Here is a 134,133-nt window from a genome sequence, read left to right as displayed (position 1 = left end):
ACAACACAACAACACACTCACAAAACGGCAAAAAAACAAAACTAAAAAAAACCCCAACGAAACTTAACCAAAATTCCCATGCCCATAACACAACCCACAAGGTACAAACGTATCTACTCAAAATGAAAAACAACACAACAACACACTCACAAAACGGCAAAACAACTGAGCATGCAGATTGGCGCCCAGCCGCAAGTTCCCTGGCGCGTGCACATGCCCTTCCGGCCAACGTTCCCTCTGCGGAAACCATGCCCACTCCAAGCGTCGCCGTGCCGCTTCCCGCACACACACACACCCCTGCCGCACACACACACACAACCCCACACTCCATCACTCCCCCCGCCGCCGCACGCACACACGCAACCCCACTCCCCTCGCCGCCGCACACACACACGCAACCCCATGCTCCATCACTCCCCCCGCCGCTGCACACACACACGCAACCCCACGCTCCATCACTCCCCCACCCCAATCTTACCTCCTTTTACTTCACGCCCCCTCCAAACCCCACCCCGCCCCTTCCCGCCCTGTCAAAATCTAGGAAAGACAGGAAGGAAGGAAAGAAGGAAGAAAGAGAAAGGGAGGTAAAGAAAAAGGGGGAAGGAAGGAAAGTTAGAGAAAGAAGGAAGAAGAAAAGGAAAGAAAAGGAAAGATGGAAGGAAAGGAAAGAGAGACAGCAGAAAAGAAAGAAAAAGGGGGAAGGAAGGAAAGAGATAGAGAAAGAAGAGAAGGAAAGATGGGAGGGAAGGAAAGAAGGAAGGAGGGAAAGAAGGAGAGAAAGAGGGAAGATTGGCCACAGCAACACGTGGCGGGTAAAGGTTGTTATTTCTATTATTATTATTATTATTATTATTATTATTGTTATTATTATTATGCTATTGTTCCTATGAGACCCTGGAGGAATGGGAGAGGTGTCAGGTCCCAGAGGCAATGCATTGCATTATTGTTATTGTTATGATGGTGGTAAAATAAAAGGAAATAAAAAGCGAAAGAAGGAAGCAAACAGGGAGGGAAGAAAGGCAAAGGAAGAAAGGGGGAGGGAATGAAGGAAAGAGAGAAGGATGAAACCAAGTAGTGAAAGAAGGAAAGAAAGAAAGAGGTAGAGAAGGAAGAAAGGAGAGAAAGGGGGAGGAAAAGGGGGAAGGAATAGGTAGGTACCTCTCTTTCATAATAGTCCAGATATCTACCTCAACTTTGATAAGTTTTACTATAGGCCACAGCAACGCGTGGCAGGGCACAGCTAGTAATTTATGTTTGTTTATTGAAACATTTGAGGCCTATTCTCTCTCAAAAGCTTTCATAGCAGAATACAATCAATGAAATCTTCTTAAAAGATTTAAAAGAATGTTTAAAAATGAGCACTTTAGGAACACTTTTCAGGAAGAATTTAAGCATTTTGTTATTTTCATCCTGGCTTACAGAAGGTCTGTGAGAGAGGCCTGGCTGCTTTAAGGTGCGATTCTGAGGTGGCCTATCTTATATACATAAAAGAACGGGAGGACAGTCTCTCCGGAGAATGGGACATCTGAGAATACACGAATCTGGTCTCCCGTATCAGCATTGTAAAAGGTCACCTGGTTTGAAGCGTAGTTCAGAAAGACTCGGACCCGCTTGGTTTTTTCACTCAGCAGGAAATCACTACTAGAAGGGAAACTGGAAGCATTATACTCAATGTCCCACTTGTGCACAGCCCAGATCCCTTCAGAGGGACTAATGCAAACATTGCCTTTTCTCCTGACAGACTTCCTGGCCACCCCCACAGCCCAGTCTTCATTCCCTTCCACAACAACTTCCCAGTAATGCCTTCCAGATGTGAATCCCTCATGTCCCAACACGTAAGTTCGGTCACTGAATCTCTCAGGATTGTCAGGCAGGCCTTTACGCTTGTCTCCGAATCTCACACTTTTCTGATCCTCAGACAGGATGAGCCAGGGAGCCGCTGTGTCTGGATCCAGAGTGACATTTGCTGTTGGAGACAGAAAGAGAGAGAGAGATGAAGGAAAGCAAAGAGAAGCAGAAGGAGCTGAGAAAAGAACTGGCACAGAAAGGGTTAACACACTACAAAATCAACTTTATTCTACTCATAATAAAACATCCTTCTTATTATTGTGATAAAGACTACCTGTTGGGAAATCAGTGTTTCCATCATGAGAGGGTTCAAACTCTACTTGTGAGGGTTTTGTCTAGAAGAAAGGGTGCTGCTGGTCTCGTCTCAGAAAGAGAAGTTAGCCTTCTTTTACAATTAATATTTTGAGTGAATATATATGATAATATTACCTTTGAATGGGGTTGCTGGAACAAAAGGGGCTTCTGTCCCTTTAATGGTTGTACAGAAGAGACCATGTCAGCAAGTACTGACTGTCACCTGGTTGTGCAAAAAGAAGCACCTGCTGAATCTCCCTCTTTTGCACAATCATTAGAAGGAGCCCTCGGTGGCACAGTGGGCTAAACCCTTGTGCTGGCAGGACTGAAGACCGACAAGTTGCAGGTTCAAATCCAGGGGGAGCACACATGAGCTCCCTCTGTCAGCTCCAGCTCCCCATGTGGGGACATGAGAGAAGCCTCCCACAAGGATGGTAAAACATCAAAACATCTGGGCGTCCCCTAGGCAAAGTCTCTGCAGATGGCCAATTCTCTCACATCAGAAGCGACTTGCAGTTTCTTAAGTCGCTCCTGACACAGGAAAAAAAAACAATCATTAGATGTAGAGGTTGTCCTTCCATTTCCACATCAGGGAGTAAGCAAAATCTACCCCTAAGAAGAAACATCACTCTTGAAAGAGTTCTCATGGGGGGAAAAGGGTCTCCACTGAAGCTTCCTCAACAATCCTTGTTCCCACAAACCATATTTTTCAAAATGCAAGTATCCCAGGAACAGAAAGTGAGTGAAATGTTCTGTTTAGGAACACAAGAGAGCCAAAGATCTTGGAGTCTTGTGGACAACAAGTTAAACATGAGCCAACAATGTGATGTGGCAGCAAAAAAAGCCAATGGGATTTTGGCCTGCTTCAATAGGAGTATAGTGTCTAGATCTAGGGAAGTAATGCTACCCCTCTATTCTGCCTTGGTTAGACCACACTTGGAATATTGTGTCCAATTCTGGGCACCACAATTAAGGAGAGATATTGACAAGCTGGAAAGTGTCCAGAGGAGGGTGACTAAAATGATCAGGGGTCTGGAGAACAAGCCCTATGAGGAGCGGCTTAAGGCGCTGGGCATGTTTAGCCTGAAGAAGAGAAGGCTGAGAGGAGATATGATAGCCATGTATAAATATATGAGAGGAAGCCACAGGGAGGAGGGAGCGAACTTGCCCTGGAGACTAGGATGCAATGGAACAATGGCTTCAAACTACAAGAAAGGAGATTCCATCTGAACATGAGGAAGAACTTCCTGACTGTGAGAGCCATTCAGCAGTGGAACTCTCTGCCCTGGAGTGTGGTGGAGGCTCCTTCTTTGGAAGCTTTTAAACAGAGGCTGGATGGCCATCTGTCAGGGGTGATTTGAATGCAATATTCCTGCTTCTTGGCAGGGGGTTGGACTGGATGGCCCATGTGGTCTCTTCCAACTCTATGATGGCCACCTTTCCTGAAGTAGGCGTAAAAACAAAGGAGGGAATGGAGGTGGGAGATACCTCCAGTCGGAGGGGCTCTCTCTCTCTCTCTCTTTCTCTTTCTCTCTCTCTCGGTCCCAATGGCTTAAGAGAAAGTCAGGAGAAGAGGCGACTTTTGGTGAGCACGCTGCAGTCTTCAGACACGCCTCCGGACCTGAAGCAGGCCAGACGCGGCAGCTCCGCCCCTTGGCCCACCTCCATTGGGGAGAGGAGAGGAGGCGGGTGGAGCGCCGGGGGATCGGGAAAGGGAGCTGGTCATGGGGAAGGGATCGAATGCGGAGAACAATTGAGCTCCGGCTCTGCTCGCGCACCCAGTGGCCAGGTGGAGCAGGAACGAGAGGGGCTAGGTGAGGCTCAAGGGCCCGGCCCCTTTGGGAAGAGGATCGCCCAGCAGCGAGGCAAGAAAGACGAGGCTCCCCCTGGACTGCTAGGGCTGTTGTGAGCTGAGGGGGCGCTCCTCAAGTGGCAATCAAGGGGCATTTACAGAGGTGCCTCTGTGCCCTGGCAAAAAAAAGTGTTCTGCGACCGCTTACTTCGCGTAATGGATGAGCCGCCCCTGTGTATAACATATTGTCAAAAGCTTTCATGGCCGGAATCTATGAGCTTTTTTGGCTGTATGGCCATGTTCTAGCAGCATTCTCTCCTGACATTTTGCCTGCATCTGTGGCTGGCATCTTCAGAAGTTCTGTTGGTCATGAGGCAAGTGGTGTATATATACCTGTGGAATGTCCAGGGTGGAAGTAGCCATGAAGTTTGCAAAGTCAATCATTGAGGGTATATGCATAGATGTAGCCTGGCCTCTGTTGTCTGGAGGCATCCTCTGTATGGGAGGTGTTAACAGGCCCTTGATTGCTTGTTGTCTGGAGTTCTCCTGTGTCTGAGTGGTGTTCATTATTTACCTGAGACACCAAAAAGGCTCTCCCCTGTGTCCTCCCCAATTGTGCCTAGGATGGCAGTGGGAAGAGAGGAAGCCTGAAGACCTTAGAGCAAGGGTCCTCAAACTAAGGCCCGGGGGCCGAATGCGGCCCTCCAAGGTCATTTAACTGGCCCTCGCTCAGGGTCAACCTAAGTCTGTAACGACTTGAAAGTACACAACAACAACAACAATCCTATCTCATCAGCCAAAAACAGGCCCATACTTCCCATTGAAATACTGATAAGTTTATATTTGTTAAAAATTTTCTCCATTTTAATTATTGTATTGTTTTTAAGTGGGTTTTGCACTTCAATTAAGATATGTGCAGTGTGCATAGGAATTCATGTTTTTTTCAAATTATAATCCGGCCCTCCAACAGTTTGAGGGACTGTGACCTGGCCCTCAGTTTAAAAAGTTTGTGGACCCCTGCCTTAGAGCATGGGCAGGCTCACAGAGAGAGACACAAAGTTTTTCAAGTGGTAAGGACCCAAGCAAACATGGCTTGCTAAAGGTCACCAGCAATTTGGATTCTGATTGGAAATGGAGTGGTAGTTGTTTCAACAAAGAGGACATATGCTCCTTAAAAGCTGCTTTGGACATTAATGTGGCTGCTGCGTTCAGTTACGACTGTTTTCTACTCAGAATGATGTATTAATCTGTTCATTAATTAACACTGTTGCTCCGATTGTCAATCAACTCACACTACAAAAAACATACACAAGAATACTCCTAGAATGAATAATTTACTACTTTTATTTTAGCTCTTTTAACTTGCATTAGTTTTTCCCCAGGACTGCTACTCAATGAGTATCATTTTATTATCCTATCATTCTTTTAACCTCCATTCACTCTTTTTAATAATTGTTTTAGAGATATTTCCTTGCATAAGGACCACGGTTCTTTTATACTGTAACATTGTAGCTGTAAGATTTTTTGAAAAACTCAGAGGAGATATTTTGCACTTCAAACCATGGAATTCCCTCAGCAAAACACACATTTAAAAAAAAATGTAAGAATCCCTGGTGTTGATCCATGAAGTTACAACCAACAGCCTCCCAAAGGAATAGAAAGAATGGACATGGAGAGGAGAATAACTTTGATTTTGTGAAATGCCACCAGGCAAATGGCACCCTCCCTCCTGTGACTTTTGTCCACCATTGGAAATGTACCTTTCTGAAGCTCTAGCCCAGGTGACACAGCATCTAGGAAAGCAACTAAAACAAAACAAAACATATATAAGATTAGGCACCAAATCATTTCATTCAGAAAAATATCACTTCACAGTAGATTTCCCCCTATGAACCAGCAAGGGCTCTGAGATCTGCCCGGAGGCTCTCCTCTTGGTCCCACTTCCGTCTGAAGCATTGGTGGGGATGAGGGAGAGGGTCTTCTTGGTGGTGGCCCCCTGCTCTGGAATGCCCTACCCAAGGAACTTAGGCAAGCCTACACACTACAGCACTTTCAGAAAAAACGAAAAACTTGGTTCTTTCAACAGGCCTTTGATAATGCTTAGGATAGCAGCCAGACTATTCTTTAGTCAGGGAAGGCTAAATTGATTGCATGGATTTTTAATCAATGACTATTCCTATATTTTATTTTTGTCAATTTTATATGTCTGGTTTTAAATATGTTTTTGTATTTTTAATGTTGATATACTGTATTATTTTATATGTTGTGTGGCACCATGTGTGCTTATGGGAGATTTATTTATTTATTTACTTTATTTCTATACCGCTTTTCTCAGCCCTCAGGCGACTCAAAGCGGTGAACAACATCAGTACAAAATATCACAAAACAAGTATAGGGCAATTAAAAACAATTATCACATAAATCATTAACATCAGTATAACAATCATTAGCGCCTCAACAGTAAAATCAGAATCCAGTCTCATCATCCATTATTCCGTATTCCTATGTTCAATTACACTGTTTAATCAAATGCTTGTTCGAGATGGTGCCGGGGTATAAATAAAAGTTTGTTATTAAGTTTATTATTAGACACCTCCAATGAAGGTTTAAAAGGAAACTGAAACAAATATTAGTTTGTGATACAGGAAGAATGATAAAAGCTGAAGGAAGCAGGCCTGCACTTTGCTTCTGACATGATTCTCCCTCAGTAAGACCTGTTATGTTTTACAATTAAGTTGTGCATTCATTGTCCAGGCATCATACCTGAACAGCAAAACATGGGAAGAGAGAGGAGAGCAGGGAAGCTTCCATCACCAGTTTACTTTACCAAAGTGGGAATTATAAGAAATGAGGGAAGAAAAGAATTCCTGGATCCACTTTGCCAGACACCTTGAAATGACATCTAAAAGGCTCAAAATATCTTCATGTACTAAAGGAAAGATTACTTAATTTATCTGTTTCATTTCACATGTCCATATTGTTCATTTGGATTTATCAGTTTGTTATAACAGGATAAATGTTTCTTCTTTTTCCACCTTTAGTGTTGGAACTCATCCCTATTTTTCCATATTGTTTCTGCCTCTGGTACCAAACTTACTATTACACTCAGAAAGAAATCTAGTTCATTAACTAGGTAATCCTTGTAAATATATATAAACCAGTAGTGGTATCTCTCTGCATGTGTTGGTGTTTGTGCACACACACATTGACTGCCATTGTCACAGAACTGAACTGGGTCCTTCTAGTAAAAAAGGAAGAAAAAAAAAACAGTGCCTGGGTCTGGAGAGAGAAGCCCCACTGCTTCTTCCCCAAGCTGTGATGAAAATACAACAAAAAGGGTTCCCCATATTCCCTCTTAGGGCAATACAGAAACCAGCATAATTCCTTGCGGAAACATCTCTTTACCTCGGAATGGCTTCAAGGCAGCAACTAGAAAGGAATTTAGATCACAAAACTCCCAGATCTTCAATTTCAGCTCTGGAGGGAAAGCCACTGGCTTCTCGGATGTTTGCTTCTCCTCACACCTGGTGGAGAAAACGGAACAATGGGGGTGGGGATGGGGGAGAGCCACTCCTGCAAATTACATTTTTTTAAGGTACAGAAAGAGCTTGTCATTTCAGGATAAATATTGCTGAGCAAACAAAATACAACAAACAACTATTAGAGATCTCGCTATGGCAGTGACACTAGCTATGGGACAAGTCCCATAATGTCAAAACAAAGGCAATCTTTTTATCTGTGACCTGTTAGAGGCCTTCATTTTCTTCCACGGAGCATCAGAGGATCACCGTGTCCACTTGTTATGTCTAACGGAAAAGATTAGGATCTACTTACCTCTGCAAGAGGTTCCTCGCATCCTAGAGAGAAGAACAAAAGAAGAGGGACATCATTGCTCACATATCTGATTCTTCGCTGGGTGAGAAAGCAGTCTGTCCCTTCCCAAGGACACTTCTGTAACTTAAACATTGGGAATAGTGCAACTATCCTTATGTAAAGACTATGTGCCTTTTAGGATAACAGAGGAGAAAGGGACAGTTAGAGTTCCCTGGTGCATTCTCCTTTTGAATTGTCTAACATCTCAGTTTCTTGCCCATAGACAGACATCCTCAGATTTGAATTTCTTTCCACCAAGTCCTCCTCAGTCTCCTTCCTGAGTGCTTCGAAAGAGCAAAAAGGAATTGAAGAGTTGCAGAGTTGAGACACAGGAAACAGCTGTTAACAAGTTTGTGTTCCATGAAAATACTAAATAAGAGCTTTGATTTCAATTAACTTCTCCATGCAATTCTCTGTAAATGCAAATGAATCAAAATCCTAAACATTTACGTGGAGCTTTGGGTGTCATACATACACCCTGTGCATCTTGGAATCTCCTATATATGGAATAGAGTTGTCTCTCAATACATCAGGCTTGGTCCTTTCACTCATTCTGAACCACTGATGTAGTGGTAGACTTTGCGGGCCCTCATCAAATGAGACAAATCTAATGGTTATTTCACTTTAATTGTTATGGAACCCTAGGATGTGTAGCTTGAAAAGGCACCAGAGTGCTCTGGCTGAGACTTCTACGTCCCCAAGCTAAATTGAAAATGTAGGATTCAGTAGGATGATACCATGGCAGTTAAAATGAAATGTAGGGCAGGGGAGAGGAATCTATCCTTTGGAAGTTCACTCCTGAAAGGATTATCAAAGAGAAAAGTGTCTCCACTGAAGCTTTATCTCCAATCCTTGTTTCCATTGTTTTCAAAATCCAATTCTCACAGGGATGGAAAGTGAGATGACATCTTCTGAACAGGGGCACAGACAGCAAAACAAACACTACACGTGTGTTATCCCTTCCCTATGCTTTGTGTGTGTGTGTGTGTGTGTGTGTGTGTGTCTACGTACTTATTCTGGTTTATATACAAATTCAGCTGAAGAACCTGAACCTGGTTTGTAACTTGGGGACTGCCTGATCTCAGATTATCTGCTTATCCCAGACTATCTGGCAGTGTAGACTCATATAATCCAGTTCAAAGCAGATAATCTGGGAACAGAACCTGGGATATAGGAAAGTGTAAATCCAGTCTGAGAGAACGCATACATTTTGTAGACCTCAGGTGCATACACCTAAATCGACATCCCCAGATGCTTTGAGTCATAAACTGATGCTACCAACTTCATTCTCTCACCAGGCTGAGGTTGTATCTCCACCGCCATGTGTAGATCTAGCCTGAGAGAATGCATATGTTTTGTACACCATTTCCTCAGATGCATTCAACTAAATTGACTTCCCCAGATGCGTAGGGATGCTACCCAGTTCACTCTCTCACCAGGCTGAGGCTGGATCTACACCACCATATAATCCAGATTATCAAATCGTTACCTGCTTTGAATGGGATTATGAGTCTACACTATCATATAATCCAGTTCAAAGCAGATAATCCGGATTTTATATGGCAGCGTAGATCCAGCCTGAGTCTCCTTGCAGAGAGAAAAAGTGAGGTATAATACAAATATAATATAATAATAACAACAACAACAAAAACAATATACTGCCAAATATTTGCAGTATGGACCACATACAGCAGTTCAATGTAGTTCAAAGTGGTTCAACACTGCATTCCAGACTGCATTATCTGGCAGTGTCGAACCAGCGTAAGGTGGAGACCTCTGTGCACCCCGATATCCCCAACTAACATGGCCAGGCCTTTGAATGAGTGGTGAAGCTGTGAAAAAGCTTTTGGACCTCTTGCCTCCAGCCCTGAGCTGCACACCAAGTACCTCTCTGGGAGCGGAAGTCCTAGAGGCATGGAGCCAGGACACCCTATGAGCTGAGCCTGATTTACCTAGCTGGCTCTGCCGAAGTGATGGGTCCCCAGCATCCCCATCCTGTCCCATCCAGGCTGCCCCAGAGATTGGCCTATAGATCAAGAAGCGAAGGGGGTGGCTCAGGCCTGCGGGTGCCACTTCCCACTACCTCCTCCCTTGTCTTTTCCTCCACCTTGTCCCCACACCAGGCTACTCCTGGTGTGGGGACAAGGTGGTCAGGAGAAGATGGCACGCTTCAGGCACAAGGAGGAGGAGGAGGATGTGCCACCTCTTTGCTCCACCAGCGGGAGTAAGGAGCAGCACAGGCCTGCAGGTACAGCTTCTTACCACTGCCTCCTCTGCTTCATCCCCACACTGGGCAACTCCTTATTCTTTCCCCTCCACAGAAGAGAACAGGAGAAGCTCAGGTCTGCGGGTGTCACTTCCCACCCTCTCCACCTCCACCTCCTTCTCCACATCATCCCCACACTGGGTGACTCCTTCCTCTCTTCCCCTCCAGAGAGGAGACCAGGAGAAGACGGCATGCTCCAGGCGCAAGGAGGAAGAGGCGAGGCTGAGGAGGCAAATCTGAAGGAGGTGGCAGCACAACCCCTCTCAAATGGCCAGTCGATCCCCCTAGGAGTCACAATCCTAGAACAACATCAAAATGCAGACTGCCATGCTTAATAAAAAATGCCTAGTTAATTCCATAATAAACAAAGAGCAATGGATCTTGTCCATGCCAGAAAAACTACTTCCAAGCATTACAGTTTTGTATCTAGTTTTTTCTTTGCCACAGCTAGTTTCTTTTGCCCAGTCTTACCTGCAGCAGTTCTGCTGGTGGCTGCTGACATTTCTCTTTCATCTCCTGGATGAGACTTTCCAGAGAAGATTGTTCCCGAGAAAGTAAGACCAAGTGTTCATCTCTTTTCCTTACAATCTGCTTCTCCAGCTCCTCCATCTGGGCCCGGAGATGTTTCTCCTGTTCTTCCAGAAACTGCCGTATTTCTGTGATTTCTCCAATTGTTTTTTCAATTTTTTGTTTTGTCCACTTCTACAGTGAGCAGAGAGAAAAGCAAGTAAATAAGTATCACATTAAAATACAGTTGCCAAAATGAAAATTAGAGGGGGCTTCTGGCACATCAATGGTTGTGTAGGAGGAGGAATTTCAATAGAAGGTTCATGACAAACAATCAGTTATGACTCTTGTTGTTGTTGTTGTTGTTGTGTGCCTTCAAGTTAGTTCCCCCTTATGGTGACCCTAAGATGAATCTGTCATGGGAGTTTCTCGACAAGATGCATTCAGAGGGTGAGTGGCCTTTGCCTTCCTCTGAGGCTAAGAATTTGCGAATCACTCAAGGTCACAGTGTGGGATTCATGGTCTTCACACCATCCAAAATTTATATGATGAAGCTGCATTTTATAACATGTTTTTTACACATTGTTTTAAGTTGTGTTCCTTCCGTGATCACATTTACTCCTATACTTACAAGCAGGTCTTGGGCTTCCTTTTCTGTCTTTGCTTTATATTCCAGAAACTTTTCTTTCTCCTTCACCAGATCATCCTGACGAAGACCCATCAAAACCTGCAGAGAAATAAACATTCAGTTTTCAGTGGAAAGTAACAGACACATTTCACACACATACACAAGTGCAATGCCATACATTTTTCTGTGTTGAAATTCATTTTCTTAGTTTTGGCCCTGCTCTCTAATCTGATAAGTCATTTTGGATTCTGATTCTGTCATCTGGGGAATCATCTGCTAATTTGATAAGCATTCCTTCTGTCCTGTCTTCCATCACTGATTCTTTTTTAAAGCTTCTTATTGAGTGAAATCAATGGGATAGAGAAAAAGGAGAAACATCTAGAGATAGTGAAATGCATTTAATACAAGAGGAGCCATTGGGAAACACATTTTTGAAGACAGGGACAATCTTTTCACTCATCCAATTTGCTGATACTCTGTTCTCTAGGAATTCTGAAAGTAGTTCCAGAACTATAATGTATCTGTTTCCTTTAGTGAGTACCACTGATGTGGACAAGCAGCTGGGGCAAGGAAGGAGAACAACCCGCTTTCCTGGTCCCTGTCCCTCTAGGCTGGTCATCCAGGGAGGAGATGCAATTCAATCTCAAATACAACAAATCATGAATGCATCTCTCAGGGAGGGGAATATTCTATCCTATTTTTTTTTTTAAAAAAGCAGTAGTTCAGCCACTGCTGAAGAAACCCTCCCTGAATCTGCTAGACCAGTGGTTCTCAAGCTTCCTAATGCCGCGACCCCTTAATACAGTTCCCCATGTTGTTGTGACCCCTAATCATAAAAGGCATGGCCCGACTTCTTCCTCTCAAAAGCCCCCCCCTTGCTCGGTGAGAAGGTTTCCCGCCATCCAGAAGGGTGGCCCTATCAGCTGCTAGCCACGCCTCCAGGTGGGAGAGGCTACAGCTGGCCTCTCCTTCATTGTGGGCAGCCTACTTAAGGCTGCCCCATGCACCCAAGCAGTCTCTGGGCCTGCAACAGCTGATCTGAAACAGGCCCCTTGCCACCCCTCCTCCCACCCTTCGTGGCCTGTGCAGCACTCGGTTCCCCCCCTCCCCTGCGTTGGGCCTTCCTGCTGCCGGGCCTACTTGGGTGCCCAGCTGTCTTCCTCCTCTCTGCCTCGCAGGCCGTCCCCGGCCCGGCAGCCCTCCAGGGACTCCCCTGCCGGAGCAGAAGCTTTTGCGGCCTACTTCTGGTACAGGTTGGTTTGGGCCTGCTGGTAGGCCGGGCCTGCCTTCTTTGTTCTGCTTCTTTCAGCTTTCCGTCAAAGGCCACTCCGGCGGGCCCAGCCCCTACGGGCCTGCCAGCTAGGACCCACCTCCCCTTCCCCATCCCTCTCTGCTGCCAGCCCATAGCTCGAGGGGGCCTCCTTGGCGCCTCTGGTGTCTCGCCTCCTCCCACTGGCACAGGCCTCCCGTGGCCCGGCAGCCATCTCCTGGACCGGAAGTGCCTGTGGCCTACTTCCAGTGTAGACCCGGCCAGGAAGGCAGTTGAGACCTGGACAGCGGCGTTGACTCCAGCACGCATCACCAGGAAAAGCAAAAATGCCGAACCATCATCTAACCAGGCCTCGTCCAGATGCCCGGCCAACCAGGAGGCCAGCGTTCTGGAGGGGATCTCCCAAAACATCGCCACAATCGTGGACAGGCCGGGTAAGCTTGAATCAAAAGTTTATTCCCACGCAGGCTCAGTAGCGGCTTCCCCTCAAGGAAGGGATCACCAGCGAAGAAAACGGAGGAGGCCTAGGGAGAGTGACGAAAACACCTCAGCCGACTCGGGGCCCAGCGACCAGGCATCCAGTGATGCAATATCCAGCGACGAGGGGGAAGAGGTTTTGCCAGGACCCCAGCACTTTAATCACAGGAGCAAAGCAAAAGCAAAGAGGTGGAGGTCTTCCAAACGCTGTCACCACTACTCATCAGACAGCGACTCCTCAGAGAGTGAGTATGCCCTCGCGGACTCAGTAGACAGGGATAATTACTGGAGGTCAGAGGCCCTCATGCCGGGCCTCCCCGAGTGGGCTATCAAGTGCAGGTCAGAGTCATGTGGCATCACCGACCCCCCGTGCAGGGTGTGGGAGCGGGAGAAGCCCCCCATCCCGGCTCTTCCCCCCCCCCCTTCAGGACAACGAGGACCCACCTGGCACCCACCTCTCCCCTCGCCTCAGGAGTAAGATCCTGAAAGGCTATTATGTTAATATAGTCACTCTGTTAAAACCCGAAGGGGAGGAGGGGCGGGAACCCCCTGCCAAGAGCAGGCACCACAAGAGGGACAGGAGCAGGCCAGTCGAGCGCACATTTGCTAACTGGACGGCCTGTTACTCGGTTTTCATGGGGGTAGTGACAGCAGCTTTCCCTGAGCGCGGGTGGCACCTAGCCAATCACCAAAGGCATGTCTCGAGGGCCAGAGCGCTGGCGGGCGATGCGGCAGCCATTGGCTATGACACAGCATTTAGAAAGAGGGCATCCTAGAGCGCCAGAGCCAGATGGGACCTTATCAACCACAATATCTGGCTCACTGAGGTGGGTCCCAGCATAAAAGGTAAGCAGGAGTCAGGGAGGTCAGACAGGGCCTGGGGTAGGTGTGACTCCAAGAGGGCAGTTTGCCTGAAGTACAACAGGGGAAAATGCCAGTGGGCACAATGCCGTTTTGAACATGTCTGTAAGTATTGTGCAGGGGGGCACACCAAGATGTCTTGCGGTAAGCAGCCGGGCACCTTACAGCCCTTTCGGCCAGGCCAGGCTGGAGCACAACCCAGCACCAGGAAGGAGACTGGAGGAGCCACCACAGGACAGGGTAAGTGAATCCCATCCCAGTCCCTTCTCCCTAGCCATCACCCCCGTCTCACTCCCACCCATGGTTCCCTGGCTCAGGGCGTATCCCGACTGCTGCATCCTTCCTCGAAGAAGGTTTTTTCTTCAGTTTCCGCATTCCTGCAGTGGGAGCTAGGAGGGCCTGCACCTCAGGCAATTTAAAATCAGCAGCACAGATGCCTGAGGTGCTTAGTGGCAAAATTGCTAAGGAACTCGCCGCAGGGAGAATCACTGGCTCTTTCCACGCCCCCCCCCCCTCCGGACAATTTCAGGGTCTCCCCTCTTGGGGTGGTCCCCAAGAAGGCTCCAGGCGAGGCAGTGTAAGTGGGAGCCCGGGAGTGAGATGCAGATCCACTCAGACGCAGCAGGGAGCATTGGTTTTGGGGTTTTTCTGCATGGGCATTGGTGCACTGCCAAATGGCCGGTCAGCTGGAAAAAGGGTAACATCCTCAGGGATCTCACATTCCTCGAGTTCTTCCCCATCCTGGTGGCAGTGTGAATCTGGACCAACCTATTCAGAGACAAGAGGGTGTGTTTCTGGTGTGACAACCAGGCGGTGGTCCAGGTGGTCAACTGGCAGTCTTCCAAGTCTGCTAGGGTCATGAGACTGGTTAGGCATTTTGTATTAATATGTCTGGAAGCTAACATCACCTTCTCAGCACAGTATATTTCAGGTGTGAACAACGAGGTAGCTGATGCGTTATCCCGTTTCCAGGAGGACAGGTTTTGCTCCCTAGCACCGGGTGCAGACCTACTGCCTGCCAGCTTCTCTCTGGACCTGTGGACCCTTGGAGATGGGAGGCCTGGGCAGGACTGATGGATTCTGTCATGCCAGCTACTCAAAAGGCATACCGAGCAGCTATGGTAAAGTTCAACAGGTTCAGGCTGGAAGTCGGATACGGCAACAGGTGGCCAGTTTCCGAGGACGAGGTTCTGCACTTCCTCATCCACCAAAGGAGAAACAAGGTGACTGCACATGCCATGCATCTCCAGTTGGCGGGGATCACCTTCTTCAGCAAAGAAGCCAGGTGTGGCGATCCTTGCCAGACATTCAGAATCAGGAAGCTCCTCAGGGGTTGGAGGAAGCAGGCGCCCAGGCAGCAGGACACCAGGTGCCCCTTATCGTACAAGACCCTCAGTCAGATCGTCCCAGCACTCAAAAGGATCTGCACATCTCGCTACGAAGTTAAGTTATTCACTGTAGCCTTTACAACAGCTTTCTTTGGGGCCCTTCGCTTAGGGGAGGTCGTGGCCAACTCTAAGAGGGATTCCTCAGACAGGGGCCTGCAGCTCAGTGACGTTTCCATTCAGGTCAATGTCGTGGCCCTCAGGGTCCGCAAGTCCAAAACAGACCAGAGGGGAAAGGGGGTCACGCTTTCCATCCTAGGCTTGGAACCAGGGCAACTTTGCCCAGTGCGGGCCCTTGCCAGGTTCCCAAGGACTCGGGATCCAACCTCAGGCTTCTTGTTCATTCACCGGGACAGGAGCCCACTAACTCGCTTCCAGTTTATGACTGTTCTCCGGGAGGTCCCTTTGGCATTTGGGCCTTCCTCAAGAGGAATTTAGTGGGCACTCCTTTAGAATTGGGGCAGCTACCACAGCTGCCAGAGGTGGTGTCCCCGTTGACATAATCAAGGCCATGGGGCGCTGGAGATCCTCAGCCTCTGCTTCCTACATCAGGCTGGGCCTTCTCCTCGAAGGAACCCGTTCTGCCGGCTGTTCTTTTTCTTGCACCCACAGAGCAACCATGGGCAAGAAAGAAAAGGGGAATGGCTCACGGAGCAGGTGTCAATCAGCGGCGGCCAGGTGTCAGTATGCGGAGGGTGCAAGCTGAGGCATGGAAGGGCAGATGACAGGAGGAATGGGCTTTTGCCTACCCTTTGCATTGACAACTCCAAAGGCGTTCAAGAGAGAACCGGATTCAGCAAAGGACTGTTTTATGCTGGTTGAGCTTGGGGGTGTGTTTTTCTTTATTGGAAGCAGCAACCAGGGTTGGTGGCAAAGGAGGGTGGGCACCCCCCCCCCCTTTTTGTGACATGGGGCATGGGCCCTGGATCTGGTTTGGTATCCCTCCTTTGCGGTAAGAGGGAACACCTGGTGGTCTCTGGGGTGCCGAGTTTACGTTGGGCCCGGTATTGTGCCAGCGGCACCCTGGCGTGTCTCATGGTATCGGACAGCAGTGGGCTGTCCGATCCTGATCCAGGACCCATGCATGGCTGCCAACCCTTGTTCCTGTTATGGCCATTGTTTATCCCAACACCCTTGTGTGAGTGTTTTTTCTCACGCCAGCAGGGGGAGGTGTATCGCCCATACACACGCAACACTTTTTTCATTGCTACTTCATAACTGTAATTTTGCTACAGTTATGAATTGTAATGTAAATATCTGATATTCAGGTTTTATTTTCATTCGCTAGACCAAATTTGGCACAAGTACCCAACACGCCCAAATTTGAATACTGGGGGGGGGGGGGGGGTTGGGGGGTATAATTTTGTCACTTGGGAGTTCTAGTAGCTGTCATTTATAGTTCACCTACAATCAAAGAGCATTCTGAACTCCACCAATGACGGAATTGAACCAAACTTGGAACACAGAATTCCCATGACCAACAGAAAATACTGGAAGGGTTTAGTGGGTATTGACCTTGGGTTTTGGAGTTGTAGTTCGCCTAAATACAGAGAACATTGTAGACAAAAACAATGATGGATCTGTACCAAACTTGGCATGAATACTCAATTATGCCCAAATGTGACCACTGGTGGAGTTTGGGGAAAATAGACCTTGACATTTGGGAGTTGTAGTTCCTGGGATTTATAGTTCACCTACAACCAAAGAGCATTCTGAACCCCACTAATGAGAGAAGTGGGCCAAATTTCTCATACAAAACCCCCATGACCAACAGAAAATACTGTGTTTTCTGATGGTCTTTGGCGACCCCTATGTTACCCCTTGCAACCCCCCAGGGGTCCCGACCCCCAGGTTGAGAAACGCTGTGCTAGACATTAATAGTTACAGACCAGTTTCTAACCTTTTTTGGGGGGGGAGGGGTGATTGAGAAGGCAGTTCTCAATAATCCTGGAAGTCTTTGATGACAGACAGTTCAAACTGGTTTCAGAGCAGGATATGTTTTTGGGACTGCTATGATTGGCTGAGTGGATGATCTCCATCTTAACACTAATAAGGATTGTGGGAAGCTGTTGGTGTTTCTAGATCTCACAGTGGCTTTCGATACCATCGACCTTGGTATCCTTCTAGAATGTCTGGGAGGTTTGGGAATTGGAGGCACTGTACTCAAGGACCTAAAGATGGTATGGCATGCAATGGTAACCTAAAGATTAGACTTCTGCAATGCATTTTACATTATACGAAGTTTGGAAACTCCAGTTGGTTCAAAATATGGTTACAGGAACATCCAGGAGGGAGCATATTACACCTATTATTATTATTATTATTATTATTATTATTATTATTATTATTACTAGCTTTCCCTGCCACGTGTTGCTGTGGCCCACCTTACCTCCCTCTTTCTCTCCTTCTTTCCCTCATTTCCTTTTCTTCTTTCCTTCTCTCCTTCCTTCCTTCTCTTCCTCTTTCCTTCTTCCTTTTTTCTTTTCCTTCCCTTTCTCTTTCTTCCTTCTCTGCCTCTCTCCTTCCTTCCTTCCTGTGGTTTTTGTTTCCATTCTTCCTTTTGTCTTTCCTTCCTTCCCCCTCTTTCTCTTTCTTTCTCTTCTTCCTTCACTTCTCTTTCCTTGCTTTTCTTTCCTTCTCTCCTTTCTTCCTCCTCTTCCTCTCTCCTTCTTCCTTTTTTCTTTTCCTTCCCTTTCTCTTTCTTCCTTCTCTGCCTCTTTCCTTTCTTCCTTCCTGTGGTTTTTGTTTCCATTCTTCCTTTTGTCTTTCCTTCCTTCCCCCCTCTTTCTCTTTCTTTCTCTTCTTCCTTCGCTCCTCTTTCCTTCCTTTTCTTTCCTTCTCTCCCTCCTTCTTTCTCTACCCATTTCTTTCCATCCCTCTTCTTTTCCTCTTTCTCTCTTTTCTTCCTTCTCTACCTCTTTCCTTCGCTCTTTGCTTCCATGTTTCCTTCTCTGTTTCCTTCCTTCGATGTTTTTCCTCTTCCTTGATTGGGCCCGCCACCTAGGAGGCTGCAACCACCGCGTCGCTTGGCGAGGCCTCGGTTGTTATGGCGGTTCCGCCGGAAATGCTGGGAGCATGACTGACAGGCGAGGGAGTGGAAGTGCAGGAAGGGGTGGGGTGGTGAAGGAAGGGGGCGTGACTTCCACGGAGGGGGCGTGGGAGGAGGGAAGGATTGAGTCAGGGCGGGAAGGGGCAGGGCAGCGAAGGGAGGGGCCGTGGATTGCGCGGGGGGCGTGGGTGGCAGAGGGGGAGGAGGGAAGGATTGAGTCAGGGCGGGAAGGGGCAGGGCGGCGAAGGGAGGGGCCGTGGCTTCCGTGGAGGGGGCCTGGTCAGCGGCAGAGGAGGAGGTGGAGGAGGGAAAGAATTGAGTCAGGGCGGGTAGGGGCGGGGCGGCGAATGGAGGGGGCGTGGTTTGCGGCGAAGGAGCATTGGCCGGCAATATGCGCGCGACGGGGGACTTGCGCCAGGGCGCTTCTACGCATGCTCCCTTTGTTTTCGAAATTGTAGGTTTTGTGAAATGTTGTTTGCTATTTTGATGAGATTTGTGCATACCTTGTGGGTTGTGGTATGTGCATGGGAATTTTGGTAAATTTTCGTCGGGGGGGTTTTGAGTTTTGCTGTCCCGTTGGACGCCCTTTTCATTTATATATATATATAGATTATTATTATTATTATTTGTTAAAACCATAAATCATCGAGCCCAAATTAGTGGTTCACATTCTTCTCTTTGTGCCACCCCACCAGGGTTCGACTGATTCCTTATCACACTATTTATTATCGTGTCAGGAACAAACCAAACAGTTGTATTGCATTTTTAAACAAACAAACAAACAAAACACAAACTATGCAAGCTTGGCAGTTGATTAAATGTCCTTTGACCAGTATCTGGCCATTTGGAGTGCCTCTGGTGTTACTATAAGAAGGTCCTCCATTGTGCATGTAGCAGGGCTCAGGTTGCATTGCAGCAGGTGGTCTGTAGTTTGCTCTTCTTCACACTCACATGTCGTGGATTCCACTTTGTAGCCCTATCTCTTAAGGTTGGCTCTGCATCTCGTGGTGCCATAGTGCAGTCTGTTCAGCGCCTTCCGAGTCGCCCAATTTTCTGTGTGCCCAGGGGGGAGTCTCTCATTTAGTATCAGCCATTGATTGTGGTTCTGGGTTTGAGCCTGTCACTTTTGGACTCTCGCTTGCTGAGGTGTTCCAGCGAGTGTCTCTGTAGATATTAGAAAACTATTTCTTGATTTAAGTCATTGATGTGCTGGCTAATACCCAAACAAGGGATGAGCTGGAGATGTCTCTGCCTTGGTCCTTTCACTATTGGCTGCTCCTTCCCGGCAGATGTCAGGTGGTGCAATACCGGCTAAACAGTGTAATTTCTCCAGTGGTGTAGGGCGCAGACACCCCGTGATAATCTGACATGTCTCATTAAGAGCCACATCTACTGTTTTAGCATGGTGAGATTTGTTCCACACTGGGCATGCATACTCAGCAGCAAAGTAGCATAGCACAAGGACAGGTGTCTTCACTGTGTCTGGTTGTGATCCCCAGATTGTGCGGTAATGGCACGATCATCAACATAGATGAAATTCTCTGTCCCTTCTGACAATGGCTGGTCATTTGTGTAAATGTTGAACATTGATGGAGCAAACACACTCCCCGGAGGCAGGCCGTTCTTCCGTTTCCGCCATCTGCTTCTCTGGCCCTGGAACTCAACAAAAAAAGCTCCTGTTTGTAGCAGGTTTCCTATGAGGCGGGTGGGGTGGTAGTCCTTTGTGATACTATACATTTTTCTCAGGACAAGGCGGTGGTTTATAGTATCATAAGCCGCTGACAGGTCTATGAAGACAACTTCTGTGATCTGCTGCCTGTTCTGTCGCCGCTGGGCCTATAGTTAGTTGACTTTGGATATAGGATGTGTAACCTTTACCCAGCGGGAAGCCAGGGGCCCTAGGAAAAGCTTTCAGAGGCTTCCTTTCCAAAAAGAATCTTCGGATGGCTTAAAAGGTACAACAAAGTCTTTTATTAATGAATCAAACAGGAACTGAAAAGCTTTCTTGGTAAAGTACCAGTTCTCTCAAACTTGTCCACAGGGAACAGGCACTATCTTCAATAACTTTCTTCAAAGGAAAATTCCCCTTTTTAACTTCTCCCAAGGCTAACTAAAATCCAACCCTCACTGGTGTGGGCCCCTTTGCCAGGCCGAACTGCTTCTCGAAACACTGAGAGGACCTACCAGACAGGCAATGGATGTTCTCTAGAGTTTAAGGCTGTCTTCCTGGAAACTCCCAAGGCTGTAGGACGGAATCCCTGGAGTTCTTAGGAGACTCTTAAAGCTGTGGGAATGCTTCCCTGGCATTCTTTTCCTGGAGTTCTTTTCCTGGAGTTCTTAAAGGTTGAAGCCTTTGTACAGGGGAAGTAAAACACATACATTGGCTAACTTTGCTGAGACTGACCAAAACCCAGGAAAAGGGGCGAAACCAAAGCTAAATGAAAATGGACAGGGGGCTTGCCCTATGACTGCAAACTATAACAGGAAGCCACCCTGCTGCAAAATCCCAAGCCTGGGATTACAAACAAACCTTTAGTTCAAAGCAAATAAAATTGGAGCTCCTGGAACAGCTGTTCCAGAACACTGCCTTTCAAAGCCATCTTCTATGTGCTAAGTCAGGTTCAGCACTTGCAATGTGCAACTTTTGCCTTATCACACTGTTCCTTTATTACACATTATTTCATTTGAAAGAGCTCAATACATTCTAATGAGAGGAGCTGATGGCTGACATGCTCTAAAGCAGTACTTCTCAACCTGTGGGTCCCCAGGCATTTTGGACTAAAACTCCCAGAAATCCCAGCCAGTTTACCAGCTGTTAGGATTTCTGGGAGTTGAAGAACAAAACAACCCGCAGGTTGAGAACCACTGCTCTAAAGAAAATTTAACCTCTAATGCTATTCTATTTATTGCCTCTCAGAAGCAAAGTTCACAATGAACTGGGGTGTGAACTCCAAACAACTGATGGTAAAGAACCAAGATGCATTTATATTCTTTGCCTAGATTCTTTTCATGCTGTTTGTGACTGTCCTTTGAACTGTGAAGCCAAGTAGGCAACAACAGAGTCCACCAGAACTGTTTTCGGCCAGATTGTGCATCACAAATGGGAACATTGGCCTGAACTGTGAGATGTTTCTTTCTTTCTTTTTTTCCAAAACCATTCACCTTTATTGAGATCTCTGAGCAAAGAAGACATTATGTCTTCTTCTCCATTTCCTGCTCAACAGCTTCTTTGGACCTTTTCGCCTGGATGGAAAAGAGCCGAGAATTGGCTGAGCCATGTGCAGGCTGGCAAAGGCCTTGGAGTTCTTTTCCTCCTCCTTGGTGATAACTGGGCCTTTTCTTATTTGAGGACATTTTGATGGGCATAACTGGACTGCGTGGTCATGTTTTTCTTTGGAGTTGGAGGCAGAAACTTCTGGTATTATTTACATATTTATTTATTTATTTATTTAGAGAATTTATATCCTGTCCTTCTCAACCCCTGAAGGGGGACTTAGGACGGATTACAATAGGCAGTCATTAGATGCCAACAAAGAAACAGTTAGAACAAACAATTCACATAAACAAGTCAACAGCAACAAAAATACATTTAAAAAGCAATAAAATACATTAAAAATATTGGCCCTTAAAATAATAACATAACCAAGGCTGCGTCTGCAAATCCAATCCATAGTTCAGACTTCCAGTTCAAGGTCTCTTTATTGACAATTCTCAGAAGTCATTACAGTTGTTGCTCAGCCAGCTGCCCGAATGCTTGGTCCCAAAGCCATGGCTTGATACCACTCATTGCTGCAGTAGGCAAAGGAGAGGAGCACACACACCCCAATAACCCAACTATCAAAAAAGCATCTTATAATCACCTTTGCAGAACCATTCACCTCAGTTCTGGGTTCACTCAAAATGGAGGGGAGATACATCCTGTCATGGGACACCTCAAAGGCCCCTGACCTATATGTAGGAGAATTGTGGTCCATCCTTTATGTAGACATTGCCAACTGTTATATGTATCTCTCAAAGGAAACCTTATTATATCTCTGACAGAGAAGATAAAATTTGTACAGATTTGGGGATATAAACGGTTGGCATATTCATTTGTTAATGTAAAAACAAGCAGAAGTAAATAACTTCCTGAATGTAAGGTGGAAGAAAAAAATGTTAAACTATGGAGAAACCAACAAAAGAGAAGCAGAAAACTAATTTCTATATTTATGTTTTATTTTAGACTAGCTTGGGGACCTGGCGCTGCCCGGGTTATTTGAGAAAGGAATTGTGTATCAAGGTTGGTCTTTATCCGTTATTTATATGGCTTGCAGTGGTCTCAGGAAGTTAGTGAAGGTACTGTGAATCCCATCATTTGTGGTCCATCCTCCTCCAAATTGCACCAGAATGGAAAATGGGTCTGCCAAGTTTTGTTCTTGATCAATCATTAGATGAGGGTCACAGTGGTCTCAGAAAGTGAGTTTAGGTACTGCAAGTCCCATCATCCATAGTCTGTTCTCCTCCAAACCTCACCAGAATGTTGAGTTGGCCAAGGGGGCTCTCTGTGCAAGTTTGGTCTTTCTTGGTGTTTGGATAAGTGTCGCTGTGGTTTCAGGAAGTGAGTGAAGGTACTGGAAGTCCCATCATCCATCATCCATCCTCCTCCAAACAGCTTCGGGATGTAGAGTGGGTCATGGGGGCTCTGTGTGCCAAGTTTGGTCTTGATCGGACATTAGATGAGGGTTGCAGCCATCTTGGGAAGGGGGTGGAGGTACTTGAAGTCCCATCATCCATGGTCTGTCCTCCTCGAAAGTGCACCAGGATGTAGAGTGGGTCATGGGGACTCTATGTGCCAAGTTTTGTCTTCGTCGATAATTGGCGAGGGTCTCAGTGGTCTCAGGAAGTGAGTGATGTGACTGCAAGTCCCATCATCCATTGTCAAATTCTTCCAAACCGCACCAGGATGTAGAGTGGGTCATGCGGGCTCTCTGTGTAAATTGTGGTCCTGATCCATCATTGTTGGCAGTTGTAATGGTCTTAGGAAGGGAGTGCAGGTATTGCAAGTCCCATCGTCCATGGTGGATCCTCCTCCAAACTGCACCAGGATGTAGAGTGCGTCATGGAGACTCAGTGTGCCAAGTCTGGTCTTTATCGGTAATTGGATGAGGATTGCAGTGGTCTCAAGAATTGATTAGTCATTGGCGAGGGTCTCAGTGGTCTCAGAAAGTGAGTGAGGTTACTGCAAGTCCCATCATCCATCTCCAATATTTTCCAAATGACACCAGGACGTAAAGTGGGTCATGAGAGGTCTATGTGCCAAGTTTGGTCCTGATCAGTCATTGGATGAGGTTAACAGCGGTCTCAGAATGTGAGTGATGGTACTGCAAGTCCCATCATCCATGGTTCAGCCTCCTCCAAACTGCAGCAGGATGTCGAGTGGGTCTTGCAAGCTCTGTGTGCCAAGTTTCATCTGTATTGGTAATTTTCTGACCCAGCCCCCTCTGGCCTTTTCCTTTCCTCTCTTTGTCATCTCGGAATCTTGGAATTGAGGCTGGCCAATCAGAGACCATATGCAAATTTCCTTCTCATGTTCCCGTTTCTGTCATGAACTCTTTTCTCCACCAGGGGCTCCTATTGAAGCTGGCTAATCACAGACCATATGCAAATAGCACCACAGCCGCAGCCAATCAGAACACTGGCACATACTCCTCCCGTCGCGTCGCCACACTTTTGTCCTCTGCATACAAACTTTGACTTTTATTATATGTACTAGCTTGGAGACCCGGCGTTGCCCGGGTTATTAGAGAAAGTGGGTAATGGCGGTTCTGTATGCCAAGTTTGGTCTTTATTGGTCTTTGGATAACGGCTGCATTATTTTCAGGAAGTGAGTGAAGGTACTTGAAGTCCCATCATCCATGGGCCATCCTCCTACAAACAGCAGCAGGATATAGAGTGGGTCATGGGGGCTCTGTGTGCCAAGTTAGGTCTTTATCAGTCATTAGATGAGGATGGCAGTGGTGTCAGTAAGTGAGTGAAGGTAGTGCAAGTCCTATCATCCAAAGTCCATCCCCTTTCAAACTGCAGCAGGATGTAGAGTGGATCATGGGGGCTCTGTGTGCCAAGTGTGGTCTTGATTGGTCATTAGAAGAGGTTGCAGCAATCTTCGGAAGGGAGTGGAGGTACTTGAAGTCCCATCATCCATGGTCTGTCCTCCTCCAAACTGCAGCAGGATGTAGAGTGGGTCATTGGAGCTCCATGTGCCAAGTTTAGTCTTGATTAGTCATTGGCGAGGGTCTCAGTGGTCTCAGGAAGTGAGCAAAGGTACTGCAAGTCCCATCATCCATCTCCAAAGTTTTCCAAACAACACCAGGACGTAATGTGGGTCATGAGAGGTCTATGTGCTAAGTTTGGTCTTGATCCGTCATTGGATGAGGTTTGCAGAGGTCTCAGAATGTGAGTGAAGGTACTGGAAGTTCCATCATCCATGGTCCACCCTTCTCCAAAACTGCAGCAGGATGTAGAGTGGGTCATGGGGGCTCTGTGTAGCAACTTTGGTCTTGATTGGTCATTAGATGAGTTTTGCAGCAGTCTTGGGTAGTGGAGGTACTTGAAGTCCCATCATCCATGGTCTGCCGTCCTCCAAACTGCTCCAGGATGTAGAGTGGGTCATTGAAGCTCCACGTGCCAAGTTTAGTCTTGATGAGTCATTGGCGAGGGTCTCAGTGGTCTCAGGGAGTGAAGTGACTGCAAGTCCCATCATCCATTGTCAAATTCTTCCAAACCGCACCAGGATGTAGAGTGAGTTATGTGGGCTTTCTGTGTAAATTGTGGTCCTGATCCATCATTGTTGGCAGTTATAATGGTCTTAGGAAGGGAGTGCAGGTTTTGCAAGTCCCATCGTCCATGGTGCATCCTCCTTCAAACTGCACCTGGATGTAGAATACATCATGGAGACTCAGTGTGCCAAGTTTGGTATTTATTGGTAATTGGATGAGGGTTGCAGTGGTATGAAGAATTGAGAAATGGTACTGCAAGTCCCATAATCCACGGTCCATCCCCGGCCAAACCACACCAGGACGTAAAGTGGGTCATGAGAGGTCTCTGTGCGAAGTTTGGTCCTGATCAGTCATTGGATAAGGTTAACAGCGGTCTCAGAATGTGAGTGGTGGTACTGCAAGTCCCATCATCCATGGTTCATCCTCCTCCAAACTGCAGTAGGCTGTAGAGTGGGTGATGGGGGCTCTGTGTGCCTATTTCGGTCTGTATTGGTAGTGTTCTGACCCAGCCCCCTTTGGCCTTTCCTTTCCTCTCTTTGTCATCTCGGAATGTTGGATTTGAGGCTGGCCAATCAGAGACCATATGCAAATTTCCTTCTGTCATGCCCCGTTTCTGCCATGAACCCTCTTCTCCACCAGGGGCTCCTATTGAAGCTGGCCAATCAGAGACCATATGCAAATAGCACCACAGCGGCAGCCAATCAGAACGCTGCCACATACACCTTCCGCCCTTCCTCTGTCCGATACAAACACTCTTCTTTATTATATATACAGATAGATAGATAGATTGACATGTTATTAGACGTACATATGCCATTATTGTTCAAATATATTTATGCTGTTGTCTTTTATTTGCAGAAAGAAAACAGTACATATGAAAGGGATCTAGAAGTCTTAGCAGGCCTCAACTCAGTAAGGGTAAACAGTGTGATGAGGCAGCTCAAAAACCAATGTGATTCTAGGCTGCATCAATAGTACAGTCTAGTGCAGGGGTCAACAAACGTTTTAAACAGAGGGCCAGGTCACAGTCCCTCAAAGTGTTGGAGGGCCGGATTACAATTTGAACAAAACATGCATGAATTCCTATGCACACTGCACATATCTTATTTGTAATGCAAAAAAAAAAACCACTTTAAAACAATACAATAATTAAAATGAATAACCATTTTGACAAATATAAACTTAATGGTATTTCAATGGGAAGTGTAAGCCTGCTTTCGGCTGATGAGATAGGATTGTTGTTGTTGTTGTGTGTTTTCAAATAATTTCAGACTTAGGTTGACCTGAGCGAGGGCCGGGTAAATGAGTTGGAGGGCCGCATCCGGCCCCCGGGCCTTAGTTTGAGGACCCCTGGTCTAGTGCCTAGATCTGGGTAAATAATAGTACCACTACATTCTGCTTTGGCCAGGCTTCACCTGGAATAACACTATGTCCAGCTCTAGGCACCACAATTCAAGAAAGATATTGACGAGTTGGAACGTGTACAGAGATTGCGGGCAGGGAGGGGCAAATGGTCCAAAGTCTGGAAGCCAAGCCCTATGAGGAGCGACTCGGTTATGTTTCACTCAGAGAAGAGAACAGTAAAAGGAGACATGAAAGCAATGTTTAAATGTTTGAAAGGATGTCATACTGAGAAATTACAATTTAATTTGAGGTCTTTCATACACAGTATAGGATGTGAAATAACCACTTTAGCAATACAGATCCAAACCTACTTTTATCTTCTTTTATAAGAGGAAGGAAACATCTTTTTTTTATAAAGAATCTCCAGTTTTTCCCACTAGCTGTGCTAAACAGGACAGACTGGCAGCCACTTTAGTAGTGTTTCAAGGCGGCTTCAAGGCAGCCTGAAGTTCAAGGAGAAATTTTGTTTGCACCTCCTCCATTTGGTGCCCTCCAGAGAGATATAACTTTACTAGAATCCTATAATTTGCAGACTTCTAGACAGATTAATCCATTACTAAAAGGTGGGAAGCAAAAGTGATGAAATTCCATTTTACCATCATACATACCTATTTCAACAAGTCTTATTGGTTAATAACTTTCCCCCACTTCAGGCAAAAAATTGTTATTTCGAGCCCAGCGATAAGCTTTTCTAATGGAAGTGCATCTTCACAGAACTTCCCAGGAAGCTTCCACAGGCATTTCCTTCCCTCAAAAAACACAAGAGCTTCTTACCTTGTAGTCTTGAGCAGCTGTCCCCAGAGGAATCCTTCGATGATCAAGGTGCTCCCTGTCACACATCTCACAGATGAGGGTTTCGTCATCTTTGCAGAAAAGCTTCAGAGGCTCCTGGTGTTTCTCACAGACACTCTCGTTGCCTTTTGCCTTCTTGTGTCCCTGAAGGCTGAGTAGCTTCACTTTTTCTACAATATTGGCTAGCTGCTGATTTGTCCTGGGGTTCTTTTGCGAAACTATTTCTCTGCACTGAGGGCAGAAGGTCTCTGTGTTGCCCTCCTTCTCCCAGATCTGGGTCAGGCAGACTCTGCAGAAGTTGTGCCCACAGTCTAAGATCACAGGATCCTTGAAATAATCCAGGCAAACAGTACAAGTGGCTTCTTCACAAAGACCCTGAAAGGGATCCTGTGCCCTTGGATCAGCAGCCATGTCTGACTTACAAAGAACTCAGGTACTTTCACTTTCCTTTGCGTTTACTTGCAGAGTATTCCCTGTAAATGATTCACTCAGCATGCCAGCATCAGCTCTTAACTGGGAGGGAACACTTTGGAGAACAAGTTTCTAGATAAATAACTTCCTTTTTCAAATAAGGCATCAAGTATTTTAGTAAAACTGCAACAGTATGTCTATTTATTTATTTAGACATCTGTCTCTCCAGTTTTTATGGATTTGTTCCAGCTTGTTCCGCCTGAGGACGTGGACAAGATCCTTGGAGCTGTGAGAGCGACTACATGTGCTCCAGACCCTTGCCCCTCCTGGTTTATCTACATGTGCTCTAGACCTTTGCACCTCCTGGTTTATCAAACTTGCCAGTGAGATATTAGCCAAGTGGTTTATGAGGATTATTAATGCTTCGTTGGATCAGAGACAATTACCAGCAAGCTTAAAACAGACAATTGTAAGACCAGTCCTGAAAAAGGCATCCCTTGATTCCTCAGTTCTTAACAACTACCAGCCAATTTCTAATCTCCCCTTTTTAGGGCAAGGTAGTAGAGCAAGTGGTGGCTTTTCAGCTCCAGGGATTCTTGGATGAAATTGATTATCTACATCCATCGCAAACTGGTTTTAGACCTGGTCAAGGAATGGAGAAGGGTTTGGTTGCCGTGGTAAATTACCTCTGCAGAGAACTAGACAGGAGAATGTGTCCTTGTTGGTTCTCTTGGGCATCTCAGTGGCTTTCAATACCATCGGCCATAGAATCGTAAAATCATAGAGTTGGAAGAGACCTCATGGGCCATCCAGTCCAACCCCTCCCCCCCACACACACATACACACCAAGAAGCAGGAAAATTGCATTCAAAGCACCCCCGAGTGATAGCCATCCAGCCTCTGTTTAAAATCCTCCAGAGTCCCACTGGTGCACACCTCTCACAGTCAGAGCCATGGTATCCTGGACCGACTCTCCAAAATAGGTCTTGGGGCCACTGCTTTGCAATGGCTCCACTCCTTCCTGGAGGATCGAACCCAGTTGGTGAAGCTGGGGGACACCTGCTCAGACCCTTGGCTATTGTTCTATGAGGTCTTGCAAGGTTCCATTCTATCCCCATGCTGTTCAACATCTACATGCAACCACTGAGTGAGCTCATTCAGAGTTTTGGAGTTTAGTGCCATTTCTATGCAGATAACAACTCTACTACTTGTCTGGCTGCTGAGATGGCCTGGATGACGGCTAACAAACTGAGGTTTAGTCCAGACAAAATAGAGATCTTCCTCGTCAGCCATGGGGCCAATCGGAGTATCGGGTGCTTACACTCCCCCTGAGGATACAGGTACTTTGTCTGTGGGTCCTTCTGGATTCTGCGCTGATGCTTGAAGCTCAAGTGTCAGCAGTAGCCAAGAGAGTCTTTGCACAGTTAAAACTTGTGTGCCAGCTGCGACTGTATCTTGAGAAGCCTGACTTGGCCACAGTGGTCCACACCTTAGTTACATCCAGACTGGATTACTACAACATACTCTTTGTGGGACTGCTTTTGAAGATGGCCCAGAAACTGCAACTGGTGCAAAGGTTGGCAAACAGGCTGCTAACGAGAGCTAATTATAGGGAGTGGACAACGCAACTACTAAAACAGCTCCACTGGTTGCTGATAAGTTTCCAGGCCCAATTCAAAATGCAGGTCATTACCTATAAAACCCTAAATGGGTCAGGTTCTGCCTATCTATGAACTGGTGCGGACCCTAAGATCTTCTGAGGAGGCCCTTCTCTCACTCCCGTCACTATCACAATCACTGTTTGTGGGGTCAAGGGAGAAAGTCTTCTCGGTGGTGCCCCCCTGGCTCTAGAACTCTCTTCCCAGGGAGATTAGACTAGCACCCACTCTGTCTACCTTCCGTAGGTACCTTAAAACATGGATATTCCCATGTGAATTTGCCCTTGTCTACGATTATCCAGACCCAATGAATTGTCAGATTGAACACGGCACTTTACCCCCAGCCCTGCCCCTCTACAATGTATTTTACACAAGTCCATGCCCAGCCCTCGCCATCTATAATTTTAATTGCTCACTATAGCCCTGGTTTTGGATATTGAGATTAGTTTTGTTTTATTATAATATTTTTATATTTTATTGTTTTAATTGTTTAATTAGCTTGTTACATGTTGATCTGCTTTTAAAAATATGTTCTTATTGGTTAACTCTGTTATTATGGGGCTTGGTCCCGATTGTAAGCCACCCCAAGTCCCTTCGGGGAGATGGTGGCAGGATATAAGAAGTTGTTGTTGTTGTTGTTATTTAAAGCACTTTTCTCTCACTTTCTACCTGAGTATTTCCTATAATGTAGTAGGTTTGGAAATAAAGATAATTTTTTAAATAATATAACCTCAAACCTTGATTTTTCTACAACAAAATACTGTATATAACAACAAACATGTATTTTGGTTCAGGGAAATGTTGAATTCAGACCGAATGTAGTGAATGAAATTGTTTCATTTTTGTACCTAAAATACGAGTTTTTAAATTGGTCTTTGTGTCCAACAGCTAAATACGTAAATCCAGGGTGGCATTAAATGACTCCCAAGTTTGTTTTTGGTGGAAGCAGAAGCTGAAAAGCCAAATTCATACCAATAGTGGACACAAAGGGGAGCATTGCGAAGTCTTTCTTGCTACTGATAGGCCGATCTGGTCATTCAGTGACACGGATTTTGTTTTTGAAACAAAGGTCCACTGAATTTCAACAAGATCTTCATACTTCATCATGGATATTTTTAAAAATCAAGATTTTTCATGGAACCCTTCTTCTTCATTTCCCTTTCAATGTATATCAAGGTTTCCACAACCAGTGTGCTTCAGAATAGCCCAGTCACAAACTTGCTATCTATATCTGTATATCTGTATCTATATCTATGTATATAATAAAAGTCAAAACTTGTATGCGGAGGACAAAAGTGTGGCAGGAGGAGTATGTGCCAGCGTTCTGATTGGCTGCCGCTGTGGTGCTATTTGCATATGGTCTCTGATTGGCCTGCTTCAACAGGAGCCCCTGGTGGAGAAAAGAGTTCATGACAGAAACTGGGACATGAGAAGGAAATTTGCATATGGTCTCTGATTGGCCAGCCTCAATTCCAAGATTCCGAGATGACTAAGAGAGGAAAGGAAAAGGCCAGAGGGGGCTGGGTCAGACAATTACCAATACAGACCACACTTGGCACACAGAGCACACAAAACCCACTCTACATCCTACTGCAGTTTGGAGGAGGATGAACCATGGATGATGGGACTTGCAATACCTGCACTCCCTTCCTAAGACCATTACAACTGACAACAATGATGGATCAGAACCACAATTTACAGAGAGAGCCCGCATGACCCACTCTACATCCTGGTGTGGTTTGGAAGAATTTGACAATGGATGATGGGACTTGCAGTCACTTCACTCACTTCCTGAGACCACTGAAACCCTCGCCAATGACTGATCAAGACCAAATACGGCACACAGAGTCCCCATGACCCACTCTACATCCTGGTGCACTTTCAAGGAAGACAGACCATGGATGATGGGACTTCAAGTACCTCCACTCCCTTCCCAAGACTGCTGCAACCCTCATCTAATGACCGATCAAGACCAAGCTTGGCACACAGAGCCCCCTTGACCCACTCTACATCCTGATGCTGTTTGGAGAAGGAGGGACGATGGATGATGGGACTTCCAGTGCGGTTCAGGGCAGGATGGGCCACTAATGATGGGATTTGCAGTATCTTCACCCGATTCACTTCCCACAGAACATTGTAGCCCCTACAAATCAGAGACCAGGCCCAAACTTGGCACACAGAGTACTCATGGCCCACTCTACATCCTGATGCAGTTCTAAGGGGGATGGGCCATGGACGATGGGACTTGCAGTATCTTTACTCACTTACTGAAACCACTGCAACCCTCATCCAATGACCAATCAAGGCCAAATTGACACACAGAGTCCCCATAACCCACTCTACATCCTGGTGCACTTTTGAGGAGGACAGACCATGGATGATGGGACTTCAAGTACCTTCACTCCCCTCCCAAGATTGCTGCAACCCTCATCTAATGACCAATCAAGACCAAACTTGGCACACAGAGACCCCATGACCCACTCTATGTCCTGCTGCAGCTTGGAGGAGGGTTGACCATGGATGATGGGACTTGCAGTACCTTAACTCACTTACTGAAACCACTGCGACCCTGAACCAATGACTGATCAAGACCAAACTTGGCACACAGAGCCCCCATCTTACTGTAGGGTGGGTCATGGAGGATGGACTTTGGATGATGGGACTTACAGTACCTTCACTAACTTACTGAAACCACTGCCACCCTCATCCAATGACTGATAAAGACCAAATTTGGCACACAGAACCCCCATGACCCACTCTATATCCTGCTGCTGTTTGGAGGAGGTTGGACCATGGATGATGGGACTTCAAGTTCCTTCACACACTTCCTGAAAACAATGCAGCCGTTATCCAATGACCAATAAAGACCAAACTTGGCATATAGAACCGCCATTACCCACTTTCTCTAATAACCCGGGCAGCGCCGGGTCCCCAAGCTAGTCTATGTATATAATAAAGGTGAAAGTTTGTATGCGGCGGACAAAAGTGTGGCGGTGCGACGGGAGGAGTATGTGCCAGCGTTTTGATTGGCCAGCCTGAAAGTTCCAACATTCTGATTGGCTGCCGCAGTGGTGCTATTTGCATATGGTCTCTGATTGGCCAGCTTCAATAGGAGCCCCTGGTGGAGAAAAGAGTTCATGGCAGAAACGGGGACATGAGAAGGAAATGTGCATATGGTCTCTGATTGGCCAGCCTCAATTCCAAGATTCTGAGATGACAAAGAGAGGAAAGGAAAGGACCAGAGGGGGCTGGGTCAGACAGTTACCAATACAGACCACACTTGGCACACAGAGCACACAAGACCCACTCGACATCCTACTGCAGTTTGGAGGAGGATGAACCATGGATGATGGGACTTGCAGTACCACCACTCACATTCTGAGACCGCTGTTAACCTCATCCAATGACTGATCAGGACCAAACTTGGCACATAGACCTCTCATGACCCACGTTACGTCCTGGTGTGGTTTGGCCGGGGATGGACTATGGATTATGGGACTTGCAGTACCTTTGCTCAATTCTTGAGACCACTGCAACCCTCATCCAATTACTGATAAAGACCAAACTTGGCACACTGAGTCTCCATGACGCACTCTACATCCTGGTGCGGCTTGGAGGAGGATGCGCCATGGACGATGGGACTTGCAATACCTGCACTCCCTTCCTAAAACCATTATAACTGCCAACAATGATGGATCAGGACCACAATTTACACAGAGAGCCCGCATAACCCACTCTACATCCTGGTGCAGTTTGGAAGAATTTGACAATGGATGATGGGACTTGCAGTCACTTCACTCACTTCCTGAGACCACTGAGACCCTTGCCAATGACTGATCAAGACCAAACTTGGCACACAGAACCCCCATGGCAAACTCAACATTCTGGTGAGGTTTGGGGGAGAACAGACTATGGATGATGGGACTTCAAGTACCTCCACTCACTTCCCAAGACTGCTGCAACTCTCATCTAATGACCAATCAAGACCAAACTTGGCACACAGAGCCCCCATGAGAGACATCCTGGTGCTGTTTGGAGGAGGACGGACAGTGGATGATGGGACTTGCAGTACCTTCACTCACTTCCTGAAACCACCGTGACATTCATCCAAATACCAATAAAGACCAAATTTGGCACTGAGAGCCCCCATGGCCAACTCAACATTCTGGTGATGTTTGAGGGAGACTATGGATGATGGGACTTGCAGTACCTTAACTCACTTTCTGAGACTGCTGTGACCCTCATCCAATGACTGATCAAGACCAAACTTAGCACACAGAGCCCCCATGACCCTCTCTCCATCCTGGTGCAGTTTGGAGGACGATGGACCACAGACGATGGGACTCACAGTACCTTCACTAACTTCCTGAGACCACTGCGAGCCATATAAATAACTGATCAAGACCAACCTTGATATACAATTCCTTTCTCTAATAACCCGGGCAGTGCCGGGTCCCCAAGCTAGTATATAATAAAGAAGAGTGTTTGTTTGTATCGGACAGAGGAATTGTGGAGGGAGGGCGGACGGTGTATGTGGCAGCATTTTGATTGGCCAGCCTGAAAGTTCCAACATTCGGATTGGTTGCCGCAGTGGTGCTATTTGCATATGGTCTCTGATTGGCCAGCTTCAAGAGGAGCCCCTGGTGGAGAAGAGGGTTCATGGCAGAAACGGGGCATGACAGAAGGAAATTTGCATATGGTCTCTGATTGGCCAGCCTCAAATCCAACATTCCGAGATGACAAAGAGAGGAAAGGAAAGGCCGGGGGGGGGGGGGGGGACTGGGTCAGAACACTACCAATACAGACCGAAATTGGCACACAGAGCCCCCATCACCCACTCTACATCCTACTGCAGTTTGGAGGGCTATGAACCATGGATGATGGGACTTGCAGTACCACCACTCACCACATTCTGAGACCGCTGTTAACCTTATCCAATGACTGATTAGGACCAAACTTCGCACAGAGACCTCTCATGACCCACTTTACGTCCTGGTGTGGTTTGGCCGGGGATGGACCGTGGATTATGGGACTTGCAGTACCATTGCTCAATTCTTCAGACCACTGCAACCCTCAACCAATTACCAATAAATACCAAACTGAGACTCCATGACGCACTCTACATCCAGGTGCAGTTTGAAGGAGGATGCACCATGGACGATGGGACTTGCAATACCTGCACTCCCTTCCTAAGACCATTATAACTGCCAACAATGATGGATCAGGACCACAATTTACACAGAGAGCCCGCATAACTCACTCTACATCCTGGTGCAGCTTGGAAGAATTTGACAATGGCTGATGGGACTTGCAGTCACTTCACTTACTTCCTGAGACCACTGAGACCCTTGCCAATGACTCATCAAGACTAAACTTGGCACATGGAGCTTCAATGACCCACTCTACATCCTGGAGCAGTTTGGAGGACGACAGACCATGGATGATGGGACTTCAAGTACCTCCACTACCCAAGACTGCTGCAAAACTCATCTAATGACCAATCAAGACCAAAGTTGCCACACAGAGCCCCCATGACCCACTCTACATCCTGCTGCAGTTTTGGAGAAGGGTGGACCATGGATGATGGAACTTCCAGTACCTTCACTCACATTCTGAGACCTCTGCAAACCTCATCCAATGACGGATCAAGACCAAACTTGGCACATAGACCTCTCATGACCCACTTTACGTCCTGGTGTTGTTTCGAAAACTTTGGAGATGGATGATGGGACTTGCAGTACCTTTGCTCACTTCCTGAGACCACTGAGACTCTCGCCAATGACTAATCAAGACTAAACTTGGCACATGGAGCTCCAATGACCCACACTACATCCTGCTGCAGTTTGGAGGAGGACAGACCATGGATGATGGGACTTCAAGTACCTCCACTCCCTTCCGAAGATTGCTGCAACCCTCTTCTAATGACCAATCAAGACCACACTTGGCACACAGAGCCCCCATGATCCACTCTACATCCTGCTGCAGTTTGAAAGGGGATGGACTTTGGATGATGGGACTTGCAGTACCTTCACTCACTTACTGACACCACTGCCACCCTCATCTAATGACTGATAAAGACCAAACTTGGCACACAGAGCCCCCATGACCCACTCTATATCCTGCTGCTCTTTGTAGGAGGATGGCCCATGGATGATGGGGCTTCAAGTACCTTCACTCACTTCCTGAAAATAATGCTGCCATTATCCAAAGACCAATAAAGACCAAACTTGGCATACAGAACCGCCATTACCCACTTTCTCTAATAACCCGGGCAACGCCGGGTCCCCAAGCTAGTATATAATAAAAGTCAAAACTTGTATGCGGAGAACAAAAGTGTGGCGGTGTATGTGCTTGCTTTCTGATTGGCTGCCACTGTGGTCTCTGATTGGCCAGCCTGAAAGTTCAAAGATTCCGATTGGCTGGGCAGCGGTGCTATTTGCATATGGTCTCTGATTGGCCAGCATCAAGAGGAGCCCCTGGTGGAGAAAAGAGTTCATGACAGAAACGGGGACATGAGAAAATTCCAAGATTTCGATTGGCTGGGCAGCGGTGCTATTTGCATATGGTCTCTGATTGGCCAGCTTCAAGAGGAGCCCCTGGTGGAGAAAAGAGTTAATGACAGAAACGGGGACATGAGAAGGAAATTTGCATATGGTCTCTGATTGGCCAGCCTCAATTCCAAGATTCCGAGATGACAAAGAGAGGAAAGGAAAAGGCCAGAGGGGGCTGAGTCAGGCAATTACCAATACAGACCACACTTGGCACACAGAGCCTGCAAGACCGACTCGACATCCTACTGCAACCATGGATGATGGGACTTGCAGTACCATCACTCACATTCTGAGACCACTGTTAACCTCATCCAATGACTGATCAGGACCAAACTTGGCACATAGACCTCTCATGACCCACTTTACGTCCTGGCGCGACTTGGAGGAAGATGCACCATGGACGATGGGACTTGCAATACCTGCACTCCCTTCCTAAAACCATTATAACTGCCAACAATGATGGATCAGGACCACAATTTACACAGAGAGCCCACATAACCCACTCTACATCCTGGTGTGGTTTGGAAGAATTTGACAATGGATGATGGGACTTGCAGTCACTTCACTCACTTCCTGAGACCACTGAGACCCTTGCCAATGACTGATCAAGACCAAACTTGGCACACAGAGTCCCCATGACCCACTCTACATCCTGGTGTACTTTCGAGGAGGACAGACCATGGATGATAGGACTTCAAGTACCTCCACTCTCTTCCCAAGACTGCTGCAACCCTCATCTAATGTCCGAACAAAACCAAACTTGGCACACAGAGCCCCCATGACCCACTCTACATCCTACTGCGGTTTGGAGTAGGGCATACCATGGATGATGGGACTTGAAGTACCTCTACTCGCTTTCCGAGACTGCTGCGACCCTCAACAATGACTGAACAACACCAAACTTGGCACATAGACCTCTCATGACCCACTTTACGCCATGGTGTGGTTTGACTGTGGATCGAGCATGGATTATGGGACTTGCAGTTTCTTCGCTCAATTCCTGAGACCACTGCAACCATCATCCAATTTCCGATAAGGACCAAACTTGGCACACCGGGTCTCCATGATGCACTCTACATCCTGGTGTGGTTTGGAGGATGATGCACCATGTACGGTGGGACTTGCAGTTCCTTCACTCACTTAGTGAAACTACTGAGACCCTCATCCAATGACTGATGAAGACCAAACTTGGCACACAGAACCCCCATGGCCAACTCAACATTCTGGTGAGGTTTGGGGGACAACAGACTATGGATGATGGGATTTCAAGTACCTCCACTCACTTCCCAAGACTGCTGCAACCCTCATCTAATGACCAATCAAGACCAAACTTGGCACACAGAGCCCCCATGAGAGACTCTACATCCTGGTGCTGTTTGGAGGAGGATGGACAATGGATGATGGGACTTGCAGTACCTTCACTCACTTCCTGAAACCACCGTGACATTCATCCAAATACCAATAAAGACCAAACTTGGCACAGAGAGCCCCCATGGCCAACTCAACATTCTGGTGATGTAGAGGGAGACTATGGATGATGGGACTTGCAGTACCTTAACTCATTTTCTGAGACTGCTGTGACCTTCATCCAATGACTGATCAAGACCAAACTTAGCACACAGAGCCTCCATGACCCTCTCTCCATCCTGGTGCAGTTTGAAGGATGATGGACCACAGACGATAGGACTCACAGTACCTTCACTAACTTCCTGAGACCACTGCGAGCCATATAAATAACTGATAAAGACCAACCTTGATATACAATTCCTTTCTCTAATCCAAAAACAAACAATACCCTTTTAAAATAACCCGGACAGCGCCGGGTACCCAAGCTAGTTTCTATATAAAGTTTACTGTTTGTCCTCAAGTCAGACCTGTTGATCAATCTTGTCAACCTCCTTGCTAAAGCCTTTCCTTAAAACTTCCAGATGAGTTTTTTCCAAACTTCTGAATTCTGAATTTACCAAGTTCTGGTTTGCCTGAATTGGCTCCCCAGTCAGCTTTGCAAAGAGACAAGCATTTCCCTGACCTCCAGCAATCTAGATATGCCAAATTATCATCAACACTTCATTAAACCATTTTGATGTCTTGGAGCTCCAGAATATTTATTCACATGTTTTAAACTACTTATTATATATGTCTATAGACACACACACATACATAGAAATCCCCTCCAGAGAGTAACATAGGAATGCCAGGTCTGAGCCTTTTTACTTTATTCCATATCTTAGGCACCTTATATTAAGTCATGAGAAGCGGCAAAAACCTTCAATCTTGAAGTATATAGAGAAGGAGAGGGGAACTTCATCTGTTTCAGTATATAATCCTGCCATTCTGAATTTCAAAAAAGTTAAAGTTGATCAGAATCAGATTATAAACAAAAACAATTGGGACAATATATTTAGAAATACTAAAGATGGCTAAAATAACAACTGAAGAGTCACTAACATCCAGTAATATTTTCTTCAACAATAGGATGAAACCTTTTCCATCATCCATTATTACGGAGTATTAAATCCATTATTATGTATTAAGAAAATCTAATTTAATGAGTTTAAGAATACACAAGCAAATGAAGCAATTTTATTAGACAGACAGATGTACATTTAGGTAGATCGGTGTTTCTCAACCTGGGAGCCGGGACCCCTGGGTGGGGTCATGAGCGAGGTGCCAGAGGGGTCACCAAAGACCATCAGAAAAGACAGTACAAACACAGTACGGTGTTCCCTTGCTACTTCGCGGTTTCCTTTACGTGGACTCGCTGTTTCATGGGTTTTTAAAATGTAAAATATTTATGTCCAGTGGAGGTGTGGCAGCCTAAGGTTCGGTGGGGAAGGCCTACCTCCCTGACCTCCACAGACCCCTGAAGTGCGGTGGCCTGAGGCATGGCAGGAAAGGCCTGCCTCTCTGGCCTGCTGCCGCCTGCGTGGCTCGGAGGCTCTGCCGGGGTCTGGGGAGGCCAGGGAGGCAGGCAGGTGCCCTCAGGATGAGCCAGGAGGCGGGTAGGGAAGCACAAGTAAGAAAATAATATATAAAATATATTAAATAATGTATAAATATTAAAATTGATATATAGCATCCCTACTTTGTGGATTTTCACTTATTGCAGGTGGTCCTGGAACGGAACCCCCGTGATAAGTGAGGAACACTGTATTTTTACTTATTTCAGGAAGAATTTAAGCATTTTGTTATTTTCATCCTGGCTTACAGAAGAAGGTCTGTGAGAGAGGCCTGGCTGCTTTAAGGTGAGATTCTGAGGTGGCCTTCCATACATGCATAAAAGAACGGGAGGACAGTCTCTCCGGAGAATGGGACATCTGAAAGTAGGCAGATCTGGTCTCCCGTATCAGCATCGTAAAAAGCCACCTGGTTTGAATCGCAGTTCAGACAGACTCGGATCCGCTTGGTCTTTTCACTCAGCAGGAAATCACTACTAGAAGGGAGACTGGGAGCACGATACTTACCTCTCCACTTGCACACAGCCCAGATCCCTTGAGAGGGATCAATGTTAACAGAGCCTTTTCTCCTGACAGACTTCCTGGCCACTCCCACAGCCCAGTTGCCTTCCCCTTCCACAAAAACTTCCCAGGAATGCCTGCCAGATGTGAATCCCTCATGTCCCAACACATACGCTCGTTCACTGAATCTCTCAGGATTGTTAGGCAGATCTTGCTTGTCTCCAAATCTCACACTTTTCTGATCCTCAGATAGAATGAGCCAGGGATTCGCTGTGTCTGGATCCAGAGTGACATTTGCTGTTGGAGACAGAAAGAGAGAAAGAGATGAAGGAAAGCAAAGAGAAGCAGAAGGAGCTGAGAAAAGAACTGGCACAGAAAGGATTCACACACCATATAATCAACTTCATTCTCCTCACAATAAAACACCCTTTTTATAATTGTGATAAAGACTACTTGTTGGGAAATCAGTATTTCCAGCATGAGAGGGTTCAAACTCTACTTGTGAGGGTTTTGTCTAGAAGAAAGGATGCTTCTGGTCTCTTCTCAGAAAGAGAAGTTAGCCTTCTTTTACAATTAATATTTTGAGTGAATATATATGATAATAATACCTTTGAATGGGGTTGCTGGAACAAAAGGGCCTTCTGTCCCTTTAATGGTTGTACAGAAGAGACCATGTCAGCAGTTACGGACTGTCACCTGGTTGTGCAAAAAGAAGCACCTGCTGAACCTCCCTCTTTTGCACAATCATTAGAAGGAGCCCTCAGTGGCGCAGTGGGTTACACCCTTGTGCTGGCAGGACTGAAGACCAACAGGTCGCAGGCTGAAATCCAGGGGGAGCACAGATGAGCTCCCTCTGTCAGCTCCAGCTCTCCATGCGGGGACATGAGAGAAGCCTCCCACAAGGATGGTAAAACATCAAAACATCTGGGTGTCCCCTAGGCAACGTCTCTCCAGACGGCCAATTCTCTCACACCAGAAGCTACTTGCAGTTACACTTACACTATACCTGTTCCGACTTCATTCAACTTAAATTCAACTTAAAAACAAACCTACAGAACCTATCTTGTTTGTAACTTGGGGACTGCCTGTACACTGAAAAACAAACATTATTGAAAACATTTAAAATGCAGAACAGATGCAGGTTGATAGCATTTTAACTGCCATGGCTCAATGCTTTGGGATCATGGGAGTTGTAGTTTCATGAGACACTCTTTGGCAGAGAAGGTTGAAGATCTTGTGAAACTACAACACCTAGTATTCCATAGCATTGAAGTGTGAAAGTCAAAGTGATGTCAAGCTGTTTTAATTCTACAGTGTAGAAGCATCCTTCAAAGCAGAAATTACATTCAGTTTATTTCTTTAATGTATATCCCATTTTCTCCAGGAATAGGATTCTAGGCAGCATACAATATTTGAAAAACACAACATAAAAACTCTTAATAAAAAGTTAAAACATAACTAAATCCAACTTTGATTGAAAAAAGCACTGAAAAAGAAGCTTAAAACATAATAGAATAAGATGTATAACGTATTATCGAAAGCTTTCATGGCCGGAATCTATGAGCTTTTCGGGCTGTATGGCCATGTTCTAGCAGCATTCTCTCCTGATGTTTTGCCTGCATCTGTGGCCGGCTTCTTCAGAGGTTCTGTTGGCCATGAGGCAATTGGGATGTGTGGCTCTTTCTCCCACCTGTGGAATGCCCAGGGTGGGAGAAAGAGCCCTTGTCTGTTTAAAGCAAATGGGACAGTTGCAGTTAGCAAGCTTGAATTAGCATTTGAGTAGCCATCAAGTTTGCAATCAGTGAGGATATATGCATAGAAGTAGCCTAGCCTATGTTTCCTGGAGGCATCCTTTGTTTGGGAGGTGTTAATGGGCCCTTGATTATGTGTCACTACCTCTGAGGATGCTTGGCATAGATGCAGGCAAAACGTCAGGAGAGAATGCCTCTAGAACATGGCCATATAGCCTGAAAAACCTACAACAACCCAGGGCCCTTGGTTGCTTGTTGTCTGGAGTTCACCTGTTTCTGGGTAGTATTCATTATTTACTTGAGACACCAAAAAGGCCCTCCCCTGCATCCTCCCCAAATGTGCCTGGGATGGCAGTGGGAAGAGAGAAAGCCTGCAAGAAAACCTTGAAAAACTTTTAAGTGGCAAGGACCCAAGCAAACATGGCTTGCTAAAGGTCACCAGCAATTTGGATTCTGATTGGAAATGGAGTGGTAGTTGTTTCAGCAAAGAAGACATATGCTCCTTAAAAGTTGCTTCGGACAGCAACGTGGCTGCTGCGTTCAGTTACGACTGTTTTCTACTCAGTTCTGTTCATTAATTAACACTGTTGCTCCGATTGTCAATCAAATCACACTACAAAAAAACATAAACAAAGAATACTCCTAGAATGAATAATTGACTATTTTTATTTTAGCTCTTTTAACTTGAATTGTTTTTTTTTCCCCAGGACTGCTACTCAATGAGTATCATGTTATTAGCCTCTCATTCTTTTAACCTCCATTCACTCTTTTTAATAATTGTTTTAGAGATATTTCATTGCATAAGGACCATGATTCTTTTATACTGTAACATTGTAGCTGTAAGAGTTTTTTGTAAAACTTAGAGGAGATATTTTGCAATTCAAACCATGGAATTCACTCAGCAAAACACACATTCTTTTTTAAAAATTGTAAAAATCTCTGGTGCTGATCCATGAAGTTACAACCAACAGCCTCCCAAAGGAACAGAAAGAGTGGACATGAAGGGGAGAATGATTTCATGAAATGCCACCAGGCAAATGGCACCCTCCCTCCTGTGACTTTTGTCCACCATTGGAAATTTACCTTTCTGAAGCTCTAGCCCAGGTGACACAGCATCCAGGAGAGCAACTAAAACAAAACAAAACATATGTAAGATTAGGCACCAAATCATCTTGTTCAGAAAAAAAAAATATCAATTCACAGTAAAGCTTCCACACTACAATACTTTCAGAAAGAACTACAAACTTGATTCTTTCAACAGGCCTTTGATAATGCTTAGGATAGCAGCCAGACTGTTCTTTAGCCAGGGAAGCCTAAATTGATTGCATGGTGTAAAGAAGTCTTTATCCCACCAAATGGGACCAAAAATGTAAAGACTTATCAATGCCACCAATAAAATGTAAAGACGTGGTGTTAATCCCACCAAATGGGACCACCAAAAATGTAAGGAAAGTTCCTAGACTGCTATTAAATTAAACTGCCACCAATATGTTTAGAGACGCTGGTCTTAAAGTCTCTGTTTATCCCTATTTGCGTTGTGGGGTAACTTTGGTAGAGTGGAATGCACCGAACATAAAATCAATGGAGGAGGCAGGTTTAAAATACAAAGAGAACAAGTTTATTGTTAACAAAGCGTAATTGTTGCAATATTGAGATGTTGAACTTGGCACATGCTTGATGGTTACAATATGGCTTGGTCGAGATACATTCAGGCTTCTGATGTTACAATCTTATAAACTCCTTCTTCAGTGAAGTGCTTTATTATTTCAGAGTTCCCTATTGTGAATATTCACACTGTTTGTCCTATACCGGATCAAACCACTGATCTCCAGTCTTCCACTACTGGCGATCCTAAAACCCCCTCTGTTAGATTCTTTTTAACTCAAGCAATCTAACGAGGTTTCTCCTTCAGCTCCCTTGCTGAAGAAATATTCACAAATACTAAGAACTAACTGAATTTACACTACTTCACACCACAGAGCCCTAACTGACTCTGCTCTTCCTCTCAGGGTCTCATCCTCCTGACTAAACTACTTTCTCCAGAGTCCTATCTGACTCTGCCCTCTTCTCAGGGTCTCATCCTCCTGACTAAACTACTTTCTCCAGAGTCCTATCTGACTCTGCCCTCTTCTCAGGGTCTCATCCTCCTGACTGAAGCTTAACTGCCACTTTCAAACCTTTTTCTCCTTAAGCTCCGCCCACCTCCTCTTCGGCCTTGTCACCATGGCAACCTATCTCTCACAGCTAGGCCATGGCAACAAATGTAAAACAAAATACAGTTTAAACACAGTATAATAAACACTTTATAATAAACATATCTCTACACATGGATTTTTAATCAATGACTATTTGCTATATTTTATTTTTGTCAATTTTATATGTCTCGTTTAAAATATGTTATTGCATTTTTAATGTTGATACACTGGATTATTTTATAAGTGGTGTGGCACCATGTGTGCTATTTGTAAGCCTCCCGGAGTCCCTATGGGAGATGGAATCCCCTCCCCAAAGAACTTAGGCAAGCTTCCACACTACAGTACTTTCAGAAAGAACTACAAACTTGATTCTTTCAACAGGCCTCCGGGCTGATATGAGTCACCTCCGGGCTGATATGGGTGGGATATAAATAATGTAAATAAATAAATGGTGGTGGGGTATAAATAAAAGTTTGCTATTATGTTTACTATTAAACACCTCCAAAAAAGGTTTAAAAAGAAACTCAAAACAAATACTCATTTATTATACTGGAAGAATGGTACAAGCTGAAGGAGGCAGGGCTACACTTGGCTTATGACATGATTCTCCCTCAGCAAGACGTTCTGTTATGTTTTACAATTAAGTTGTGCAATCATTGTCCAGGCATCATGCCTGAACAGCAAAACACGGGAAGAGAGAGGAGAGCAGGGGAGCTTCCATCACCAGTTTACTTTACCAAAGTGGAAATTATAAGAAACAAGGGAAGAAAAAAGGGAATTCCTGGATCCACTTTGCCAGAGGCCTTGAAAGGGCTTCTAGAATAATATCCCTATAGATATTAGATCGGACACTTCCCTTTTAACATTCCGGAAAAAAGTCAAGATGTGGCTTTTTGGAACAAGTGTTTTCAAATGCAGAGTAACTGACATGGGAAAATGGAACGAAGACCGGACAACGGTTTTAACAAGGAGACACTATGAATTTATATTTTATTGATACGTTTAATTTTATTATATGTTATATTTTATTATATTTATGATAGTGTAAGCATTGAATTTTACCGTTAACCACCTTGAGTCGCCTACAGGCTGAGAAAGGTGGTATACAAATGCACGAACTAACTAATATAATAAATAAATTAATAAATAAAAGGCTCAAAATATCTTCATGTACTAAAGGAAAGAGTATTTAATTTATCTGTTTCATTTCACATGTGCATATTGTTCATTTGGATTTATCAGTTTGTTATAACAGGATAAATGCTGCTTCTTTTCCCCCTGTGGTGTTGGAACCCAGCCCTATTTTTTCCACATTGTTTCTGCCTCTGGTACCAAACTTACTATTAAAAGAAGTAACACTTGGAAACAAATCTAGTTCATTAACTGAGGTAATGCTTGTAAATGCATATAAACCAGTAGTGGTATCTCCCTGCGTGTGTTCGTGTTTGTGCACACGCACACTGACTGCCATTCTCACAGAACTAAGCTGGGTCCTTGTGACGATGTGTAAGTTTTATTTCTTTGGTTATGTGTAGTTTGGACAATGGTTTAGGGATGGTAAGTATGGGAGATTATGTTTTGTTGGAGAGAGTGGCTTGATGTTAGCTAAGTTGCCATAGCAGCAGGGGCGGAGCCAACCTCCTCTTCAGAGGCAGCTGTGTTTTAAAAAGTCAGTCAGTGGCCGGAGAGCTGCTGAGAGGACACTGAATCTTTTGGTGGAGATTCAGGGAATGTGTCTGTAGCCAGTGTGCTATAGGGAAAAACTGAATCTCTTGGAGATTCAGGGAATCAATTGGTGACCAAAGTGGTTGCAGAGAAGGACCCGGTACAGGGGGTTGTTGATTCTGAATTAAGAATCAAGGTTTGGCTGGGTTTAAGACTGTTGTGCCAGCTGTGAAACCTTATGAAGTGTTTGCCTGAGTTTACTCATGAAACCTTTCCAATGTATCCATCAAGATTTGTACCTCTTTTGAAGAACAGTTATACATTGTTATACTCCAGTTAAAATAAACTTGTTACTTTTTCCTCAAGCCTTGCCTGATACAGTTCCTTATAAGCTGAACAGCCTGGAATAGTAAAGTCAGGCCAGGAAAGTAAACGCTACGCTATCACTGAAACAAAGCCTTCTGTAATTAACAGTTCCTTTGTAAAGTAGTTCCTAGGCTGATATTGATCGTTGCCCAGCTTCCCTCATAGATTAGGTGGCAGTGGGTGTTTTACCACGCGCGCCTTCACATTTGGTGGCATTCGGTGGCATTAATACAGTCTTCTTTACAATTGGTGGCAGCAGTTTAATAACGACTCCTTCACAGTCCTTCTAGTAAAAAAAAAAAAACAGTGCCTGGGTGTGGAGAGAGAAGCCCCATTGCTTCTTCCCCAAGCTGTGATGAGAATACAACAAAAATAAGAGTTCGGCCAATGCAGAAACCAGCACAACTCCTAGTGGACACATCTCTTTACCTCGGAATGGCTTCAAGGCAGCAAATAGAAAGGAATTTAGATCACAAAACTCCCAGATCTTCCATTTCAGCTCAGGAGGGAAAGCCACTGGCTTCTCAGACGTTTGCTTTTTCTCATACCTAGTGAAGAAAACGGATCAATTGGGGGTGGGGGAGAGCCACTCCTGCAAATTACTTTTTTTAAAGATACAGAAAGAGTTTGCCATTTCAGGATAAATATTGCTGAGTAAACAAATACAACAAACAATTATTAGAGATCTCACTATGGCAGTGACACTAGCTATGAGACAAGTCCCATAAAGTCAAAAGGAAAGCAATATTTTTATCTGTGGCATGTTAGAGGCCTTCATTTTCTTCCACGGAGCAGCAGAGGATCACCGTGTCCACCTGTTATGTCTAACGGAAAGGACTGGGATCCACTTACCTCTGCAAGAGGCTCCTCGCATCCTAGAGGGAAGAAGAACAAAAGAAGAGGGATGTCATTGCTCACATATCTGATTCTTCGCTGGGTGAGAAAGCAGTCTGTCCCTCCCCAAGGACATTTCTGTAACTTCAAAATTGGGAATAGTGCAACTATCCTTATGTAAAGACTATGTGCCCTTGAGGGTAACAGAGGAGAAAGGGACAGTTAGAGTTCCCTGGTGCATTCTCCTTTTAATTGTCTGTCATCTCAGTTTCTTGCCCATCGATAGGCATCCTCAGATTTGAATTCCTTTCCACCAAGTCCTCCTCAGTCTCCTTCCTGAGTGCTTCAAAAGAGCAAAAAGGAATTGAAGAGTTGCAGAGTTGAGACACAGGAAACAGTTTTAACAAGTTTGTGTTCCACGAAAATACTAAATAAGTCTTTGATTTCAATTAACTTCTCTATGCAATTCTCTGTAAATGCAAATCTATCAAAATCCTAAACAGAGATTTAGGTGTCATACATACAGCAGGTGCATCTTGGAAGCGCCTATATGGAACAGAGTTGTCTCTTGGTGTATCAGGTTTGATTCTTTCCCTCCTTTTGTATCAGTGGTGTAGTGGTAGACTTTGGGGGCCCTCATCAAACAAGACAAATCTAATGGTTATTTCACTTTAATTGTTATGGAACCCTAAGATGTGTAGTTGAAAAGGCATCAGAGTGCTCTGGCTGAGACTTCTACGTCTCCCATGCTAAATTGGAAATGTAGGATTCAGTAGGATGTTGCCATGACAGTTAAAATGAAATGTAGTGCTATATGTGTGTTGTGTAAATGGGCCCAGGGCACCCTCTAGAACAGTGGTTCTCAACCTGGGGTCCCCAGAAGTTTTTGGCCTACAACTCCCAGAAATCCTAACAGCTGGTAAACAGTTGTAGGCCAAAAACATCTGGGGACCCCAGGTTGAGAACCACCGCTCTAGGACAGTGGTTCTCAACCTTCCTAATGCTGTGACCCTTTAATACAGTTCCTCATGTTGTGGTGACTCTCAACCATAAAATTATTTTCATTGCAACTTCAGAACTTCATCCCTTAGGATTGTCTATGTTTGTGTGACGATGTTGTTCTTCAGACTAGATGCCATCCCTGAGTTACAAACTACTCCTAGTTAAGAACAGGGCTGAGACAACAAGGAGGGAGATAAATCTATCCTTCGGAAGAGAAATTAACTCCTGAAAGGACTAACAAAGGGAAAAGTGCCTCCACTGAAGCTTTATTTCCAATCTTTGATTCAATTTTTTAAAAATCCAATTCTCATAAGGATGGAAAGTGAGGAGACATCTTCTGAACGGGGCACAGACAGCAAAACAAACACTACATGAGTGTTATCCCTTCCCTATGCTTTGTGTGTGTGTGCGTGCGTGTGTATCTATGTACCTATTCTGGCTTATATACAAATTCAACTGAAGAACAAACCCACAAAACGTGATTTGTAATTTGGGGACTGCCTGATCTCAGATTATCTGCTTATCCCAGACTATCTGGCAGGTGTAGATTCATATAATCCAGTTCAAAGCAGATAATCTGGGAACAAAATCTGGGATATAGGGAAGTGTAGATCCAGTCTGAGAGAATGCATGTTTTGTAGACCATTTCCTCAGGTGCATACAACTAAATTGACTTCCTCAGATGCCTAGGGATGCTACCCACTTCACTCTCTCACCAGACTGAGGCTGGATCTACACCACCATATAATCCAGATTATCAAATCACTATCTGCTTTGAATGGGATTATGAGTCTACACTGCCATATAATCCAGTTCAAAGCAGATAATCTGGATTTTATATGGCAGCATAGATCCAGCCTGAGTCTCCTTGCAGAGAGAAAAAGTGGGGTATAAAACAAATGTACATAATAATAATAATAATAATAATAACAACAACAACAACAACAACAAAACAATATACTGCCAAATATTTGCAGTATGGACCACATACAGCAGTTCAATGTAGTTCAAAGTGCCCTATATGGTTCAACACTGCATACCTGATTGCATTATCTGGCAGTTTCAAACCAGCCTAAGGTGGAGACCCCTCTGAACCCCAATATCCCCAACTAACATGGCCAGGCCTTTGAATGAGTGGTGAAGCCTCTGAAGAAACCTCTGGACCTCCCGCCTCCAGCCCTGAGCTGCACACGAAGTACCTCTCTGGGAGCGGAAGCCCTGCGAACTGAGCCTGATTTACCTGGCTGGCTCTGCCCGAGTGACCGGTCCCCAGCATCCCCATCCTATCCCGTCCAGGCTGCCCCAGAGATTGGCCTATAGATCGAGCAGTGGAGGGGGTGGCTCAGGCCTGCAGGTGCCACTTCCCACTGCCTCCTCCCCTGTCTTCTCCTCCACCTCGTCCCCACACCAGGCTACTCCTTCCTCTCTTCCTCCTCCACAGAGGTCAGGAGAAGGTGGCACGCTTCAGGCACAAGGAGGAGGAGGAGGGTGTGCCACCTCTTTGCTCCACCTGTGGGAGTAAGGGGCAGCACAGGCCTGCAGGTACAGCTTCTCACCACTGCCTCCTCTGCTTCATCCCCACACTGGGCAACTCCTTATTCTTTTCCCCTCCACAGAGGAGACCAGGAGAAGGCGGAACGCTCCAGGCACGAGGAGGAAGGGGGAGTAGTGTGCCACCTCTCTGCACTGCCTGCAGGTGCGAGGGGTAGCTCAGGTCTGCAGGCGTCACTTCTGTAGGCATCACCCTCTCCACCTCTGCCTCCTCCTCCTCCACATCATCCCACATTGGGCAACTCCTTCCTCTCTTCCCCTCCAGAGAAGAGGCCAGGAGAGGGCGGCATGTTCCAGGTACAAGGAGGAAGAGGCAAGGCTGAGGAGGCAAGGCTGAAGGAGGTGGTAGCACGACCCCTCTCAAATGGTCGATCAATCCCCCTAGGAGTCACAACCCTAGAACAACTTCAAAAATATTATTATTATTTATTATTATTAAACATTATTTGTACCCCGCTAGCATCTCCCGAAGGACTCGATGCGGCTTACAAAGGCCAAGGCCTCAACACACAATATAACAATACAAAACCTAAGGCAAATTAAAACAATTAAAGCAATATAAACAACAAGCAATAAACAATACACTAAGACACAATAAAACTGGGCCGGGCCAGAGTAATGGGTACAGGATTAAAAGTGCTGATGTGACAGGAGGTATATAAGGCTTATAGGGCAAGTGCAGTGTGCGGTGTGCAGCAATCTTAGTTCTAATAAAGTGCTTCTAGGACTTGGTATTGGAGATTTCCTATTCTGGGAAGGCACATCGGAACAGCCAGGTCTTCAAGTTCTTTCTGAAGACTGCCAGTGTAGGGGCCTGTCTAAGATCTTTGGGAGGGTGTTCCAGAGTCGGGGGACCACCACAGAAAAGGCCCTGTCTCATGTCCCCACCAAACGCGCTTGCGACACAGGCGGGATCACAAGCAGGGCCTCTCCAGATGACCGAAGTGAACGCGTGGGTTCGTAGACAGAGATGTAGTCACGCAGGTAGGCTGGTCCCAAATCGTTCAGGGCTTTGTAGGTAAGCACCTGCACCTTAAATTGTGCTCGGAAAATAAACGGCAGCCAGTGGAGCTCCTTGAACAGGAGGGTTGACCTCTCTCTGTAAGGCAGACTGCCATGCTTAATAAAAAATGCCTAGTTAATTCCATAATAAACAAAGAGCAAATATTTTGTAATGGATCTTGTCCATGCCAGAAAAACTACTTCCAAGCTTTACAGTTTTGTATCTAGTTTTCTCTTAGCCACATCTGGTTTCTTTTGCCCAGTCTTACCTGCAGCAATTCTGCTGGTGGCTGCTGACATTTCTCTTTCATTTCCTGGATGAGACTTTCCAGAGAAGATTGTTCCCGGGAAAGGAAGACCAAGTGTTCATCTCTTTTCCTTACAATCTGCTTCTCCAGCTCCTCCATCTGGGCCCGGAGATGTTTCTCCTGTTCTTCCAGAAACAGCCGTATTTCTGTTATTTCTCCCATTGTTTTTTCAATTTTTGCTTTTGTCTGCTTCTGCAGTGAGCAGAAAGAAAAGCAAGTAAATGAGTATCACATTAAAATACAGTTGCTGAAATAAAAAAAGAGAGGGCTTCTGGCTCATCAATGGTTGTGTAGGAGGAGGAATTTCAATAGAGGGTTCAAGACAAACAATCAGTTAAGATTCTCTTGTGTTGTTTTTGTTGTGTGCCTTCAAGATACTTCCCTCTTATGGTGACCCTAAGGTGACACTGTCAAGGGGTTTTCTTGACAAGATGCATTCAGAGGGTGAGTGGCCTTTGCCTTCCTCTGAGGCTAAGAGTTGGTGACTCACTCAAAATCACAGTGTGGGATTTATGATCAGTCCTCACACCATCCAAAGATTTATATGACGAAGTTGCATTTTATAAGAGTTGTGTTCCTTCTGTAATCACATTTACTCCTATACTTACAAGTAGGTTTTGGGCTTCTTTTTCTGTCTTTGCTTTATATTCCAGAAACTTTTCTTTCTCCTTCACCAGATCATCCTGACGAAGACCCATCAAAACCTGCAGAGAAACAAACATTCAGTTTTCACTGGAAGGTAACAGCCTTCACACACACACATATACAAGTACAATGCAATACATTTTTCTGTGTTGAAATTCGTTTTCCTAGTTTTGACCCAGCTCTCTATTATGATAAGTCATTTTGGACTTTGTCATCTGGGGCATCATCTGAAAATTTGTCTTCTGTCCTGTCATCTGTCCTCTGTCCTGTCATCCATCACTGATTCTTTTTAAAAGGTTTTTATTGAGTGAAATCAATGGGATACAGAAAAAGGAGAAACATCTGGAGATAATCAATGCATCTAATACAAGAGGAGCCATTGGGAAACACATTTTTGAAGACAGGGACAACTCCTCCAGTCCGCTGGTACTCTGTTCTCTGGGAATTCTCAAAGTGATTCCAAAACTATTTCTGCCAGTTCTTTTAATATCTTTGAATAGAATTTATCTGTTTCCATTAGTGAGTACCACTGATGTGGACAAACTGCTGGGACAAGGAAGGTGAACAACCTTCTTTCATAATCCCTGTCCTTCTTGGCTGGTCATCCAGGGAGGACCAGTCACCTCAGTTCTGAGCGATGTGGATGTTTCTTGCTCCATCACTCAAAATGGAAGGGTGATACATACTGTCATGGGACACATCAAAGGCCCCTGACCTATGTGTAGGAGAATGGAGGTCCATCATTTATGTAGACATTGCCAACTGTTATATGTATCTCTCAAAGGAAAACTTATTACATCTCTGACGGAGAATCATAGAATCATAGAAGAGAATCATAGAATCAAAAGTTGGAAGAGACCTCATGGGCCATCCAGTCCAACCCCCTGCCAAGAAGCAGGAATATTGCACTCAAATCACCCCTGACAGATGGCCATCCAGCCTCTGCTTAAAAGCTTCCAAGGAAGGAGCCTCCACCACACTCCGGGGCAGAGAGAAGATAAAATTTGTACAGATTTGGGATATAAACGGTTGGCATATTCATTTGTTAATGTAAAAACAAGCAGAAGTAAATACCTTCCTGTATGTAAGGCGGAAGAAAAAATGTTAAACAAGATAGAGAAACCAACAAAAGAGAAGCAGAAAGCCATCTTTTGAAACTAATGTGTGTATTTAAGTTTTATTTTAGATTGACATGTAATTAGTATACATATGTCATTATTGTTCCAGTATGTTTATATTTATGCTGTTGTCTTTTATTTGCAAAAAGAAAACAGTACATATGAAAGGGATCTAGGAGTCTTAGAAGGCCTCAACTCAACTCAATGTGATGTGGCAGCTCAAAAAGCCAATGCGATTCTAGGCTACATCAATAGGAGTACAGTACCTAGATCCGAAGAAGTAATAGTCTTTAGGAAGAGCTTGAAGATGTGGCTGTTCCAGTGTGCCTTTCCAGAATAGGAAACTCCCAGCATCATGTCCCAAATGCACTTTACTAGAGATTTAAGATTGTCTGCACACCGCACCTACCTCTAAAAACCTATCCATTTCACCGTCATGTCCAGCACTTTTTAAATTTTATTCATTACATTTGGCCCAGCCTTAGTTTTAAATGCGTTGTGGTATTACTGTTCTAATGTTTTATTGTTATTGCTTTAATGTTTATTGTTTTGCTTTATGAGTTTTATTGTTGTATTTGTTATGCTGTTGTTTTATTGAGGGCCTTGGCCTTTTGTAAGCTGCACCGAGTCCTTCAGGAGATGTTAGTGGGGTATAAACAAAGATAATAATAATAATAATAATAATAATAATAATAATACAACTACATTCTGCTTTGGCCAGGCTTCACCTGGAATAACACTATGTCCAGCTCTAGGCACCACAATTCAAGAAGGATATTGACCAGTTGGAATGTGTCCAGAGATTGCGAGCTGGGAGAGGCAAATGGTCCAAAGCCTGGAAGACAAGCCCTATGAGTAGCAACTCGGTTATGTTTAACTCAGAGAAGAGAACAGTAAAAGGGGACACGAAAGCCATGTTTAAATGTTTGAAGGGATGCCATATTGAGAAAAGTTCAGGTCTGTTTTCCTGCTGCTCTGGAGACTAGGACACAATGAGCAATGGATTGAAATTGCAGAAAAGGAGACTCCACCTAAATATTAGGAAGAATTTCCTGGTGGTCAGAGCTATTCAGCAGTGGAATAGGCTGCTGCCTGAAAATGTGATGGTGGCCATCTGTCAGGAGTGCCTTGATCATGTCTTCCTACATGGAAGGGGGTTGTGCTGAGTGGCACTTGGAGTCTTTTCCAAATCTATGATTCTATGGAAAGACAGAAAGTGAGCAGTTGAAAAATATGTTTGCCCACTGCCATGCACTATGTACAGTGCAGGAGTGTCTGTCTTTTTCTCTTTGGGACCAAATTATAAGTTACTAGAAAACTTTAGACCCATAAACAGGTCACTTATAAAATGGGTTAGAAATTACAATTTAATGTGAGGTCAATGTATTGTTGAAGGCTTTCATGGCTGGAATCACTGGGTTGTTGTAGGTTTTTCGGGCTATATGGCCATGTTCTAGAAGCATTCTCTCCTGATGTTTCGCCTGCATCTATGGCAAGCATCCTCAGAGGTTGTGAGGTCATATGCTCTTGACACATCTGTCTGTATGGTTTTGATGGATTGTTCAGCCTGAGGATATGGACAAGATCCTTGGAGTGGTGAGAGCAACTACATGTGCTCTAGACCCTTGCCCTTCCCGGTTTATCAATTTGAGGTCTTTCATATACAATATGGGATGTAAAATAACCACATTAGCAATACAGATACTTTTATCTACTTTTATGGGAAGAAGGAAACTTCACTTTTCTTATAAAGAAATTCCAGTTTTTTTCCAGCAGATGTGCTAAAAGAACAGACTGGCAGCCACTTTAGCAGTGTTTCAAGGGGTTACAAGGCAGTCTAAATTGCAGGGAGAAATTTTGTTTTCACCGTCTCAATTTGGTGCCCCCCAGAGAGATATAATTTTACCAAAATCCTATAATTTTCAGGTTTCTAACCAGATTAACCCATTAATAAAAGGTGGGAAGCAAAGGTGACTAAATTCCATTTTACCATCACACATACCTAGTCTTGGGTTAATAATGGCTTCTCCCCCACTTCAGGCAAGAAATTGTTATTTCGAGCCCAGTGATAAGATTTTCGAATGCAAGTGCATCTTCACAGAACTTCCCAGGAAGCTTCCAAAGGCATTTCCTTCCCTCCTCAAACTCCACAAGTGTTTCTTACCTTGTAGTCTTGAGCAGCTGTTCCCAGAGGAATCCTTCGATGATCTCCATGCTCCTTGGATCTGCCGCACACTACACAAATGAAGGTTTCGTCATCTGTACAGAACAGATTGAGAGGCTCCTGGTGTTTCTCACAGACTCTCCCTGTGACTTTTGCCTTCTTGGGCCCCTGAGGACTGTGTTTCTTTGTTATTTCTACAAAGTTGGCTAGCTGCTGATTTGTCCTGAGGTTCTTTGGTGAAATGATTTCCCTGCACTGAGGGCAGGAGGTCTCTGGGTTGCCTGACTTCTCCCAGGTCTGGGTCAGGCAGGCTCTGCAGAAGTTGTGCCCACATTTTAAGGTCACAGGATCCTTGAAATAATCCAGGCAAACAAGACAAGTGGCTTCTTCACAAAAATCCCTCAAGAGATTGTGTGCCCTTTTAGCAGCAGCCATGTCTAACTTACAAATAACACAATTGCTTTCACTTTCCTTTGCATTTACTTGCAGAGCATTTCCTGTAAATGATTCTCTCAGCATACCAACATCTGCACTTAACTGGGAGGGAACACCTTGGAGAACATGTCTCTAGATAAAGCACATTCCTTTTTAAAACAAGGCACCAGAGATCTAGTAAAATTTCAGCAGTGGGTTTATGTATTTAAAGCACTTGTCTCTCAATCTGCCAGGGCCTCCAATGCCACAAGCAATTATTATCATTATATGGTTTGCTAATAATTATTTTAATCATGCCCTTAAAATCCTTTGAAACCCAGCATATAACTTAAAACATTTTAACCTGAGATTGTTAGGTCCCTAAATTTTCTATTTTCATTGATTATTTCCAGGCAGGAAACAAAGAGGAGAGTCTCCAGTTTGGAGCAGCTCAGGTCCAGACAAAATGAAAGAGTTGTAAGTAAATTTCCTGCTCAGGTCTGAAAGCAGAAGCTTGCTACAATTGCAAAGTATATTTTATTTGCTGCTGCAACTTATAAAGGTTCTCACGAGAGGGTTATCTATGGAGTTGCTCACCTTGTTCCTGTCCATATCCTAAACTGACAAGTTTATTCTTTCCAACCCTTTTCTGGCATGAAAAACTCCAGAGAATGCCCCCCCCCCAAAAAAAGAAACCCCAAACTCTATCTCTGGTTTTCACTAATCATTGCAAACCCACAGAGTTCTTTCTTCTTTCATCTACACCTACAACTTGAGTACACCTACTACTTGAGTATTTCCTCAAACTGCAAATTGCTTCTAGTGTGAGAGAATTGGCCATCGGCAAAGATGTTGCCCAGAGGACACCTGGATGTTTTGATGTTTTATCATCCTTGTGGGAGGCTTCTCTCATGTCCCTGCATGGGAAGTTGGAGCTGACAGAGAAAGCTTATCCGCACTCTCCCCAGATTCAAACCTCCGAACTGTCAATCTTCAGTCCTGCCGACACAAGGGCTTAACCCATTGCGCCACCGGGAGCTCCATAGTATTTTTTATAATAGGGTATAATATTTTGCTACAATGTAGTAGGTTTGGAAATAAAGAGAGTTAAAAAATATATAATCTCAAACCTTTATTTTTGTACCAAAAAATATGGTATATAACCACAAATATGCATTTTGCTACAGGGAAATATTAAATTCACACCTAAAGTAGTGAATAAAATTGTTTTATTTTTGTTCTCAAAATACAAGATTTAAAATTGTGTCCAACAGCTAAATACGTAAATCCAGGGTGGCATCTAACTTACTCCCAAGTTTGTTTTTGGTGTAAACACAAACCTGATTCATATCAATAGTGGACAGAAAGGGAAGTATTGATAAGTCTCTTTTTTTTTCATGTCAGGAGCTACTTGAGAAACTGCAAGTCAATTCTGGTGTGAGAGAATTGGCTGTCTGCAAGGACGTTGCCCAAGGGATGCCTGGATGTTTTTTTCTTCATGTTTTACCATCTTTGTGGGAGGCTTCTCTCATGTCATTGCATGGAGAGCTGGAGCTGACAGAGGAAACTCATTAACGCTCTACCCGATTCAAACCGGAAACCTTCAGATCAGCAACCCAAATTTCAAGTCAGCAGTCCTGCCTGCACAAAAGTTTAACCTGTTGCACCACTGGGGGCTCCATCCTTCCCACTTTTGGTAGGTCCATCAGTCCTATCCAGTCATTCAGTGGCACAGATACAAATTTTGTTTTTAAAACAAAGGTACCCTGAACTTCAATAAGATCTTCATACTTGGTCATGGATTTTGAAACCATTTTCCCCCAAGATGTTTCACAGAACCTTTCTTCTTCGCTTCCCTTTCAATATAAGGTTTCCACAACCAGAGTGACTCAGAGTGGCCCAGTTACAAATTTGCTATGTCTGTGTAAAGTTTACTGTTTCTCCTTGTTGGGTAATCTGAGCTGTTAGGTTCAAAAATAACCCTCAGTTAGGTGTAATTCCTCCAAAATATAGCAGAGTACTGAGAATAAACACCGTAACCAGCAGAAACTTACATGTGATGAGCAGGAATAGCCTTTTAGCCTTTAGAATGGCTGAGGATTGCAGAGTCCATCTTTAGGTTCAAGAGATTTATTAAAGTAAAAAGAAATACATTTTTGATAGAAAAGTCTTGGTAAATCTCATCTTCTAAAGAAAGTTAAAAGTTAAAAAGTTCATGCAGCTACATTTTGCCTCTGTAAATCCTTAAAATGGTGGAGACCACATGGCCTTCCTGGGGCAAATAATAATAATAATAATAATAATAATAATAATAACAACAACCTTTATTTTTATACATATCTATCTCCCCAAGGGGATTCAGAGCGGTTTCCAGCATGGTAAGCATTGCACTTACCGACATAAAAACATACAAAAAATATTATAAACATAAAACTATATAACAATCATACATATTTAAATTAAAACCAATCTGATATTCATTACATGAGGCAGCTAAGCTTCCAATGGCTAAGATTTCAAAGTGGGCCTTGACGACTATGAGAGGGCTGGGTTGGCACAACAGAGTAAACCAGGGCCGTGGAATGGGTAAAGTGCAACTATGGCCTACCTGATGGTCAGGGTGGGACCTGGAGCTATTATTTTCAAGGTGTGCTGCATAACAACAAGAGGGCTGGGACAACAGGGAGAACATAGGCCCAGGGAAGTAGATAAAGTACATGACCTCACAACCTCTGAGGATGATATCGAGCTCTTTTTGTGGGGGGTCTCCCAGCGGGAGAGATCCCTGACCGGCGTCAAGGATGCTTGTCATAGATGCAGGTGAAATGTCAGGAGATAATGCTTCTAGAACATGGCCATTAGCCCGAAAAACCTACAGCAACCCAGTGATTCCAGCCATGAAAGCCCTCGACAACAGAATGTTTTGGTTCTTGAATAATGTTGCTCTAATGTATTCCCTATGTTGTGTGTTGACGGCATTGAATTGTCCTCCCATGGTCTGATGCCCAGGAACCTGACTTCCATGTTCGTCAGTACATGTTACAGCTGATGATAGGAAAGTAACTCATCTAGAACTGAAGCAATAAGGAATACAAAAAGGAACAGAAAGTTTGTGGGCGGGGGGGGGGGGGGGGAGTTCTAACAAATACTTTAAAACATCCCCATGGCTCCAACATTTACCTCTGCAAAACTAAGGGAAACAGTCGCCCGAGGTTCTGCCTCCATCACTGGAAAGACAATGTTTCTGCCTCCATCCCTGGAAAGCAACCTCTTGAGGAAGATCCTCAGGCTTTGCTTGATCAGAAATACTAGACATTCTAATATTTTAGTTGCCTCTTGCAAACCAAGTGCCAAAATCTTCCAACTGAAAAAGGCTTGAAGATGAGGCAGCTACAGAGATGCCTTTATCCTCCTCAACAAATAATTCCCCCTCCTGCAGCTCAAAATGTGTGACTGATCGGGAACCCTTCTCTCTGTCTTCTTCCAAGGAATGAGCCCTTGTATTGTCATCATTATTGTACTTTAAAAGCTTTTCCTTTTAGCCTTCCCCCCTGGCACAGAATGGCCACTATGCCATTAGATACCACTTTCACACATTTCCTTAAAATGGGGATAAATTTGTCAGAGATGCCAATATTCCCTTCCTGAATCCTGAACTCAGACATTACTCTCAAAATAGCTGTACTCTCTGCCTACTCTCACCTAAGAAGGGAGGAAGAAAAGATGGAGGAAAGGAGCTAAAGATGCTTTCTTTTTGTTTTTTAAAGGCAGCGGCCAAAAGAAGACATTTAGAAGAAAATGAATAACAAATAAATATTAAAGACATAAAGATAGGAACAAACTATTAGCAGCCCACTTAGAGCTGAAGTAGACACATGGACTGAGAGACTGGGAGGGCGGCTCACCCTAATGACGCCTTGCTCCTGCCCATTTGAAGAATGAGAAAGATCAACACTTCTAGCTGGCATCCTCAAACTGCGGGCCTTTGTCTCCCTACTGAATATGGATATTTAATGGAGGTGTGTGCAGTACCCATTTCTCCCATTTCATTCCTTCATTCATTCCTTTCATTTTAGATGGGGGCACAAAATGGGAACCCCCCTCCCCAGAACAAAAATAACATCAAAACGAAAAAAGCAGGAGTGGGTACGGCTTATTTGCCTGCTCTTTTGCCCATGTGGCACTCCTCACAACAGACCAAGGAGGATTGCCATGTGCTATTTCCCTCAGAGTCCTGCCTGTTGGGCCAATCAAAAGAGAAGAACACCGCCACATGGGCATGCATTGCAGAGTCTATGGAGTGAGCGCACCTCCTCCGCTCATTGTGTTGTGTGCGTCTGCTGCTGCTGCCTGACTCCTGTGCCTGCCCACTTGCAATTGCCTTTGACCTTGATTTATATTTGGCTTAGCTTGGCTGCTGGCTTCTTTTTTATTTATTTCTCCTTTTTATTTAATTCTTTTTACTTTTATTTAAAGGAACAGGGAGTTTTGAATGGGGAGGGTGGGTTGTCCCGGGTGTTGCTGCTGGCACACAAGGCTTGGGTGATTTGGGGAGAAGACCTCTTTGCTCAGTGCTGCTTATTTTTCATTCTTTCCTTCTTTCCTTTACTTTAAAAATATTTTTAAATATTTGGTTTGCTCAGAGAGCCTTTGTCACTCTTTTTTTCTCCTCCTTTATTTTCCTTCTCAAAATACTTTTAAAAGATAATTATATTATTTTAATAGCAATTTAACCAAAAGGGAAAACCCCAAACTACTAACTTGACCTCCCCTCCTTGATCTAAAGCCATTCTTCTCGCTTTGTCCCTGAGCCCCTCTAGTGCTCTTTAGGGGCTTCTGCCACCATCAACACCTCACCTTTCTGAAGCAGTGAGGCTGATGTTGATGACCGACTTGCTCTGAACCACTAAGACATGAAATAATATGTTCCAAAACATGTTTTCCCATAATAATGGCATTGGATAGTTTTGCTAAAGGTCATTCATTTTCCCAATGGATCAGTGTTTTTAATAAGGGGACAATGCTTGTTTGCTGGCTGCTGCAAAAGCTTTAGAAGGAGTTGATTGGCTTGCTGGTTTTTTTTATTAGTAGTAAAGAAGAAAGTGAAAAATTGGGACTGGGTACTGGTGGGCTGTGTGATGTGGTAGTGCACCTTTGACATTTGGTAGGGCAAAATGGTGCTCCCTGTCCTGCCTCCCTCCCTTCCTCCTGCTGCTGCTCCTGGGAAAATTAAAGGCCAGAGCCAGATTTGGGGGGGGGGGGGGCGTTAGGGATGGGGATGGGGAGGGAAAAGTTTTGAAGGAGATTATATTTCTAGAAAGAAAAAAATACCAAAATCAGGGGATGACCCAAACATTATAAAACTTGGTGGGCTATGAGTGGTAAGTGTGCCCTCCATGTGTGGCAATTTTCACACATCTAACTAAAATTGAGAGGAAGGGGAGACTGAGGAAGTGCTCCCATTAGTGGCAATGGACTGAAAATGTTTGTATTTTTGGATGTGTAACGAAAACGCCTATTTGAAAAAGTGATTGTTTTCAGAAGGTGCGCAAAAAAGAAAACAGAGAACTTATGAATGAAACAAACAGAAATGGATAGTGATTCTATACAAATGCACAAGCATGCTGGAAGAAGCAAAGACCATCAGCACTGATGTGATGCTCCTACGCCATCAACTCTGCTGGACTGGCCACATTGTCTGAATGCCCAATCACCATCTCCCAGAGCAGTTACTATACTCCCAACTCAAGAATGGAAAATGTAATTTTGGTGGACAGGAAAAGAGATTTAAAAATGGGCTTAAAGCCAACCTTAAAAACTGTGGGATAGACACCGAGCCCTGGGAAGACCTGGCCCTTAAGCACTCTAACTGGAGGTCAGCTGTGACCAGCAGTGCTACAGAATTCAAAGAGGCATAAATGGAGGGCTAAAAGGAGAAATATGCCAAGAGGAAGGCATGTCAAGCCAACCCTGATTGGGACTTCCACCTGAAAACTGATGTCCTCACTGCGGGGGAACATGCGGATCAAGAATAGGGCTCCACAGCCACCTACAGACCCACCGCCAAGAGACTGCACTTGGAGGACCAATATTCTCAGGCTACGAGGGATCGCCTAAGTAAGTACAAGCCTAATATGTAATGTATCCCACATACCAATTAAAATACTGTCAAGGTTAATTCATAAAGTTACATAAAGTTCACCATATGCAAAGTGATCATCTGGAGTACTAGTAAGAATTACACATGCACACACACGCACACACACAAAAGGATTGAGAGGGATAATGAGAATTACAGTAAAGAACAAATATTACATGAGCATTACACACAGGGTGAAATGCACTCCAACTTTTTACAATGGGGTGCAGATTTCTCAGCAAAGAAAATATTTGGTTTGGAAAAATGTGAAAATCAGACCTCCTGCTGCTGTTGATGTAAAATTGGAGTAAAAAGAGAACTTATATTTTCAGCTGTTTCTCTACTAAAACAACAGTTTCTCTAATGAAACAGCCATTTTGAGGACGAACCTGGAACTCCCTGCCTTCAAGCTGATCCGACCTGCAGCAGGGAGTTCCTCAGTTCTTCATTGCCCCACTTGGGCCAATTGCATGAACGTGGCCACAGCAGCAGCTGCAACTCTGGAGCCTTCTAATTTCTTCTCTTTCCCCCCTTCCTAATATTGTAACTAATCCCCCCAATAAAAAGTATCAATCAATTGTAACCTTTTTCCTCTCCATAGTGTTACTTTGCATCTCTTTACTGTCTCAAACCTCTCTTTCCATTAAACTTTCTTCTCCCGGGTTGCAGATGACTGCCGGCCCTCCTGGGTTGCGATTTTCGTGTCCTGGGGAGGCCAAAACTGTGTTCCCTTAAACTGTGTTCCCTAATTCACTCACACCACCATCAAAACTATCCTCAATATTATTATCCTTCCCATACAGATTGCACAATAACATAAGCTTGCCTTTGAAGACGGCTCGGAAGCTTCAATTAGTCCAACGCTCGGCAGCCATGATGTTAACAGGAGTGGAGCGCAGGGAGCATACAACCCCCCTGTTGCGCCAAATCCACTGGCTACCGATTTGCTACCGGGCTCAGTTCAAAGTGCTGGCGTTGGCCTTTAAAGCCCTAAACGGTTCCGGCCCAAGCTACCTATCCGACCGCATCTCTGCCTATGAACCCACCAGGGCTTTGAGATCTTCCGGGGAGACCCTGCTCTCAATCCCGCCTGCTTCTCAAGCAGGCTGGCGGGGACGAGAGATAGGGCCTTCTCAGTGGTGGCTCCTCGGATGTGGAACGCCCTTCCTACCGACATTTGACTAGCACCATCTCTAATGGTATTCCGCAAAAAAGTGAAGACCTGGCTGTTTGAGCAGGCGTTCGAATAATGAGTGCAATGACTGGTTAATGAACACTGGAATGGATCATTTGATGACGAATCTGGATCATGTTTTTGATGATGAAACGATAGTGAATGGCTATTGTAGTAACTGTTAATTGTTTATTGTTTATTGTTTATTAATTGTGCAACTGTATTAAGTTGATAACTGCTTTTATACTGTAACATTGAATTCTGCTGTCTCTTGTTGTTGTGAACCGCTGTGAGTTGCCTTCGGGCTGAGAACAGCGGTATATAAGCAAGGTAAATAAATAAATAATAATAAGCATTATGTTGCTGTGTTATGCTTTTGGATGCCTAACGTTTTGACTGGCCCTTATTCCTATCCTGAAAACATAGCAACCTGAGGCTATGGGATCATGAAAACTGTATCTTTTATTAGAACTAGATCTGCAAATTAAAGCCTGCATGCTGCAGTGATTTAAGCTTTGGGCTATGGTTCTGGAGATCAGAATTCAAATCCCCACTTGACTATGGAAACCCACGGGATGACTTTGGCCAAGACACTCTCTCTCAGCTTCAGAGGGAAAGCATTGGAAACTCCCCTCTCATAAGATCTTGACAAGATAACTCCATGATATTAAAGACATATTAATGTGCCACTCTCTTTTTAAGAGGCAGGATATTATATGGAAGATGAAAGTAAGAGTTGAATGAATCAAATGGAGTTTTGAAGACTGATTTGTGAAACCCCCTGGGTGACTTTAGGGAAATGGAAAACAGGCTCACTCAGTGAGAAAAATATTTTGACTTCCATATAATTTATGTTTATTCATCAAAACATTTGAGGCAGATTCTCTCTCAAAAGCTTTCATGGCAGAATACAATCAATGAAATCATCTTTTTTAAAAAAAATTAAAACTTTTAAAAAACATTGTTCACTTTAAAAACACTTTCCAAGATGAGTTTAATAAACCCCTTATATTATTATCATCCAGGTATTGAGAACAAGCCCCGTGAAATAAGCTTGCCTGCTTGCCTCCCGTGAAATAAGCTTGGCTGCCGATCCAGTTCCGACCACAATTCAAAGTGCTGGTTTTGACCTACAAAACCCTATACGGCTCCGGTCCAGTGTATCTGTCCGAACGGATCTCCCTTTACGTCCCACCCCAGAGTCTAAGAACTTCTGGGGAGGCCCTGCTCTTGGCCCCGACGCTATCACAAGTGAGGTTGGCGGGGATGAGGAGCAGGGCCTTCTCGGTGGCGGCCCCCCATCTGTGGAATTCGCTCCCCGGGGAAATTAGATCAGCGACATCACTCCTTTCCTTCAGGAAAAAACTGAAAACATGGATTTGGGACCAGGCATTTGGACAATCATGTAGATAAAGAAAGGACTTTGAGAATGGCCAGGAAATGACTAATGGAATGGAATTTGGAACTCTGAAAGATGAACGTTGAGCATGTGAATAGTTTTTATATGATGTGATGTATATTGATTGTTATGATTGTTTTAACTGTGATAATTGTTTTAACTATGGTTTTGTACACTATGTATAATTTTTGCATAGGCATCGAACTGTGCCTTTTGTAAGCCGCCCTGAGTCCCCCCTCGGGGGTTGAGAAGGGCGGGGTAAAAGTACCCAAAATAAAATAAAATAAATTTAAGATGAGATTCTGAGGTGGCCATTACCACTCACGTAAAAGAATGGGAGAACTTCCTCTCCGGAGAAGGGGACATCTGAGAATACACAGATCCGGTCTCCCGTATCAGCATCATAAAAGGCCACCTGGTTTGAAGCTTTGTTCAGACAGACTCGGACCCGCTTGGTCTTTTCATTCAGACTATCAGGGCAACTGGAAGCACGATACATACCTCTCCATTTGCCTACAGCCCAGATCCCTTCCTCAGGAGCAATGTCAACAAAGCCTTTTCTCCTGACAGACGTCCTGGCCACCCCCACAGCCCAGTCTCCTTTCCCTCCCACAACAACTTCCCAGAAATGCCTGCCAGATGTTAATCCCTTATGTCCAAACACATACGCTTCGGGAATGATTCTCTCAGGATTGTCAGGCAAGTCTTGAGTCTTGGCTTCATGCCTCACACTTTGACGATACACAGAACGAGAACGGAAGAACGGTAATTTGTATGTGAAAGGATGGTATTCCATGATTCTCACACTTTTCCGATCCTCAGACAGGCTGAGCCTGTGACCCGCTGTGTCTGGATCCAGAGTGACATTTGCTGTTGGAGACAGAGAGAGAGAGAGAGATGAAGGAAAGCAAAGAGAAGTAGAAGGAGAAGCGAGAAGAACTGGCACAGAAAGGATTAGCACACCACAGAGTCAACTTCATTCTGCTCACAATAAAACATCCTTATAATTGTGACAAAGACTCCATCATGAGAGGATTCACACTCTACTTCTGTGAGTTTTGTCTCAAAAACAGGATATTACAGATCTTTCTCAGAAAGAAAGTTAACCTTTTTTTACAATTAATATTTTGAGTGAATACATATGATAACATCACCTTTGAATGGGTTTGTTGGAACAGAAAGAGCCTCAGAAGAGACCATGCCAGCAGGTACTGACTGTCACCTGGTTGTGCACAAAGAAATACCTGCAGAAACTCCCTCATTTACATAATCGTTAAAGGGATAGGAGTCCTTTCAGTTACACAACAGGGAGTGAGAGAAATCTGCCCCTCGGAAGGGAAATTCACTCCTGAAAGAGTTATCATGGGGGAAAGGGGTCTCCGCTGAAGCTTTGTCACCAATTCTTGTTTCACAACAAACTCCAATGATCACAGGGACAAAAAGTGAGATGAAATCTTCTGAAGAGGGGCACAGACAGCAAAACAAACACTAACCGGATGTTAACCCTTCCCTATGTTTTCCAAAGCTAATATGGCTGGAGTTACCCTTTAAAAATGTAATTGTTCCAACTTACATACAAATTCCGCTTAAGAACAAACCTACAGAACCTATCTTGTTTGTAATTTGGGAACTGCCTGCACACTGAAAAACAAACATTCTTGGATGCATTTAAACTGTAGAAATAATACAGATTGGCCACTTCATCACATTAGGCAGAGAAGTGTGTGGCAGAGGAGAGCAGAGAAGAGCTCAGTCTTACTCAGTTTTTTAATGAAATGGATGTTTTCCCTATCTTCTATCACACTGTTAAATATCTCTCCTGTCAGTATTCTTTCACGTTGCAGAGATTTGGCCCCACCTACCAACTCGGGGAGACAAAAGTCATGCTTTCCCTAACAAGGGTACTTTTGGATCCTCCCACAATTTATCGTCCGACAAATTGGGGAAATGTTTCATTGTAAACCTGGGAGCAACTAATGCCATCACATTACAGGAATGGCCAAACATCCAGGTGATTTCAAAAAATCCACTTCTCCATCACCTCATGAAACGTTTTAAAAGAATGCTGGCCCTCATGCTTAAAACAAGCAAAGAATGTTCTATCCTACACTTGAAGCCAAACTAATGTGAGGACAAGAGCGGCTTCCTTGATTTTAAGTGTAGGGCTCAGTGGAATTTAGTAAATGTGATGATGCGGTGACACCGCTTTAACTGCCATGGCTCAATACTATGGAATCCTGGGAGTTGTAGTTTTGTCTTTGGCAGCCAAAGCTGAAGACCTTGTGAAACTACAACTCCTAGGATATCATAGCATTGAACCATGGCAGTTAAAGTGGGATGAAACTGCTTTTAATTCTACAGTGTAGAAGTACCCTTCAAAGCAGAAATTACATTCACTTTATTGTCAAAGGCTTTCATGGCTGGAATCACTGGGTTGTTGTAGGTTTTTCGGGCTATATGGCCATGTTCTAGAGGCATTCTCTACTGACATTTTGCCTGCATATATGGCAAGCATCCTCAGAGATTGTGAGGTCTGACCTCAAAACCTCTGAGGATGCTTGCCATAGATGCAGGCGAAACGTCAGGAGAGAATGGCTCTAGAACATGGCCATATAGCATGAAAAACCTACAACAACCTACATTCACTTTATTTCTTTAATTTATATCCCACTTCTCCCAGCATGGGATTTCAATTTAAAAAAAACTTAGAGGAGATATTTTGCCCCTCAAACCATGGAATTCCCTCAGCAAAACACACATTTTTTTAAATGGTAAAAATCCCTGGTGCTGATCCATGAAATTACAAGCAACAGCCATGGAAGGGAGAATAACACTGATTGGGTAAAATGCCACCAGGCAAATGGCACCATCCCTCCTGTGACTTTTGCCCACCATTGGAAATTTACCTTTCTGAAGCTCTAGCCCAGGTGACACAGTATCTAGGAAAGCAACTAAAATAAAATAAAACATATATAAGATTAGGCACCACATCATCAATTCACAGTAGACATGTTTTTAAAAGAAACGAAACAAATACTGGTCTCTTATACTGGAAGAATGATACAAGCTTAAGGAGGGAGGGATACACTTTGCTTCTGACATGATTCTTCCTCTGCAAAATGTTCTGTTATATGTTTTACAATTAAGTTGTCCAATCATTTTTCAGGCATCATGCCTGAACAGCAAAACATAGGAAGAGAGAGCAGGAAAGCTTACATCACCAGCTTCCTTTACCAAAGTGGAAATCATAAGAAATGAGGAAAGAAAAAAGAAATTCTTGGATCCAATTTGCAAGAAAGCTCAAAATACCTTCCTGTACGAATGGAGAAAGTACTTAATTTATCTGATTCATTTCAAATCTGCATATTGGATTCAGCTGTTTGCTATAATATGATAAACTTTTCCTCTTCTTTTTTCTCCTGTGGTGTTGGAATTCACCCCTATTTCTTCCACATTGTTTCTGCCTCTGGTAGCAAATCTACCATTAAAAGAAGTAACACCCAAAAAAAATCTAGTTCATTAGCTGAGGTAATCCTTGTAAATGCATATAATCAAGTAGTGGTATCTCTCTGCATGTGTTTGTGCACACACACATTGACTACCATTGTCACAGAACAAAACCAGGTCCTTATAATATAGTGGTTCCCTACCTTTTTTTTTCCACCAGGGAACACTTCACCAGGGATCACTCCCTAACATTAGTACCAAAAGGGTTGCGAATCGGTTTTTGGTCAACTTTATATTCAGTTTGGTTATTTGGGTTGCTGATTCAGAACATTGTATCAGATAGACCACATCAGCTCTGATCAGTTTCTGATACAGAACATATGCCATCCAGTAGTCACCATATGCTCACCCACATAAAACTATATTTAATAATCTAGAGCTGATGTGGTCTATCCAAAGCAATTTTCTGATTAAGCACCTCAAATAACTCCAGCTACAGGCCCTAGCGCCAATTTTCCCTGCATGTCTCACGGACCTTATTTTAGGTCTTACAGCCCACCAGTGGGCCATGGCCCACAGGTTGGGAATCAAAGTTCTAGTAGAAAGAAAAGAGTGCTTGTTCTGCCCCAAGCTGTGATGAGTATAGAACAAAAATGAGAATTAATAATAAATAATAAAATAAAATTTTACTTATATACTACTCTATCTCTCCGAGGGGGACTCAGGGTGGTTTCCAAGTAACATCACCAAAACATACAGAATAAACAGCATAACATAAAATTAACAAAACGACATAAGCATAAAATTGTCACAACAACACATATATATTAAAATAATCCTGCCTGTTCAGAGCAATTCAAAGGCCAGTCCGAGGCTAGTGCAAACTCAAAATATGAAGGGGCTGGGAATTAAGTACAGTGCTATAACAGGCTAACAGCAATAGCAGGTACGAGTCTGTGGCTCATTTCCAGGGCCTATTAGAGGGATGACCGGGGTAAGAGGTAGGAAGTGTAAGGCCATGTTCAACTATGTTTGGGGTTGGGCTAGAACTGGACATTCTCAAAAGCTTGTTGAAACCACCAGGTCTCCAAGCTCTTACAAAAGGATGGGAGGGATGAGGCCTGTCTTATTTCCCTTCCAAGGGCGCCCCAGAGACGGCAGGCCACCACTGATTTTCCCATATTCCCTGTTAGGCCAGTGAAGAGACCAGCATAACTCCTTGTGAGCACATCTCTTTACCTTGGAACGGCTTCATGGCAGCAACTAGACCGGAATTTAGATCACAAAACTCCCAGATCTTCCATTTCAGCTCTGGAGGGAAAGCCACTGGCTTCTCAGATGTTTGCTTCTCCTCAAACCTAGTGGAGAAAAGGAAAGTTAACCCATCACAAATCCAGTTCAGGTTCCAGAATCCTTGAGAGGTGCAAACAAAAGAACTCAAAGTAGGAAGCAAACTCCAGAAGTTCCGGAGCACACACTGAAGAGACTATTTCTCTGTTCACCTGCTAAAACCCCAAATTCCAGCAGTGAAGGACAAAAAAAAAAAAAAGCAGAAAGTGAAAGACCATGTATATCATTTTCTTTTCTTTTTCTAACTTGTTACCAATGTAATGCTTGTGTGAGAAAGAAAATGCCCTGGCTGAGAAGCTTAAAATAAACTTTCTTTTGTTCCTAGGAATCCCCAAAGTTTTATATTTAGCAGCAAGAACATTGTAAAGAACATGACACACTTGCAACCCTTCTCCCTAATGAATCATATAGGAGCATAGTGTCTAGATCCAGGGAAGTCATACTACCCCTCTATTCCGCCTTGGTTAGACCACACCTGGAATATTGTGTCCAATTCTGGACACCACAATTGAAGAGAGATGTTGACAAGCTGGAATGTGTCCAGAGGAGGGTGACTAAAATGATCAAGGATCTGGAGAACAAGCCCTATGAGTAACGGCTTAAGGAGCTGGGCATGTTTAGCCTGAAGAAGAGAAGGATGAGAGGAGATATGATAGCCATGTATAAATATGTGAGAGGAAGCCACAGGGAAGAGGGAGCAAGCTTGTTTACTGCTTCCCTGGAGACTAGGACGCGGAACAATGGCTTCAAACTACAAGAAAGGAGATTCCATCTGAACATGAGGAAGAACTTCCTGACTGTGAGAGCCGTTCAGCAGTGGAACTCTCTGCCCCGGAGTATGGTGGAGGCTCCTTTGGAGGTTTGTAAACAGAGGCTAGATAGTCATCTGTCAGGGGTGCTTTGAATACAATATTCCTGCTTAATGGCAGGGGGTTGGACTGGATGGCCCATGAGGTCTCTTCCAACTCTATGATTCTATGATTCATTCAAGGGTGCACCAGTGCTTCAATTGACTTGTGTAGGGCTGTCACCACAGCATTTGTTTCTCAAGTGCCCCAAATGGCCAGCCTTAATGGCGGTGTATGTCTGGGCATAAAAATATACAGATGGTTACAAACATCTGACTTACAAACTATTCACAGTTAAGAACAGGGGTGAGACCATAGGAGTGAGAGAAATCTATCTCTCGAAAGGGAAACTCACTCTTGGATAAGTTATCATTGTTGAAAGGGGTCTCCACTGAATCTTTATCCCCAATTCGTGTTACCACAACAACATTTTCTAAGGTTGGCTCTGCATTTCATGGTGCCAGAACACAGTTTATTCAGCATCTTCCAAGTCACCCAGTTTTCTGTGTGCCCAGGAGGGAGTCTCTCTTTTGGTATCAGCCATGGCTTGAGGTTCTGGGTTTTAGCCTGCCACTTTTGGACTCTCGCATGCTGAGGTGTTCCAGTGAGTGTTTCTGTAGATCTTACAAAACTATTTTTTGATTTAAGGTGTTGGCATGCTGGCTGATATCCGAACAGGGAATGGGCTGGAGATGTTACTGCCTTGATCCTTTCATTTTTGGCTGCTATTTCACAGCGGATGTCAGATGGTGTAATACTAGCTAAACAGTATAATTTCTCCAGTGGTGTAGGGTGTAGACATCCTGTGATAATGCGGTCTGCCTCAGAGGAGCATGCTTGCTCCATCAATGTTTAACATTTACACAAATGATCAGCAACTGCTAGAAGGGACAGAGAGATTCATGTATGCTGACAATCATGCCATCGCTGCCCAAGCAGAGAGCTTTGAAATGATTGAACAGAAGCTCTCCGAACTGAGGAGTTGAAAGAAAATGGATGGGGAAGAAGTAGGGCCCATCATCAGGGCCAGAGGAAGCAGGCCTATGGGGAGGGAGTCCTGTCTCAGAGCCACAATCCCCAGCTATTCTGTGGAAATATCATTTCACACTGGCGCCTCCCTTCTCCAATATCTCTCCTTCTACTCCATGCTATGTTTGCACAGATTTGTAAGAAAGTGCCAATATTCAGGTGGATAGTAAATGTTTTGTGCCCCCCTTTTCCTTCTGCCAGAACCAGAGCCTTGTGGGTGATAGAGGAAGGGGTAATCTAAAGGCCTCAATGTACCTGGCAAAAGTCCTTTTAGTACAGACTTGCCACTTCCTTCTCCATCTCTATTTTCCACTCTATTAATGAGGGGGCCTTACACCTAAATAATTTCTGATATTCCAGTTTCATTAAATAATGATGTTAAAGCTAACTGTGTGAACATTACTTTTATAGACATTCTGCGCTATACAAGAAAGGCAACAGTCTTGAAATCCACAATTACAATTGTGGAATCACTTGATTTCACCCATTATTGGCACATGGGATTTTATTTCTCTCTTTCTCACTGAGAATCTTCCAATTTACTTCAGAAGTTATTAATCTAATAAGAACTTCCAAGAAATGTTTTTATTGTGATGTTCTTGCATGCCATTTAAAGTTACCAAGTCCCTGACTACAATAGAGAGTGTTGTATTTCTGTTTTATAATTTCTTACATTATTTTTATCTTCTGTCATTTTCTGTTCCTTTTTAGCATACGATACACTTTTTAATGACAAATTTTAGTCCTCTTTATGTGACAGACTCTCTCTCTCTCTCTCTCCTCCAGCATAACCACTACCACCCTTTCAGAAAATGCTTACTCTCTTTAAACCAATTTCTGTCTTGCTGGAAAAGGGAACCATTGCTGTCATCCTTTCAGAGCTCAAGCATCCTGATTGGCTGAGAGATGTATTAATATGCACTGGGTAACAGCCAGAGGTACAATAGAAATATTGTGGGGGAAGATATTAGGAACACAACCATAGTCCACATCCCTTCCGACTGTTTTTGTTGTTGCTCCTATTGTCAAATTGGCATTGTCCCACCTAATGTTGATAATTCCTGCAAATTATTTTTTTTAAGATACAGAGAGAGCTTTCCATTTCAGGATAAATATTGCTGAGTAAACAAATGCAACAAACAATGAGTAGAGATCTAACTATTCCAGTGACACTAGCTATGGGACAAGAGTGCCATAAAATCCAAAGCAGGGTAACATTTTTCTCTGCGACCTGTTAGAGACATTCATTTTCTTCCACAGATCAATGGAGAATCATTGTGTCCACCTGTTATGTCTAACGGAAAAGCTTGGGATCCACTTACCTCTGCAAGAGGTTCCTCGCATCCTAGAGCAGAGAAGAACAAAAGAAGAAGAATGTTATAACGACCAAGGGTCTGATTTGAGGCAGGGCAGACCCTCTTTTAATTGATCCCTCTGAACTTAATTGAGTGTGAGGCTTCTGCGACTAAAAGCCCCAAAAATCAAAAGCTGGTACTAAAGCATGAAAGCTGGAACTTTCTTCTTTGGCCGACAAAGCCTTTTGAAAGCGCACTGGCAGCCAGCAAACTAAAAGAACTGATAAGCCATCGGCTCACTTGAGGTATCTTAGAAAAGAGTGTGTTGGTATTAGCCCTCAGGCTTGAGTTTTCTGAGGCACCCTTTAAAGATAGTTCTTTAAAACATTCGCTGCCACCATTAGAAACTAGTTTGCTGCTTGAAACAAAAATACTAAATAAGAGATTTGATTTCAATTAACTTATCCATGTAATTCTATGTGAATACAAATGAATCAAAATCCTAAACATTTCCGAGGAGGTTTAGATCTCATGCATACACCCGGAGTGCTCTGGCTGAGACTTCTACACCGCCCATGCCAATTTGGAAATGCAGGATTCAATAGGATATTGCCACAGAACTTAAAAGAAAATACAGTGCTATATTTGTGTTGTGTAAATGGGCACTTCCTAGAATAACATCGAAGCAGATTCAAAATGCAGGCAGCTGTGCTTAACTAAAACAATGCATAGTTGTTTCCATAATTACCAAAGAGAAGATGTTTTGTAATGGATCTTGTCCATGCCAGAAAAACTACTTCCAAAATATTACAGTTTTGTATGTAGTTTTCCCTTCGCCCACATCTAGTTTCTTCTGTCCAGCCTTACCTGCAGCAGTTCTGCTGGTGGCAGCTGACATTTCTCTTTCATCTCCTCAATGAGACTTTCCAGAGAAGATTGTTCCCGGGAAAGTAAGACCAAGTGTTCATCTCTTTTCCTTACAATCTGCTTCTCCAGCTCCTCCATCTGGGCTCGGAGATGATTCTCCTGTTCTTCCAGAAACTGCCGTATTTCTGTGATTTTTAGTAAGGCTGTTTCCATTTCTGTTTTTGTCTGCTTCTGCAGAGAGCAGAAAGAAAAGCAAGTAAATGAGTGTTACATTAAGATAGCAGTTGCTGAAGTGAAAAATAGAGAGGGCTCCTAGAATTTCAACAGAAGCTTCATGACAAACAATCAGGTAAAACTCCTTGTTGTTGTTGTTGTGTGTCTTCCAGTCAGTTCCCTCTTATGCTTTTATTTATTTATCGTGTCATCAGCAACCATACCATATTCTAACAGAACAAAACAAACACACAGATTAAAAGGAAAAAGAAAAAAAACACAGATTTTGCAAACTTGGTAGTTGGTTAAATGTCCTTTGACCAGTATCTGGCCACTTGGAGTGCCTCTGGTGTTGCCGCAAGAAGGTCCTGCATGTGGCAGGGCTCAGGGTGCATTGCAGCAGGTGGTCTGTAGTTTGTTCTTCTCCACACTCGCATGCCGAGGATTCCACCCTGTAGCCCCATTTCTTAAGATTGGCTCTGCATCTCGTGGTGCCAGAGCGCAGTCAGTTCAGCGCCTTCCAAGTCGCCCAGTCTTCTGAGTGCCCAGGGGGGAGTCTCTCATTTGGTATCACCCATGGATTGAGGTGCTGGGTTTGGGCCTGCCACTTTTGGACTCTCGCTTGCTGGGGTGTTCCAGCAAATGTCTCTGTAGATCTAAGAAAACTATGTCTTGATTTAAGTCGTTGACGTGCTGGCTGATACCAGCGGATGAGCTGGTCCTTTCACTATTGGCTGCTACTTCCTGGCGGATGTCAGGTGGTGCAATACCGGCTAAGCAGTGTAATTTCTCCAGTGGTGTGGGGCGCAGACACATTGTGATAATGCGGCATGTCTCATTAAGAGCCACATCTACCGTTTTAGTGTGGTGAGATGTGTTCCACACTGGGCATGCGTACTCAGCAGCAGAGTAGCATAGCGCAAGGGCAGATGTCTTCACTATGTCTGCCTCTTATGCTGACCCTAAGATGAATCCATCATGGGGATTTCTTGACAAGATGTATTCAGAGGTTGAGTGGCATTGGCCTTCCTCTGAGGCTAATGTCACAGTATTGGGTTCATGATCAGTCTTCATACCATCCAAAGATTTATATGATTGAGCTGCATTTTAGAACATGGTTTTACACGTTGTTTTAAGTTGTGTTTTGGCCATAATCACATGTACTCCTATACTTACAAGCAGGTCTTGGGCTTCCTTTTCTGTCTCTGCTTTATACACCAGAATCTTTTCTCTCTTCTTCACCAGTTTATCCTGACGAAGACTCATTAAAACCTGCAGAGAAACAAACATCCAGTTTTCATTGAAAGGCAACAGCAGCATTTCACACAGATACATATGCAAGTGCAATGTCATACATTTCTCTGTGTTGAAATTCATTTTCTTAATTTTAGCCCAGCTCTAATTTGATAGGCCATTTTGGTTTCTGGCTCTGTCATCTGGGGTATCATCTGCAAATTTGATAAGCGTGCTTTCTAACCTGTCATCCATCAGTGATTATTTTTAAATGTTTTTATTGAGTAAAATCAATGGGATACAGAATATAAAAAGGAGAAACATCTAGAGATAGTAAAATATATTGAATACAAGAGGAGCCATTGGGAAACACGTTTTTTAAGATGGGGACAACCTTTTCACTCCTCCAGTCCGCTGGTACTCTGTTTTCTGGGAATTCTTGAAGAAATTCCAAAACGGTTTCTGCCAGTTCTTTTAATATCTTTGAATGTAATTTATCTGTTTCCATTAGTGAGTACCACTGATGTGGACAAGCTGCTGAGGGAAGGAAGGACAACCTGCTTTCAAAAAAGCCTTTGACTCACTCCCACACAGCTGGATCATCAAGTGCCTAGACACCATTGGCATTTGTAAAAACATTGGCACTTTTATTGAAAATACGATGAAGCACTGGAAAACTGAACTGTTTGTTGGAAATAATTTTGCTACTCTTATGAATTCTAATGTATATCTAATATGCAGGATGTATTTCCATTGTTATAAATTGAAAATAATTAAAGCATAGTGATTAATCACAAAAACAATATGTATGGACAACTGATGATGGGATTTGCAGTTCCTTCAACCAATTCAGCTCTGGCTTCCACAGACCACTGAGATACCCCATGGATTACAGGCATGGACTAAACTTGGCACACAGAATGACCAACAGAAAATACTGGATAAGGTTGGGAGGAATTGACAGTAATTTATGGGAGATGTAGTTCACCTACATCCGGAAGCATTGTGAACCCAAACGACTATCGATCTAAACCAAACTTGGCACAAATACTCAATATGCCCAAATTTGAACACTGGTGGAGTTTGTGGGAAAATGGATCTTGATATTTGGGAGTTGCAGTTGTTGGGATTTATAGTTCCTCTGCCATCAAAGAGAATTCTGAACTCCAACAACAATGGAATTGAAACGAAGGGCATACAGAACTCCCATGACCAACAGAAAATACTGAAGAAGCTTGGGGAGAAAATATCTTAATATTTGGGAGTTGCTGGGATGTATAGTTCCCCTGCCAACAGAGCACTCTGAACTCCTGCAACCATGGAATTGTATCAAACTTGGAAGACAGGACTCCCATGATCAACAGAAAATACTGGAGAGGCGTGGGAAAAATAGACCTTGGCATTTGGGAGTTGCTAGGATGTATAGTTCCCCTTCCATCAAAGAGCATTCTGAACTCCTGCAACCATGAAACTGAATCAAACTTAGCATACAGAACTCCCATGACTAACAGGAAACATGGGACAGGCTTGGGGAAAATATACCTTGACATCTGAGTGTTGCTATTAATTCTGGAGGGGTCTGGGCTCTGATACTTCGGGTAGCCTGGCAGGCGGTGGGAGCTAGCTGATCGAGGCTGCGCTGCATGGCCTGACCTCAGGGGGAGCCTCTCACCCGGCTCCCACCTCCTGCAGCATGGCATGCAATGGGAGCCAGGTGATCGAGGCTGCACCGCATGGCCTGGCCTCATGGAGAGCCTCCCACCCAGCTCCCAGCTCCTGCAGCATGGCAGGCAGCAGGAGCCAGGCGATTGAGGCTGTGCCATGTGGCCTGGCCTCATAGAGAGCCTCCCGCCTGGCTCCCGGCTCCTGCAGCATGGCAGGCAGCGGGAGCCAGGTGGTCTAGACTGCGCCGCATGGTCTGGCCTCCCAGGGAGCCTCCCACCTGGCTCCCTCCTTGTGCAGCCTGGAAGACAGTGGGAGCCAGGAAATCGAGGCTGCACCCCATGGCCTAGCCTTGTGGGGAGCCTCCCGCCCAGCTCCTGCCTCCTGTGGCCTGGCAGGCTGCAGAAGGCAGGCCATCAAGGCTGCACCTCGCGTTGACCCTTTCACCCCACTCCGAATTAAAATGAACAACGAATTAAAATTGCAGAAAAGAAGATTCCACCTAAACATTTAGAAGAATTGCCTGACAGCAAGAGCCATTCAGCTACCTCAAAATGATGTGGAGTCTCCTTTTCTGCAGGTTTTTAAAAAGAGGCTGGATGGCCATCTGTCAGGAATGCTTTGGTCCTACATGGAAGAGAGTGGATTGAGTGGCGCTTGCCCACTGCCATCCACCATGAACAGTGCAGGAGAGTGTGTTTTTTTCTCTTTGGGACCAAAAAAATTACTATACATCTTTGGAACCATAAACAAGTTACTGTAAAACAGGTTAGAAATTACAATTTAATGTCAGTTGTCGCTATTGTTTAACACACAATATGGGATGTGCAATAACCACATTAACAATACAGATCTAAACCTAGTAAGGAAACGTCACTTTTCTTATGAACTCCAGATTTCTCCATTAGATAAACAGAACAGACTGGTAGCTATTTTAGCAGTGTATTGTTGAAGGCTTTCATAGCCGGAATCACTGGGTTGTTGTAGGTTTTTTCAGGCTATATTGCCATGTTCTAGAGGCATTCTCTCCTGATGTTTCGCCTGCATCTATGGCAAGCATCCTCAGAGGTAGTAAGGTCTGTTGGAACTAGGAAAAAGGGTTTATATATCTGTAGGATGACCAGGGTGGGACAAAGGACTCTTGTCTGCTGGAGTTATGTGTGAATGTTTCAACTGACCACCTTGATTAGTACTTGATGGCCTGGCAGTGCCTGGGACAATCTTTTGTTGAGAGTTGATTAGAAGTCCCAGATTTTTTTTCCCTCTCTGTTGTTTTGCTGTTGTAATTTTAGAGGTTTTTTTTAATACTGGTAGCCACATTTTGTTCATTTTCATGGTTTCCTCCTTTCTGTTGAAATTGTCCACATGCTTGTGGATTCCACATGGTTGTGGATTTTAGCATTGCTTCAAGGTGACTACAAGGCAGGGAGAAATTTTGTTTTAACCTTCTCCATGGTGTTCTCTAGAGGGTATAATCTTATCAGAATCCTATAATTTGCAAGCTATTAGACTGATTTTCCCCTTACTAAAAGGTGGGAAGCAAAGGTGACTACATTCAATTTTACCATCACATATACTGAGTTCAACAAACCTTTTCCTCTGTTTCAGGTAAGAAATTGTTATTTTGAGTCAAGCGATAACATTTTCGAATGCAAGTGCATCTTCATAGACTTCCCCAGGAAGCTTCCACAGGCATTTCCTTCCCTCATCAAACTTCACAAGAGTTTCTTACCTTGTAGTCTTGAGCAGCCGTCCCCAGAGGAATCCTCCTATGATCAATGTGCTCCCTGTCACACATCTCACAGATGGGGGTTTCGTCATCTTTACAGAAAAGCTTCAGAGGTTCCCGGTGTTTTTCACAGACACTCTTGTTGCCTTTTGCCTTCTTGGGTCCCTGAAGGCTGAGTATCTTCACTTTTTCTACAATATTGGCTAGCTGCTGGTTTTTTCTGAGGTTCTCTGGTGCAACGATTTCTCTGCAATCAGGGCAAGAGGTCTCTTTGCTGCCTGTCTTCTTCCAGGTCTGGGTCAGGCAGGCTCTGCAGAAGTTGTGCCCACAGTCTAAAATCACAGGATCCTTGAAATAATCCAGGCAAATAGGACAAGTGGCTTCTTCACAAAGATCCTGCAAGGGATCCTGTGCCCTTGGAGTTGCAGCCATGTCTGACTTACAAATAATGCAATTACTTTCACTTTTCTTTGCATTTACCTGAGGAGCATTTCCTGTGTAAATGATTCACTTGGCATGCCAACATCTGCAATTAACAGGGAGGGAGCCCCTTGGAGAAACAGTTTCTGGATAAAGAACATTCCTTTTTAAAACAAGGCACCAGGGATTTAGTAAACCTGCAATAGTGTGTTTATTTATTTATTTAAGCACTTGCCTCTCAACCTGCCAGCACCTCCAATGCCACATGCAATTATCATCATTATATCATTATAATCCTGCCCTTTTTTAAAAATAATTTTTATTGAATTTTATATAATTACAACGAAAGAGGGGGAATAATATAAGGAGATAGAAAAGTAGGAAAATACAGAGAATATAACCCCGTAGATGGGGGAGAAGAAAAAGAATTTTTTTTTCCAAAAAACCACAAAAAAAAAAGGGAAAGAAAAAAATGGTGGTGGACTCCCTTCTGATTCAGCTCATACAATGTCTTTCATTTACTGTATATATGGAAAAAAAAGAAAAAGAAAAAAAAGGATAAATTCCATAACTCATCTTCCAAATGTCCTCAGTTCAATTATAGAGTGTTCTATATTGTTTTCATGTAGTCTTCGACTGTCGACCAGTTTGTCTCTTTGATTAGAATGCCTGTATTCTTTTTTAATAAAAACGTTAGCCTGTCCATGTCCTTTATTTTGTTTATTTTATTGATCCAGTAGAGCTTTTCTGGTATTTCTTTCTGCTTCCATATTTTGGCGAAGACGATTCTGGCGGCCGTTGTCAAGTACGTGAACAGAATGTCCTCATTAGAATCCAATTTAATATCCTCATCTACAATTCCCAATAGATAGTATTCGGCCTTTCTTGGAAATTTCTTTTTAAATAGTATTTGCATTTCTTCATGGATAATTTTCCAATATTTTTGTGATTCTCTACAGCTCCACCATAGATGGAAAAAGGTCCCCTCATGTTCGTTACATTTCCAACAGGCTTTCGATACATTCTCATACATGCGATTTAGCCTTACTGGAGTCATATACCACCTATGAAACATTTTCATCCAATTTTCTTTTAAGTCTATTGCATAGGTGTACTTAAGTTTTTTCTTCCATATTAGTTCCCAATCGCACATTGCTATTGGTCTTATAATCCTGCCCTTAAAGTCCTTTCAAACCCAGCATATGACTTAAAACGTTTTAACCTGAGATCAGGCATGTAGCTGAGGGGGCTTAAGGGGCATCCTTGTCCGCACCTTGGTTCTCTTTCAAAGCATGGCCCGACTTACCGGGCCAAAGAAGTTGCGGTACAGGGTGTCCCCCACCGCCATTCTTGCCTGAGGGGGGGGCTTCTTCCTCCCAGAAGCCCCCTCTGATGGCGGGAAGGATTCCCGCCAGTGGGTCAAGGGGCCAATGGCCAATTGACCACGCCCCCGCAGGTGAGGCCTGAGCTGGCCTCTCCCTCTTCCTGGACAGCCTTCATAAGGCTGCCCAAGGCTCCCCAGCAGGCAAAGCAGCCGGGTGCCGCGATCCGTGCCAAGTATTCAGAATCAGGAAGCTCCTCAGGAGTTGGAAGAAGCAAGTGCCCAGGCAACAGGACATCAGGCGCCCCTTATCATACAAGACCCTCAGTCAAATCATCCAGGCACTCAAAAGGATCTGCGCGTCTCGCTATGAAGTTAAGTTGTTCACCGCAGCCTTCACGACTGCTTTCTTTGGGGCTCTTCGCCTGGGGGAGGTGGTTGCCAATTCAAAATCTGATGCCTCCAACAGGGCCTTACAGCTCAGGGACATCTCAGTCCAGGACAATGCCCTGGCCCTTAGGATCTGCAAGTCTAAAACGGACGAAAGGGGGAAAGGGGTTTCCCTGTACATCCAGGTTTTGGAACCAGGGCATCTGTGCCCCGTCCGGTCCCTTTCCAGGTTCCTGATCTCGAGGGGCTCTACTCCTGGCTTCCTTTTCATTCACCGAGATGGCAGCCCTCTCACCCGTTACCAGTTCATGGCAGTTTTCCGAGGATCCCTCCAGCATTTGGGCCTTCCTCAGGCGGAGTTTGGTGGGCACTCCTTTAGGATAGGAGCAGCCACCACAGCAGCTGCGGGTGGTGTCCCAGTCGACGTAATAAAATCCATGGGGCACTTATATCAGGCCGGGCCTTCTCCTTGAAGGAACCCGTTCTGCCGGCTGTTCTTTTTCTTCCACCGACAGGGCAGCCATGGGCAGGAAGGAAGGAAGGAGTGACGCGCGGAACAAGCATGGAACAGCGACAGTCAAGTGTCAGCATGCCTAGGATGCAAGCTGAGGACATGGTCCAGGGACTGAGGCAGGCATAAAAGGACAGTGGGAGGCAGGAGGAGGGAGTTCCGCCCGCATTTCATGCAGCTCCTCAAGCATTCAAGAACGGACCTGGATGCAGAACAGAACTTTCATATGGCCAGTGTTGCAATTGGGCTTCCTTTGTTGGGAGCAGGCTCCAGGGTTGGTGGCAAGGGGGGTGCGGTTCCCACCCCCCCCTTGTTGTGGCGTGGGGCATGGGCCCTGGATCTGATTTGGTATCCCCCCTAGCGGTTAGGGGGGACGCCCGGTGGTCCCAGGGGTGCCGAGTTGCATTTGCCCGGTATTGTGCCGGCGGCACCCTGACGTGTGCGGGATCGGGCAGTATTGGGCTGTCCGATCATGATCCAGGACCCATGCTTGGCTGCCAACCCTTGTTCCTGTTATCAATAAATGAGTTGTGGCCATTGTTCATCCCACATCATGTGTGAGTGTACTTCTTGGGTTGGCTGTGGAAGGTGTATCGCACTTGCACACACAACTTTTTAGTGCCCCTGGTTTCAGCCTTCGATGCCGGGAGAGGAAGGGGAATGCGCCGACAGCCCAGGCACCAAAGAGGATGTCGCCACACCACAGACCATTTGGAGGCCGCAATAGGCCTTCACGCCCGTGCATTCGGCAGGCCTTTGCGCCTGTGCATTGAAGTCTCACCACACTTGTAGCTGGGAGTGGTGTGCGTCGAGCCCGTCGGCTGCCTTCTGGGACTCTCTGGATCCAGTTAAACACCAACTCCCATTTGAAAAGGGGCAATAATTCCCCAATCCCTGCCTCTATGCACAGTTGGGCACATTGGTTCTATGTGCCAAGTTTAGTCCAGATCCAGCGTTGGCTTGGTTCAATGCCCTCTGGATAAGGGCACACAGCAACTCCCAGATCCAAGATCAATCACCCCCAATCACTGCCTGTCCTATATGTACAGTTGACCATGTTTGGTCCAGATATGATGTTGGCTGCCTTCAGTGCTTTCTAAATCCAGGTAAACAAAAACTACCATTTGATAAGGGCAATCGTTCCATGTGTCAATTCACTCATACAGAACATTACTGAAAGGTTCATGTCAAATGAAGACATTTTAACCAGTTTCCAGGTTCTCCTCCCTGGGTTTTCAGGTCTAGATAAAGTTCATCATATGGAACAACTGTCTGAATACTTTGAAAATGACGCAGCACTTGCTTCCATCAAGGCCGAGTATATAATATGGTGTAATATTGCACCATCAATTAAGAAAAATACTGAGGTACTTAAAATGTTGGAATTGTATGACAAAACCTATTATCAGTCAATACATTTCCTTTTGACTGTGTTAGCTACTCTACCAGTAACGACATGCAGTGTGGAAAGATAGTTTTCAACCATAAAGAGTGTGAAAAGTGTACCTAGAAGTTTAATGACAGACCAGAGACTTAGTGGACTGGCAATGATTTCCATCCATTGGGACATCACTATCAAACCAGAAAAATTGACAAAATGGCCAGGGAGAAGAAAAGAAGACTGTTGCTATAAAGTAAAGAATAAGTCAAAAATATTCTAAACATTTTGTTAATGAATGTAAATAAATAACATTTATTATTTAAACTGTTATGTTTATTCATATCATGATCTGATCACCATACTCAATATATCCCATATGCATGGGGGTATTGGGGTAACGATACAAAAGGTTTGCTAGGGTAGATCCTCTCTCACTCAGACTCAGCCCCCCCCCCTTCCCCCACCCCCCAGAACCCCTGAATCAAAATCCTAGCTATGGGCCTGCCTGAGATTGTTAGGTCCCCAAATTTTCAATGTTCATGGTTATTTTCAGGCAGGAGAATCCGTACCAGGTGAGATTAGGCAAACCCACACCCTAGCAGTTTTTAAGAAAGATCTAAAAACTTGGCTTTTTTTTAATGTGCTTTCAGAGAGTGACCATCCAACCCATTTTGGTAAGTTTCCATTTACAGTTGTCCACACGATGCACTTTCCCCTACCCTTAATGAAGACCAAACCCCACTGCTCCCCCTTCTCGGGCTCCTCCTTTACAAATACACTTTTTCTATTTCCTGTCTCTTCCAAGGTTTTAACATTTTTAACATTTTATTTTGCACATTTGGCCCGCCTTTTGCGATTGATTTTATTATGTTATTTTGCATTGTCTAATTTATTTTGTTACATTATGTATTTTGTTGTATTTAATTTTCTGTTTTATATCTTATTTTGTTGTATTATTTTTGGTCTCGGCCTCATGTTAGCCACCCCGAGTCCCCATTGGGGAGATGCTGGCAGGGTATAAATAATGATGGTGATGATGATGATGATGATGATGATTAAGAGGAGAGTCTCCAGTTTTTTGGTTTTGTATTTTTTTTTAATTTTGTCAGAAGCGACTTGAGAATATACTGCAAGCCAGTTCTGGTGTGAGGGAACTGGCCACCTGCAAGGGCATTGCCCAGGGGACGCCTGGATGTGTTACCATCCTGTGGAAGGCTTCTCTCATGTCCCTGCATGGGAAGCTGGGGCTGACAAACGGGAGCTCATCCTATCTCAGCAATTCGAACTGACGACCTTCAGGTCTTCAGGCCAGCAGTTCAGCTGGCAAAATGGTTTAACCCACTGTACCACCGGAGCTCCTTAGTCTCCAGTTTGTAGCAGCTTAACTCCAGACAAGATGAAAGAGTTGTATGCAAATCTCTGGCTCAGATATGAAAGTGGAAGCTTGCTACAATTTGCAATGTATATTTTATTTGATGCTGCAGCTTATAAAGGGGGGAACGTATATATGCAGTTACTTATTTGCCTTCCTCCCGGCTTGATCCTAAATTGGCAACTTTATTCTTCCCAAAACTTTTCTGGCATGGAACCATTCAAAGGACTCTTTCCCTCCACTGCCGTCCAAACCCAAATTTCTTCCTTCTTTCATCTACACCTACTTACCTGAGTATTTCCTGTAATCTAGTAGTTTGGGGGGGGGGGGAATAATAATATAACCTCAGACCTTGATTTTTGCACAAGAAAATACTGTATATAACCACAAACATGTATTTTGGTACAAGGAAATATGCTTTTTATTTATTTTGTACTCAAAATATGAGTTTTAAAAGTGGGCATTATGTCCAACAGCTAAATACATAAATCCAGAATGGCATCCAATGTACTTGCAAATTGTTGGGTTTTTTTAAGTACAAGCTGAAAAGCCAAACTCATATCAATAGTGGACACAAAGGGGAGCATTGCTAAGTCTTTCCTGCTACGGATAGTCGATCTGGTCATTCAGTGGTGTAGCTTTTCCTGAGCCACATGGCCCCCTACGGCCCTCTGTGGGCCCCCAAGGCCCTGGGATGGGGCCAACTCATGGCCCCATCCACCAGATGAGCCCCTCACAAACACCCCAAGTCCCCACCATCACCTTCCAACTGCTCTGTAGGCTCCCAAGCCCCATTTCCTCATTGCCATTCATGTCCATTACCCCATCAACTAACCTACCCCATAATCCTCTCTCTTGCGCCATACCCAGAGGCGGCCCTAGGTAATTTTCAATGGTAAGCAAACAGTATTTAGGCATCCCCCCCAACCAATCACTGATATATATTTTCTGTTTGTCATGGGAGTTCTGTGTGCCATATTTGGTTCAATTCCATCATTGGTGGAGTTCAGAATGCTCTTTGATTGTAGGTGAACTATATATCCCAGTAACTACAACTCGCATATGTCAAGGTCTATTTTCCCCCTATAGCTGGCTAGTGAGTCCGTGCACCTGGCAAGCTAAAAGAGAAGGCAACGTTCCAAAATAATGCTCACCAAGTTGGAGAGAAAGCCACTGAGATAGTTCATTCCATCGGCGCCTCAAGAGCACCCCTGGGCAAAATCAACTATACTGCAAATGCTTACTTTGCGTAATGGGTTGAGCCACTTCTGGCCATACTCCATATCCCATCATCAATGTCAACCCATCCCCCCACTGATATGGAGGTACAGATATGGAGGTACCTCCTTCGATACCAATGATCCAATCATATTGAACAATATCTTACTGTTGGAACACAATGGACAGCGGTGAAGAGTCATCACACCCGCTCAGTTGGAACTCACAAAAAACATTAACAAGACAATAAAAGACTCAAGGATTCCTTAATCCCATAAACTCATTCCGATTGAGGGACAATGTAACTCATTCATAATACTATGTAGAAATTGTTTAAAGTTTCCATTCAGCCTTTCTTCAGCCATTGGAGAGCTCCTAATCTGTATCGGAGGTGAGGCATGCTCTCCTATTGGCTGGTGAATGCCGTAGTCCAGCCTCCTCATCGGACTTTGGTCAATCACAGCCAAGCTGGGTCCAGCTGGGTGGTAGCGGGAACTTTGAATCTGTACTGTATAAAATGCTTGTTTTGCCATGTATGTATCTCGCCTCCTTTTGTCAGGAAACTGTGGACTGAATGTCAATCAGCCGATTGAATGAACTATCTCAGTGGCTTTCTCTCCAACTTGGTGAGTATTATTTTGGAACATTGGCTTCTCTTCTAGCTTGCCAGGTGCACGGACTCATTAGCCAGCTATAGGTTAGTGCCAGTGGCTGCTTAACAGACCTGATATCCGTGCCTTTTTGTTCCGGTTTCTGCAGTCTGGATCTCACCATCAGGGGTTTTAAATTGCTTTATTTCAATATTAAAGGCTTATTAATGTGCCACTGTCTCTTTAAGAGACAGGATACTATGTGAAAAGAGAGCGAAAAGTAGGACTTGAATGAATCAAAGGGAATTTTGAAGACTGTGACTTGTGACTCCTCTCTGGGTGGTTTTAGAGAAATAGAAAACAGGCTCAGTCGATGAAAATATACTTTGAGGTTTGTATAATTTATGTTTATTTATTAATACATTTAAGGCCTATTCTCTCTGGTAGAATACATGCAATGAAGTCATGTTTTTAATACTTTAAAAGCATTTTTAAAAAATGTTCATTTTAAAAACACTTTTCAAGAAGAGTTTAATAAATTGCTTATACTGTCATCAAGGTTTAGAGCAGGGGTCCCCAAACTAAGGCCCGGGGGCCGGATGCGGCCCTCCAAGGTCATTTACCCGGCCCTTGCTCAGGGTCAACCTAAGCCTGAAACTACTTGAAAGCACACAACAACAACAATCCTATCTCATCAACCAAAAGCAGGGCCACACTTTCCACTGAAATACTAATAAGTTTATATTTGTTAAAATTGTTCTTCATTTTAATTATTGTATTGTTTTTAAGTGTTTTTTTTTTTTTGCACTACAAATACGATGTGTGCAGTGTGCATAGGAATTCATTCTTTTTTTTCCGAATTATAATCCGGCCCTCCAACAGTTTGAGGAACTGTGACCTGGCCCTCTGTTTAAAAAGTTTGAGGACCCCTGGTTTAGAGAATAAGTCCCATGAAATAGGCTTTTCCTGCTTTAAGGTGAGATTCCAAGGTAGCCATCTTTCTGAACATAAAAGAACGGGATGACTGTCTCCCCGGAGAACGGGACATCTGCGAATACGCAGATCTGGTCTCCCGTATCAGCATCATAAAAGGCCACCTGGTTTGCAGCGTAGTTCAGAAAGACTCGGACCCTCTTGGTCTTTTCACTCAGCAGGAAATGAGGACTAGGAGCGAGGCTGGGAGCACGGTATCTACCTCTCCACTTGCCCACGGCCCAGATCCCTTCCTCAGGACCAATGTAAACAGGGCCTTTTCTCCTGACAGACTTCTTGGCCACCCCTACAGCCCAGCCTCCTGCCGCTCCCACAACAACTTCCCAGAAATGCCTTCCTCTTGTGAATCCCTCATGTCCCAACACATATGCTCGGGGACTGAATCTCTCAGGATTGTCAGGCAGGTCTTGAGGCTTCAGTTCCTGTCTCACACTTTTGCGATCCTCAGACAGGATGAGCCAGGGATTCCCTGTGTCTGGATCCAGAGTGACATTTGCTGTTGGAGACAGAAAGAGAGAGAGATTAAGGAAAGCAAAGAGAAGCAGAAGGAGTTGAAAGGAGAACTGGCACAGAAAGGGTTAAGACACCACAGAATCAACTTCATTCCACTCACAATAATATATCCTTTTTATAATCATGATAAAGACTCCATTATGAGAGGGTCCGAACTCTACTTGTGTGGGATCTGTCTAGAAAACAGGATATTACCCTGTGCCCTTTGTGGGCGCCTGCTTCAGTTGGCAGGTCCGAACTCTACTTGTGTGGGATCTGTCTAGAAAACAGGATATTACCCTGTGCCCTTTGTGGGCGCCTGCTTCAGTTGGCACTGCTCTATCTTGGCTGCATTTGGTCCCTTTTGGGATCAGGTTGTTCCTTCATTATTCCATCACCACCACCACCACAACAACAGAACTTTATTTATATCCCGCTCTATCTCCCCAAGGGGACTCAGAGCGGTTTCCAAGTAATATCATCAATGCATACAAAGTAAACAACATAAACATAAAATTAACAAAGCAATATAAGCATTAAAAATCACGATAGCACATATATATTTAAAATAATCCTGCCTGTTCAAGGCAATTTAAAAGGCCGGGCCAAGGCTAGTGCAATTTGTAGAGGGCCCGGGAAATTAGGTACAGTCTATGGTTGTTCATTTCTGGGGCCTAATAGGAGGAAGTAACCTGGGTAATTGGTAGAAAAAGATATGGCCACGCTTGTGACGGTGGTGGGAGCGAGAGGAGGGCCTCCCCGGAAGATCTTAAAGTTCACGGCGGTTCATAGAGGGAGATGCGATCGCAAAGATAGGCAGGGCCCAAACTGTTTAGGGCTTTATAGGTTATAACCTGCACCTTGAATTTGGCTCGGCAGCTTATCAGCAGCCAGTTAAGCTGTTTTAAAATGGGCGTTGTATGCTCCCTATGGAGCCCCCGGTGGCGCAGTGGGTTAAAGCACTGAGCTGCTGAGCTTGTTGATCGAAAGGTCGCAGGTTCGATTCCGGGGAGCGGTGTGAGCTTCTGCTGTCAGCCCTAGCTTCTGCCAACCTAGCAGTTCGAAAACATGCAAATGTGAGTAGATCAATAGGTACCGCTCCGGCGGGAAGGTAACGGCACTCCATGCACTCATGCCGGCCACATGACCTTGGAAGTGTCTACGGACAACGCTGGCTCTTCGGCTTAGAAATGGAGATGAGCACCACACCCCAGAGTCAGACATGACTGGACTTAATATCAAGAGACTACCTTTACCTTATGCTCCCTATAGTTTGCACCAGATGCCCTCTCTTTGCTTGCCACTGCTGCTACCACGTGGAGGCCTTAATAGTAGTAGTAGTAGTAGTAGTAGTAATAATAATAATAATAATAATAATAGATTTTTCCCACCTTTTTCCCAGGACTACAACTCAATGAGTATCATTCTATTATCATATCATTCTATTACCCTCCATTCTCACTCTTTTTAATAATTGTTTTTAGTGGTATTTCATTGCATAAGAGCCATGGTTTTCTGGCACTGTAACATTGTAGCTGTAAGATTTCTTTAATACCTCAGAGGAGATATTTTTATTGTGGATGGCATGGTTTTAACAATGAATGTAATGTTTTTTAAACGTTTTAATGAGCATTCATTTTAATTCCAATTATAATGTTTATTTTAACTGTGTGTTGTTTTAAGGCACTGAATAGTTGCCTATATGTAAAGTCGCCTTGAGTCCCCTTCGGGTGGAGAAAAGGCAGGATATAAATAGGAAATAAATAATTAATTATATACATAAATTTTGCCCTTCAAACCATGGAATTCCCTCAGCAAAACACACATTTTGAAAAAATGGTTAAAATCCCCGGTGCTGACCCTTGAAATGATAACTAATAGCCTCCCAAAGGAATAGGGAGAGTTGGAAGGGAGAATAACATTGATTCAGTGAAATGCCACCAGGCAAATGGCACCATCCCTCCTGTGACTTTTGTCCACCATTGGAAATTTACCTTTCTGAAGTTCTAGTCCAGGTATGAGAGAATCTGGGAAAGCAAACAAAACAAAAAACAAAACAGATATAAGACTAGGCACCGCATCATCCATTCACAGTAGACATCTGAAATAAATGTTTTAAAAAGAAACCAAAACAAATACTAGTTTGTGGTACTGGAAGAATGGTACAAGCTGAAGGAGGCAGGACTACACTTTGCTTCTGACATGATTCTTCCTCTGTAAGATGTTCTGTTATATGTTTGACAATTAAGTTGTGCAATCATTTCCCACCCATCATGCCTGAACCGCAAAACATAGGAAAAGAGAGAAGAGCAGGGAAGCTTCCATCACCAGCTTCCTTTACCAAAATGGAAATCGTAAGAAATGAGGAAAGAAATAACGAATTCCTGGATCCACTTGCCCAGAGGCCTTGAAATGGCTTCTAGACTCAAAATATCTTCATGTACTAATGGAAAAAGTACTTCATTTATCTGTTTCATTTCAAATGTGCATATTATTTATGGTTTTTTTTTTTGGATTTAACAGTTTGCTTCATCACATTAAAGCAGGGCAGTGTTTATGGGTTGTTTTTCGAGCTGTATGGCCATGCTCCAGAAGCATTATCTCCTGATGTTTCACCTGCATCTGTGGCAGGCATCCTCAGAGGTTATGAGGTCCTCACAACCTCTGAGGATGCCTGCCATAGATGCAGGTGAAACTTCAGGAGATAATGCTTATGGACAGGCCCGTAGCCAGAATTTTGATTCGGGGGGGGGGGGGGGGGAGCTGAGTCTGAGTGAAAGAGGGTCTACCCTAGCAAACCTTTTGTATCGTTACCCCAATACCCCCATGCATATGAGATATATTGAGCATGGTGATCAGATCATATGAATAAACATAACAGTTTAAATAATGTACCAGTAAGGCCTTTTCGCAGACCACCATGAGAATTTCGTGGGGGGGGGGGGCTTTGGGGGCTTCAGCCTGCTTACATGCCTGCTTATGGAGCATGCCCATACAGCCCAGAAAACCTACAACAACCCAGTGATTCTGGTCATGAAACCCTTCGACAATACAGGGAAGTATCCATTAGAGTAGTGCTCAGTCATACTCCATTTAGAAATGAAATGGATGATTTTCCCACTTTCATCACACTGTTAAATCTATCCGTGTGGCTCAATTGTACTCAGTATTATTTCCATTCATTTGCCATCACACTGTAGAGATTTCGCCCTGCCTATCATCCCTCCCCTGTGTTCTTTGTTTTTTAAAAAACCTCCTCTCTTTGAAATGTCAGCTGGTACGTGTCTTCAATTCCTTGAGCTTTCAGTCTATATGGCATTTAAAGTAAGGTCCAGCTGCATCCATTCCACAGTGTAGATGCACCCAGAGAAGGTTCATGTACCTCTGGAAACTTTGACTCCTAGGACTGCACTGCATGGAACTATGTTATTTAAAGAGTGTCTCGACTACATTTATTCTCCAGTGCAGATGCACCCAGAAAAGGGTGTGGATCTTAGGAAGCTATAACTCCCAGATCTATATAGTATGGAGCTATGTTATTTATAGAAGGGGAAGGGGATGGGGAGGAGAAGGGGAAGGGGAAGGGAAAAGAAGGGCTATTTTAAAAAAAGAAATTGTTCTGGCAAAGTAAAAACTCAGTGAGCAAAAGGTGATGGCGGAACTTTCCCTTACAAGGGAATTTTTGGTTCATCCCACAAATTGGGGAAATGTTTCATTGTAAATCTGGGAACAACTACATTCCATCACATTAGAGAACTGACCATTTTGCCCATCTACATTTTGCCCATCTACATTCATACATTACAAAAAAAAAATCTCCATCACCTCCTGAAAAGTTTGAAAACAGTGCTGGCCCCCACACTTAAAAGATGGAAAGAATGACCTACCCTACACTTTAACCCAATCTAATGTGATGAACACAGTGGTTTACCACATTTTAAGTGTAGGACTCAGTGGAATTTAGTGAATGTGATGAAGTGGAAATTTTCCTCTTCTTTTTTCCCCTGTTGTGCTGGAATTCATTCCTATTTTTTCCCCACATTGTTTCTGCCTCCGACACCAAATTTACAGTAAAAAGAAGCAAAACTGAAAAACAAATCTATTTCATTAACTTGTATATTTGTAAATGCATATTAAACCAGTAGTGGTATCTCTCTCTATGTGTTCATATTTGTGCATAGACTGTCCTTCTAATAAAAAAGGAAAAAAATAATGCCTGGGTCTGAAGAAAGAGGCCCACTGCTTCTACCCCAAGCTTAGGCCAATGCAGAGACCAGCATAATTCTTTGCGGACACATCTCTTTACCTCGGAATGGCTTCATGACGCCAACTAGACTGGAATTTAGATCACAAAACTCCCGGATCTTCCATTTCAGCTCCGGAGGGAAAGCCACTGGCTTCTCGGATGTTTGCCTCTCCTCACACCTAGTGGGGAAAAAGAAAGTTTATCCACCACACAATGATGCTGGGGAAAACGGAAGGAAAAAGGAAAAGGGGGCGGCCAAGAGCAAGACGAATTGATGGTATCCTTGAAGTGACTGACTTGATTTTAAGGAACTGGGGGTGGCTACGGCCAACAGGAAACTGTGGCTTGGGCTGGTCCAGGAGGTCATGAAGAGTCAGAAGCGACTGAACAACAACAACATCCACCACAAATCCAATCCAGAATCCTTGAGTGGTGCAAATAAAAAAAACTTAAGGTAAAAAGAAAACTTCAGAAGTTCAGGAGTACACACCAAAGAAAGTATTTGTGTGTTTGCCTCCTAAAAACACAGTCAACCACTGAAGGACAAAAAAAAAAAACAAACAAAAACAGAAATACCATGTATACCTGATAATTGGGAATACCTTTTCAAATGTACAGTGGTGGTTTCAATTAGAGGCAATTTATATAAATAGTGTCTAGATCTAGGGAAGTCATGCTACCCCTCTATTCTGACTTGGTCAGATCACACCTGGAATCACACTGTGTCCAATTCTGGGCACCGCAATTGAAGGGAGATGTTGACAAACTGGAATGTGTCCAGAGGAGGGCGACTCAAATGATCAAGGGTCTGGAGAACAAGCCCTATGAGGAGCAACTTAAAAAGCTGGGCATTTTTAACCTGAAGAAGAGAAGGCTGAGAGGAGACTTGATGGCCATGTATAAATATGTGAAGAGAAGTCATAGGGAAGAGGGAGCAAGCTTGTTTTCTGTTGCCTTGGAGAATAGGACATGGAACAATGGCTTCAGACTTCAGGAAAGGAGATTCCATCTGAACATTAGGAAAAAATTCAGCACTGTGAAAACTGTTCAACAGTGGAACTCTCTGCCCCAGAGTGTGGTGGAAGTTCCTTCTTTGGAGGCTTTTAAAATGGAGGCTGGATGGCTATCTGTTGGGGGTGCTTTGAATGCAATTTTCCTGCTTCTTGGCAGGGGGTTGGATGGCCCACCAGGTCTCTTCCAACTCTATGATTTAATGATTCTTTAAACCAATTTTTGTCTTTCTGGGAAATGGAACCACTATTGTCATTGCCGTCATCTTTTCAGAGCTCAAGTGTGGTGAACCCTTGCCTTTAACAGTTAGGATATGGGCCTAGTGAAGCCCGGCGGCCATTTTAGATTAGGGAAACAGGGAGACATCATCTTAGGTTAGGTTTTCTTAGAGGGGAGGCGTGTCCTTGTTAAGGAAGAAAAGGGTAGATGGCCAGGATTGGTTCAAATAGGGGGCGGAGCCTAATATTCAGATAAAGAAAAAAGGTACCTTTTTGAATTCTGAGGCTTGAGTTTTGGCAGTTGGGTTTTGACAGTTGGAGTTTGGGGATAGCAGTTAGGAATTGAAAAGGGAAAAAGAAGGAAGTTTAGCTTGTGATAAATTCTTAATAGTTGCTTCAAGGAAGAACTATTGGTGTAAACAGACCCTGGAGAATTGGGCTGTTTGTACTGGAGAATCTGCTTAGTGGAATAATAAGAGTTTCCCAGTTTAAAGGTTTTGTGTCAATAAAATAATGATGATAATGAAAGGAGATTCCATCTGAACATGAGGAAGAACTTCCTGACTGTGAGAGCCGTTCAGAGGTGGAACTCTCTGCCCCGGAGTGTGGTGGAGGCTCCTTCTTTGGAAGCTTTTAAACAGAGGCTGGATGGCCATCTGTCAGGGGTGATTTGAGTGCAATATTCCTGCTTCTTGGCAATATGGGGTTGGACTGGATGGCCCATGAGGTCTCTTCCAACTCTTTGATTCTATGATTCTATGACTAGAACCTGTAATTCAAGCACTGAACTACTTCTGAAACCATCACACATTTGTACCAGAGGAATGTAAACCTGTTAAATAAAAGTTTTGTTATAGTTAACTCTGTACCATAGCCTGTGTGTGAATGTCATTGATATTTAAACCCTCTGAGGAAAATAAACCCCATAGTAACACAGAAGAGTGTTACTAAGTATCCTCTCAGCCTGAATATTAGAAAAAGTGGCAGCATACCCCAATTGAAGAAACAGTTACAAAACCTCTCAGTTCAGATGTCATTCAGATATATAGAATCATAGAATCCTAGAGTTGGAAGAGACCTCATGGGCCATCCAGTCCAATCCCATTCTGCCAAGAAGCAGGAATATTGCATTCAAATTACCCCTGACAGCCATCCAGCCTCTGTTTAAAAGCTTCCAAAGAAGGAGCCTCCACCACACTCTGGGGCAGAGAGTTCCACTGCTGAACGGCTCTGTCAGGAAGTTCTTCCTCGTGTTCAGATGGAATCTCCTTTCTTGTAGTTTGAAGCCATTGTTCCGCGTCCTAGTCTCCAAGGAAGCAGAAAACAAGCTTGCTCCCTCCTCCCTGTGACTTCCTCTCACATATTTATACATGGCTATCATATCTCCTCTCAGCCTTCTCTTCTTCAGGCTAAACATGCCCAGCTCCTTAAGCCGCTCCTCATAGGGCTTGTTCTCCAGACCTTTTATCATTTTAGTTGCCCTCCTCTGGACACATTCCAGCTTGTCAATATCTCTCTTGAATTGTGGTGCCCAGAATTGGACACAATATTCCAGGTGTGGTCTAACCAAAGCAGAATAGAGGGGTAGCATGACTTCCCTGGATCTAGACACTATGTTCCTATTGATGCTGGCCAAAATCCCATTGGCTTTTTTTGCCGCCCCATCACATTGTTGGCTCATGTTTAACTTGTTGTCCACGAGGACTCCAAGATCTTTTTCACATGTACTGCTCTCTCTCTCTCACACACACACAGAGAGAGTTATATCTTCCCCTGATTTATCAGTCTCCCTCCTGTGAGTTCCTTATAAGTGTTGGTATTTTAAAGTGTTGGAATTTTAAAATTCCCTGTTTCCCCTTCCCTGAACAAAGTAGTTCCTTGGTGGTAAGGGCCTTTATATCAAGCATCCTGATTGGCTGAGAGATGTGTTATGCACTGGGTAGCAGACAGATGTCCAGTAGAAATATTGTGGTGGAAGATATTAGGAACTCAGTCAGAATGCACATCCCTTCCAACCTGTTCTTGTTGTTGCTCCTATTGCCAAATTGGCTACTGTTCTACCAAATGTTGTTAACATAGATTGACAATTGGAGGGAGGTGGACATTCCTGCAAATTACCTTTCTAAATGATACAGGGATAGCTTTCCATTTCAGGATAAATATTGCTGAGTAAACAAATACCAAAAAAACAATGAGTAGGGATCTCGCTATGGCAGTGACAAGAGTGCCATAAGGTCAAAAGCAAGGCAATATTTTTTTCTGTGACCTTTCATTTAATTCCACAGAAGATTATAGTGTCCACCTGTTATGTTCAATGGAAAGGCTTGGGATCCACTTACCTCTGTAAAAGGTTCTTCACATCCTAGAGGGGAGAAGAACAAAAGAGGAGGAATATCATTGTTCACATATCTGATTCTTTATTGAATGAGAAGGCAGTCCATCCCTACAGATAGACACCTACCAATTTGAATTCCTTTCTACCAAGCACTCCTCAGTCTCCTGAGTCTAAATTCAGGACATGCAGGGTTGACAAAAAGGAAACAGCTATTAACAAGTTTGTGGTTTACAAAAATACTAAATAAGAGTTTTGATTTCAATTAACTTATCCATGTAATTCTCTGTAAATGTAAATGAATCAAAATCCTAAACATGTCTGAGGGTATTTAGGTTTCACACATACACCCAGTGCATCTTGGAATATCCTATATCTATATATATAAATTTGTTAGGGGAATCCAACGAGGAAACAAAACTCAAAAAACCCCCAACGAAACTTAACCAAAATTCCCATGCCCATAACACAACCCACAAGGTACAAACATATCTACTCAAAATGAAAAACAACACAACAACACACTCACAAAACGACAAAACAACAAAACTCAAAAATCCCCCAACGAAACTTAACCAAATTTCCCATGCCCATAACACAACCCACAAGGTACAAACATATCTACTCAAAATGAAAAACAACACAACAACACACTCACAAAACGGCAAAACAACAAAACTCAAAAATCCCCCAACGAAACTTAACCAAATTTCCCATGCCCATAACACAACCCACAAGGTACAAACATATCTACTCAAAATGAAAAACAACACAACAACACACTCACAAAACGGCAAAACAACAAAACTCAAAAATCCCCCAACGAAACTTAACCAAATTTCCCATGCCCATAACACAACCCACAAGGTACAAACATATCTACTCAAAATGAAAAACAACACAACAACACACTCACAAAACGGCAAAACAACAAAACTCAAAAATCCCCCAACGAAACTTAACCAAAATTCCCATGCCCATAACACAACCCACAAGGTACAAACATATCTACTCAAAATGAAAAACAACACAACAACACACTCAAAACGGCAAAAAAACAAAACTCAAAAAAACCCCAACGAAACTTAACCAAAATTCCCATGCCCATAACACAACCCACAAGGTACAAACGTATCTACTCAAAATGAAAAACAACACCACAACACACTCACAAAACGGCAAAACAACTGAGCATGCGCATTGGCGCCCAGCCGCAACTTCCCTGGCGCGCGCACATGCCCTTCCGGCCAACGTTCCCTCTGCGGAAACCATGCCCACTCCAATCCCCACCGCGCCGCTTCCGGCACACACACACACCCCTGCCGCACACACACACACAACCCCACACTCCATCACTCCCCCCGCTGCCGCACACACACACGCAACCCCACTCCCCCCGCCGCCGCACACACACACGCAACCCCACATTCCATCACTTCCCCTGCTGCCGCATGCACACACGCAACCCCACTCCCCCCGCCGCCGCACACACACACGCAACCCCACGCTCCATCACTCCCCCCGCCGCCGCACGCACACACGCAACCCCACTCCCCCCGCCGCCGCACACACACACACAACCCCACGCTCCATAACTCCCCCCCCCCGCCACCGCACACACACACGCAACCCCACGCTCCATCACTCCCCCCGCCGCTGCACACACACACGCAACCCCACGCTCCATCACTCCCCCACCCCAATCTTACCTCCTTTTACTTCACGCTACCTCCAAACCCCACCCCGCCCCTTCCCGCCCTGTCAAAATCTAGGAAAGACAGGAAGGAAGGAAAGAAGGAAGAAAGAGAAAGGGAGGTAAAGAAAAAGGGGGAAGGAAGGAAAGTTAGAGAAAGAAGGAAGAAGAAAAGGAAAGAAAAGGAAAGATGGAAGGAAAGAAAAGAGAGACAGCAGAAAAGAAAGAAAAAGGGGGAAGGAAGGAAAGAGATAGAGAAAGAAGAGGAGAAGGAAAGATGGGAGGGAAGGAAGGAAGGAGGGAAAGAAGGAGAGAAAGAGGGAAGATTGGCCACAGCAACACGTGGCGGGTAAAGGTTGTTATTTCTATTATTATTATTATTATTATTATTATTATTATTATTATTATTATGCAATTGTTCCTATGAGACCCTGGAGGAATGGGAGAGGTGTCAGGTCCCAGAGGCAATGCATTGCATTATTGTTATTGTTATGATGGTGGTAAAATAAAAGGAAATAAAAAGTGAAAGATGGAAGCAAACAGGGAGGGAAGAAAGGCAAAGGAAGAAAGGGGGAGGGAATGAAGGAAAGAGAGATGGATGAAACCAAGTAGTGAAAGAAAGAAATAGGTAGAGAAGGAAGAAAGGAGAGAAAGGGGGAGGAAAAGGGGGAAGGAATAGGTAGGGACCTCTCTTTCATAATAGTCCAGATATCTACCTCAACTTTGATAAGTTTTACTATAGGCCACAGCAATGCGTGGCAGGGCACAGCTAGTCTATTTAAATAAAAACATAATGTTAGTTTGTGGGATTAACATAACTCAAAAACCACTGGACGAATTGACACCAAATTTGGACACAACACACCTATGAGACCAATGAGTGACCATCACTCATAAAAACACTGAAAAACACAATGGAAGGGATTTTAAAAGCCAAAAAGCAAAAAGACACTACAGCACATGTGCAAAAATGACTCCCCCGGCAAACAAAGCACACAATAGCATATCCACATTCTTGTCCGGACTACAGCTTCCCGAATCCCATAGACCAGGCTCTTTAGGAGAGGAGGATGATCCAAATTCACTGCTTCCAAGATGAAAGCTTTCTTCTCCTTGGATTTCTTTGAGAGCATCCCAATCCCTGCACATTTCCAATTTCCTATTCCTCGACTGCACCTCTCAGTAATACTCCAGACAGATAAGATAGATAGAGATGAGTAGATAGATCAATCAATCAGGAGGACTGCTGGGAGTTGCAGTCCAAGAATAGGTAGAGAAGGAAGAAAGGGGGGAAAAGAGGAAGGGAAAGGAAAAGGGGGAGGAAGGGAAGAGGAAGAGAAGGAAGGAAAGAGAGAATGAAAGAAAAAAGGGAAGGAAGAAGAGAAAGAAAGGAGAGAAAGAGGGAGGGAAAGTTGGCCACAGTAACGTGTGGCAGGTACAGCTAGTATAGAATAGAATTGTCTCTCAGTACATCAGGCTTATTCCTTTCACTCCTTCTGTGCCAGTGGTGTAGTGGTAGACTTTGGGGGCCCTCATCAAACTAGACAAATCTAATGGTTATTTCACTTTAATTGCTATGGAACCCTAGGATGTGTAGTTTGAAAAGGCACTGGAGTGCTCTGGCTGAGACTTCTACCTCTCCCAGGCCAAATTGGAAATGCAGGGTTCAACTGGATGTTTCCATGGCAGTTAAAAAGAAATATAGTTCTATATTTGTGGTGTGTAAACGGGTCCAGGCACCCTCTATAACAGGCATCCTCAAACTACAGTCCTCCAGTTGTTTGGGCCTTCAGTTCCTAGAATTCCTGATAATTGAACAAGCTCGTTAGGGCTTCTGGGAGTTGGAGACCCAAGCAGCTGGAGGGCCGCAGTTTGAGGATACCTACTCTATAACAACATCAAAGCAGATTCAAAAGGCAGGCAGCTGGGCTTAACCAAAACAATGCCCAGTTGATTTCAAAATAACGAAAGAGCAGATATTTTGTAATGGATCTTCCAAAATATTACTGTTTTTATCTAGCTTTCCCTTGACCCACCAGCTAGTTTCTTCTGTCCCGTCTTACCTGCAGCAGTTCTGCTGGTGGCTGCTGACATTTCTCTTTCATCTCCTGGATGAGACTTTCCAGAGAGGAAAGTTCCCGGGAAAGTAAGATCAAGTGTTCATCTCTTTTCCTTGCAACCTGCTTCTTCAGTTCCTCCAGCTGGGCCCGGAGATGTTGCTCCTGTTTATCCAGAAACTGCCGCATTTCTACAATTTCTTCTAAGGTTGTTTCCATTTTTGTTTTTGTCTGCATCTGCAGAGAGCACAAAGAAAAGCAAGTACATGAGTATTACATTAAGATACAGCTGCTGAAGTGAAAAATAGAGAGGGCTTCTGGCACGTCAATGGTTGTGTAGGAATTTCAACAGAGGCTTCATTACAAACTATCAGGTAAAACTCTCGTTGTTGTTGTTGTTGTGTACCTTCAAGTCAGTTCACTCTTATGGTGACCCTATCAAGGGGGTTTCTTGGCAAGATGCATTCAGAGGGTGAGTGGCCTTTGCCTTCCTCTGAGTCTAAGAATTGGCAACTCACTCAAGGTCACAGTGTGGGATTCATGATCAGTCTTCATACCGTCCAAAGATTTGCACGATGAAGCTGTATTTTATAACATGTTTTTACACATTGTTTTAAGTTGTGTTCCTCCCATAATCACATTTCCTTCTATACTTACAAGCAGGTCTTGGGCTTCTTTTTCTGTCTTTGCTTTATATTCCAGAACCTTTTCTCCCTCCTTCACCAGGCAACGCTGATGAAGATCCATCAAATCCTGCAAAGAAACAAAAAATCAGTTTTCATTGGAAGGTAACAGCAACACTTCACAGAAACACACACCCCAAGTGCCGTACATTTCTCTGTGTTGAATTTCATTTTCTTAGTTTTGGCCCAGCTCTCTAATATGTTAAAAGTCATGTTGGATTCTGACTGTCATCTGGGGTATCATCTACAAATTTGACAAACATGCCCTCTATTCTGTCATCCTTTATTGATAAAGGTGTGGAATAGCAATAGCCCAAGACTGAGCCCCATGGAACTCCCACTAGATCAGTAGTTCTCAACCTTCTTAATGCTGTGACCCCTTAATACAGCCCCCCCCCAATTTTGTGGTGACCCCCAACCATAAAATTATTTTCTTTGCTACTTCGTAACTATAATATTGGCTACTGTTATGAATTATAGAATCATAGAATCATAGAGTTGGAAGAGACCTCATGGGCCAATCAGTTCAACCCCCTGCCAAGAAGCAGTAATATTGCATTCAAAGCACCCCTGGCAGATGGCCACCCAGCTTCTGTTTAAAATGTAATGTAAATATCTGTTATTCAGAATGTATTTTCATTCACTGGACCAAATTTAGAACAAATACCTGATACATCCAAATTTGAATACTGGTGGGGTCGGGGGCTGGATTGATTTTTATCATTTGGGAGGTATAGTTGCTGGGATTTATAGTTAATCTGCAATTAAAGAGCATTCTCAACTCCACCAATGATGGAATTGAACCAAACTTGACACTCAGAATTTCCATGACCAACAGAAAATACTGGAAGGATTTGATGAGCACGGACCTTGGGTTTTGGAGTTGTAGTTCACCCACATCCAGAGAGTACTCTGGACTCAAACAATGATGGATCTGAACCAAACTTGGCACAAATACTCAATATGCCCAAATGTGAGCACTGGTGGAGTTTGGGGAAAACAAACCTTGACATTTGGGAGTTGTTGTTGCTGGGATTTATAGTTCACCTACAATCAAAGAGCATTCAGAACTCCACCAACGATAGAATTGGGCCAAACTTCCCACACAGAATCCTGATGCCCAACAGAAAATATTGTGTTTTCTTCTGGTCTTTGGTGACCCCTTTGACACCCCCTCACGACTCTCTCAGGGGTCCCAACCCCCAAGTTGAGAAACACTGCACTAGATCCTTCTCTCTAGGATAAAGAGAAGACATTGAGAAACACGTTTCTGAAGATAGGGACAACATTTTTAGTCCTCCAGTCCACTAGTACTCTGTTCTCCAGGAATTCTCAAATTGATTCCAAAATTACTTCTGCCCTTTTTTTAATAATATCTCTTTGAATGTAATTTATCTGGCCTTGGAGATTTGAATTCATTTAGATTAGCCAGATATTCCTGTTCTTCCCCTTTACCTATTCTACATTGTCCTCTTCTCCATCATCCCCAAGTTGAGCACTGTTAACTTTTTGGAGAAGACTAAAGTAAAGAACTTGCTAAGTAGTTTTACCTTTTCTTTGTCACCATTAGCATTTCTCCATCAGCTGCATGCAGGGGCCCTACCATTTCTTTCTTCTTCCCTTTTATTGTAAATATAACTTTTTAAAAAAACCTCTTTTATTATTTGAATTTCTATAGCTCACACTTCACTTTGGCTTTTCTGGCTTTCTCCCTCCTACACATGCTAGCTATTTGTTCAAATCTTGGTTATGTTTAGCTTAGAGAGGCAAATATTCAAAGGGGGCATGAAAGCCATGTTTAAATATGTGAAAGCATGTCACATTGAGGAACAGGGGCGGCTCGTCCATTACGCGAAGTAAGCGGTCGCAGAACACTGCTTTTTGCCAGGGGCGCAGAGGCGCCTCTGTAAATGCCCCTCGAATAACATTTTAGGAGCGCCCCCTCAGCTCACAACAGCCCTAGCAGTCCGGCTTTCTTGCCTCGCTGCTGGGCGATCCTCTTCCCAAAGGGGCCGGGCCCTTGAGCCTCACCTAGCCCCTCTCATTCCTGCTCCACCTGGCCACCGGGTGCACGAGCAGAGCCGGCACTCAATCATTCTCTGCGTTCGATCCCTTCCCCATGACCGGCTTCCTTTCCCGATCCTGAAGGTAGGCGCAAAAATAAAGGTGGGAGCGGAGGTGGGAGATACCTCCAGCCGGAGGGTCTCTCTCTCTCTCTCTCTCTCTCTCTCTCTTGGTCCCAATGGCTGAAGAGAAAGTCAGGAGAAGAGGCGACTTTTGGTGCGCACGCTGGGGTTTTCAGACGTGCCTCCGGACCCGAAGCGGGCCAGGTGCGGCGGCTCCACTCCTTGGTCCACCCGCAGATTGGGGAGAGGAGAGGAGGCAGGTGGAGCACTGGGGGATTGGGAAAGGAAGCCGGTCATGGGGAAGGGATCGAACGCAGAGAATGATTGAGTGCCGGCTCTGCTCGTGCACCCGGTGGCCAGGTGGAGCAGGAATGAGAGGGGCTAGGTGAGGCTCAAGGGCCCGGCCCCTTTGGGAAGAGGATCGCCCAGCAGCGAGGCAAGAAAGCCGGACTGCTAGGGCTGTTGTGAGCTGAGGGGGCGCTCCTAAAATGTTATTCGAGGGGCATTTACAGAGGCGCCTCTGCGCCCCTGGCAAAAAGCAGTGTTCTGCGACCGCTTACTTCGCGTAATGGACGAGCCGCCCCTGTTCCTCAATGTGACATGCTTTCACATATTTAAACATGGCTTTCATGCCCCCTTTGAATATTTGCCTCTCTAAGCTAAACATAACCAAGATTTGAACAAATAGCTAGCATGTGTAGGAGGGAGAAAGCCAGAAAAGCCAAAGTGAAGTGTGAGCTATAGAAATTCAAATAATAAAAGAGGTTTTTTTAAAAAGTTATATTTACAATAAAAGGGAAGAAGAAAGAAATGGTAGGGCCCCTGCATGCAGCTGATGGAGAAATGCTAATGGTGACAAAGAAAAGGTAAAACTACTTAGCAAGTTCTTTACTTTAGTCTTCTCCAAAAAGTTAACAGTGCTCAACTTGGGGATGATGGAGAAGAGGACAATGTAGAATAGGTAAAGGGGAAGAACAGGAATATCTGGCTAATCTAAATGAATTCAAATCTCCAAGGCCAGATAAATTACATTCAAAGAGATATTATTAAAAAAAGGGCAGAAGTAATTTTGGAATCAATTTGAGAATTCCTGGAGAACAGAGTACTAGTGGACTGGAGGACTAAAAATGTTGTCCCTATCTTCAGAAACGTGTTTCTCAATGTCTTCTCTTTATCCTAGAGAGAAGGATCTAGTGCAGTGTTTCTCAACTTGGGGGTTGGGACCCCTGAGAGAGTCGTGAGGGGGTGTCAAAGGGGTCACCAAAGACCAGAAGAAAACACAATATTTTCTGTTGGGCATCAGGATTCTGTGTGGGAAGTTTGGCCCAATTCTATCGTTGGTGGAGTTCTGAATGCTCTTTGATTGTAGGTGAACTATAAATCCCAGCAACAACAACTCCCAAATGTCAAGGTTTGTTTTCCCCAAACTCCACCAGTGCTCACATTTGGGCATATTGAGTATTTGTGCCAAGTTTGGTTCAGATCCATCATTGTTTGAGTCCAGAGTACTCTCTGGATGTGGGTGAACTACAACTCCAAAACCCAAGGTCCGTGCTCATCAAATCCTTCCAGTATTTTCTGTTGGTCATGGAAATTCTGAGTGTCAAGTTTGGTTCAATTCCATCATTGGTGGAGTTGAGAATGCTCTTTAATTGCAGATTAACTATAAATCCCAGCAACTATACCTCCCAAATGATAAAAATCAATCCAGCCCCCGACCCCACCAGTATTCAAATTGGGATGTTTCAGGTATTTGTGCTAAATTTGGTCCAGTGAATGAAAATACATTCTGAATAACAGATATTTACATTACATTTTAAAAAGAGGCTGGATGGCCATCTGCCAGGGGTGCTTTGAATGCAATATTACTGCTTCTTGGCAGGGGGTTGGACTGAATGGCCCATGAGGTCTCTTCCAACTCTATGATTCTATGATTCTATAATTCATAACAGTAGCCAATATTATAGTTACAAAGTAGCAAAGAAAATAATTTTATGGTTAGGGGTCACCACAAAATTGGGGGGGGGGGGCTGTATTAAGGGGTCACAGCATTAAGAAGGTTGAGAACCACTGATCTAGTGGGAGTTCCATGACGCTCAGTCTTGGGCTATTGCTATTCCACACCTTTATCAATAAAGGATGACAGAATAGAGGGCATGTTTGTCAAATTTGTAGATGATACCCCAGATGACAGTCAGAATCCAACACCAGAGGCACTCCAAGTGGCCAGATACTGGTCAAAGGACATTTAACCAACTACCAAGTTTGCAAAATCTGTGTTTTGTTTTTTTAAATCTGTGTGTTTGTTTTGTTCTGTTAGAATTGTAACACAATGGTATGGTTGCTGATGACACGATAAATAAATAAATACTCCAGAAAGTGTGGACAGGGCCCTAGGAACATTCACGTTTTTTAAACGCAAATGCTCCTGGGATAAAGCGCTGTCTGGAAAGGCCCTGGGACAAATTAACAATGGATTAAAATTGCAGAAGAGAATATTCCAGCTAAACTTTAGGAAGAAATTCCTGAGGGTCAGAGCTGTTCATCAGTGGACTAAGCTGCAGCTGGAGAATGTGGTGAAGTCTCCTTCTCTGGAGATTTCATAAAGAGGCTGAATGGCCATCTGGCAGGGGTGCTTTGATCATGTGTTCCTACATGGAAGGAGGTTGACACTAGAGTGTTTTTGAAATCTGTGATTCTATGGAAAGTTAGAAAGTGAGCAGTTGAAAATTTTGTTTGCCCACTGGCATCCACTATGTACAGATAAACATTCCTATTGGAAATGCATCTTCATAGACCTCCCCAGGAAGCTTCCTAAGGCGTTTCCTTCCCTCGTCAAATTCCACAAGAGTTTCTTACCTTGTAGTCTTCAGCTGCTGTCACCAGAGGAATCCTTCGATGATCAGTGTGCTCTTTGTCGCACATCTTACAGAAGAGGATTTCGTCATCTTTACAGAAAAGCTTCAGGGGCTCCTTGTGTTTCTCACAGACTTTCTCCTTGCCTTCTGCCTTCTTAGGCCCCTCAAGGCTGAGTTTCTTGGTTATTTTTGCAACATTGGCTAGCTGTTGATTTGTTCTGAGGTTCTTTTGTGAAACGATCTCTCTGCACTGAGGGCAGGAGGTCTCTGAGTTGCCTGACTTCTCCCAGGTCTGGGTCAGGCAGGCTCTGCAGAAGTTGTGCCCACAGTCTAAAATCACAGGATCCTTGAAATAATCCTGGCAAACAGAACAAGTGGCTTCTTTGTGGAGATCCTCCATGGGATCCCGAGCAGCAAAAATATCAGCCATGTCGATTGCACAAAGAGCACAATTGCTTTCACTTTCCTTTTACTGACAGAGGATTTCCTGTAAATGTTCTCTCAGCATGCCAACATCCTCTCTTAACAAAGAAGGAAAGAACACTTGCAGGAACAGTTTGTAGATAACATTCCTTTTCAAAATAAAGCACCAAGGATTTAGTAAAACTGCAACAGTGTGTTTGTTTGTTTGTTTGTTTATTTAAGCACTTGCCTCTCAACCTGCCGGTGCCTCCAACTCCACATGCAATTATAATCATTATATGGTTTATTGATAAGCCTATTTTAATCCTGCCCTTAAAGCCCAGTTTATGTATTTAGTTGTTGAACACAAAGCCTGATTCTAAAATTTGTATTTTATGCACAAAAATGGAAATAATTTCATTCATCACTTTTGGTGTAAGTGCAATATTTTCCTGAACCAAAAAATATGTTTGTGGTTATATACAGTATCTTTCTTATACAAAAATGAAAGTTTGTGCTTATGTTTAAAATGCTTTCTCTTTATTTCCAAGCCTACTGCATTATATGAAATATGCAGGTATTGGTAGTAGGAGTAGATGAAAGAAGGAAGAGGTTTGTGGGCTCCCAATGCTTAGTAAAAAATCAGGGTCGGAGTTTGGGTTGCGGCTGGTGGGGGGAGACCTCTGAAGGGTTCCATGACAGAAAAAGTTTGGGAAGTTTAACATCAAGCCAGGAGGAAGGTAACTAAGTAACTCCATGGGTAACTCCCTCAAGAGAATCTATGTTGCAGTGGCAAATAAAATAAACTTTTCAAATTGTAGCAAGCTTCATAGAACCATCCAGTCCAATCCCATTCTGCCAAGAAGCAGGACAATTGCATTCAAAGCACCCCCAACAGATGGCCATCCAGCCTCCGTTTAAAAGCCTCCAAAGAAGGAGCTGCCACCACACTTCAGGGTAGAGAGTTCCACTGCTGAACAGCTCTCACAGTTAGGAAGTTCTTCATAATGTTCAGGTGGAATCTCCTTTCCTGTAGTTTGAAGGAAAAGATTCAAGATACAGGAAAATATTCTCACAAAACATTAGGAATGACTTCCTGATTGTAAGCGCTCTTCCCACATTCCAAGGGTATGCTCCCTTGGAGTGTGGTGCAGTCTCCATCTCTGGAGATTTTTCAGCAGATGCTCAATGGCTACCTGCTGAGGGTGTTTGATTGTGTGCTCCTGTATGACAGGTGATTGGACTAGATGGCCCTTGTGGTCTCTTCCAACTCTATGAATCTATGGAAGATTAGCACAGCATATTCTTAAGGTTGTCAGGCTATTGAAATTGAGCAATTTGAACTTGCCGTGGATAGCAAAACCTGTGGATCTGTGTGCCTGGCAAGATGAAGAAGCTATCCCAATGTTCCCAAATCAAGAAATCTCACCAAGTTGAAGAAGAAGCCACAGAGAGTTATTTTATTCAAGTCAGCCAAATTAGGCACTAGCCATATCCTCTGAAATGTTGTTGTACCAATCCGCCTATCCATGACGAGACATTCAATCTTGCATATTGGTTGTTGGTTTGATTACTGTCTTATATTTTTTTTATAATGATATTGTTTTCCTTTGTTTTGTTTTATACTGCTGTTTTACATTTAATGTGTTATGTTTCAACTGTATTGTTGGGCTTGGCCCCATGTAAGCTGCCCTAAGTCCCGAGGAGATGAGGCGGGTTATAAAAAGAAAGTTATTATTGTTTTTTTAAATATATTTTTTATTATTTTATCATGATTTAATACATTTGTTATACATTTGTTTTACAGTAGGTACATATTATTCAATACAACCTAGCTTACTTTTGGCATCTAGTGTTATTTTTCTGCTTATACATATTTTCTGTCCCTCACCACTGTGCTCCCCACCCCCCTCTCAATCCACAGCTTTTACATGTCATCTGTCCAAAATTTCAATTCTTCTTGTGGAGGTAACTTTCCTTCTTTATTTTTTAATCCTTTTTCAATAAATTTTCTCCATACATCATCAAAATCACTTTTAACTTTTAATATACATGTCAACTTATCATTTATTGCCAGTTTCCATACTTCCTTATACCACTCCTCTATTTGTATATTTATTTCTCTTTTCCAGTTCCTTGCTATAAGCATTCTTGCTATTGTTAATAAATTTGTTATCGTTTCTTTATCCTCTTTTTTCAATTGTTTATTGTTATATAATGATAATAAAGATATGCTAGGACTTCTTTCTATTTTAATATTAATTATATCTTCTATTTCTCTAAATACTTTCCCCCAAAAATTGTTTACATATTTACATTGTCACCACATATGTATATATGTTCCTGGTTCTTGACATCCTCTCCAACAATTTTTTGAATAGTTTTTATTTATATGTGCTATTCTTACTGGTGTTAGGTACCATTTCCATATTAACTTGTAGGCTTGGTTGATCATGTTCGTAAGTTTCTAAACTCGTAATGAATTTGTATTAGAATTACCTTTGATCCAATATCGAGCCATGCAGGAATAGTGTGAGGAGTAATTACGAATTGAAACAATTTCCCCAATTTTCGTAATTATTTTCAGATGTCTGGTGCAAGTTTTAAAATCTTGCAGTTTCCCTGACCTCCCTGGCGACAAGTGGCGATGCAGAAGGGTGAGGTGGGCGTGGCTATGCCCCCAGTGGCCGTCAAGAAGAGCTGGGCATAGCCACGCCAACCTCATTCCCCTGCCATCCATCACCATTCAGTCACCCAGGGAAGACAAACTGCGAGATTTTAAAACTAATCTCGCAGTTTGCCTTCCCTGGGTGACTGAATGGCGATGGATGGCAGGGGAATGAGGTGGGCATGGCTACGGCCAGCTCTTCCTGAAGGTTCTGCCCCCAGTGGCCATCAAGAAGAGCCACCACTTTCATTGCGTCCCATAGCACTCCTTTTGATACATCCTTTTCATTAAATCCCCAAATTTCTTGCCATTCTGATTTCACTCTGTCCACAATCTCTCTATAGTTCAAAAATTTTGTGTTCAATCTCCACCTCCTCATTTTGTCATAATCACATTTCAAGGCAATCTTAATTGACACTAGGGCATGATCTGAAATCTTAATAATTCCAATATCAGCATTTAACAATTTACTTAACATGTTTTTAGAAACAAAAATATAATCTATTCTTGTATAAACTTTATGTACAGCTGAATAATATGTATTTTTTATTTCCCTTTACCAATCTCCACACATCCTTTAATTGCCATTTATTCATTACTCTACTTAAATCCGTTGTTTCACTATTTCTAATTTTTGGCATTTGCGTAGTTTTATCTCTTTTTTTTGGTCCATATAACAATTACAGTCCCCTCCAAATATTACATATTGTTGGTGATAGTTCTCTATTTGACCTAGTACTTTTTCATTTTGTTGTTTGAGTGCTTTTTGTTCTTGTTTGTTCTTTTCAGTTTCTAATTTAATTGTTTGTATATCTCAATGTATTGTTTGCAGAGTTCTTTGTATAGTCTGAAATTTGTCATCTGAGATTTTCCTTTCTGCATCCAGTTGCGCTTTCATTTCTTTAGCATTGGCCTGGATCTCCAGTTTCATAGCTTGAATATCTTCCTTCCTCTCTTGTTTCCTTGTCTCTCTTTCTTTTTCAAACATCAAATTCAACTCCCTTGTTTTCTACTCACCCTCAGCCCCCGGTGGCGCAGTGGGTTAAAGCCCTGTGCCGGCAGGACTGAAGACCGACAGGTCGCAGGATCGAATCCGGGGAGAGGCGGATGAGCTCCCTCTATCAGCTCCAGCTCCTCATGTGGGGACATGAGAGAAGCCTCCCACAAGTATGATAAAAACATCAAATCATCCAGGCGTCCCCTGGGCAATGTCCTTGCAGACGGCCAATTCTCTGACACCAGAAGCAACTTGCTCCTGACACGACAAAAAAAAACCCTCTTCTTTAAATTGTTCTATTATTTTGCTTAACAACTGGTTATTATCCATTTCTTTCTTTTCACTACTTCCTTCTGCTCCTGTAGTTAAGGATGGTAACAATGTCGATGTGGTAGGAGGGGGGGGGGGTGCATTCTTGTAGCTGGTGAAATTGTTTTCCCTTAGTAGGAGAACTCCTGCTCATTTTCACCGAAGTCTCTGGAGTCACCCTCTCCAACCTAGCAAAAGCTCTGTCTGAAGGTTTTGTTCGTACCCAGAGAGGATTCCCGCTTAGGAAGCTTTCCTGCTCCTTTTCTTGTTTTTGTTTCTTCCTTCTCATTCAAACACCAGTCAAATTTACCCCCATCCACTTCTTTATAAAGCCTTAATTAATTGATTTTACTCCACTCTGCATAGAAAGCCTTAATTGTGTATACCTTTGCTTATGCTTGCCTTTGATTCCAGGGAATTCCACTTGCATTCAATTTGTAGTTTTACAGTTCTGTAGGAAAGGCTTCTCTTCTTATCACCCCTTATCTCTCACGAGCGGAGAGAAGCAACCCTCTGCTTGCTTCTTCAAAGGAGGAACCGAATGACGTACTGGTCTTTTATAATCTGTTATAACATTCCAATTTCTATTAGAGTTATTACTTAAAGTCTTTTTGTAATTATCTGAACATTTTATACTCAGTAATGGCGACTTCTTACTTTCGTTTTTGGTCTCCGTCAGCATTCATAAATCATGAGCTTATTATGAGCTTATCATTTACCTTTTGAAGCTTTGTTTCTACTCATTAGGTCCCCCGCTGCTTTCCCCTTCTTTCCAATTCAAAAAGATAAGTCCATCGGCTCATTTTTCACTGCTTATTGCTATTTTGCTCAAGAGCGACAAGGGACACGTCTTTACCCGGCCATGGCTGACTCCGCCCCCCAAAAATTATTATTGTTAAGTGATGCCAGCTCACGATAATCTGCCAAAAGAAGTTGAGAACCCATAACATTGAAAAACAGACATTTTTATACTGTAAAATAATTTGAAATTCCTGTTTCCATCCCAGTTGGAGCCAGCTTTGCTCTGATTGATTAGGACCCATCATTGTCATGAGCAGCTAAAGGAGGATTCCCTGCAGAGGCGGGACTGCAGTGCCCACCAGCCAATAAGAGAATGTTCCCTGCTTCCAATGCAGATTCCCACGCTCCAATGGCTGACAGGGGCAGGCTAGTCGAAGAGACAAAGGAAGTGCAAAGAGTTCTGAATAGATTACCGGATCAAAGCCAAGGGACAAACAAGGGAAGCCATCAGGTCCCAGGTGTTTTATTGTTAAGATTATGGAAATATGAATCCACAGAGAATGGGTCCAGCGCCCCTGGCATTGCTGTCCATTGAGTCCAAAAGCAGAATATTGTCCATATTGACAAGATTAAGTAGTCTAGTCCTGGGAAAGGGGAAATGTAATTGTGGACCAATGGGGCATGACCTCCCAGCATACCGATAGTCATGTCAGGTGATGAATGGTGGTAATGTCTAGATGATGAGACAAAGGGCAGGTGGCCCTGCGAATGGATCCTGTCATCCTCTGCACAGTCAAGGTTATGAGGCCAGTAAAGTTGGACAAGGAGGAGAGCCCCGCTCTGAGGCCTGGGGAGGGCAATAAGGGGCATGTGGCCACCAGACCCAGTTGTGGAGTGTGAAAACAGGAGGGAAAGTCTCAAGAGGCAGAAAGAGATAAAAAAAAGCAGAAGTAGAGGATAACATACCAAGGTGCACGTTTATTTAGGGGTTAGGTAACAGTATGACTAATCAAATGGGATAATTTTTTCAAAAGTATCCCGGGCGCTGGTAGCTGCAGCTGGGGCTCCTCCATACTTGCAGACATCTGGAGATCTTCCTGGTCAGTCGTGGGGCCAATCGGGGTATCTGGTACTTACACTCCCCCTGAGGATACAGGTCCTTTGTCTGAGGGGTCCTTCTGGATTCAGTGCTGACGATTGAAGCTCAGGTGTCAGCAGTTGCCAGGAGGGTCTTTGCACAGTTAAAACTTGTGTGCCAGCTGTGATTGTATCTCAAGAAGCCTGACTTGGCCAGACTGGATTACTGCAATGTACTCTACATGGGACTGCCTTTGAAGATGGCCCAGAAACTGCAACTGGTACAAAGGTTGGCAACCAGGCTGTTAACGGTAGCTAATTATAGAGAGTGGACAATACAACTACTAAAACAGCTCCACTGGTTGCCGATAAGTTTCTGGGCCCAATTCAAAATGCAGGTCATTACCTATAAAGCCCTAAATGGATCGGGTTCTGCCTATCTTCGTGACTACGAAGATCTTCTGCAAAGGCCTTTCTCTCACTCCCGTTACCATCACAATCACAGTTGATGGGGATGAGGGAGAGGGCCTTCTAGGTGGTGCCCCCCTGGCTCTAGAACTCCCTTCCCAGGGAGATTAGATGGGTACCCACTCTGTCTACCTTCTGTAGGTATCTTAAAACATGGATATTCCAATGTGAATTTGCAAAAGATTAGGCTCATCTAAGATTATCCAGACCCAATGAATTGTCAGATTGAACACAGCACTTTACTCCCAGTCCTGCCCCTACAATGTATTTTGCACAAGTCCATGGACAGTCCCTGCCATCTCTAATTTTAATTGTCTAATGTAGCCCTTGTTTTGAATATTGAGATTAGTTTTGTTTTATTATAATATTTTTAAATATTTTATTATTTTAATTGTTTAATTAGCTTGTTGATCTGCTTTTTAAAATATGTTCTTATTGGTTAACTCTGTTATTATGGGGCTTGGTCCCAATTGTAAGCCACCCCAAGTCCCTTCGGGGAGATGGTGGCAGGATATAAAAAGTTGTTGTTATTATTGTTGTTATTGTTTTCTTATTGAAAGCACTTTTCTCTCACTTTCACCCTGAATATTTCCTATAATGTAGTAGGTTTGGAAATAAAGATAATTTTTTAAATAATATAACCTCAAACCTTGATTTTTCTACAACAAAATACTGTATTTAACAACAGACATGTATTTTGGTACAGGGAAATATTGAATTCACACCTAATGTAGCGAATGAAATTGTTTCATTTTTGTACCTAAAATACGAGTTGGTAAATTGGTCTTTGTGTCCAGCAGCTAAATACGTAAATCCAGGGTGGCATTAAATGACTCCCAAGTTTGTTTTTGGTGTAAGCAGAAGCTGAAAAGCCAAATTCATACCAATAGTGGACACAAAGGGGAGCATTGCGAAGTGTTTCTTGCTAATGATAGGCCGATTTGGTCATTCAGTGGCACAGATTTTGTTTTTAAAACAAAGGTACACTGAATTTCAACCTTTGTCTTCATACTTCATCTTGGATATTTTTAAAAATCAAGATTTTTCCTGGAACCCTTCTTCTTCGTTTTCCTTTCAATGTATATCAAGGTTTCCACAACCAGTGTGCTTTAGAATAGCCCAGTCACAAACTTGCTATTTCTATCTAAAGTTTACTGTTTGTCCTCAAGTCAGTCCTGTTGATCAATCTTGTCCACCTCCTTGCTAAAGCCTTTCCTTAAAACTTCCAGATGAGTTTTCTCCAAACTTGCTGCCTGCTTCTGAAGTCTGAATTTACCAAGTTCTGGTTTGCCTGAATTGGCTCCCCAGTCAGCTTTGCAAAGACATAAGCATTTCCCTGACCTCTGTTATTTTTTCTTTCTTCAGCAATCTCAATTCATCCAAAAATCGGTTATCAGAGTCCAATGAAGCTGTTTTCTGGTGCCTTTGGACTCCGTGCAATTGACAGGAAAGGAGATTCCACTTGAACATTAGGAAGAACTGTTCAGCAGTGGAACTCTCTGTCTTGGAGTGTGGAGGAAGCTCCTTCTTTGGAGGATTTTAAACAGAGGCTGGATGGCCATCTGTCAGGGGTGCTTTGATTGTACTTTTCCTACATGGCAGAAGGGGGTTGGACTAGGTGGCCCATGGGGTCTCTTCCAACTCTGTGATTATATGAAATAACTTCTAGTTTACCCCAAAAAGGCAATTTTGGTTATGGCAAAATAATTATTTCCTAAAAGACAGTCATTTTTTACAAGTGTGCATTTGTAAGTGAGAAAAAGGGGGGAAACACTCACAGAGATAGCCAAACGTTTGTGTGTGGGAGGATAAGATGTTGTATTTTGAGGGTAGTGTTCTGAGAGAGCAATTTCAGCTGATAGTAACACAGGCACCTTCCACACAGCTGAATAAAACCCCACATTTTCTGCTTTGAACGGGAATATATGACAGTATGGACTCAGATAACCCAGTACAAAGCAGATATTGTGGGATTTTCTGCCTTGACATACTGGATTATATGACAGTATGGAAGGGCCCACAGTTTACTTAATACCCAGTTCCTAAGCATTATGTTGCTGTGTTATGCTTTTGGATGTCAAACATTTTGACTAACCCTTATTACTATCTTGAAAACATAGCATCCTTAGGACACAGGATCACATAGGAGAATAAGATCTGCAAATCAAAGCCAGTGTGCTGCAGTGACTTAAGCTTTGGATTACAATTTTGGAGACCAGGATTCAAATCCCCAATTGACTATGGAAACCCACAGGGTGACTTTGGTCAAGACACACTCTCTCAGCTTCAGAGGGAAAGCATTGGAAACTCCCCTTTGAAAAGATCTTGACAGGATACTATGTGAAGGGAGAGCGAAAAGTAAGACTTGTATGAATCAATGGGAGTTTTGAAGACTATAATTTGTGAAACCTCTGTGGGAGAAATAGAAAACAGGCTCAATCAATGAAAAAAAAAGTAAGTTTTCTATCATTTATGTTTATTTATTAAAACATTTGAGGCCTATTATCTCTCAAAAGCTTTCACGGCAGAATACAATCACTGAAATCTTCTGAAAAGATTTAAAAGAATGTTTTAAAAATGAGCGCTTAGGAACACTTTTAAGGAAGAATTTAAGCATTTTGTTATTTTCATCCTGGTTTACAAAGAAGGTCAGTGAGAGAGAGGCCTGGCTGCTTTAAGGTGAGATTTTGAGGTGGCCTTCTTTAGTCGCATAAAAGAACGGGACAGTCTCTCCGGAGAATGGGACATCTGAAAGTAGGCAGATCTGGTCTCCTGTATCAGCATCGTAAAAGGCCACCTGGTTTGAAGCGTAGTTCAGACAGACTCGGACCCGCTTGGTTTTTTCATTCAGAAGTAAATCACTACTAGGAGGGAGACTGGGAGCACGATACTTATCTCCCCACTTGCCTACGGCCCAGATCCCTTCAGAGGGATCAATGTCAACAGTGCCTTTTCTCCTGACAGATTTCCTGGCCACTCCCACAGCCCAGTCTTCATTCCCTTCCACAACAACGTCCCAAAAATGCCTGCCAGATGTGAACCCCTGATGTCCCAACACATATGCTCGATCACTGAATCTCTCAGGATTGTCAGACAGGTCTTGGCGCTTGCCTCCGAATCTCACACTTTTCTGATCCTCAGACAGGATAAGCCAGCAACCCGCTGTATCTGGATCCAGAGTGACATTTGCTGTTGGAGACAGAAAGAGAGAGAGAGATGAAGGAAAGCAAAGAGAAGCAGGAAGAGCTAAGAGAAGAACTGGCACCGAAAGGATTCACACACCACAGGATCAACTTCATTCCGCTCACAATAAAACATCTTTCTTATAATTGTGATAAAGACTACTTGTTGGGAAATCAGTATTTCCATTACGAGAGGGTTCAAACACTACTTGTGCGGGTTTAATCTAGAAGAAAGGATGCTGCTGGTCTCGTCTCAGAAAGAGAAGTTGGCCTTCTTTTACAATTAATATTTTGAGTGAATACATATGATAACATTACCTTTGTAAAGGGGCTTCTGTCCCTTTAATGGTTGTACAGAAGAGACCATGTCAGCAGGTACTGACTGTCACCTGGTTGTGCAAAAAGAAGCACCTGCTGAATCTCCCTCTTTTGCACAATCATTAGAAGGAGCCCTCGGTGGCATGTTGGGTTACATCGTTGTGCTCGCAGGACTGAAGACCGACAGGTCACAGGTTCAAATCCAGGGAGAGCACAGATGAGCTCCCTCTGTCAGCTCCAGCTGACATTAGAGAAGCCTCCCATAAGGATGGTAAAACATCAAAACATCTGGGTGTTCCCTAGGCAATGTCTCTGCAGACAGCCAATCCTCGCACACCAGAAGCGACTTGCAGTTTCTCAAGTCGCTCCTGACACAGGAAAAAAAATCATTAGAGGAAGAGGGGTCCTTTCATTTCCACATCAGGAAGGAAGTGAAATCTACCCCTCAAAAGAGACATCACTCTTGAAAGAGTTATCAAAGGGGGGAAAGGGGTCTCCACTGAAGCTTCCTCACCAATCCTTGTTTCTACAAACCATATTTTTCAAAATGCAAGTATCCCGGGGACAGAAAGTGACGTGAAATGTCCTGTACAAGAACACAAGAGAGCAAAACAAACATCATAACATGGCTGGAGCTCCACTTGCACTATACCTGTTCCAACTTACATATAAATTCAGCTTAAAAACAAACCTACAGAAGCTATCTTGTTTGTAACTTGGGGACTGCCTGCACACTGAAAAACAAACATTATTGACTCTATTTAAAATGCAGAACGAATGCAGGTTGATAGCATTTTAACTGCCATGGCTCAATGCTTTGGGATCATGGGATTTGTAGTTTCACGAGGCACTCTTTGGCAGAGAAGGCTGAAGATCTTGTGAAACTACAACACCTAGGATTCCATAGCATTAAAGTATGAAAGTCAAAGTGGTGTCAAGCTGCTTTAATTCTACAGTGTAGAAGCCTCCTTCAAAGCAGAAATTACATTCATAGAATCATAGAATCAAAGAGTTGGAAGAGACCTCATGGGCCATCCAGTCCAAACCCCTGCCAAGAAGCAGGAATATTGCATTCAAATCATCCCTGACAGATGGCCATCCAGCCTCTGTTTAAAAGCTTCCAAAGAAGGAGCCTCTACCACACTCCGGGGCAGAGAGTTCCACTGCTGAACGGCTCTCACAGTCAGGAAGTTCTTCCTTGTGTTCAGATGGAATCTCCTCTCTTGTAGTTTGAAGCCATTGTTCCGTGTCCTAGTCTCCAAGGAATCAGATAACAAGCTTGCTCCCTCCTCCCTCTCACATATTTATACATGGCTATCATATCTCCTCTCAGCCTTCTCTTCTTCAGGCTAAACATGCCCAGCTCCTTAAGCCGCTCCTCATAGGGCTTCTTCTCCAGACCCTTGATCATTTTCGTCGCCCTCCTCTGGACACATTCCAGCTTCTCAATATCTCTCTTGAATAGTGGTGCCCAGAATTGGACACAATATTCCAGGTGTGGTCTAACCAAAGTGGAATAGAGGGGTAGCATGACATTGTTGGCTCATGTTTAACTTGTTATCCACGAGGACTCCAAGATCTTTTTCACACATACCGCTCTCGAGCCAGGCATCCCCCATTCTGTATCTTTGCATTTCATTTTTTCTGCCTAAGTGGAGTATCTTGCATTTGTCCCTGTTGAGCTTCATTTTGTTAGTTTTGGCCCATCTCTCTAATCTGTCAAGATCATTTTGAATCCTGCTCCTGTCCTCTGGAGTATTGGCTCTCCTTCCCAATTTGGTGTCGTCTGCAAACTTGATGATCATGCCTTCTAGCCCTTCATCTAAGTCATTAATAAAGATGTTGAACAGGACCGGGCCCAGGACGGAACCCAGCTGATGGCACTCCGCTCGTCACTTCTTTCCAGGATGAAGAGGAAGCATTAGTGAGCACCCTCTGGGTTCGTCCATTTAACCAATTACAGATCCACCTCACTGTAGTTTTGCCTAGCCCACATTGGACTAGTTTCCTTGCCAGAAGGTCATGGGGGACCTTGTCGAAGGCCTTACTGAAATCCAGGTACGCTACATCCACGGCATTCCCCACATCTACCCAGCTTGTAACTCTATCGAAAAAAGAGATCAGATTAGTCTGGCATGACTTGTTTTTTATAAATCCATGTTGACTATTAGCGATGACTGCATTTGTTTCTAAGTGTTTGCAGACCACTTCCTTAACAATCTTTTCCAGAATCTTGCCTGGTATCGACGTGAGGCTGACCGGATGGTAGTTGTTTGGGTCATCCTTTTTTCCCTTCTTGAAGATTGGGACCACATTGGCCCTCCTCCAATCTGCTGGAACTTCTCCCGTTCTCCAAGAACTCTCAAAGATGGTTGCCAATGGTTCCGAAATGACTTCCGCTAGTTCCTTCAATACTCTTGGGTGTAGTTGATCTGGCCCTGGGGACTTGAACTCATTTAGAGCGGCCAGGTATTCCTGGACAACTTATTTCCCAATTTGGGGTTGGGGGTCCTCTAATCCCTCATCCACTCCATCTTGCTGAGGTTGAAGATGACTTTCTTTTTGTGAGAAGACCGAGGCAAAGACGGTATTAAGTAGTTCTGCCTTTTCCCTATCCCCTGTCAGCATTGCTCCATCTTCTCCTCGAAGAGGCCCTATTGCCTCCTTGTTTTTCTTTTTTCTACTGACAAGAAAAGAAGCCCTTTTTATTGTTTTTAATGTCCCTGGCAAGTCTGAGCTCGTTTTTTGCTTTAGCCTTGCGGACCTTTTCCCTACAGGTGTTGGCTATTTATTTAAATTCTTCTTTGGTGATTTCTCCCCTTTTCCACTTCTTGTGCATGTCTCTCTTGTGTCTTAGCACAGTTAGAAGTTCTTTGGACATCCATTCTGGCTTCTTTGCACTTGTCCTGTTTTTTCTCTTTGTACGCACAGTTTGCAATTGCACCTTGAGTATTTCACTCTTGAGAAATTCCCATCCATCCGTAACTCTCTTGTCTTTTAGTATCTGTGTCCACGGAATGCTGCTCAGTGTTTCCTTCATTTTTTAGAAATCAGCTCTCCTAAAGTCCAAAATGCGGGTTTGACTTGTCTTAGTTTCGGCCTTCCTTTGTACATCAAATTGCAGGAGCACATGATCACTTACCCCTAAGGATCCCACCACTTCAACCGCATTGATCAGGTCCTGCGCATTTGTTAGGATGAGATCAAGAGTAGCCAATCCCCTTGTTGCCTCTTCTACCTTCTGGACCATGAAATTGTCTGCAAGGCAAGCGAGGAATTTGTTGGACCTTGTACTCTTAGCTGAGTTTGTTTTCCAGCAAATATCGGGATAGTTGAAATTGCCCATGACTACTACATCTCTTCTCTGTGTCTGCTTGGTCAACTGTTGGCAGAAGAGTTCATCAAGTTCTTCCTGGCTTGGAGGTCTGTAGTAGACGCCTACAACGACATCTTTTTGAGTCCCAGTACCCTTGATTCTTATCCAGATGCTTTCAAGCTGGTTTTCCGGATTGCTGTCTTGCATCTCTTCTGCAGCATAACCGTTTTTGACATATAAGGCTACTCCGCCTCCTCTCCCCTTTGTTCGGTTTCTGTGAAAGAGGTTATAGCCAGCTATGTCTACATTTCAGTTTATTCCTTTAATTTATATGCCACTTTCTCCCAGAATGGGATTAAAGGCAGCATACAATACTTCAAAACACAACATAAAAACTCTTAATAAAAAGTTAAAATACAACTAAATCCAACTTTAATTGAAAAAAGCACTAAAAAGAAGTTTAAAATATAATAGAATAAGATGTATAACATATTGTTGAAAGCTTTCATGGCCGGAATTTTTTTTGGCTGTATGGCCATGTTCTAGCAGCATTCTCTCCTGACATTTTGCCTGCATCTGTAGCTGGCATCTTCAGAAGTTCTGTTGGTTGTGAGACAGATGGTGTATATATACCTGTGGAATGTCCAGGGTAGGAGTAGCCATGAAGTTTGCAAAGTCAATCAGTGAGGGTAAATGCATAGATGTAGTCTGGCCTCTGTTGCCTGGAGGCATCCTCTGTATGGGAGGTGTTAACATGCCCTTGACTGCGTGTTGTCTGGAGTTCTCCTGTGTCTGAATTGTGTTCGTTATTTGCCTGAAACACCAAAAAGGCTCTCCCCTATGTCCTCCTCGATTGTGCCTGGGATGGCAGTGGGAGGAGAGGAAGCCTGAAGACCTTAGAGCATGGGCAGGCTCATAGAGAAAGACAAAATTGTTCAAGTGGTAAGGACCCAAGTAAACATGGGTAGCTAATAGGCTTGTTTGATTTTTTTAAATGGTTCAAAACTCGTTTCGGATGTAGGAAGCGCGAGTGGTTTAGATCTAAAGTCAATTCCGACTATCACAAAAAAAGTTTGAAACTTTTCAAAACTTCCAAGACTTCCGAATCCTTTGTTAATGGTTTCAAGTTGTTATTTCTGGTTTCATTGGGTGGTCTTTACTTTGAAAGTAGTTGTTTTATTCCAGAAAGTGGGGGGGGGGGGGGAAGCAAAGGGAAGAAATCCATCCACACTGTGTTAAACTGCTTCTCTCACCCAGGACTGACGTGAGAGAAAGGAAATGGAAGGAAAGCCATTCAAAGTGGGTTTAACAGCGACTCTCACCCAGAACTGATGCAGGAAAGAAAGGAAACCAAAGGAAAGCCATCCAATGTGGGTTTAACAGCGACTCTCACCCAGAACTGATGCAGGAAAGAAAGGAAACCAAAGGAAAGCCATCCAAAGTGGGTTTAACAGTAGCTCTCACCCAGCTGTAAGGAGCCTCCGGTGGCGCAGTGGGTTAAACCCCTGTGCTGGCAGGACTGAAGACTGATAGGTCGCAAGTTCGAATCCGGGGAGGGGCGGATCAGCTCCCTCTATCAGCTCCAGCTCCTCATGCGGGGACATGAGAGAAGCCTCCCACAAGGATGATAAAACATCAAATCATCCAGGCGTCCCCTGGGCAACGTCCTTGCAGACGGCCAATTCTCTCACACCAGGAGCGACTTGCAGTCACTCCTGACACGACAAAAAAAAACAAAAAAAAAAAACAACCCAGAACTGACGCAGGAGAGAAAGGAAATGGAACGAAGCCATCCAAAGTTGGTTTAACAGCAGCTCTCACCCAGGACTGATGCAGGAGAAAAAGGAAACTGAAGGAAAGCCATCCACAATGGTTTGAAAAGCTGAATCATTTCAGACTCACTTACTAATGAGTAAGAGAAAGGGTGGAAAAAGCTTCGAAATGGCAAGGATACTTCCAGGTTCCCAAATCTCTTTGAAATCGCTTAAAAAAGGAATTTGATCCAAATTTATTCCGAATTACATAGACTCAGACTGAACCTTACCAATCCTAGTAGCTAAAAGTTACCAGCACTTTGATTTCTGACTGTAAATGGAGTGGTAGTTGTTTCAGCAAGATGGACATATGCTCCTAATAAGCTGCTTCGGTCAGTAATGTGACTGCTGCATTCAGTTACGACTGTTTTCTACTCAGGATGATGTATTAATCGGTTCATTCAATTGTCAATCAAATCACATTACAAGAAAACAAACAAAAATTCTCCTAGAATGAATAATTGAACTCTTATTTTAGCTCTTTTTACTAGAAATAGTTTTTCCCACCTTTTTCCCAGGACTGCTACTCAGTGAGTATCATTATATTATCCTATCATTCTATTACCCTCAATTCACTCTTTTTAATAACTGTTTTAGAGGTATTTCATTGCATAAGGGTTATGGTTCTTTTACACTGTAACATTGTAGCTGTAAGATATTTTTTTAAAAAAACTCAGAGGAGATATTTTGCCCTTTAAACCATGGAATTCCCTCAGCAAAACACACATTTTTAAAAAAGAAAAAGATGGTAAAAATCCCTGGTACTGAATCCATGTTATTACAACCAACAGCCTCCCAAAGGAATAGGAAGAATGGACATGGAGGGGATAATATCATTGATTCAGTCAAATGCCACCAGGCAAATGGCACCCTCCCTCCTGTGACTTTTGTCCACCATTGGAAATTTACCTTTCTGAAGCTCTAGCCCAGGTGACACAGCATCCAGGAATGCAACTAAAACAAAACAAAACATATATAAGATTAGGCACCAAATCATTTCGTTCAGAAAAATATCACTTCACAGTAGATCTCCCCCTATGAACCAGCAAGGGCTCTGACATCTGCCCGGACATCTCTCCTCTTGGTCCCACTTCCGTCTGAAGCATTGTTGGGGCTGAGGGAGAGGGTCTTCTTGGTGGTGGCCCCCTGCTCTGGAATGCCCTACCCAAGGAGCTTAGGCAAGCCTACACATTACAGCACTTTCAGAAAGAACTAAAAACTTGGTTCTTTCAACAGGCCTTTGATAATGCTTAGGATAGCAGCCAGACTATTCTTTAGCCAGGGAAGGCTAAATTGATTGCAAGGATTTTTAATCAATGACAATTGCTATATTTTATTTTTGTCAATTTTATATGTCTGGTATTAAATATGTTATTGTATTTTAATGTTTATATACTGTATTATTTTATATGTTGTGTGGTACCATGTGTCCTTATGGGAGATGATGGCGGGATATAAATAAGTTTGTTATTAAGCTTATTATTAGAGAATTCTAATGAAGGTTTAAAAAGAAACTGAAACAAATACTAGTTTGTGATACTGGAAGAATGATAAAAGCTTTAGGAGGCAGGCCTGCACTTTGCTTATGACACGATTCTCCCTCAGTAAGACATGTTTTACAATTAAGTTGTGCAATCATTGTCCAGGCATCGTGCCTGAACAGCAAAACATAGGAAGAGAGAGGAGAGCAGGGGAAACTTCCATCACCAGTTTACTTTACCAAAGTGGAAATGATAAGAAATGAGGAAAGAAAAAAGGAATTCCTTGATCCACTTTGCCAGAGGCCTTGACATGGCTTCTAGAAGGCTCAAAATATCTTCATGTACTAAAGGAAAGAGTACTTAATTTATCTGTTTCATTTCACATGTGCATATTGTTCATTTGGATTTATCAGTTTGTTATAACAGGATAAATGCTTCTTCTTCCTGACTGTGAGAGCCGTTCAGCAGTGGAACTCTCTGCCCCGGAGTGTGGTGGAGGCTCCTTCTTTGGAAGCTTTTAAACAGAGGCTGGATGGCCATCTGTCAGGGGTGCTTAGAATGCAATATTCCTGCTTCTTGGCAGGGGGTTGGACTGGATGGCCCATGAGGTCTCTTCCAACTCTTTGATTCTATGATTCTATGATTCTTTTCCCCCTTTGGTGTTGGAACTCATCCCTATTTTTTCCACATTGTTTCTGCCTCTGGTACCAAACTTACTATTAAAAGAAGCAACACCCATAAACAAATCTAGTTTGTTAACTGAAGTAATCCTTGTAAATGCATAGAAACCAGTAGTGATATCTCTCTGTGTGTGTTTGCACATTTGTGCACACACATTGACTGCCATTGTCACAGAACAAAACTGGGTCCTTCTAGTAAAAAAAAAGAAAAAACAATGCCTGGGTCTGGAGAAAGAAGCCGCACTGCTTCTTCCCCAAGCTGTCATGAGAATACAACAAAAATAAGAGTTCCCCATATTCCCTCTTAGGCCAATGCAGAAACCAGCATAATTCCTTGTGGAAACACCTCTTTACCTCGGAATGGCTTCAAGGCAGCAACTAGAAAGGAATTTAGATCACAAAACTCCCAGATCTTCCATTTCAGCTCCGGAGGGAAAGCCACTGGCTTCTCGGATGTTTGCTTCTTCTCACACCTAGTGAAGAAAACGGAACAATGGGGGTGAGGGGGGGAGCCACTCCTGCAAATTACTTTTTTTAAAGGTACAGAAAGAGCTTGCCATTTCAGGATAAATATTGCTGAGTAAACAAATGCAACAAACAATTATTAGAGATCTCGCTATGGCAGTGACACTAGCTATGGGACAAGTCCCATAATGTCAAAACAAAGGCAATATTTTTATCTGTGACCTGTTGGAGGCCTTCATTTTCTTCCACGGAGCATCAGAGGATCACCGTGTCCACCTGTTATGTCTAACAGAAAGAATTGGGATCCACTTACCTCTGCAAGAGGTTCCTCACATCCTAGAGGGGAGAAAAACAAAAGAAAAGAGATGTAATTGCTCACATATCTGATTCTTCACTGGATGAGAAAGCAATCTTTCCCTCCCCAAGGACACTTCTGTAACTTCAAAATTGGGAGTAGTGCAACTATCCTTATGTAAAGACTATGTGCCCTTGAGGGTAACAGGGGAGAAAGGGACAGTTAGAGTTCCCTGGTGAATTCTCCTTTCGAATTGTCTGTCATCTCGGTTTCTTGCCCATCGATAGACATCCTCAGATTTGAATTCCTTTCCAGCAAGTCCTCCTCAGTCTCCTTCCTGAGTGCTTCAAAAGAGCAAAAAAGGAATTGAAGAGTTGCAGAGTTGAGACACAGGAAACAGCTGTTAACAAGTTTGTGTTCCACGAAAATACTAAATAAGAGCTTTGACTTCAATTAACTTCTCCATGCAATTCTCTGTAAATGAAAATGAATCCAAATCCTAAACATTTCTGAGGAGGTTTAGGCCTCATGCATACACCCAGTGCATCTTGGAAGCTCCTATATAGAATAGAGTTGGCTCTTCGTATATAAAGCTTGATCCTTTCCCTCCTTTTGTATAAGTGGTCTAGTAGTAGACTTGGGGGCCCTCATCAAAGTAGACAAATCTAATGATTATTTCATTTTAATTGTAATGGAACCCTAGGATGTGTAGTTGAAAAGACACCAGAGTACTTTGGCTGAGACTTCTACATCCCCCATGCTAAATTGGAAATGTAGGATTCAGTAGTGTCCTGGTACAGCTGTACCAGAAGCCCCACTTTATTTGCTTTGTTTTAAATGCTTGCTTGCTTGCTTGCTTGCAATCCTAGGCTTGGGATTCTGCAGCAGGGTGGCTTCCTGTTAAGTTTGCAGTTATAGGGCAGGCCACCTGTCCATCATCATTAGCTTCCTTAGTTCTGCCCCCTTTTGGGTTTTTGGAGGGAAGGGAGCCATTTTCAGTCAGTCACTCACAAGGAAGCTAGTCTATAGGACGCAGACAGCTTGTCCTGTAGGAAAAGCTTCATTCCTCAAGACCATCCGGGGACCATCTGGGGACCTTCCGGGGATCATCCGCTGATCGTCTGGGGATCTTTCAGGGAAATAGAAGCAGAAGGAAAGGATCCCAAAGGCTCTGGCTGAGAGCTCACAGCCTCTCAGCATCACAGCACCAGAGGGGATAACAGCCCTGAAGTTCCCACAGAACAGCATTACAGAACCACGGAATTCCAGCTGAAAAATATCCAAGCCTTGGCTGGTAGGTTTTCTCGATGTCCAGATGCATTTGGGATTGGTAGTAAGACTCAGACCAGCGAGGCCCAGATAATAGACAGCCTGGGAGAGATTATAAAGAGTTCTTCCTTATGCTGAGAAAGTACAGTAATCCAAGTCAGTGCCAGTCTCTTAAAGACTAGAATAAGAAAGCCTTGAAGTGTTGTTTGAAGATTGGTTATTTGTTCCTTAATAAAGACTTTGTTGTACCATTAAAAACTCTAAAGACTATCACTTCAGGAATTCCCTAACAATCTCTCTTTGTGGCACCCCGGCTTCCCACTGGGTTAAAGTATACGTCCTATAGAATAAAGACAATTTGTTTAGACCCAGTGCACGACAGAACAAGTAGGATGTTGCCATGGCAGTTATAATGAAATGTAGTGCTATATTTGTGTTGTGTAAATGGACCCAGGTACCCTCTAGAACAGTGGTTCTCAACCTTCCTAATGCCATGACCCTTTAATATAGTTCCTCATGTTGCGGTGACCCCCAACCATAACATTATTTTCATTACTACTTCATAACTTCATCCCTTAGGATTGTCCATGTTTGTGTGACGATGTTGTTCTTCAGACTACATGCCACCCCTGAGTTACAAACAACTCCTAGTTAAGAATGGGGCTGAGACAACAGGGGGTGGGGGAGAGGAATCTATTCTTCAGAAGGGAAGTTCACTCCTGAAAGGATTATCAAAGAGAAATGTGTCTCCACTGAAGCTTTATCTCCAATCCTTGTTTCCAGTGTTTTCAAAATCCAATTCTCACAGGGATGGAAAATGAGGTGACATCTTCTGAACAGGGGCAGAGACAGCAAAACAAACACTATAGGAATGTAAACCCTTCTCTATGTTAATATGTATGTGTGTGTGTATCTATGTGCCTATTCTGGCTTACATACACATTCAACTGAAGAACAAACCTACAGAACCTTGTTTGTAACTTGGGGACTGCCTGATCTCAGATTATCTGTTTATCCCAGACTATCTAACAGACTTATATAATCAAAGCAGATAATCTGGGAATAGAACCTGGGATATAGGGCAGTGTAGATCCAGTCTGAGAGAACGCATATGTTTTGTAGACCATTTCTTCAGATGCATAAGCCTAAATCGTCTTCGCCAGATGCCTAGAGTCATAAACTGATGCTACCAACTTCACTCTCTCACCAGGCTAAGGCTGGATCTACACTGCCGTATAATCCAAATTATCAAATCATTATCTGCTTTGAAGGGGATTATGAGTCTACACTGCCATATAATCCAGTTCAAATCAGATAATCAGGATTTTATATGGCAGTGTAGATCTAGCCTGAGTCTCCTTGCGGAGAGAAAAAGTAGGGTATAATACAAATATACATAATAATAACAACAACAAACAAACAAACATTTTCAATATAGACCACATACAGCAGTTCAATGTAATTCAAAGTGATATGGTTCATCACTGCGGTCCAGACTGCATTATCTGGCAGTGTCGAACCAGCCTAAGGTGGAGACCCCTGTGCACCCTGGCTCAGAGCCAGGCCACCCAGCGAGCTGAGCCTGACTTACCTGGCTGGCTCTGCCCGAGTGGTGGGTCCTTGGCAGCCCCATCCCATTCCATCCAGGCTGCCCCATAGATTGCCCGATAGATGAAGTGGCAGAGGGGGTAGCTCAGGCCTGCGGGTTCCACTTCCCACTGCCTCCACCTCCGCCTCCTCCTCCACTTTGTCTCCACACTGGGCAACTCTTTCCGGTCTTCCCCTCCAGAGAGGCAGCCAGGAGAGGGTGGCATGTTCCAGGTGCAAGGAGGAAGAGGTAGGACCGAGGAGGCAAGACTGAAGAAGGTGGCAGCACGGACCCTCTCAAATGGCTGATTGATCCCCCTAGGAGTCACAACCCCCAAGTTTAGAACTACTGCTCTAGAACAACATCAAAGGAGATTCGAAATGCAGGTCACTGTGATTAACCAAAACAATGCCTAGTTAATTCCACAATAAACAAAGAGCCGATATTTTATAATGGATATTGTCCATGCCAGCTGCAAAACATTAGTTTTGCAGCTAATTTCTTTTGCCCGGTCTTACCTGCAGCAGTTCTGCTGGTGGCTGCTGACATTTCTCTTTTATCTCCTGGACGAGACTTTCCAGAGAAGAAAGTTCCCGGGAAAGTATGATCAAGTGTTCATCTCTTTTCCTTACAATCTGCTTCTCCAGCTCCTCCATCTGGGCCCGGAGATGTTTCTCCTGTTCTTCCAGAAACTGCCGTATTTCCGTGATTTCTCCCATTGTTTTTTCAATTTTTGCTTTTGTCTGCTTCTGCAATGAGCAGAAAGAAGAGCAAGTAAATGAGTAACACATTAAAATACAGTTGCTGAAATGAAAAAAAGAGAGGGTTTCTGGCACATCAGTGGTTGTGTAGGAGGAGGAATTTCAGCAAAGGGTTCCTGACAAACTATCAGATAAAACTCCCTCTTGTTGTTGTTGTTGTTGTTGTTGTTGTTGTTGTTGTGTGCCTTCAGGTCAGTTCCCTCTTGTGGTGACCCTAAGATGAATCTGTCATGGGGGCTTCTTGACAAGATGTATTCTGAAGGTGAGTGGCCTTGCCTTCCTCGGAGACCAAGAATTGGCGACTCACTCAAGGTCACAGTAGGGGATTCATGATCAGTCTTCACACCATCCAAAGATTTATATGATGAAGCTGCATTTTATAACATGTTTTTTACACATTGTTTTAAATTGTGTTCTTTCTGTAATCACATTTACTCCTATACTTACAAGCAGGTCTTGGGCTTCCTTTTCTGTCTCTGCTTTATATTCCAGAACCTTTTCTATCTCCTTCACCAGACAATGCTGATGAAGACTCATCAAATCCTGCAGAGAAACAGTCAGTCAGTTTTCACTGGAAAGTAACAGCCACATTTCACACACATACACAAGTGCGATGCCATACATTTTTCTGTGTTGAAATTCATTTTCTTAGTTTGGCCCAGCTCTCTTTTTAATTCTGACTGTCATCTGGGGTATCATCTGCAAATTTGAAAGGCATGCCTCCTGTCCTGTCATCCATCACTGATTCCTTTTTAAAGCTTATTATTGTGTGAAATCAATGGGATACAGAAAAAGGAGAAACATCTATAGATAGAGAAATGTATCTAATACAAGAGGAGACATTGGGAAACACGTTTTTGAAGAGGGGGACAACCTTTTCACTCCTCCAGTCTGCTGGTCCTCAGTTCTCTAGGAATTCTCAAAGTGGTTCCAGAACTACACCTGCCAGTTCTTTTAATATCTTTGAATGTAAGTTATCTGTTTCCATTAGTGAGTACCATTGATGTGGACAAGCTGTTGGGGCAAGGAAGGAGAACAATCTGCTTTCCTGATCCCTGCCCTTCTTGGCTGATCATCCAGGGAGGAGATGCAATTCAATCTCAAATACGACAAATCATGAATGCATCTCTCAGGGAGGGAAATATTCCATCCTGCTTAAAAGAAGCAGTAGTTAGGCCACTGCTGAAGAAACCCTCCCTGGATCTGCTAGACATTAATAATTACAGACCAGTCTCTAACCTTTTTTTTGGGGGGGGGGGGGGGGATAATTGAGAAGGCAGTTACCCTCCAACACCAGGAAGTCTTGGATGACAGACAGTTCTTTGATCCATTTCAAACTGGTTTCTGGGCAGGATATGTATTTGGGACTGCTATGATTGCCTGAGTGGATGATCTCCATTTTTACACTAACAAGGGTTGTGGGACGCTGTTGGTGCTTCTAGATCTCACAGTGGCTTTTGATATCATCAACCTTGGTATCCTTCTACAACGTCTGGGAGGTTTGGGAATTGGCGGCACTGTACTCAAGGACCTAAAGATGGTATGGCATGCAATGGTAACTGGGTATTTCTTTTTGCTATGCTATTCTCACAACCACATGTGTGCTGGGCAATACAACCATCGCAGAAGATTAGACTTCTGCAATGCACTTTTCATTGGGCTACCATTGTATCAAGTTTGGAAACTCCAGTTGGTTCAAAATATGGCAGCCAGACTGGTTACAGGAACATCCAGGAGGGAGCATATTGCACCTATCCTGAATTTACTCCATTGGCTGCCAATTAGTTTCTGGGGAAAGCACAAAATGTTAGTTTTGATCTTTAAAACATTATTATTATTATTATTATTATTATTATTATTATTATTATTCCTGGACCATCTTAACAGCATCCACCCAAAAATCCAATTCACAATGGAAAAAGAAAATGAAGAAAGACTGCCTTTTCTAGATGTCCTAGTCATCCGCAAACCAGATCAACAATTGGGTCACACCATCTACAGAAAACCCACACACATGAATAGATATCTACATAAAAACTCCAACCATCACCCAAGTCAAAAAAGAAGCACCATTAAAGCCTTGGCAGACCGTGCAAAAAGAATCTGCGAACCCCACCTTCTCCAAGATGAACTGAACCACCTCAACTGGGCTCTACAGGCCAATGGAGACTCCACCTCAGACATCAGAAGAGCTGCAAGACCAAGAACAAGCCACGAGAGTAAAGATGAAGATCCACCCAGAGGAAAAGTGTTCCTGCCATACATCAAGGGAACCACTGACCGCATAGGGAAGCTGATGAGGAAACGCAACATACAAACTATCTACAAACCCACCAAGAAAATCCAACAAATGCTACGTTCAGCCAAGGACAAGAGGGATCCTCTCACTTCTGCAGGAGTCTACCGTGTACCATGCAGCTGTGGACAAGTCTACATAGGGACCACCAAACGCAGCATTGCCCAAACATGAATCAAGGAACATGAAAGGCACTGCAGACTACTTCAACCAGAGAAATCAGCCATAGCAGAGCACCTGATGAACCAGCCTGGACACAGCATATTGTTTGAGAACACAGAAATGCTGGACCACTCCAACAACCACCATGTCAGACTACACAGAGAAGCCATTGAAATCCACAAGCATGTGGACAATTTCAACAGAAAGGAGGAGACCATGAAAATGAACAAAATCTGGCTACCAGTATTAAAAAACTCTAAAATTACAACAGCAAAACAGCAGAGAGGAAACAACCAAGCACACCTCTCAACAAAAGATTATCCCAGGCTCAGCCAGGCCTTCAAATGCTAATGAAGGTGGTCAGTTGAAACATTCACACCTAGCTCCAGCAGAGAAGAGCTCTTTGCCCCACCCCAGCCATTCCACAGATATATAAACCCATTTTCCTAGTTCTAACAGACCTCACTACCTCTGAGGATGCTTGCCATAGATGCAGGTGAAACGTCAGGAGAGAATGCCTCTAGAACATGGCCATATAACCCGAAAAAAACCCACAAGAACCTATTGATTCCAGCCATGAAAGCCTTCGACAATACATTATTATTATTATTAATATTATTATTATTATTTGTTAAAACCATAAATCATTGAGCCAAAATTAGTGGTTCGCATTCTTCTCTTTGTGCCACCCCACTAGAGGTTCGACTGATTCCTTTTCACACTCCTCCTTTATGATGCATTATTTCATTTGAAAGCCATCCATACATTCTTATGAGAGCACCGGATAGTTGACATGCTCAAAATAAGTGCTTCCCAACCTGTGGGTCCCCAGGTATTTTGGCCTAGAACTCCCAGAAATCCTAGTCAGTTTACCAGCTGTTAGGATTTCTGAGAATTTAAGGCCTAAACATCTTGGGACCCGCAGGCTGAAAACCACTACTCTAAACTTTTTTAACCTATTGCCTCTTTTTTAACTTATTGCCTCTCTATATTCTGAGAGGCAATAAATATATTCTATTTATTGCCTCTCAGAAGCAAAGTTCACACTGAATTGGGGTGTGAACTCCAAACAACCGATTGTAAAGAACCACGCTGCCTTTATATTCTTTGGCTGGATTCTTTTCATGCTGTTTATGACTGTCCTTTGAACTGTGAATCCAAGTAGGTAACAACAGAGCCCACCAGAACTGTTTTCGGCCAGATTGTGCATCACAAATGGGAACATTGGCCTGAACTGTGAGATGATTGTTTCTTTCTTTTTTTCGATTCACCTTTATTGGGATCTCCAAGCAAAGAAATCATTATTTCTTTTTCTCCATTTCTTGCTTGGCAGCTTCTTTGGCCCTTTTTGCCTAGAGGCCAAAGAACGGAGAATTGGCCTGAACCCTGCAAAGTCTGGCAAAGGCCTTGAAGGTCTTCTCCTCCTCCTTGGTGATAACTGGGCCTTCTCTTTTTTGTGGACATTTTTGATGGGTATAACTAATCCAGAAAGCTGAGTGTGTCATCGAGGGCATCAGAGGCCCCCGCTTTCAAGTTGGTCTGACCCACAGCAAGGAGTTCCGCAGTTCCTGGAAGCCACAATTGGGACAAATTGATGAAATGTGCCCCCAACAGCCAGCTCAACCAAGGACTATACAAAGCCTCTGTGCCTTTCTTTCACTTTCCCCCAAGCCCTAACTTTGTAACAATTCCCCAAATAAAGATACTTAAAACTGCAACTTTTTAACTCTCTAGCCTGCTCACTGGAGGGAAAGATACTGGAGACACTGGAGGGAAAGATACTGGAGACAAAGTTGAAGTACTTTGGCCACATCATGAGGAGACAGGAAAGCCTAGAGAAGACAATTATGCTGGGGAAAGTGGAAGGCAAAAGAAAGAGGGGCCGACCAAGGGCAAGATGGATGGATGGCATCCTTGAAGTGACTGGACTGACCTTGAGGGAGCTGGGGGTGGTAACAGCTGACAGGGAGCTCTGGCGTGGGCTGGTCCATGAGGTCACGAAGAGTCGGAGACGACTGAACGAATGAACAACAACAAGCCTGATACTTTGTGTCACTCCTTGCCTGAACTATCCAAATGCATGAATTCAACCGTTTCCAGGCTGCGGGAGACTGCGAGCCTGCCTGGAAAGCCTCCTTGGTGTTCCGGGGATGCCGGATCCGCGTCGCTTCAAACCGCAGATACGGAATCTCCCCTTTTGGATCTCCGTATCCACAAGATGGCGGATCGCCTCCATTTTAATGACTTATTTTTCTGTGCTTAATTCTAACCTTATCTGCCATCTCGCTTTTCCTATTATGAGTCTCTACGCTCAGGAAATAACCTCTCAAATTTTAAGAATATATTTTATCAGAAACAGCTGATTGTCAAAAGTGCCGGTTCCATTGCTGCTGCTCCACTGCGCCTCGCCGTTTCCTCACTCCTGCCAAGCTCCTGATCCAGAGGCTCGATGTGGTTCCCCCATGGGACTTCGGGGAAGAGCCTGGCTTTGGGGCCTCGGACCTTGAAGGGAAATTCTAGTTTTCCAAGGACCAAAGATTGGATCGATTGCAGAGCTGCTGGGGTTCCATCCGTGAGTTCCATGGATACCAGCCAACCTTCCCAAAGATCATGGACTCTCTGCTGCATGTTCTGGACTCCATGAAGCACCATTTTCCCCCATGAACTCTCTTTTAAAACTCTGAACTCAAAGCTTCCTTATGAAATTTATTCTTTATTAAATATCCTTGAAGGGTGGGGCAAGTATGGGGTTTACTGCTATGAAATACTTATGATTCCTATGTATTATATATTCCTTTATAAAATTTCCCTTTGGACCCTTGACTTTGCCATACCCTTGGCCCCCTGCCCTCCCTTGAAGTGGCAACCAGGAAGCAACCAGCTGCCCGAGAGGGTCATTTGCCCTCACAAAAACAACCATTACACAAAACCTTTGCATGGACAATAGTAAATGAAATTCCTATTTATTTTCAGAGTTAGGCTGAAAGATAGGTATTTCCTCCGGCCAGTTTTGATTGATAGACAACAATAAGGGAAAGACTGTCCACAGGGGGTCTTCTGCCCAGCTCCATTTGCCTCACCCAAAACCCATCTCAAACACACACCTCAGATCAGGACAGGAAAACCCGGCTTAATTCAATCACCCTCCCATTACCAAAACAATAAGCCGATCTCCCAGCTGGCTGATTTTCCTGACGCAGGGACACCTAGGTTTCAGGAATGTAATAATCCTTTCATCCCCCATTCTCTCTTTTTGTCCCTCCTCCTCTTCCCTGGTTCGCCAATTCCTGGAAGCGGGGAAAGCTCCCTGATAGGCTCCCTCGAAGCGGAGGAGCCTCGAGATTGGCTCAAACCGGGGGCAGGCTGCCAAGCCTCCTCCCAGCTGTCCAGCGATCAGCCAATCACCATCAAGCCAGGCGGGGAAAGGAGGGTGGGAATTTTGAAATCTCTGTACCTGTTTTTGCTATAAAAATGCTTCCAAACTTTGTACCAGTATGCTTGTATGTGAGCTATCACCACATAGCATCCGCTTCAGCTGAATCGCTCCAATAAAAGCCTCGGTCACCGCTTCTTCCGCTTTGGTGAGAATTAATAATTATAAAATAGCTGGAATCAGACTTCTCTGTCCTCACCAAAGTAGCAGACCCTCTTTGGTGCGGTCCTAGGGGTCTCTCTTCCTGGGGAAGACCCTCCTAAAGTCAGTATCGACTTCAAGTGGTCATGTTTTTCTTTAGAGTTGGAGGCAGAAACTTCTGCCACGGCTTGATAGCACTCATTGCTGCAGTAGGCAAAGGAGAGAAGCACACTCACCTCAATCACCCAGCTACCAAAAAAATAAAGCCTCTTATAATCACCTTTGCAGAACCATTCACCTCAGTTCTGGGTGAGGTGGATGTTTCCCGCTCCATCGCTCAAAATGGAGGGAGATACATCCTGTCATGGGACACATCAAAGGCCCATGACTTATATGTAGAAAATGAAGGTCCATCATTTATGTAGACATTGCCAATTCTTATATGTATCTCTCAAAGGAAACCTTATTATATCTCTGATGGAGAAGATAAAATTTGTACAGATTTGGGGATATAAACTGTTGGAATATTCATTTGTTAATGTAAAAACAAGCAGAAGTAAATACCTTCCTGAATGCAAAGTGGAAGAAAAAAAATGTTAAACAAGATAGAGAAACCAACAAAAGAGAAGCAGAAAGCCCTCTTTTGAAACTAATGTGTGTATTTAAGTTTTATTTTAGATTGACATACAATTAGACATACATATGTCATTATTGTTCAAGTATGTTTAGATTTATGCTGTTGTCTTTTATTTGCAAAAAGGAAACAGTACATATGAAAGGGATCTAGGAGTCTTAGCAGACCTCAACTCAATGTGGGTCAACAGTGTGATGAGGCAGCTCAAAAAGCCAATGCGATTCTAGGCTGCATCAATAGTAGTCTAGTGCCTAGATCTGGAGAAGTAATAGTACCACTACATTCTGCTTTGGCCAGGCTTCACCTGGAATATCCACCTCTAGACACCACAATTCAAGAAGGATATTGACCAGTTGGAACGTGTGCAGAGATTGGTCCAAAGTCTGGATGCCAAGCCCTATGAGGAGCGACTCAGTTATGTTTCACTCAGAGAAGAGAACAGTAAAAGGGGACCCAAAAGCCATGTTTAAATGTTTGAAGGGATGCCATATTGAGAAAAGTGAAGGTTTGTTTTCTGCTGCTCTGGAGACTAGGACACAATGAGCAATGGATTGAAATTGCAGAAAAGGAAACTCGACCTAAACATTAGGAAGAATTTCCTGATGGTCAGAGCTATTCAGCAGTGGAATAGGCTGCTGCCTCAAAATGTGATGGAGTGGCCATCTGTCAAGAGTGCCTTGATCATGTGCTCCTACATGGAAGGGGGTTGGGCTGAGTGGCACTTGGGTTCTTTTCCAAATCTATGATTCTATGGAAAGATAGAAAGTGAGCAGTTGAAAAATATGTTTGCCCACTGCCACCCAATATATAACTTGCTAGCAAACTTACAGCCATAAACAGGTTATTTATAAAATGGGTTACACATTACAATTTAATTTGAGATCTTTCATACACAATATGGGATGTGCAATACCCACATTATGAATACAGATCCAAACCTACTTTTATCTACTTTTATGCGAGGAAGGAAACGTCACTTTTTTTATTAAGAAACTCCGGTTTTTCTCACTAGCTGTGCTAAACAGGACAGACTGGCAGCCACTTTAGCAGTGTTTCAAGGCAGCTTCAAGGGAGAAAATTTGTTTTCACCTCCTCCATTTGGTGCCCTCCAGAGAGATATAACTTTACTAGAATCCTATAATTTGCAGGCTTCAAGGCAGATTAATCCATTACTTAAAGGTGGGAAGCAAAGGTGACGAAATTCCATTTTACCAGCACACATACCTATTTCAACAGTCCTTTTTGGTCAATAATGGCTTTCCCCCCACTTCAGGCAAGAAATTGTTATTTTGAGACCAGCAATAAGATTTTCGAATGCAAGTGCATCTTCACAGAACTTCCCAGGAAGCTTCCAAAGGCATTTCCTTCCCTCATCAAACTCCACAAGAGTTTCTTACCTTGTACTCTTGAGCAGCCGTTCCCAGAGGAATCGTTCGATGATCCCAATGCTCCTTGGATCTGTTGCACACCACACAAATGAAGGTTTCATCATCTGTACAGAACAAATTGGGAGGCTCCTGGTGTTTCTCACAGACTCTCTCCTCGCGTTTTGCCTTCTTGGGCCCCTGAGGACTGTGTTTCTTTGTTATTTCTACAAAGTTGGCTAGCTGCTGATTTGTCCTGAGGTTCTTTGGTGAAACGATTTCTCTGCATTGAGGGCAGGAGGTCTCTGTGTTGCCTGACTTCTCCCAGGTCTGGGTCAGGCAGTGTCTGCAGAAGTTGTGCCCACAGTCTAAGGTCACAGGATCCTTGAAGTAATCCAGGCAAACAGAACAAGTGGCTTCTTCACAAAGATCCCGCAAGAGATCCTGTGCCTTTGGAATAGCAGCCATGTCTGACTTACAAAGAACACAATTAATTTCACTTTCCTTTGCATTTACCTGTAGAGCATTTTCTGATAATAAGTGGTTCTCAACCTTTGGTCCTACAGGTGTTTTGGACTTAAACTCCCAGAAATCCCAGCGAGTTTACTAGCCGTTAGGAATTGTGGGAGCGGAAGTCCAAAACACCTGGAGAACCAAAGGTTGGGAACCACTGCTGTAAATGATTTGCTAAGCATGCCAATGACTGCAATTAACAGGGAGGGAACACCTTGGAGAAAACATTTCTAGATAAAGAAAATTCATTTTTAAGACAAGGCACCAGGGATTTAGTAAAACTGCAACAGTGTGTTTATTTATTTAAAGCACTTACCTCTCAATCTGCCAGCGCCTCCAATGCCACATGCAATTATAACCATATGTTTTATTGAGAGTCTATTTTAATCCTGTCCTTAAAATCCTTTTAAACCTAGGATATGACTTAAAACATTTAACTGAGATTGTTAGGTCCCTAAATTTTCATGGGTTATTTTCAGGCTGGAGATGAGGGGGGTCTCTTTTTTATTGTGTCAGAAGTGAATTGAGAATATACTGCAAATTGCTTCTGGTGTGAGAGAATTGGACATCTGCAAGGACAAGTCCAGGGGATGTCCAGATATGTTACCATCCAGGCTTCTCTCATGTCCCACGTAGCCACAGCCCCTCCTTCCAACTCGGACAAACCATTGCTGCATGCGGAGGGGGGAGGAGGAGAGGCAGACCCATTATGCTCTGGCTCCTCCTTCAGCATCTGCACAGTGGTACCAGCCAAAATGGGGAATTTTATTTTTATTTCAAATATTTGTACCCCGCCATTCTCAACCCCCTCTAAAGGGGAAGAGCATCAGATAAAACAGACTGTCGGATAAGTGAAGGTCGAATAAGCGAGACTCTACTGTATATCTATAGTAACAGCCTTCTTGAATTCATACACTTTTCTTCTTTAATTCAGAAGTATTAGCTCATCATTTTTCTAAAACTTATTTTTGCTCTTAGATATACAAGCTATATAGTTTATACATATGTATTATTTCATAATACTTTTAGTTCGCAAATCATGTTGCAATAATTTTCTTCTGTTTTTTTTAAAATAAATTTAAATTTTTAAAAATAAATTTAATTTTTTTAAAATAAAATCCATAAAAAGTTTCCATTCCTCTTGCAGTTTTTGTGTATTTTCTTGTTT

The 134,133-nt window shown here is 43.7% G+C and overlaps 4 protein-coding genes and 1 pseudogene across 4 annotated transcripts; all 5 read right to left on the bottom strand.

The window, feature by feature from the left end:
• Nucleotides 1–1,244: 1,244 nt before the first annotated feature.
• LOC137096338 (E3 ubiquitin-protein ligase TRIM11-like) lies at nt 1,245–27,696 on the bottom strand (annotated as a pseudogene).
• Nucleotides 27,697–38,427: 10,731 nt separating this feature from the next.
• On the bottom strand, nt 38,428–54,399 carry LOC137096336 (E3 ubiquitin-protein ligase TRIM7-like). Its single transcript, XM_067465494.1, has 7 exons — nt 53,881–54,399; nt 50,562–50,657; nt 49,915–50,145; nt 46,109–46,131; nt 45,686–45,804; nt 42,114–42,158; nt 38,428–39,576 (listed from the first exon to the last, which is right to left on the bottom strand). Exons 1-7 carry the CDS (start codon nt 54,397–54,399, stop codon nt 39,062–39,064), a joined length of 1,548 nt encoding a protein of 515 aa, XP_067321595.1. The 3' UTR covers nt 38,428–39,061.
• An 8,459-nt stretch (nt 54,400–62,858) lies between these two features.
• LOC137096351 (E3 ubiquitin-protein ligase TRIM11-like) lies at nt 62,859–77,142 on the bottom strand. Its single transcript, XM_067465514.1, has 7 exons — nt 76,683–77,142; nt 73,232–73,327; nt 71,843–72,073; nt 71,003–71,025; nt 67,693–67,811; nt 65,913–65,957; nt 62,859–63,876 (listed from the first exon to the last, which is right to left on the bottom strand). The coding sequence occupies exons 1-7, from the start codon at nt 77,109–77,111 to the stop codon at nt 63,296–63,298; spliced, it is 1,524 nt and encodes a 507-aa protein (XP_067321615.1). The 5' UTR covers nt 77,112–77,142; the 3' UTR covers nt 62,859–63,295.
• Nucleotides 77,143–83,966: 6,824 nt separating this feature from the next.
• Nucleotides 83,967–103,040, bottom strand: LOC137096292 (zinc finger protein RFP-like). The gene is made up of 7 exons (XM_067465385.1): nt 102,593–103,040; nt 97,582–97,677; nt 96,931–97,161; nt 93,182–93,204; nt 89,674–89,792; nt 87,362–87,394; nt 83,967–85,371 (listed from the first exon to the last, which is right to left on the bottom strand). Exons 1-7 carry the CDS (start codon nt 103,019–103,021, stop codon nt 84,854–84,856), a joined length of 1,449 nt encoding a protein of 482 aa, XP_067321486.1. The 5' UTR covers nt 103,022–103,040; the 3' UTR covers nt 83,967–84,853.
• An 8,681-nt stretch (nt 103,041–111,721) lies between these two features.
• Nucleotides 111,722–132,944, bottom strand: LOC137096337 (E3 ubiquitin-protein ligase TRIM7-like). Its single transcript, XM_067465495.1, has 7 exons — nt 132,486–132,944; nt 124,870–124,965; nt 124,180–124,410; nt 120,823–120,845; nt 120,399–120,517; nt 118,793–118,837; nt 111,722–112,442 (listed from the first exon to the last, which is right to left on the bottom strand). The coding sequence occupies exons 1-7, from the start codon at nt 132,918–132,920 to the stop codon at nt 111,928–111,930; spliced, it is 1,464 nt and encodes a 487-aa protein (XP_067321596.1). The 5' UTR covers nt 132,921–132,944; the 3' UTR covers nt 111,722–111,927.
• Between the last annotated feature and the right edge of the window lie 1,189 nt (nt 132,945–134,133).

The sequence above is a fragment of the Anolis sagrei genome, chromosome 2, assembly GCF_037176765.1.
Source record: "Anolis sagrei isolate rAnoSag1 chromosome 2, rAnoSag1.mat, whole genome shotgun sequence".
Classification (NCBI taxonomy): Eukaryota; Metazoa; Chordata; class Lepidosauria; order Squamata; family Dactyloidae; genus Anolis; species Anolis sagrei.
This window is presented reverse-complemented; position numbering and strand designations above follow the sequence as displayed.

Bases quoted from the DNA above. Each gene is read 5' to 3' on its own strand.
- LOC137096351 (XM_067465514.1), bottom strand. From the start codon at position 77,111: ATGGCTGCAACTCCAAGGGCACAGGATCCCTTGCAGGATCTTTGTGAA. The intron at 72,074-73,231 runs GTAAGTATAGGA...TGCTCTCTGCAG, and splicing joins AGGAAGCCCAAGACCTGCTT to AAGCAGACAAAAACAGAAAT. The intron at 65,958-67,692 runs GTAAAGAGATGT...ATTTTATTTTAG, and splicing joins TGCCATGAAGCCGTTCCAAG to TTGCTTTCCTAGATACTGTG.
- LOC137096337 (XM_067465495.1), bottom strand. From the start codon at position 132,920: ATGGCTGCTATTCCAAAGGCACAGGATCTCTTGCGGGATCTTTGTGAA. The intron at 118,838-120,398 runs GTAAAGAGGTGT...GTTTTGTTTTAG, and splicing joins TGCCTTGAAGCCATTCCGAG to TTGCATTCCTGGATGCTGTG. The intron at 112,443-118,792 runs GTAAATTTCCAA...TGTCTCCAACAG, and splicing joins TGGGCTAGAGCTTCAGAAAG to CAAATGTCACTCTGGATCCA.
- LOC137096292 (XM_067465385.1), bottom strand. From the start codon at position 103,021: ATGGCTGATATTTTTGCTGCTCGGGATCCCATGGAGGATCTCCACAAA. The intron at 87,395-89,673 runs GTAAAGAGATGT...TTGCTTTCCCAG, and splicing joins CGTCATGAAGCCATTCCGAG to ATTCTCTCATACCTGGACTA. The intron at 85,372-87,361 runs GTAAATTTCCAA...TGTCTCCAACAG, and splicing joins TGGACTAGAACTTCAGAAAG to CAAATGTCACTCTGGATCCA.
- LOC137096336 (XM_067465494.1), bottom strand. From the start codon at position 54,399: ATGCTGAGAGAATCATTTACAGGAAATGCTCTGCAAGTAAATGCAAAG. The intron at 45,805-46,108 runs GTAAGTGGATCC...TTTCTTCACTAG, and splicing joins GCGAGGAGCCTCTTGCAGAG to GTATGAGAAAAAGCAAACGT. The intron at 39,577-42,113 runs GTAAATTTCCAA...TGTCTCCAACAG, and splicing joins TGGGCTAGAGCTTCAGAAAG to CAAATGTCACTCTGGATCCA.